This window comes from Thunnus albacares, chromosome 19, assembly GCF_914725855.1.
Source record: "Thunnus albacares chromosome 19, fThuAlb1.1, whole genome shotgun sequence".
Classification (NCBI taxonomy): domain Eukaryota; kingdom Metazoa; phylum Chordata; class Actinopteri; order Scombriformes; family Scombridae; genus Thunnus; species Thunnus albacares.
Window position 1 is genome coordinate 2,659,006 of NC_058124.1, and position 107,653 is coordinate 2,766,658.

Sequence of the window (107,653 nt, forward strand, 5' to 3'; positions counted from 1 at the left end):
TGGGCAGATAATACTAGGACCAGAATTATTTGATCCATATCTTAAGATCTTGTAATCCATGTATATGTAACATGATCCATTTTTTCCAAAGCCCTGGGGCTAAGTAGATGCTGACAGGATTTTAATTGTAAGTCTCTTCCTTTAACAGAATGATAAATGCCAACCACTTCCAAATAGAGACATAACATGTGATCAAGGAGGAAATGATCACTGTAAAATATTTCTTTATGGCAAACCAATGTATGGATGTGTATATCATTACCAAAGAGGCAGGGTGATGGTGTCAACTGCTGTAAAGAGCTAAGTATATCCCTGCCATAATCAGTCTGTTGATGGGTGGGAGAGGAGTAGCCTGGAGGAAGGCAGCTGCCGTGTTCCGGCAAGTCGAGACAGTGCTCTTAATGTTGCAGCATCTGCTCCATCTGCTACCATCCACCAACACTATCACATCCATCTCACACAGTTTGTCATGGAAACGTCTTCATTTTCTCTGCTTATCCCTGTCAAGTCCTGCACACACATTCATTCATTCATTCATTCATTTTCTTTTGCTTTACTTTTCAAAAAACCTGAAAGCTTGTGATGACATTTTAGATTTAGATGAAGGCTTATTCATAGTTTAACCTTTAAAACAAGCTAGTGTTAAGAGAAAACAATTAGATAATAATTTGATTCTTCACTTAAGTCATTTATCAAGACAAAAATCCAAACTTCTTTTTGGTTTCCACCTCTCAAATTTGAGGATTGATTGCTTTTTTGCATTTTATGTAATTGTAAATTAATTATCTTTGGTTTTTGGATTGTTGCTCAGACAAAATGTATGGTGTCTAACTCAGTACACATCTGAACCACAATTCTTTAATAACCAAGGATCATCATCAAAAATATTTATATTATTCATATCAAGAAAAAATGAATAACACCTGTTATGTTGTTGATTTTTTTTAAAGCTCTTGAATACAGGCTACAATTTGAAGACATCACCTTGGGCTCTGGAAACTGATGGAAATTTTTCACTATTTTCTGACATTTTATAGCCTTGCTATAATCAATAATCAATATAATCTATTAATACTTTTTTTATTCAGCTGATTAATTCACAATGAAAATTTGTTTGAGACTGAAAGGAGGATTTCTGATGTGTATTATTCAAAAACTAATACCAATATTTTTGAATAGAGTCAAAAGCTGATATTTTGAAGCTGCATTCATTCATCATAACCCTGTCAGCTGTTTGGTGCTGGGCAGGTAGGGTACAGAGGGTTTATCATTGTTTTTTTTTTTGCTAAAAGTGGGGTGATTAGAGCATAAAGCATAAAGAGCATAAAAATACTGATTGGTGCAGCTTTATGTTTATTTTTAACACCTTTAAATTAAAATGTCCAAGAATGGAAGCTTCTCCCTCCATTTTTTTGAAGAAGCCTTTGATTCTGCCTTTAATGGTGCTCTAAAAATCTATTAGGTGAAATTCTTTGAGTGAATAGCTCCATAGGCAGAACGAGGCAGGTTTCATTGCAGGTTTTACAGACTGACACCTCTGAAACTGTCAAATAAAATGGTCCTCTCTGTTGGTGGGTCCATACTGACCCGTTAAATCCTGTTTATCTTAAAAAGCAATTATCTACTATCTATTATCTAAATCTAGCCAATTCATCACTAGACTCATATATCAGACCAAGCCTGTTTCTGTTTGCCTTTGTCACATAGTGTATGTCATCATCAGTCATAATAATGTAAATTCCCCCCTCATGGTTAGTACTCCAGAGACTTTTTTCTTCTGTTGGAAGGCGGGTTGTTTATGATGCCATTCTGTCCTGCTTGTTAACCTTTAAATGACCACAATAACTGCAAGACTGAGCTGTGGATCTTGTAAAGCTCACGTCCAGAGGTCATTAGTTCATATTCCACATACCAAGGTGGACACTGATTTTTTTTTTTCTTTACACTGAAGTTGCCCTTGAATGCAGCAGCTCCTCATGACGCAATGTGAGCCAACATGTCTAAAACAACCTCTGCATATCTATCACATGCCTATCAGGGCCCCTGAGTAGGGCTTTTGGACCGACCATATGAAGCTGTCAGACCTGCCAAAGTCAGAAGTGCCACAGGGAGCTTTAACAAATGATCTGAGCATGGCAAGTTCAAGACAACTTCATACCTGTGAGTGGCTCATATAAGTATTCACAGGCTCTATGACTGCCTCTACAGCATGGTACTGCAACAGATATAGCAGTATTTGGTACTTTAAAGTCATGTTTAAACAATGCTTCTTTTTTAAAAGTGTAACCTTTAGTTCAGGTCAACCAGTATGTTTGAATTTGTGCCTCAGGCACAGTTGCTTGAACAAATAGTTTGAAATCTATACTGATTGAACAGGGAGACTAAAATCACTCTCAAAGTCACAAAACTTCTTGCATTGGTTGTTAGAGTTCAGCATTTGGCTCACGCACACAGACGCTCAGCAAAAGTTCCATGTAAATGTTTCATTTCAGACAACAGAATTTGGAGTTGGCTTGTGTTGAGTGGAGAACTGTTCATCTACTCAACAAATAGAAATACTTCCAAAAGATTCACTTTTATACATTTGGAGGATCAATTCACCCAAATGACTGCCATGCAAGTAGAAGTTTTATGTGCTGAGATTTCTGGCTTTACCCCGGTACAGTGGAGGTGAATGGAATTTTGTTTGTGCTTAAATAATTGAAAAATCACAAACTCAACAACTGTGATCTTATCAGGGACAATGTTGCATTTACATTGAATAATCCACCAACCTCACTGTTAACACTTTACCTGAACTACTTTCTGCTGAATCAACTAAACTCCAGAATTGGGTTGTTGAGAGATTTGGCATTTCAGTGACCAACACAGGAGTCAGTCAATCACTAAGTATTTAATGATGACACAAAGGTTTCTGCTAACAGGTAGCATGATGGATTCTCTCCCTGCAAAGTGCTTATGTTTGTCTTATGTTCGGTTTGTCTTTCTTGACATCAGTCACTTGCTAATGCCATCCACATCACAGTAATTAGGAATGTACTGTAATGTGTGTTCAGTAGGATAAATATAGGAGAAAACAACAGATAATCCTCAGACATTAGTCAGGAAGCAATGTATTCTTATATGGAAGCATTAAGGAGGATATTGGAAGTGTGGATTATGCTGCAATGTTATAATCCAATGTAACTAGCAGAGCTAAACTAGCATTTTCTCCTCTGCTTGCAATCGTTGTGCTAAGCTAGGCTAAACATGCACTGTATGGGAACAATATTTTAACTGAATGCACAGTTTTTACCGTCAATATCCTCCCATGGGTAAATGAGTGAAAAAAAAAATTGGTAGCCACAACAATTGATTCTTCTATTATTGATTAATCTGCTGATCATTTTCTCGATTAATCGTTTACTCAATGAAATGTTAAAAAATAGTGAAGAAATTGCGTTCACAGTTTCGCAGAGCCCACTGTGATGCCTTCAATCTGCTTGTTTTGTTTTGACTAACAACCTAAAACTATAGATATTCAATTTACTGTCATAAATGACAAAGAAACACAGTAAATCATCACATTTGAGATGCTGCAACCAGAGCATGGTTAACATTTTAGCTTGAATTATCAAAAAAGTTGCAGCTTAATTTTATATCGATCAACTCATCCTCACAGCTGTAATTAAATGTGATACAGAAAGTGCAATTTGAGTAATGCCCAATGAACTTTAACTCATATCAGACTACAGATTTCTTGGTAAACAGTACAGCCATTCCAATTACACAGTCATCTCCCAGGAATGTGTGTTTGCATGTAGTGGATTGGCTCCAGCAGGCTGGATGATGTTGCATTGAACTGAGGCAAAAGTTGAGGCCGGATCAACTTTGCTGCTGGATGACTTTGCATTTTTTGACACAGCGCTAATGTCTGTCTGAAATCTTTGTGTTTCCTTTGCTTCTCTCACAGAAAAGACATGAGTTCATTGATGGAAAAAACTTTTGGAGTTGTGTTCTGATGTGATGTAAGAAATAAGCATTTGACCAAATGAATTTTGTGTCTAAAACAAGTGTACCATTTTATCAGATTTGGTGTTTGTTACTGTGTGAAATTTATGTGCATATATACCTGGTGTGCAAAATATCAGAATATTTTTTTAAAAGGACAAAATAATCTCAGCTAAGAGTGGACCCATATCCAGATACAGTATTTGGAAAAGCATAAATAGTGGGTTTTTACAAATATTTATTTTGTACAAATATTTGAAGTCTTTGATTTCGGGAAGAAAAAAAAACACGTCAAATAACAGCTTGCAGGTCGGTTACATCGCTGTCTCCATCTCTGTCCTCTGATCTGCCGTGCTGTCTGTCTCTGTGTTATGAATGTATAAATAGCTGCAGGACTGTGTGTGTAGCACAGCGGAGCTTTAACTAAGAAGTCAGTGCAGTTGTCCATGGTCTGGGAGACCTGAGTTTGAGACCCAGTGTGGGAACCCTCCTTCACTAAATAGGTTATTGATGTACACTTAATTTAACTCTTTAATATCCTAAAATTAGAAGTGTAATAAAAACAAAAACAGGATTTTTTTACATCTATTTCCACTTTTATTCAAATACAAAGACTTTTACTGCCTCAACAAATACAAATACAAATACAAATACTGGGCTCTCTGCGCATCCTTAATCTCAGCGTCCACTTACATATGTTATTTGAACTCCCTCATTTATTCAATTTTTCTGGATAATTCATGCACATGTCAGAGCTGTGAGACTATGACAGATTTCCACATGGCCATGCTTGTGTTCAGAGAGCGTCTGGCCATGCAGCTGTGTGCTGTAAAAAGCCCGTTGGTCTTATCATAATATGTTGAACTACGGCAGGAAGCGCCCTCTAAACTCCCAGTCTGGTATTGGTGTTGTTGCTGCCCGGCTGTGTTGTCTTAACACAGAGCTGTCTGCAGACAGTGCCACAGCCAGCATTACCACCGGTCTCTTCCCATACAGCCAGCAGTATCAGGCAGCCAGGACTGCACGCATCCCGTCTTCTGCCACTGCATATGCATGATATGGGCTTCACATGTTGCACACATTTAGAAAGCTTTTTAAAACATCGTTATACTTGTGTAATATCTACATGCTGAAGATTTTGTTTAAAGTATATTAGTGAAAAAAGGCATGACCAGGATTCATTTTTATTTGTCACAGTGGTGCATTCAGGGCCAGTCCGAGCCTTTCTGGAGTCCAAAACTGTGGTGAGAGGAATGTGGTGTGGTGTACTGAAAAGTATGACAAAAAACTTGACCTTGGAAACAGGAGCTGACAAAAAAAAATCTCCACTCTGAGGTTCGTTAACCACCTCGTTCTGGATTCTCTTGACAGTATCAAATGTCTTTTAAGCCAACATCAATGAAAAGTTTGAACATCTACAGTTCCATAACAACTGAAAAAACTTCATCTGTTGATGAAAATGTGATACTGTTGAAAGCTCCAGAACAAACCAGTAAGTGGTGTGAAATCATTGAGGCATTTAGGCTTTACTGTAATGCAATAAGTGTAATGTGAAAGTTGTTGTCATAGTGACGAATGATCACCAACTCTGTAGCGCTATGCGGCAGCTCATTTCAGTGAAAAAGCCACTGCACACTACATGCCCAGCACCAAACAGCAGACAGAGAATGACAGCAACTAGCTGGTGAACATAGCGGAGGATTTAGCAACCAAAGATATTTCTCTCAGAAGTTGGTGGAGACCAAACCAGAGCTAAAAGGAGAGTGAGTATTACATATATTTATCAGGTGGACACAAACATGACTCTAAATGCATGCTAATGTTGCTTGTATGCTAATACATTTGCCATAACAACTTTAAAAGACAATAGTAAGTCAAAATTGTTTTTACAGCTCATTCCACTGCCCCCAAGTGGCCAAAATTTAAGTATCACTTCTTCAAGTAAAATATTTTTTCAGCACAGTACATAGGGCTGCGATGTGTGCATTTCAAAGAAACATGTGGTAAAGAAGACATGTGATAGTAAAAGTCTTTACATGTCACCTGCTTTAAGTGTGATTATATTTCTTTTTTTTTTTTTGCAGAGGAAGCCCTCTATATGGTAGCTGCATCATCATCTTTTGAGTGCAGTGTGAAGGAAATTCACCAAAAAAAGAGCCTAAATGCATTCTTTACTTTCAGATTTATTTTTTATCTCTTACTCAAAACATGTGGATTTTATTGTAAAAGTTTTGAATCCACCTTATATATTACCAGCCGTAATTGCACAAATACAGTGCACATCTTTTTCAAAGCACAGGCACGTTAGTATGTTATATAAGGAGAGCTTCTTTAAAGGAATGTCTTCTCCAAGGTTTCAGGTAATATTTATTGAATGATTGGTAACATTTTGCAAAGGGAGAAGTGGCAGGTCTCAGACATATCAATGATTTATGCAAGGAATTGGGGATGAGGCCTTATCTGAGCCTGTCTGTATGAATTATGGGAGCGGCTAATAGAAGTTTCTCATACAGACATCCTCCAGGTACAGTCTCTCATACCCGCTCAACATTCTCAGGTTGCCACTCTGCATAGGACTCTGTAAAGATTAGGTTTAAAACGTCTTTAATGTTCCTTTTTCTCTCTCCCACCTTGTGTGAACCATGTTTCAGTCTAACCTCAGACACTGGCCTATCTTCCCTCTATAAGTCATGTTTTATGTGTCTTGTTTTGTATTAGACACAGTGGTTCATGAACACTCACTCACACTTTTCTTGCATTTCTTCTTCCCATTGGAAGATATTTGCATTCATTTATGATGGGTCAACACCAATACGCCCAGTGTTACAGTATGAGGTGGAAAGCATTCTGCAGTAATAGGCTACTTTCTGTCATTTTTCCAAGTTGCACTGTAGCAAGGGTGAAATAGTGTTAATAAAGCAAATATTATTTTGAAAACAGTGGACAAAAACCTACTCAAGTAATTAAAGCTGCTCAAGTCAATATTTTTTTTATTTCTACTAACAGTGAATAAAACTAAAAAGTGTTGAACCCATAGAGAATAATCACTAACTCTAGTTTCCCTCAGGTCTGGTTTTACAACCCGCAACTTTTCTGTTTTGGTTCAGTTTATCCACAATCATCAACCTGGTTTCCAGCAGCAGGGAGTTTGTTTTGTAGCTCTTATAAGCTACTGTACACTACCTGCCCAACACCAAAAGACAAACAGACACAGTTAGCAACTAGCTGCTGAACATAGCAGAGCATTTAGCAGCTAAAGAGATGTTGGTGGGGACCAAAACAGAGCTAAAAGGTGGTAAAAAAGTAAGGTATAAGTGACTATTGGACTCACTGATATTAATCAGGTGCCCAGAAACACGACTCCAAATGAATTTTAATGTTGCTCCATGTCTGCTGGATGTGTAAATACACAACTATTTGCTAGCATGTTGGCCATAACAACTTTAAAATATGATAATATGTCAGTGTCAGGTTTTTGGCTCATTGTGCTGCCACCAAGTGGCTAAAAACAATTGATGCACATTTAAATACAATTTTGATGTACTTGTGCTTTTTTATGCTGCTTTACTTCTACTTCACCACATTTCAAGAAGAAATATTGTACTTTTTACTGTACTAGATCTATATTTATCAGTTATTTTTTCAAATAACATTTTTCATCCAGAACATACTTTATGATCATCTTATAAAATATGAGTATGATGTATTGTTGTAGATTAAATTAAGTAGCTTAATTTGAATAAATTCTACCTTCGACTAGCAGCTACAACATCAAAATGCTGTGGACACATTCATCTGTATTCTGCATGAGTGCTACTACTTTTTATACTTTTTGTACAGTTTGCTATTAACATTTCTATTATTATATATTAATACTACATTAATACATCTGTACATTTGAATAGAGAACTTTAACTTGTAAAGTAATGTAATATTCTTGTATTGGTACATTGGTACATCTTACACCACTGCATTTTGACTATATCTCTCTGCCCATAATCATGGTAACAGGAAGAGTAAACCCACTTACACTCACTATACCCACTTTTACGTCTAATACGTCTTAATTTTGTAAATGTAAAAAAATTATAGCAATCGGTATAAACTTCTAGTAAATTAAAGATATTCTTAATGGAAAAGGAGGAAAACGATTAATCTATACAGAGTTAATAGATTGTCTGTCCATTTCTTTGAATGTAATATTCATGAAAGCATACATGCAGAAAATCAGTAGTTTTCCCTCTCCTGTCAATTAGCAGCAGTAATAAGTGTTTTGACCGCAGTTGTGATTCCAGGAAACAATTTGCTTCCAAAATAAAAGCATAAAATCTGTCATTCGTGAAAAACTGTGGGGCCTTTAGCCTACAGAGCTACAAATACTGTCTCGAAATATACTCCTAGTTACGTAATGAGATCATTATGTTACATATGGAGTATAACTCTAACTGTAAAATACACCGCCTGCGAAGAAATGACAAGTTGCTTTCTTGAGTAAAGTTTTATTCTGAAGGCAGTGGCAGGAAGTCCTTTTAGTTGTAATGGAGCTGACTTGTCACCGGTGTGCTCTGACCATCACAGCTGCTCCTCTCTGCCTGCACAGCAGCGCCTGTTCTTCTCACTGATGGATTAACCTGGAACTCTCTTACTACATCAACACAGGTCAGTGCTCACTCATATTTACTCTGAAGAAGGACAATTAGTATATTAGTATATGTTTTTATTAACTTCCAAATAATTCAAATACTGTAGTTGAAATACCCAAAAAAGTTATCAAACTAATTACCAATTAACTGGCGGTTATTGATAAAGATAATATTCAGCTTGCAATATCAGTCTCGTAACACTATTATTATTATTACAGTGTATAAAAATAGTAGTGAGTGGTAGTTATTGTAGCAGCAGCAACTGCTTTATGTGTATTGCACTTTAAGTACATAGGTTTAATTCAAAACAAAAGTACTACTGCTAGTAGTGTAGTGGTGTTGTGGTAATAGCGCCTTAGTGGAAGTAAGTCCCCATGTTTAGCATTTGTAAGCAATATATAAGCAGTTAATACATGGTTTATAACACACTATAATGTGGCTGTAAGCAGAAGTAAGTGTTTATTAATGTATTAGTCAACAACTATAACTCATAAGTGGAGGTTGCTGTATAAACAGATAATGAATGATAATATAGTAAAACACTATTGTAATAATATAATAGAAATTGTTGACAAATGCAGTACATTAATAAACACTTCCAATGTCCTTATATCTGCATATAACTATATTATAGTGATTTATAGACCATTTATTAAATGTTAATATACTGCTTATAAATGCTAAATTGTGGGACATAAAGTAAAGTGGTAGCATATTGGTAGTAACAGGAGTAGTTGGTACTAATAGTAGTAGCAGCAGTAATAATAGTAGTAGTGGTAGTAATTGGATAATAGGCGTTAAAATCTTCTATTACTGTATATGTAATGTCATATATATTGTGATATAATGCATTGTCTAGGAAATCAATTGATAAATTGTTAATGGATAAAACAACCAGACAGGAATGTGTTTTAGGCTAATCCAGCAAATGAAAAACCAGGCAAATCATCATCATTATACCAAAATCATGTAAAAATTCATTATTGCTACAAAGTGTTCCTGCTCACTGATTTGCAGTATTGCCAACAATGGTCCAACTCAACCAGAGATACTAAAAGGACTAGACAGTCTAGACAGTTTATATCATCATATCTCCCAACACTCAATCCACAGTTGTGATTATGAAAGTGAGGACAGACTTGTGTTACCTCTGTGCCTGCACACTGAACATTATATTACCATCATCATGCACTGCATGCTGATGGAATGCAGCTGTTGCATGTCTAAGCTGTCGTTGCAGTCTGTCTCCCTCTTGTGTTAAAACAAATCCTCGCAAGCCTCTGTTACTCGACTGAGTGTGGATTTAAATGCTGCTGTGTGTCAGGTATCAAACAACAGATGCTGTTCATGATGAAGTCACATGGAAGAATGTTTTACCCATAATGCTGCTATATTCTTCCTCTCTTCTTTAGACAGACTGAGCAGCTGGATTGAACAATGTCTGTGCAGTGGCTCCTGAAGGTTTTGATCCTCATTCTGGCTCTGTCAAGTCCAACCACATGCCAAAGAAGAAGGAAGAAAGGACAGAGAGATGATAACCAGGTCACTGTTAATGAGGCAAAAGGTAAGAGCTTATCTTTCACAGGGCTTGTGTTGTACATCCACCTGCACAGCTTCACAGCTCTCCATGCGTCATTGATAAAGTCTGAAGAAAGCATCATAATCTCTACTTGATAAAGTCTAACATCATATCTAAACTGAAAGCCTTGTGTTTTAAGTGTTAAGATCAGTTGGGGGTTCATGTCCCTATAAATGTACTATCCTGCCTATTTGATTTACAAAAAATGTTTTATAATTTTTAATGTTCAGTATTCATATGAAGGTTGTTTTGCCAGTCTTTCTTGTTAATTCGGTTGTAAACTGGTCATGAAGTGAAATGAAAATGAGGCTATGCAGTAAAGCTGTTACCAAGATTTGAAGTCTATAGCTCTGCCTCATGTTTAACCCCTCAGGCAGCATGAATTTGTTCATTAAATTTCATGTCAATCTGCCGATCAGATTTAGATATTTCTTGCATACAACTTGAAAATTTGTTCTTGCAATGGCTCTAGAGGTATAGTCATTGGGTTCAACATTAGGGTTAATCCTCTGGGCACCACCAATATTTACAGCCAATGTTATGTAACTCCATTCATTAGTTTTCAAGATACCTTGATGGAAATGTTTATCAAAGAGTATTTTCACCTGATGGTAGAGTTGGATGAAAGGTCAGAGGTTTACCAGAATCATTAGGAATCATTCACATTTTGTGGCTATCTGGTCAGTAGTATGTACATAGAACGTAGTATGTACACTGGTCAGTAGTACAATATGTACATGTACATCTTGCTCTGGTTGGATGGACCAACTGACATTACCATCCCGGCTTTGGTGAGGCAAAAACCATGCAGATATCTTACATACAACCTACTGTGCCACTGAGCCAACTGTTTGACTTCTTTCTGCTTCCTGCCTAGTTCTCATCTGCCCGGTGGAGATCATGTTCATAGTGGACAGTTCAGAGAACGCCAAAGCTCTGCTGTTTGAACAACAGAAGGCGTTCGTCCTGCGCTTCAGTACCAAGCTCATGCAGCTCCACTCGGCCGGCTGGCGCCTGCGGCTCCGCCTGGCCGCTCTGCAGTACAGTAGCACCGTATCTGTAGAGCACAACTTCAGAGACTGGCAGGACCTAGACGTCTTCCAGAGCCGGGTGGCCTCAATGACCTTCATCGGCCACGGCACCTACTCTGCCTACGCCATCACCAATGCCACCCAGGTGTTCAGCCGTGAGACGTCCTCCAGCAGCCTGAGGGTGGCGCTGTTGATGATGGATGGAACGGACCACCCTCGCAGCCCCAGCACTGTGACGGCCGCTGCTGAGGCTAAACAGCACAACATCAAGGTGTTCACTATAAGACTGTCAGGCCTACCCAGGGAAGGTCCCATGGGTGCAAAGCTGCGCTCCATTGCCAGTGCCCCCCCACAGCAACACGTCTTCAGCCTCACAGACAGCCAGCTGGACGACAAACTCTACAATGAACTGGTCAGTGATTGTAGGTTGCACCAGTGTAATAGTCTGCTCATTGGGTTGACTTTGGACTAAGGTTTCACTGATTCTGTGTGAAAATAATGCTGCTGCAGCCACAAAAATACCCACATTAATTAAGAAAAAGATGATCAGAAAGATTGTAGAATAAGCAGGTTAAACAGATGAAATGAAAATACTTCCTGAAAACAATTAAAATATATGATAATATGAACATGTCGTATACTGAGAGTGTGGATACTCGACTGGTAAGTGTGAGGTTGGTATATTGGAGCAGCAGGTAGCGACACCACAAAGAGTTCCAATAAAAAATGAAGGATGGTGCAGCAAAAAAAAGCAAAAGTAAACAGTGTAAACATAGAAAGAGAAATTGCTAATATTCTTTGAGTTAGGAAATACATGTTTTTTGGGCCTTAAAGGAACATTTTGGAAAATACACAAGAGTTAGATGAGAAGATTGAATCCACTCTCACATTTGTCCATTCATTATAAGTAGACAGCCAGCAGCTTGGTTAGCCTAAACTGTAGTGTAAAAACGACACGATGAGGTGTTTTTGAATGGATTCAACAACAAGATATAATTTGTTGATTAGTGAGCTTTAGTTGGATTTTTGTTTCCGTTGGACAGAGCCAATCTAGCTATTTCCTCCTGTTTCCATTCTTTGTGCTAAGCTAGGCTAACTGGCTGCTGGTTGTGGCCAGACAGACAGTAAAAGTGGTATTGAACTCATGGAACTGTCTGCCAGAAAGCGAGTAAGTGTATTTCTCAAAATGTATACCTACTTCTTTAAGGATAACTTCATTGTGCTTTGATGCAATACTTGTTATGAATGTAACAGACCTTTTTTGCACAGGACATTTTGACATGTCACAGAAGGAAAAGCAGAAACACAAGTGACAAAATGAATGATGGCTGAATTCCATTTAGCTGCTTCAGTTTCAGGGCCCTGGTATTGTGCATAATGACTCATTGTCACACTGTCATGACTTACTGGAACACCTGAATATAACAGAGCCATCGTTAATGTTATTAACAACACTATTATGACAAATCAAACTGTCTGCTGTGAAAAAGACCTATTTAAACTATTTGTTTACAGTGAAAACTCCACAGAGTATCTTAAAATATGAATCACTGAATATAAACATTGAATTCTTCTTAAGTTTTAAAACTTGATCGAGGTAATTGATGGATAATTCTTCCTTTGTTCTCTCTTCCCTTTAGCATACAATTGTTCTAACTGGGGTAAGTATTATGAGATTGATTGAAAATATTATCCCTGTGATTATTTATCTGTTGTTTTGTTGACTTTGGTTCATATTTTGCCTTTACTTAGTGCCCACAGCCAAAGACCTGCATGTGTGAGAGGGGGGAGAGGGGTCACCCTGGAAGCCCAGTGAGTAATATATTGTTCATTTGAATCATCCTTTTCTGTTATTTCGGTCTCTCTGCTGATATCACACACACATCTAACACTCTGTGTTAGAATCAATTTTCCAAAAATATAAATATACTGTGTAAATGACCACATGTTACTCAATTCAAAAGTCATATTCAAGTCATACTTTACTCACCACTCCCATAATGCACATTACTATTAAATATGTATGTATATGTATTGTGTTTCTGTGACTGACTTAAATTGTATCATTGGGTCAAGATGGTCTGTTTACAGTGAATGATGAGCAAACCAAACATTTCGTGCTCATCATTTTACTGGTTAACAAGACTTAAGTCTGAAGCCCCTCTACTGGCCACGGGAGGCTGGAATTTCTCATCACACCATGCAATGTATAAGTACGTTTTTCTTGAGGTTTGTGCTAGAGAGAGAACAACGGGGTCCTGTCTGGCTTGAATTATGAATATGACCAGAAAGTTTCATGGAGATCTTCATATCAGATTATGAGATTTATTGTGTGTAATCAAGACATTTTGATCCAATGATGGTGTTAGAAGCAAGTTCCGAGGGTCAGCAGAAACAGTAGCTATCATCTAAGTATGAACAATTATACCAAATATATCAACATTATGAATCTCTTGCAGACCTTAATTTACTCAAATGACAATTTTCAAGAAATGTCTATAAACTGACAATAGCTACTATAAGCAATTAGATGTAACCAGTTGTTTGGCCAACCAATCAGCCAACAGCCTAGTATGTTTAATTGGTCCTACTGTAATTAAACTGGTCAAACAAAATCAGCAGTGAGCCAACATAAAAAAGTGAATGACATCACTGATATATAAAAAGGTAAATCTGATTACCTTTGACAAAGTTTTTGTTTTTTTTCAGAGCTTTAAATCATAAACTATGTGGATATAGATGTGTATCAGATTTCTTTGCAGATTTTGCTATCAGTTGTTGGATATCTTGCTTTGGACCAAAGTGTTAGAAAGGCAGCCAGACCAATATTGCCATCCGTAGACCATGCTAATAGCTGACTAGCCGCTACATTCACCCATAGAAAGTCAACTTTTCTACGCCTTCTCACCAAAGTAGTGAGAATAAGCTACTGTACTATTTTGGCCTGAAATCTTTTGGGTAATGATGGCACTTTCCTCTGCCTTTTATGGAAAAAGTAAGAATATTTCTATACTGCCCAGTTGTGCTAGTGTCTGCTGGCTTCAGGTTAACAGGCACTTCCTCAGCCACACAGAGCCCAGTAAGCCCCACACAGTGCTTTGTTATCCCTGGTTAGCCAGGCATTCTCCCAGCCTCAGCACCCGGGCCGCTGGCCTCCACCAGCAGGTGCATCTGGCCTGCATCCAAAACACTACAGGGAAAAGATGTGAAAGAGCAGGAAATGTTTCCCACAATGCAAGTGTATCAGGTGGCGAGAGGGCCAGCTGAAGGGGCTGTTTTCACTGGCAGCAGTACTGAAGAGAGGCCACTGAAAAGAAGCAAAGGTCAAGGATGGAAGATTAAACATGAACAAACAGACAGGCTGCGATGATCTGAGAAACTGCTGCACTGAGGTGGAGGTTTGTGTTGTACAGGGGTTACAGACAGGTCGCACTGAAAATGCCCTACCTCACCTTTCACTATACACACAAACAGTCAAAACTAAAAAGGGGCCCAAATATTCTCATTCTGCACAATCTCTCCCTTTACTTTCATCTAGGGGAAGCCAGGCGAGCCAGGGACTGATGGAGCTCCAGGTCCAAAAGGATCTCGTGTAAGTCTCTATTGTCTCTGTAATCCACCTCTGGTAACAGAAAGAATCCATGAAGTGTCTTTTGATGTGCTGTTTTGTCTGGGCTCGGTCACTGTAGGGGGAACCAGGCATTAATGGACGTCCAGGAATGGAGGGCCTTGAGGTAATAATCAAATATTTTCTCTCATCCATTTCTCTCCCTGAACCCTTTTACAGGTCCCAAAACTTCCATGACCCCCCGGCAATTATAATTTTCAAGCTACCATGTGAATTTATCTATGGCATACTGAAAGCAGCTTCAGCTGTATTATATTGACCCTTTCATCAAAACGTTCTGCCATTAAAAGGAGTAAATAGTGGAGTATAGTAGGAAGTGGTCATACTGGCCAATTCACCAGACAAAAGTAACTTTCAGGTCTTGTTTTTTAGTTATTCTGGATGATTATATAGCCTTTTCAGGTTTCAGGTCATGTCTGTTTCACATTTGAAAAAATAATTTTTTGATATGAAACATCAGTATCAATCTCATATCTGTGTGTTAAATTCAGAGCTGGAGTCAGGTTATTCCACACATTTTTCTTCCTTGTCAAAGCAATTTACCACATTGCAAATGAACTGAGATTCAGGTGTGTTATGCTAGTAGTGGCTAATGTAGCCAGGAGATGCAAGCCATCAGCAGAGATGAAGAGCAGGCTACAGAGGTCTGGTTACCTCACTTCTTTCAGATTTTTTTTATTTTCAAACTTGTAGTCTTCAACCCCAACCAACACTGACTCTTGACTCACTCACTTGAAGCAATTTATCAGATTTCACACAGCTACCTCTGGAGACACAAACGACTTTATACTACTTTTTCACATTCAGATAAAACTGTAATGTGACTGTCTAAAGTATCTCAACATATTTCCAGACTACAAGGTTAGCTATAACAGCTGTTTCTCTGCTAGCTTGTCAGTTTTAAAAGCAGTGGCTACAAACTAGATGTTGACAAGGTTTGGAACATTCGGCATTGTTATTGTTTACAAAATGAAGTCATCTGTAGAAATTTTGATGAATTTGACACATTTTCTAGAATATGAAACAGTTATCAATATATTACACTTTGAAATCTCTTGTGCAGCCATGTGCATTATGTGTATTAAGAAGTCTGGTGTTGATATTTGTTGATTGAGGCATGAAGTGTTGGTGGACAGTCAGCTGTCTGACTTAAGTTTGGGAAAATATTAAATATTTAAATATTATTAAAATATTGAACCATTCCCTTTTCATAGGGTCGACCTGGCAGTAAAGGAGAAAAGGTATGCATTTTTACTATCATTCTTTTTAATTATAATTTTTATGTATGATGACTGCCAAACCCATGCAAATATAATAAATATGCAAATTCTTCAGCATATAAAATAAAGCATCTCGTCTCTATTTTTGTACATTTTAATGATCTCTGTGATTAGGACATATTCTATACAATCTTGTGAATACAAATGTAGCTAGTTAGACCTAATTTCAGTGCAATAAAGCCTACATGTCAGACAGCAATTAAAGTGATGTATGATTGAAGCCTAACTTACCTGTGTCCTCACTGCTTGTATTTCTAGGGAGAAGGTGGTGAATGTGGTCCACCTGGTAAAAAGGGAGAACAGGTAGGTTTTATGAATGTGTTTATTTTTTAAATTGCTCTATAGACTGTTTGCTGTGGCTACATGGTGTATTATCAGTGATACTGTATTTTCTTTCCTAAGGGTACAGATGGACCTTCTGGCCCCAGAGGCCCCAGAGGAGAGCAGGTGAAGTTTTTAACTCATCTTTTTATATCTTGAGCCAATAGTCTTTGCACATAGTGCATATATGAATGGCTGGGCAGTACATTTATATTCCGTTATAAAAAGAGCCTCAGTTGATGGTGGTTTAGGCTATGTTCACAGTACAACTGAAAGCGTCTATGTTTTTATTTATCCTCTTACATGGGACACATAGGACACATTTCTGGTGTAATCTTGGTATCCAATCTCATCAACATGAATTATGTTATACAAATCTTGCAACATACAGAATATGTTGGAATTGAAACTTTAACTCAGATTAAAATTGTTTATCATTGACATTGTAAATCTCTATAATTCATCTTAGACAACTGTCATAATTCTGGTACTGCAGTAATGTGGCTGAACTAACATTTACATGGAAGACAATGAGACATAACAATGGAAAGAAAGCCTACATAAGCAACTTGAATGGAATGCAGTTATAACTCAGAGCTTAACTGTAACCAAAGTTTTTTGTTACTCTTCATTTCATTTGACAATGCTCTAACTAAATAATAAATAAAGCTAACTAAAGGTATAAACAAACGTAACAAATGAACTAGTAAGTAATTGATGAAATACTTCATCATTTTGGTAAGAACACATGAAAATACTGATATCATCTAATCTCATGTCATGTGTGTTAAGTACAGAGCTGGAGTCAGGACATGGTTAGTCTAGACTGGAGGCAGGGGGAAACAGCCAGCCTGACTCTGTGCAGACTTCAAAATAACACCAACCAACACGTCTTAAGCTCACTAATTAACACATATCTCATTTTTTAAATCTGCACACAAACAGAAATGAAGGAAGATAAAATCAAATTGTGATTTTGGGGAAAGTTACATGATGGAACTAATTTCTTGCTGAACAGCAGCTGGGTGGAGTGCACAGCTTCCCAAAATCTGGTCATGCTGAGTTCGTCACGTTTGGCTCCATCATGCCTGTACGGAGACTAAAACCAAACCTGAATTCACTGACTGTATCTGGCAACCAACACTATAGCCAGAGCTACTGCACAGAAGTGCTGGGCAAATGGATCAACTGTTGTTAGTAAAGAAATAGTTCCAGCAAGTAACTTTTTACAAGACCAGATATTGGCATTTTTACATTCTGTTTGAGTATTAAGTAATAAGGGTATTAACTATGTTGAACTGTGAGCGTGAACTATGAATCATGTTTTATAATCTCTTAAAGTAGTGGACAAGAATTTCATGGTGATCTATTTTAACAGTAGATGCGTGGCATTTTTCAGCTGACAACCTTCACTGTCACCATCTGCACTACATCTATGAAACAAATTCTTCCATTCAATAACCGAAGATATGTCTGTATGAGCCTTCATACCTGAATGGGTGTGTGGTCAAATTGAAAGATTCCTGTGTCCATCCACATCCGTGCTGAAACAATCAGTGCTGTGCTGAGAGCCACACACTCTGAGTCCATCTCCTGCTCTGCACTTGTGGAATGTGAGCTGCGGATTAGGTCTTATCCCCCTCCTAATGTAGCCTTTCTAAAGCGGGGAATTCAAGCTTGCAATGTTTGGTTGTAGTCTTTGAGCAGACCTTGTCCCAGAGGATTAGCATTTGGGCACATGTTATCCATTCCCTCTCTCCTTAAATGCTTGTTGCCCCCTTCAGCATCGGTAGAACAACAGCAGCCACCGTCAGAGTGTGATTAGATTTCACGTCCTTCTGATCTGTCTCCAGTTCCCATGAAATGTATACACACACTGTCAAACGTTTATTCATACACCTGTCATATCAAAGTATTCACCATCAAAATATTAGTATCCTAAAACTATTTCCCTGTCATTTATATCTCTATCTCCCATTAACTACAAATCACATATTTTACATTCCTTCTGACCATTTTCTGAAGCATGCTGTTGCCTGGAGCTGCAGTACAAAAGCCTAATCTGGTTCCGGCCTGTCCATGAAAAGCAGTAGAGGGATCATATTCATTAAAGTGTGACTCTCAAGTGATCCTATGATTAATCATTTCTAAACTTAGAGAGGAACAGTCAATCAGGCATAAGGACAAATTAACCTCTGCACCTCTGATAAAATGTGGTATAACGTTCTATCAGAGTTGCATTTGGAGATAACAGCTGACAAGAAAGCAGCAGCTGCAAATAGGCTAAGATGACCCAATTCAGAATTATACATTTTGCCTCAGATTACATATTATCCATCATGACCAATGTAATATTGAACAGTAATTTCAAAATATGTCTCAGAGGGTACACGCCCTCTTCTGTTTCTCTTCTGCCACCATCAGGCTACTATTAATCAACTTTAGAGACCGTCTGAGCTCTCATAAATTTAAAAGCATTTTAAGTCAAAAGAAACATGATAAATGACTTTTTATGCTAAAGTGAAGCATTTTTACTTTCTCTATAACTTAAGTCCAAATTTTCACTTTTAGCAGTTTGATAAATACAGGCCCAATTTTCGAATAGAATGGGCAGGTTTGAAGAGACATACCCTCACACACACCCTGACCACAAGATGCAAACCACAGCTCTCTGCTAATACAACTGGATGCAAGTACACTTTATCTTGAGATGGTTAATTTGGGTTCTATATAGCTGGTAAGACAATAACATTTGTTTGATTTATTTTGATTTTGATCATTCTACATCTCTCAAAGAAAACCTGGACATGAATGTAATGTAAACCATTTTATACATTAACCTGTTTATTTACTGTTACACCAATAGTCCTACTTCAACTACAGGAATGAATACTTAATTAGTTCAATAAAAAAAGCATGCAAGCAAGCTATAAGCAGTACAAGCTGAATGACTGAGTAGATGAAGCATTAAATACTATTGACCATTAGCCAATCACTGCATGGTGGTAAAGTACACAAGATTAATTGAAGTGATTAAGAAAAAAAAACAACTCAGTTTTAAATAAATGAGACTACACATCTGTTCCTTTCCTAACTTACCCCAAATTTTTACAACTCAAGGCTGTCTCACAAAGGTCAAACAGGTCAGAAAAATGGTGAGAAGAAGATGAAAAATGTCTTCTAAGGTGGTAATGGATATAACGTGGCTAGAAAGTAAGCACTGAAAAGAAAACACACATACAAAATATTGACATAACTCAAACTCACAAATAAGCTTAAACAAAAAGTATTTTATATGTTGTATTTAAAGTTGTATTAATTAAAATATCAAATGAATTGTATGAAAATATGTTATAGATTGAATTGTAAAAATTTTATGAAATTGTATTTTATATAATTGACTGTCAATGATCTAACAGTCATCTTGACAGTCATTTCACTTGATGACTTTGGAATTTGATGTTAGTTACATAAATGATTAATGCACTGCTTTACTTTTTGGCAGCTTTTTCGTGATATAAAGTTGAATTTGTGTGGATTCTTGACAGCTAAGCATAGAATTTTGTGTCTTGTGAGTTTCATGTGGAGCAGACAGTGATGACACTATGGTCACACCCCTCTTAAATTCCAGCAGGGGGCAGTCACAGCTCACCAGCCAGTGCCACACACACACACACACACACACACACACACACACACATGCACGCATACACACACACACACGCTTGCACTCCAATGTTCCACATGTCAAAGATGTCTGTCATGTATGGTCGACAGTTAAATGAAAACATGCTCAGCCCGAGCTTCAGCTTGTTCAAACATATTGTTATTGAGCAGTTTGGTACATATAAAGAAAACAATGAATCAGTAATTGCTCAGTTTAATAGTTACAAAGCGTGTGTTACTCTGGTATCCACTTTGCAATTAGTATGTAAGAAAATGTAATTGTAATAACAAAAAAAAAAAAAAACTGAGGAGGTTCACAGTTCATTTAGATGAGCCAAGGATAGTCGTTTTGGTTTTAGATTAGAGGTAATTACTTTAAAGATAACAAGGGCAAAACTTATCCCAACAACTAAAAATGATGTGCATGTTCTTCCCAAGAAATATGAGCCCAGTTGGCCAGATGGAGGCGCTGTAATTAAAGCCCAAAATCTTCGAAAGGATATTACAAGGTGCTACATCCAACATGAAAGTTTTAAAATGTACTTATTAGTTTACACTAGTTTGCTACCACAGCTTTATATTATGAGGATATTGAAATGCATTTGCTTTTTAGATTACCATTTTGGAAGTAAGTTTAAGCTTAGTTTACCGATTGGTCAGCTGATCTGACGGGACAGTAAACAGGCAGGCTGTTGTTGTAATAAAGCAGATCAGGAAAACTGCCTGTGGAACAGGAATGAAAACACCAACAGCAGCTGATCAGATTTATTCATAAAATAAAAATTACTGAATCATGATTCAATCACAAAAAACACTCTTGTGGCTTGATTATTTTTCTACATGAGCCAAAAGGCTTCTCCTTTCTTTTATGTTTCAGCACATCTCAGCTCCTTCAGCTGTGTGTCTCCTATAAAATCATCCTGAGCCTGAAAAGAACGTCAGACTGTCACAAACTAAATAAGCAAAATTTTATTTAAACACATTCTGAAGGCTGCAGCTGTTTTTATTGCTCCTTTACATTGGTTCTGTTCTTTCAGTATTTATTGGGTTTAAATTGTCTATTTGTGCCTTATTCTGTGATAGACAGACGCTGCTATAGATCTATAATCAAATGATAAAACATTAAAGCAATTATCAGGTGTTTTCCGTACAGCTATCAATATGTAGAAAATATTAAGTAACAGTGTAAAGTGTTAATTAATTGTATGAATGAATTTTAAGTTTAAACTGTTACTTAATAAGTTCTACGGATTGAGAGCTGACTTCTACATATTTGACAGTTGAGGTGATGTGCATTGTACGTAGTTGTCGTCTCCTCAAAATGACGCTGGAGTGAGTGAGGACGTCCAATCTGATGAATTCTCTTCCTTGTATCTCTCTCTCATTCTAACTGAGAGGAGCTGAGACACGAGGAAGAGACGCAAGTGAGGGAAGCGAGGAGACACGTTAGCATAATGAAAAGCAACCTGTGACATCAGAGCTCACTCACTCTGTGTGTCTCTGTGCTGCTCAGGCTGCTGCTGACAGGATTTTCAGGATGAAATGATGGTCTGAAATTCACCAAAATATCAGTTGGATGAGCTGTGACTAAATTAGCTTATAAATAATGTTTTAATGATCCACTCGTGGAAAAAGGGAAAGATGGCATTAAATAGTAAATATTTCTCCCACTTATTTCAAAGATGAATGTTTGGATTGATAACAGAACATTTTTATCAACCAAGCTCAGCTGTTTCTGACACTGTGGTTCTTCTTTAAAAAGGACCTGATGTCTTAATTTGCTTTTGAGAGGAATTTTCACCAGCAGTATAAAGTTGTTTAACTAAATGACATATCTGAGCAATGATCACAAATTAGCTAAAAACACCTAACACCTGAAATTTAAATATGATGTTAGTTTTGTCCGATGAAAATGGTTTCAATTCTGTGACATTTGAAACGTATAAATAGATACTAACCGCTACAGATTCACCACTGTTCATCACCAACTCTACTACTAATGCCAGTCTGCAGCAAGTCAACAATGACAGTTTGAAGTTGAGGGTTGCCAGATCATCAAGTTGAGGGTCCCCATATCCCATTTTTTCACTCTGTAACATAATAACCTACGTTTTTACAGAAATCACAAAAACCTGGCAACTTCAGATAGATCTTACTGTTAACACTATGTGGAGTTAAAATGGCAAGATTGTTTGAGATTGATAAAAATATTGGTGGGGACAATTCAGCAATACCCCCATACCCCCACCTCAAAAAATGCTAGACTATAGGGTTACATTTTAAAACTAATAAAAAACTATGGCTTGAAGTTGCTTCAGTGAACTGGCATCTACCACATATGGGAAATTTATGCAATGATAGATTTCGTGTAGTTTTACTTTAAGATGATGGAGTCTGTGTTGCATTTTAAATTGAATTAAACAGTGTCTGGTTATGTCCTTCCTCCCATATATCACGAGGAATGGAGACACTAAGCCCATCGTCACTTTTTAATCTACAGCTCTCTGAAATTGTGCAAAAGTGGAAAGGTATGGTCCGTGTATATGTATATGTCTTCCACATTGTGTATACCAGCCTTGTTTTGTGTATTAAATGTCTCATCAATTGTAGGTGGAATGAAATTATAGTTATTGGCTATAGGAAGGGCTTAAGCTATTTATTAAAATATTTTTTATTTTTAAGATTGAAATGGGATTTAATTTGCTTCCAAATACAAAGTAAAGTCTTCAGTACGTGTGACGCCCTTCTTTTTCCATTATTAGCCAGTCAGGTGGTGGAAGAGTAGTGTCTAACCAAAATAAATATGTCTGAATGGATAAGACCCAGTAATAAAGCATAAAGTTTGGGAGGGACAGACCGCTGTTAGCTTTGATTTGTAAACATGTTTTCTTCCTATTTTATGGGTTTTGTAATTCCCTATAATTGGCATTATTATAGATTTAAATCATTTAGGAAAATGCTTTACAGAGGAATATTTTAAAATAAGTATATAATTTGGGGCCAGAAAATAATTTGAATTGCATTCATTTTACCAGTTAAAGATATTGGTAGTGTCTAAAGTGAAGTTTCAATTGAAGTCTGAAAAGTGACAGAAATATTTGTGTGTTGAATGAACAAAGACAGCTAGAGAGAGAAGTTCAAACCTTGCTTACTTTCTCACCTCTGCACACCTGGACAATCACTGCAAGAAGTGGTTGTGAATGTTGGATTGTCAGTTTAACCCCAACCATTAAATCCTGAAAATGTGACCATGTACACTTGGGTGGTCCAGTAGGGAATTTTCCTTCACAGGGAACCGGCTTCCATCCCTCCTGTTGTGTTAGTCAGAGTGGGAAGCCAGTGAGGGATCCCTCTGGTAATGACTAGTAAACCATTGTGTATCAGAGGAGACAATTGACAAAAATGGTAGGATATGGGGATCTGACCATTCCAATCAAAAACAATTCCATTCCATTCCATTCCATTCCATTCCATCACAACAAAAGAAACAGCACAAGCCTTGCATTACCTTTGTTTTAACTCTCAGATAAAGACAAATAAGATGAGTAAATAAGATATTAAGATATGCATACACATAGCTTATGATATATGTATCTTGGGCCCTAAAGACACCAAGGATATCTACCATTTATTAATGTTTAAAACTGACACAGCTTTGTTTTTTAATAAATTTTTGCGTCATTCATGCAATTTAATGGATAGCTGGCTTGTCCCTGTTCTGTACCTGTCTCAGGGAGCCAGAGGAGGAGCTGGAGACCAGGGTCCAGAGGGGCCACCAGGATCTAAAGTAAGAACATTGTCAATCAAGTCTCAAATACATCATGCAAATGTTCACAAGTTAAGTAAGTTCCTTTTTACTTCCCCCAAAAGGGTGACCGAGGACCGAGGGGTGCACCAGGACCTCCGGGAGATAACGGTGTTGGGTTCCCTGGTCCCAAAGTAAATTTAGATTTAGTTTGGTATTTGATAAAATAAGGGACATTTTCCTGCATATCTATTTGTTGGAGGCCAGTGTATGTCCTGTGTGTTCGTCAGTTTATCTGTGATCTGTAAACTATATTTTTCAGGGTGACAAGGGGAACCAAGGAAGACCAGGTCCGCCGGGGTCAATGGGTCTGGGTGAACCAGGGACGCCGGTGAGTTCACAAAATGTGAAACTACAGCTACTGACATATAATCATGGCATTTGAATCACATTACACATTTTGTCACTAGCCCAAAGTGATATTGAGTCATGGATATAGTTTCAGTTTGATCTGCTGAGATCTGCATCTCTGACAGTTTTGTCACCCATTCAGTACGATTGTGAATGAAAAAAATAATTTGAGATGTTAAAGGCATAAAAAAAAATTGAAAAACGAAACTGCTGTCATCAGAAACAGTGTTCAGATGACCCACAAACTGTGTAAATGGGATGTTGTTGGTTTTTTGAAAGACAAACGTACTGCATTTTTTAAATGCACTTCTGTTCTCCATTGTACTGGGGTGGCAATCTATGTGGCTTAATACCACAACAGGTAAGATAAAATATGTTTTTTAAAATAAATTTGGATGACTTGACACTTCAATCGATGTCACACAATAAAACTGCAGAATAGAGAAGTGCATTTGTGTGTGCACTAAACAATAGAGCGTTTGAACAATTCACCTTATTAAAGTCATATTAGTAAACTCTTAGTACAGTGATGACTAATGTAATATCTGTTAACTCAGTATTTCACATTGACTATTTCTGTGTTGATGTTAGGGACCAGCAGGGCCACCAGGGATGCAAGGATCTCCAGGGTTTCCAGGTGAGGGTCTCCCAGGGCCCAAGGTAAGTTCCAGGGCAAGATTGTTCACCATAATTAGCATATCTTTTTTTAAATGTACTAATAATAGAAGAAGAAAGACAAATACACCGGTGCAACTGCTGGTGACCTGTGACTCATTATTACTGGATTTTTAGTAAAGAGTGATAATATCATAAGGATTGTGGTTGTATGGTTTGTCTTTCTGTCCTCACTCCTAGTGCGTTTCTTCCAGGGCGACAGGGGGTATGAGGGTCCCAAGGGCAGCCGTGGACCTCCAGGAATCGGGTACAAAGGTGATAAGGTATGGTTAGGAGTTAAACGTGCCTGCGACATTCAGACAGTGAAAACCTGTGATGCTGTAAAGAATGACCTCTCTGGCCCCTCACCTGTCTGACCCTCAGGGAAACACAGGAGCCCCCGGGCTGCCAGGTTTGGTGGGCTTTCCAGGGGCAGGCATCCAAGGAGAAAAGGCAAGGCTGATGAAAATGTTAGGAATTTGCTTCTTCTAAATATCCTTTATTTTTGTAACCACATTTTAAATTCTGGTTTTCCTCTCTGGCTTTAGGGAGATCAAGGACCATCTGGGCCTCCTGGTCCCAGAGGACCTACTGGACTGGGTATAGTTGGACCAAAGGTTGGTAGCAGAGTGTCAGCAGAAAGTTGACTGTCTGGCTTTTCATAGGAATGAGTGACAATTTAAACAGGTATTAATTAATCTGTAACCTTTATCTGACATTCATAAGAAATATACGGACAACTTATAATACATCAAAACGCGATTATGTAACATTTAAAACAAGAAATAACATGCTTTCTCTCACATATTAAAAGTTGTATTAAGAAACAATAAAACACACTCTTGTTCACTTCAGTACTCTCAGATGTTTTGCTCTTGCAGCCTTACTAGATCTGGTATGACCAGTAGCTTGTGGTGGTTAGTGTTAGCTATGGTTAGCAAACTTAAGATATAATTGAGATTAGTCAGTTTGCTGTCTTTATGACTTTTCTATACTCAAGCTACTGTTACATGACATTTTAACATTGAAATAAATAAATCATTGTCATGTTGTGCTCACTATGGACTGGCATAAGAGACGCGTAGGAGAAAACCAGTTCTTGTTCTTTTGGTCTCCATGTGGTGTCTCTGTAGTAGTCATAGCACTGATGTGTAGTTGCATTTTTGAGGGGGCACACATCATATAGGCTCAAAATCCCCCTTTGCCATTATCCTGTAATTGTGGCAACAGTGGCTGCTGTTCAGCAAAAGTTACATAGACTTGCTTTAAAAATATTGAAATAATAATCTTGGCCTTCACAGGTACTGGGGATGGACCATAGAGGAGGCTCAGGCCCTCATTGATTCATTTAACACTCCCTACTACATATAATAAACACTAAAAAGTTTTCTCCATAGTGAGCAGTGAATTGAGATTTCAGATACTTATAATTTTGATAATTTTGTGCCATCAGTGACTGCTGTAATAGTAGTGGTAATTTATCCATCTAGCAAATGTGTATACACTCACCAGCCACTTCATTAGGAACACCTGTGCAGTCTAATGCAATCCAATACAACAGCTCTGCTATAAGTTCTACTTTTATGAAGCTTATATATTTTCAGTTTTTGTTGACATTGTCAGAGAGGGGATAATTCTACTTTATGTTTATTATTGAGGTGGTAGTGGGTGGTGGTGGTGTACTGGAGTGCCTTATATTGAATTGTGTTCCTTATATTGTCACCACTCCATTAACATACATGAGGGGGGCAGCTCGACCTGACACCAACTACGGACAATTGATAAACATTTTTTGCATTTTTCGGTCGTTAGTTAATGATTTGTGTTGCTTCCCAGGGTGACCAGGGTTTCCCCGGGGAGCCTGGACCCCAGGGAGAGAGGGGTGTAGGTGAGCCAGGGCCCAAGGTAACTCAACCAAACTCCTCTTGATTAAAGCATGTTCACCAGAATGGACAATGACTCCAAATGGGTCACAATAGACATCTTGAGCTTATATATCAATGGATTTCCAGGGTGAGCCAGGGCCTGATGGGGCTTCTGGGATACCTGGAATTCCCGGTGAGGATGGAGCTGTTGGGCCTAAGGTAAGTCAGTGCCTGGAAGTCAATTGTCACTTTTTGTGAAATTAAAATGTTCATTCTGGTTTAAGTGAAACTGAAATATTAAGCATGCACCCTGCTTAAACTGTGAAGTACTTTCTTGTTTTTAAATGGGTTATTATGACTTCACTGCACAATAACAGAAAGGAATATAAAATAATTCCTTTTGCATGATGTTCCACCTCAACATCTTGTTTCAACAGGAGGGACATCATATTAAGGAGGCAAAGCAGCAAATTCACAGTAAATGTAAAGAGTAACCACACACTCAGATGGAAAATCCTTCTTGAGTTGCCATCTAGATGTTGCTTTCTGCTCTGCACACGATCCAAATTTAGGCTAAGATTCCTCTAGCTCTATGATATATTATATAAATAAACCTTCATTTTCCTTGCTTTATCAGCTCACAGTTTATCTGTTTATGAATTATATTTAACCTGAAGTGAACTTTATTCAGGACACTGAAAATTGTCACAAACAAGCTTGATTCACTGGAAGATGTTGGTTTGTTTAATGCTGTTGACACACTTTCAGCTGTTGTTTAATCTAGGGAGAGATGGGGTTGCCAGGTCAACGAGGCCCAGGCGGAGCACCAGGGAAAGGCATCCCTGGAGAAAAGGTAATTTTTAATCACCCGTAGTGCTGCTGCTGCTACAGTTTTATATTCGCAGTCTCTTCGAGGATATCCCGATCATGCAATGTACAACAACACGAAGCCGATTAACACGAAGCAACATAAACAAATGTTGCTTTGTGTTAATCGGCTTTGTATGTGATTTCCCTGAACATGCAGGGTATAATAACAACATCCTGTGTGTAAATAGTTACTTAGTATTTGAAGTGGATTAGGGAGCTACAGTACCAGTCAAAAGTTTGGACACAACTTCCTATTTCCTTGTGTTCATATCTTTGACTGGTACTGTACATATTTACATACCTGTATTGACAGTGGTTTCATTGATTTAGTCTTCTACATGCAAAGTGGGCTAACTGAATTATTGTATTGAGTTGTATTTACCTTTCACAGCAGAGGTGTCAATTGACGTCATTTATTCAACATACTGTGCTTTCCTAGTCTTGCAGTACCAGAAGTGCTGAGATGTATCACATCATGTGTATATGTTTTTCCACAGGGAGATAGAGGCGACCGTGGGCCGAGGGGACTTTCAGGGTCTCCAGGCCCAGTTGGACCTGCTGGAGCTAAGGTCTGTTAAATACAGGTTACCCAGAAGTACTGTCAAGGTCATATGTCTGCTCGCTTTATGTGGGGAATATAGCACTGGAGGTGTTAAGCAAAGGTCAGGTTCAGATGGCTCTCACAGCAACACAGAGGATTAAGATCAGGTCATATTTTATTGTTGGATGGTTAATTTTCATAGATATTATATATTGTTTTATATAGTTTGAATAGAATTTGAGTTTGACATTGAAGGGTATAACACAACAGTTGAAAACATCTTTTCCATCCATCTTTTAAAGTCCACAGTTTTCTATGAAGAACATACAAGAAGAAAGAGGAAGAAACAAGGCAGATGAGAGCGGCGAGAGTCAACCAAAACAGGGCTGTAAAACCAAAACACTGAGCTAAAAGAGGCTAAAATGCTCTATAGACCTGAGGTGAAAAGCAGAATTGGTGATAATTCTCTGATGGTTTGTACCTACATTGACCCCTTTTTATCACAGCATATCTCTGCCAAAATCCGCAAGCACAAATGAAATCCACACACACGGATGCAGAGGAGACACCCATGCAACTCAAACAGCCGTGCATGTATATTATTTTTGCGAGCGCTTTCACAGCACTCATGTGCAGAACATCTCCGCTCATGCGAACAATATTGTAGCCTGCGAGGAGTTATTTTTATATTGTTTATTTTGGTAAAATGTCAGTGTAGGCAAATATATTGAATACACTGAGATAAAACATTAGATAAAATATTATCTCAACAAGCACAGGCTTACCTCATGGAACTTTTCATCTGTTTTTAGCATCCTAATTATATTGTATGACATTGTCACAACATATGAGTCACTCATAAACATGTTTGGTTCAATATGTTGTTCAAATGATACTGACTATGCCTTTATACCTGTTGTAATGACCTTTGCTCAACCATTGTGTCATCTCTCCCTGTGTGTGGCCTATGAACCTATTGACAGGTTTGACAGTCACACATACACAGACACAAAGGACCGATTTGAGTTTTAGACCTGTGTGTTAGTGTACGTGTGTGTGTGTGTGTGTCTGTGTGTCTGTGTGTGAGACAGAGTACACACACATACATAAACTTGCCTTTAAACTGGGTTCATAGGCCATAAACAGGGAGAGATAACACAATGGTTGAACAAAGAGTTATAGAGGTGTGGTCAGTATCCTTTGTAACACCACCACAAAATGATAAAGCTACAAACTGCTAGGAAAATGAGTTTATCGGCTGTTCTGTATAGTTGTGGTAATGTAGGCAATAGCTTATATTTTTTAAGAATGAAAACTTTCAGGGCCAAAGAATTACATCTTGAACATAAACCAAACAGTTTTACCAAAATAAACAATATAAAAACAACTATAGGATCTAAGTAAAGAGAAAAAGTCCCAATGTTTTATCAAATTAATGTCAAAGATGGAAGAAACAAAACACACAGCTCAGAAAAACACATTCAAGTAGATTACTTTTGCCAAAGAATTTGAACATGAACCAAACATGTTTATGATTAACTCATATGCTGTGACAATGTCATACAATATAATTAGGATGCTAAAAACAGATGAAAAGTTCCATGAGGTAAGCCTGTGCTTGCTGAGATAATATTTCTGTTTTATCTCAGTGTGTTCAATATCTGAATACACTGAAATTTTTACCAAAATAAACAATGTAAAAATAACTACAGGATATAAGTTAAAAAAATAAATTACCAGTGTTTTATCAAATTAATGTCAAAGATGGAAGAAACAAAAGACAGAGCTCAGACAAACACATTCAAGTACATCGCCCTGTGTAAGAGTTTGCATACATTAAAGTCAAGTCTGTTTTATTTATATAGCACCAAATCACAACAGAAGTTATCTCAGGGAAAAAGTCTTTTTGGGCCCAATAACATCACGTGATGTTGTAATTACATGGTTTGGCCACTATGGCAAATTGGCTTCAAAGCCTGGTGCTGTTCCTGTATCTAGTTCTCACTATACATCCATGGGTGATGCCATACATATCTGTCCAAGATGGTGGACTCACTCAACCAATTATATTTAGGGATACAATGGTGACTGGGTCCACCTACTTACTGCCAAAAAGAAAAACCACTCACAAGAGCAGGTGAAAGTTTAGCGAGCAGGCGAGTGATGATATTAGTTGTGGGCTCGGGGATAACAGTCATGTGCTCCTTTGGATTCTGTGCACACCCAAAGCAAAGATTTGGCAAAGATATGCCGTCATACCTTTTCACATTTTACATACCATTCCATTGTTAATACAAAAAATATTGATTAGTGCAGCTTTAAAGCTCCTTTTTTTTTTTTTTTTTTTTTTTTTTTTAGCTTTCTGGCCTATTTTAGCTCATTGTTATTGTTTTACCACCTGCAAACTCCATTTCCATTAACATAATTTCCAGCTGCATCCAAGAAGTTGTACATTTCCTGTATACAGTGTACAGTTGTTTTGCCACTTGGTGGCACCAGAACAAGCTGAAAACACATCTGACATATTATCACCTTCTTAAGTTGTTATGGCTAACAAACAGTCGTCTTTTTACACAGCCAGCAGAAACAGAACAACATTAGCATTTATTTGGAGTCGTCTTTCTGGCCAGTATTCAATCTCCTTTCGGCTCTGGTTTGGTCTCCACCAGCTCCTGAGAAAAATATCTGGTTCTCTAGCTGCTTCAGTGAAAACAGCTGCCTGCTGCTGCTGGAAACCAGGTTGATGAGAGCATTGAGACTGAACCAAAACAGTAAAGTAGCGGGTTAACAATGAGTTAACTCCATAGAGCTGAGAGGAATTGCTTACTACAAGCGACCCCTTTCACATACATTATAGTCATTTGATCCACTATTAGTATAAAAAAATCATACCACCATTAAGGAATTATTCCCAATTAAAAGAGTGTAAAATCTTAAAGCTAATAAAGAACTGAAGTTGTTTACATAATATGAGTGTTAGGTGCTGATACATGTATTGATGTTCATTCTAACAAACCAATGGTCTCTAGGCCTGTGATATCTTTAGCCTACTTGATGCTACTGAGCAAAAGCTGGCACACGTGGTCTAGGTTACTTCACTGAATAAGTTCTGCTGACATCATCATCGGGTGAGGTCATTCCAGGGGAGGTCAGGTGGGCATCTGTGGGAAGAGTCTTTCAACTGAACTGTGACAATATGATAGGAGATCTGACATTTAAGACATATGTATGTTTTATCAACATTAATAATATGGAAGACAACTTAATGGGTAATTCTGCTCTTTAAGGGCATAAAGCAGGGTGTGGAATTCATAGTGTTTCAGAGGCTTTCACTCACTAACTTTTTTTAAGAAATCAAAATGTATGAAACTCATTTGGACGCTGAAGCTTCATATTAGCTTCAGATAAACTTTTAAATACATTTTTGCACAGAAGGAGGACTGTGGATTTTGTCCCCCATCACTTACATTGTAAGTGCATTATGAAGGGATCTTCTAATGGTCAGTATGAACAGAAGGAATGATTATTACATGGAAAACATATTTCAGTGTTCATTTGGGCTCCTGACTGTTTAAGACAGACTTGAAAAATTGTGAGTCCTTTAATGTCTGACATTTTACTGACCCCTTGTTCAGGGAGAGCCTGGCAGCCCAGGAATGGTGGGCCTACCTGGAAGTGCTGGCCGTGGCTTACCAGGACCAAAGGTGATGACATCCAATAAAGCAGTTTACAACATTCACACACACACATACATTTGTATGCAATCTGTCCGGTTTGACTTGTTTGGAAGACAAACTGAAATGATGTATTAAAATGATTACTCATTGATTACTTATCAATTATTTTGTTCTAATTAAATAGTGTCAGTCAGATATGACTGACAGTGAGTCTGTTGTCTCCAAACAATAGGGAGATCCTGGGCCTGCAGGACCAGCTGGACCTGTTGGTGAACCTGGAGTTGGAATCATTGGACCAAAGGTAACATAAACAGATAAGATGCCAGCATGTCACACCTGCTTCAAGTATTAGGTGCATTGTGTTGTACAAGCTGATGTCATATATTTTCTCCATGTCTGTGACTTGTTAATTGTAACATTTGACATACTGTATGTTGACATGCTGTACACTGTGTATGTTACAATTAAAATACCTGAAAATAACTTTTCCTAATAGTTTATTGTAGTTACAACCTTACAGCCTTGTCTTATTGTGTTTGTCCTTGTCAGTGTTCTGACTGTTCTGCTGATCCCCCTTCAGGGTAACAAAGGAAATACTGGACCTGTTGGGCCACCAGGGATAAAGGGAGATGGCTTCCCAGGACCACAGGTGAGAGGGAACTGTCACAGAAAGACAGAAAAAAGAAAGAAAGAAAATAATAAACATATTTTGCTTGATGTTTAGGGGCTACCTGGCTTACCAGGAGTGCAAGGAGAGATGGGGCCTGAAGGGAAAGGTCAACCTGGACCTAAGGTAATACACAAATCTTACATCATGAATTCATGAAGTGAGGGAAAGGGCCTAGTTACCTGATATAACAGGTCATTTTTGCATAGTTACTTTAGGGGCGTGTCTGATGGAAGATGAGTGAATGAGCAGGAAACTCCTACTGCTGCTTAAATCATCAGTTTAAACAATAAGCAGATGTGCTGAAAACAGATCAGATCATCGAACAAAGAGGTCAGAATATAAGACTGTGTTTAGTCAACTACAAAACCAATACAGTAAGAAATATTCAGCACAGGAGCTTAAAAGGTTCTGTTGCCATGTGGCTGATGGCAGGCTGAGGTTGAAAGCCTGAGCTGAGACTTCATTGGATAAATTCTTCAATATGAATCAATTCATTTTTGGATTCAGCAACAGTGCACTGTTTGGTTCCTGATTGCTGATTAATCTGCTTCTGTAGTTTGTAATTAGGTATATAAATGTTGACTGTAATTTATGGAGAACAAGACATTACAAATTTGGAGAAAATGAGAGTATAACCAAGTTACAGTAGAATGTCTAAATGTGTATGTGATCCTCCATATGTTTCTCAGGAACAAGGGTACCCCTGCAAAGTTGTCTCTTGAAAATATATGTTTATAAATCAGCTTCCAGACCAACAAAGCAAAAGTCAAGTATCAGCTGTCTTGTTTTATTCATTTTTCAATTCTTTTGGAGTCTTAGTTATGTGAGTGAAATATTGTCACCAACAAGAAGCATAGTTCAGTCAGAATTTGAATATAAAAAACTAAAAATAGTCAACACAGATCTTTTGGGCTTAATACACTTCCCCAAACACAGCTGAGCACAGATTAACATGTCATTTCAGAGGGAGTTTTGATGAAGCAAATAATGTTAACAACTCAATAAACTGCATGCATTGCTGCACAGTGGCACTGGTAAGTTAGCCATCAGTGCTCTTGAATTGTTCAAACAACACAGAGTAAGCTACTTGGAGATAAAACCATAAATTGTTGTTTTGTTTACCTGCAGTATATGTGGCAGTGTCAGGCACATTTATAGCAGGCTATGTGAACTGACTACACATTGAGGCAAATTGGAAATGGAACAGTTGAAAAAATGGATGGGCTGCATAAGGTGTACATTAAGTAATTTATTAAGCAATTCTAGCTCAATTTTACTCTGTCTGTTTTGTGTATCAGGGTGACAGAGGATTACCAGGGGTCCCGGGGCCATCAGGTCCTCCTGGAATCGGACTTTATGGACCAAAGGTCAGTGTGTGTTTGTATGAAGAAACCTGAACAATCTCACTTGACTTATCAAAATGAAATTAGCCTTAGAACTTGACAAGTGATGTAATCTATTGTATTTCCAGGGCTCTGCAGGGCAGCCCGGTCCACCAGGCATGCCTGGGCCTCCAGGAGAGGGCATCCAGGGGCCAAAGGTAATAATTTAGAGTAAAGAATTTTTATTACAAGTGACAAAGATGCTCATTTTCCCCTCTTGAGCCATTATTAGCCCGCACAGTCAAATCAGTCAACTTCTGGTGTACCATGGACAGGATCAGTCTATATGCTGGTGATACCCCACTCCGTCTTACCAATCCATTGATCTTTATTCCCAGGGAGAGCCCGGGTTTCAGGGGCCAATAGGCCCCCGAGGGGCATCAGGGGACGGCCTTCCAGGGGAGAAGGTACAAACAATACACCTCCTGCATGTGCCAATGACCTGTCACATATTACCTCTGATTACCAGTACTCCATATTCATTGTGATAAAGATTGCCTTCACACACACACACACAGGGTGATAGAGGGATTCCCGGAGACCGGGGAAAGAGAGGTGACAAGGGAGACTATGGAGAGCCTGGATCTACTGGACCAATGGTAACACTCTTGGAAATACTTAAAATGCTATTATTATTATTATTGTTGTTGTTGTTGTTGTTATTATCATTATCATCCTTAAGGATGGTCACAGTTCTCTGCCTTCTCTTCCTTCATGTAAAATGGAAATAGTGGTGTAATCTATAACAAAGATTCTAGTAGCATTTTGGGTGTGAAAAATGTATTAAATACAGCCACTTAGTCATTTCAGGCAGATACAATCATTAATTTAACATCATTAGGAATGACTGGTCTAGCATTTATGACCAATTAGGTTCTGCTCTTGAAGACTATGTGTAGAATTTGAACATTTCTGACTTTGATGATTCTTAGTGGTAGTGTTAAAAAGACAATAATGATAAAACTTGAATATGATATTGAAGACATCAATACCAGTTTCCAATGTTCAAGTCAACATTCTTGTGGTAATGATGACTGAGAATCCCATATTATTCTGAAATTCCACTTTACCTGGATTGACTAAAAGTACTGAAGTGTCTTAAAAGCAAATGCACACTGATGCCAAGAGTTAGCTCCGCCCAAAATCTATCTATTTATAGCATTTACTAATGTTAACTTGCAAATTGGCTGTAAAAAGTTTGTAGTTCTTCACAGAGTAAGGTGGCTGCTAGTTCATGTAATTACAATAGATTCCAATATGGACAATTTTCTCAAAACATCAAAACGCTGCTGCAGCATAACCTTCTGAGAAGCTGTGTGGCATGAAATGGGTACCTTGAATCTGATTTTGATGTGGTGGTTTACCAGTGGTTGTCAAGCTTTTTAGTGTCGAGAAACCCCATATTGATACACATCAGGTCAAGGACATGTATTTGATAAGATGAAGTCTCAGGGATCCTCATGTGATAAGATTTAGTTAATCCATGTTTATAGTGTAGATTGGCAGATTAACAGTGAAGAGTTTGAAACCTATGAATAAAATAGTGATTCTCATACATTCTCTCACTGGGCTTACTTGTAGTTAATGAAATAATTGTGAAATTGAAATATTCAGCATTTTTCTGGGGACTTTCTGGACTCTCCTCAAGGACCCCTTGGGGATCCCCAGACCACAGGTTGAGAACTGCTGCTTTACACAGTGGATATATGAAGCTCTGAAAAGCCTATTTTTGCTTTGATTTGCTATTTTATCCCTGAAGGTGTCCTTTAGCTCTGCTAGCTCATAGAAACTAACAGCCTAATATTTTGTTGCTGATCAGTTTTTCTGATTGGCAAATTACACAAAAATTGATCAAACAGTTTGTAATGAATGATACCAATTGGTGCCTAATCAGTCAGACCATCCCATACACAACCATGTACTTGTCCAAAGGAGATTAGCCTAAAACTAAACTAATCTGAATTTCATTTTACAGGGGAGACCTGGAGAAAAGGGGGAACCAGGACTGACAGTGAGTAAAGTGACAGACACAGCTGTATATCTTAACATTAAAATGTAAGACATAATGTATTTGTCTTCTTTCTTCCATGTGCAGAGAGAAGAGGTCATCAGGATAATAAGAGAAATCTGTGGTAAAGTACAAGTTTTAGTACATTTTACAGCAGTTTACTCTTCAGTCATTAGTATTATTTTTTGTGTTGCTTAGTTGGGAGCTAATGTTTCTGATAAATGAAAATTAAATAGATGAAATATTTAAAAAAAATATTATGATATAATGTAGTCCCACAAAAAAAGTCAAGACCACAACACAGAGTTGAGTCAAGACCAGCGTTGCCAGATTGAGCGGTTGGGTTAGCAACACTGGTTAAGACAATTGTTAATGTATTGTATCCACCCCTGTAGCTATTTTTTACAACTGTAATTCATCTTTACATTTGTTGCACAGGCTGTGGTCTGAAGTGCAGAGAGAGCCCTCTGGAGCTGGTGTTTGTGATAGACAGCTCTGAGAGTGTGGGACCAGAAAACTTTGAAGTGGTGAAGGACTTTGTGAACGCTATTATCGACCGGGTGTCAGTGAGCCGGGAAGCCAGCCGGATTGGTGTGGTGCTCTACAGCCATGTGGACATGGTGGTGGTCAGCCTGATGCAGCAGTCCAGCCAGGACGACATCAAGGCCGCTGTCAGGAAGATGCCCTACCTGGGCGAAGGCACCTTCACAGGCAGCGCCATCCACCGAGCCAACCAGCTGTTCCAGGCCTCACGGCCCGGTGTCAGGAAGGTGGCTGTGGTGTTAACGGATGGACAGGCTGACCCCCGTGACGTCATGCAGTTTGAAGAAACGGCCAATGAGGCCCACGCAGAGGGGATTGAGATGTTTGTTATTGGAGTTGTGAACAAGACCGATCCTCTGTATGCAGAGTTCCAGGCTGAGATGAATGTTATCGCTTCTGATCCTGATGAAGAGCACGTCTACCTCATAGAAGACTTCAGGACACTTTCCAGTAAGCAAACAATGTTGTCTCAGCCTCTCAGAAGGACCACAATGTTGACTTTTGGCATGATGAGATATTTACTGAAGGAGCATTTTAGGAAATACACTTCACTTCCTTTTCAAGAGTTAGATAAGAAGATCAATACTGCACTTGTTTTAATTTCTTTCTTTTAGACAGCTAGACAGATATAGAAACATTTTATGTGTCACAGTTACATAAAATTAGAAAAATACAGATAGGAACATACATACGCATACTGTGCAAGTGCAGACATACAGTACAAGCATATACATGTACCCGTTTGCAACCAATAACAAATAGTGTTACTTTTCTGAACAAGTTTTGCACTTTGACAACAGATGTTATTATAAAATATCACTTTCTCCCCCATTACCAGCCCATTACCCTCCCATCCTCCCTTTCACCTTATCTAACAATGCCCCCCTCCCCTCTTTGCAAAATCTCCCCCCAGTGATCATTTCAGTCAACATGGTAATTAATTAATTACCACTGGGCAAATTTTGTCAACTACAACTTACTACTATATGCTCATTCTGTAATGAGAAGTGCTCAGAAATGTGCAGTACATGCATATGATGTAGAAGAGTCCTAATATCAATAACCTATGATTCCAGGTGGCTGCGTTGTTATCACTGATCCTGAGCAATTGTATTCCATTTTCTCCACTGGAATTCATTGGAACTGACTTAAATCCATTGAGAAGTAATGCTTTATATATTGCAACTTACTAAACTATTGCACCTTACTCTTTCATTAATGGCATCATCTGATGTTTGTGTTTTTGAATCCATTGTTTTACCAGAGATGGTGAAACAATACGTATGTACCGATCTATTCAGATTCTTATGACCTTACGAGAAGTAGTGTTTTTTTCTTCTTCATCACCTCTAAAGCTCACAAATTAACACCTTGTTTGTTTAATCCATACAGAAATGTAAAACTAATTTGTAGTTTATGGGAAGTTACATGGTGTAACTATTTTTGGTGAAGGACAATCGTCAAAGGGATTTTCTGGAGTCTTGTTGTCACAGTGAGGTTGCTAGCTTTGATACCATCATTCCTGTACACAGATATGTACTAAAACCTTTGCTCACCAACCAAAATCTGCAACCCAAAGTAGAGCCAGTGATGCTGTACAGAAGTGCTGGGCAGATAGATACACTGTTGTAACTCCCCATGAAACCAATTAAACAAATGAGACACAATGTGTTAATTGGTGAGCTTTAGGTGGTGGAGGTGTTAGTGTTGGTGCATTTTTTACTTTTGACAGAGCCAGATTAGCTGTTTCCCCTCTGCTTTTAGTATATTTGCAAATCGTCTCATGGCTCTTGCTTCATGCCCAGACACGTGATATCGATCTTCGCAGCTTACTCTCGGAACTAAATATACATCGCAGTCGCAGTTCTGTCCACTTTAGGTCATCCTATTTACTCCACACACACCCTTTTAAAACATAAACACATTTCTCGCTCTTAATTCCTACACTCACTTGCCTAATGTTTCTAGAGGGCACAGTCCAGTTTCTCAAACAGCACAGAATCAATATACAATTATAACTGAGGGCTGGCGCGCCCATCATTCTTTGGCTCCAGTGTGTCTGTGTGTCTCTCAGGTCCAGCATGCTACTGCATAAAAAGGACAGAGAATAATCAGACAACAGGTAATACCTGTGCCAATTAGACTAACGCTGGCACTGCTCCCATGAGCCACTCCTACCCATCCCCCCCCCCGCAGCTGAGTCCAAACCACACCCCATCACCACACATGTATTTCCTAAAATGTTGAACTATTTCACACGTGGTTGATAGCAATTTTCACATCTAACTTCTGAAAATGTTGAACTGTTCCTTTAAAGAACTGATCACTGTCACACTGGTTATTTATAGCGAGATCTTAAAGGAACAATCCAACATTTTAAAAAATAAATTTTAGTATTACAGTACTATAAACTTTTAACTCTAAGATGAAAAATTCTCAGTCAGTGTTAGGCACATGTCCATTTGTCTGCAATGTGTTCAGTGAACTAGCTTTGTCAAAAGTAACAAAAGCTTCTAACAGCCTCAAGATCTTAAATACATGTTGTAGCTTAGCCTGTAACAGACGTATCAACAGTGCTATGGCATGTGGCCCAACAAGTCACAAATGTGTCACTGGCAGTCTTTAAAAATGAGTCAATACAATACTATTGTGAGATTACATTCACTATTTATCAAATGTATTTACTTTTCTAATTGTATTACATCTTTGTTTTGGCACAGCTCTGGAAAGCAAGATACTCGGTCAGATTTGTGAGCAGGATGACACAATGGTGTTTCTACCAAACTCTGTCTTTCCACCTGTGGAAATCCAGCCAGAGACTCCAGAAGACAGCCGCATCCAAGAGTTACCAGAGGAGGAAAACATACCAGTAATGCCGCTTTCAGCACTATTTCTGGGAGCAGTTCTTACTGTGTGCTCAGACAGAATGCAATTTTTTTCCTTGTGTCATTCCTTGACTGCTGGATCTTTTGTGTTTATTCTCCCACAACAGCCAATATTCAAAATGTGCATTAGCTATAAGCTAGCTAGCAACAGTCCATGTGTTTCTGTTCAGTAGCCTCTGACTGAACTCTGACCTCACCAGAAACATCTCATTTCCTCTCATGTCTGTAGGTTTATGAAGCAGATTCATAAAGCTCAGAGATTCTTTTGCTCAAGTTGAAACATTTCCAACTTGTGTGGACATTTCTTTGTGTTAATTCATGCTGCTCTGGTAGAATCTGCCTCTAATTGCATCTTTCCATTGACTTTCAATCATGCTTCCTCAAAAATTTGCCTTTTTTGTCTGAAAACACCTTAAAGGATAAGGCTGGCAATTTTCCAATTTTTTCTCATTGTCAACAAATCTCACTTGCAGAACCAAACCAACAACAAACTCATCCTACTAACACATATTGTGTGCATCCAAAGCCTGATATATCTTATTCCTGATGTATTACATTAAACATTAGACATGTTCCTTCGTTATGAAGAGTTTGGTCACTTTAGTTTGTTTAGTTGAGTCCATAACTGCAATCACGTTTTTAGTCTGCGCTCTGTGTAAGGCAGATGTCACTGCACATGTGTGGGTATGTAATTCTGTTTACAGAGCTTCTCTAGCATGTTGTGCTACATAACACAACCTCTTGACTTTACACTAAAGTCATTTACAATGGTCACTGTTGTACTGCAAGTATTACATTAGCTGTAAGCTAGCTAGCAATGGATGCACTGACTGTATCTGTGTTTGTGTTCAGCTCAGCCTCGAAGTAAAGTAAATGGTTAAAATGTAATGTATTCAGATGGAATAATTATTGAAAATGGTGCATTTTGTCTTTTTAAAACATTAACAATTGAAATTAATTCATTGAAATTAGAGGACTTTGTTTCTCCACTGACTGCCTTTTAAAAGACTGCATTAGACTGCATTAAAAAGTGTTATGTTAACTGCTCTTTAGTGTGCCTGAACTATAGGAGTATATCTGATCTGAGCTGCTCCTCTGCTTCCTAGCTTGAACTTCCAGTGGAGGCAGAAACAGCGCTGACTCCACAGCCCCCCGAGTCACGACGGGTGAACGAGAACCTGGTTGACAGGAAACTCTTGGTGGAGCCCTGGAATGAACTTCCAGACATCATGTTTGCCTCTCCTGGTAGACGGACGCAGGGACCCGGGGTGACCTCTGTGGTGGGTCCCCAGACTCCAACTGACTGGCTATATGAGGCAGAGAGCACAGAGTCTCCAGCCAGCCCTCCTCCTCCACTGCTGACAGACTCACCTGTTTCAGGTAAACAAGTAGAACTGCAACAAATGAAATCCACTGATAAGTTCCAGAGCCACACACATACGTATCAGTTACATCACAAGGTGCTTTAGCACTTGGATTTTGCTGAATACTTCTTCACAGTACAACAGCCACAAAGATGACAGGAATTTTCTCAGGTTGTGCAAAGCGTTTTTTTATCACATCCTGTGTTTGCTCTAGTTAGAAATCTTGCCGCTTCCCTTTGTTAAATATTTCCCAGCACAATTCCTATTAATGATTCTCAGATGCTTGAAATACAGGCCCTGGTCAGAAAGGCACCTAATGATAGTTAGACCTAATCCAAAATGTGGCTTATCAAAGTACAATACTTTAGTAGCAATGATTTACATTGTGAAGAAAAAAAACAGTTTTGATACCCCGGTGAAAAGACATGTTAAAACCAGGTTATTTTTCAGATGTCTCCTGTTTGAACTTGAATAAGTGACCTGCAACATGTTCAAACAGCCATTAAAATGAAGGCAATGTTTATGAGCAGTTCACTCACCCATTTTGCACCCATTTTGACCTTTCAGATGAGGGCTGTGGTCTGCCTCTGGACCCAGGTCCCTGTCGGCAGTATGTCGTTAAGTGGTATTACGACCCTGAGGCCAACGCCTGTGCCCAGTTCTGGTACGGAGGCTGCCAGGGAAATGCAAACAACTTTGAGACTGAAGCCAGTTGCAAGAATTCTTGCGTCTACACGTAACAGACTGTGTTTGGAAAAAAGGGCGTGTGCAAAGCTAACATGCTCCATCAGCGTCACAGAGGAACAGAGTGGACTGATGACGCAGGCTTTACTATTTGACCAGAGCTCCAGCTAGCAGCTGTTGCTGTGGTCACACTCTCTGGACTGCTCTACTGTGGGTGAAGGCGACGATGGAGAGCTCCTCATTGTCTCACAGGCTACATTCACACTGCAGGTGCACAATTCTGAACTACTGCACACACGAATCAGCTGTCATTTGGGATAACTAGTAATATCTGTACCAGAAATAAGTTGAGTTACTCTGTTCACACAGCAAAGGCTTTGCTTTACATATTGAATGGATATTTTCTTCTGAAAGATCTATTCCATATTTTTTAACTACATAAATTTATTCACAAAAATAACTGAAGTGACATTAAAGATTACCAGTGCAAGGGTTGGTTCACCCAAATAACAAAAAATATCATTTTACCTATAGTGGTGCCCAGTCAGGCAGATCGTTTTCAGTCCAGCTTTTGTAATATCTGCCTCTGAGATATCTGCCTCCAACCTGATACTGGTTTGTGGTGCTCACAGCATTGAAAAATTACTTTCAAAAAATCAGCTTTCTTGAAACAGTGTCCCTGTTACTCTGATAAACACCTCACTGTCAGAGGTTTACATTGGAACTACTCTCTACCCAAGAAACAGTGTTGAATGTGTGAAATGTATGAAAGCTTTTGTCTGTGTTTTATCAGAATTTCCATCATAACCGGGACACTGTTTCTTTAAAGAGATTTTACTAGTGTTATTTTAAAATGTAATTCTTCAGTGCAAATGAAATTCCACCCACTTTTATTGTATTTGGGTGGAGACAGAAATCTCAGAGACAGATAAAGAGTACGGTCTTGACCTGCTCTATGTGAAAAGTGCCTTGAGATGACTTCTGTTGTGATATGGCGCTATATAAATAAAGATTGATTGATTGAGATTGATTGATATCTCAAAACCTGGTTAAACCAAAACTATCTGTATAGCTAGATACCACTAAAGGTAGGAAATATTCTTAGTAAGTGAAACAGCATGGAAAAGTACTAATTTAAGCTCCACTTGGACAGCATTAATACTCCAGGGGTAATAATATATTTGCTCCTCATCTCTGTAACATAACTCAGGACTGAGAAAAGACAAACATGTTCCCTGTGAAGACCGTCTGACCTTGTCACCACTGGGCTTACCAAATTGAAATGTAATTTCATTTAATTATAGGCATATAAGTATTAGGGCCACTGTTGGGCAAAATAAATCTCGGGTTTTGAGAAAAAAAGTCAAAATATTGTGAAAAAAAAAGTTTAAATTTTTATTAATTTTAAGGATTCATAATATTACAATAAAAATGTCATAATTTTGAAACAATATGCCAAAATATTACAAGAATAAAGTTGTAATTCTACAAATAAAGTCATAGTTTTCAGTGAACAAAAGAAATTCCAGAATCAAGTTATAACATTTTGAGAACGTAACTGTAATTTAAACAAAAAGCTGTGCTATTTAGTAAATAAAGCTGTAATGTTACAGAAACAATTGGAAGTTATAGTTTTCCAAGAAAAATAATTAATATTTTGTGAATAAATTAATAATTTTACAAGATAGACATCATAATATTTTGAGGAAAAGTCATAATTTATATTTTCAGTGTTGTAAAATATGATAAGAAGGTGATTCTCTGTAAACCCTCCACATCTTTAAATTTGATATGTAAACTGACAGACTGCTCTCACAGTTGACTTCTTCTTCTTCTTCTTCTTTCGGCTGTTCCCGTTAGGGGTCGCCACAGCAGATCATCTATCTCTATCTCTTCCTGTCCTCTGTGTCTTCCTCTGTCACACCAACAACCTGCATGTCTCCCTCACTATATCCATAAACCTCCTATTTGTCCTTCCTCTTTTCCTCTCACCTGGCAGCTCCATCTTCATCAGGGTCTTTCTCCTAATATAACCAGCTGACTGGTTACTACAACATTATTCTAAAATTATGAAAATTGTCTCGTATAACCTTATTCTATAAATATTACATCTTCATTCTCCTAATGTCAGAATCTCTTAATGTTACTAACAGTGGCCCTCATACTCTCATTGTAAACAAATCCAAAGCTGTGTCAGTCAGGAAGAGACTAGACAGAACAATCAGCTATACAGTATCTTACGTCACTACACTTCTCATAATCACCTGTTTTCCTCCATTGTTTATTTTCCTGATAGATGCCAACACCATCATTCAGTCCTATCAGATTAGCAAAACCTGTTCTACTTCTTCCACTGTCCCACAAACTGCAAAATGTTCCCCGAGCTGATAAAACTCAGTAACAAGTGCACATGTGTAAAATACAAGGTGGTGTGTGAAACGTCAAAATGAGAGAGCAGCCTTTTCTTCTCACATTTACATTGTATTAGGAGATGGTTTAAAGCGGATTAAATCTCTGAAAGTGCAGCTCACTCTGAGTGTTTATTTAGTTTGTCACTCTCTGAGCAGGATTACATAACACATTACAACAAGAGCAGCAAGCAAACAGAGGAAGGCCAACTAAAAAAGAAACTAAAGAATGCATCAATGGACATAGAGGTTTCACATCTCAGTGGATGCACGCTACATCACTATCAGCAAATTCCATCTATTCCATATGACAGTGCATGCATGCCTGTCAAACAAAACATGACTGTCAGTTTTAGAATTGACATTCATTATCTGAGAACAGTTATACTGTATTTTGCCATATGAAGTATCAGATTTGTGTCCTCAAAGAATAATCCTTGTACACTCTTACTGAAAAACATCTCACATAACAAAAAAAATCTGAATTGCGGCACTTACACCTGCACTGTGAATATAGTCTACTGCACTGTATATACTGTTGTTAAATATGTAGTCTATGGACCCTGACAATATATGAATCTTGTTATATTTCACTTTAGTTTATTAAAATCTGGGATTAAGTTGTGTTTTGTTGTATACGGTTTTTGTGGGTCAGTTTTTCTGTGAGAATTGTCCAACTAAACAGACTGTAATCTTAACCTGTTTATGGTATTTTCACTTTATGTTGTAGTTGCTTTGATGTTCCTTTCTCAAGCCTTACTGTATTTTACTGTAGTTCATGCTAACATATTAACCTCCAATATGATGAATGTTGTATGAAAAGAGACACACTTGACTGTAAAATATATTGTTTTATTGTTTAACACTGTAAAAGCACCAGAAGGAATAGTAAATTCAGAACATTGTAGTTCAACAACAAACTTTTTTCAATAAATAAAATATAATTTCTTAAAGATTGCCCATTTCAATAACTGTTTTCAAAAGTGCAACTCACGCGCAACACATATGACATTTGACTTTTTGAGTACATAAAGCTGGTGGTTATCAGTCCTGTTGATCCAATAATATCTGTTCCATGAGCTTTTCCATTTATACTGTATTAATTAGCACTTTTGTTATCTTAATTCTATGCACATTGTGATAGGATCTCAATATGTAGACATCTCCATCACCCAAACTATTTTGCAAAATTATATTTGGCAATCTTCAGTTACTTGCAATCTGCAGCCTCACAGCTAGCCACCACTAAATCTTAAACACTGGTCCTTTAAGAACTATAACTGTATGCACAAATATGTTGACAGTGTTGACATTTACTTTGTGAAGCAAAAAGGTGAAGCAGGTATCATAATATAATTTTTTATTCCTAAAATCCATTTCATTTATAAAATCTGTTCTTCACAATGCAACTTGTGGTTTTTTTTTTTTTTTTTTTTTAAATGTTTGCCATTTACACTGGAGTTTTACCCATAAAAGTTTGTAGCATCTTCATAAATTACAGATTAAATTAAATTAGATTACAGATTAGTAAACACTCACACCCCCAAACAACATGAACACAGTTTTCACAGATGAAATCAGAGCTAAATAAATTAAGCTTGGCTTTGAAACCTGTGGATATCCTCAACCTCTCCTCCAATTAGTGCAGACACAAACGCTTTACATAGATTTAGTTGTGGTATTAAATGCTATTTTTTCATCTGGATTAAATCTGTATTTGTATCCATATGGCCGCAGATGGTACGTCAGGTACTCCAAAGCATACTGCTGGACAGCATGTATGTAGTGAAAGGACACAACAAAATCTGAGCAGCAGCCTGGACCCTGGAGAAAGAGAAAGAAAAACACATTACTGTAAATTCTCAAACAGTGGCCAGGGCCTTTATTTACCTCAGAGGCTTTTATTAGAGACAGGCCTTTATTTCTAATCCCCTGTTCCCCAGTTTATAAACTCAACATGTCCTCCATGTTGAGTTGTTGTCTGTATAAATTCAGCATGATGTCCATTTCCACAGCATTCATTCCGTCAGTACAGCATGAGTCGTGTCAGGCTCTTCACTTTGCCTTTTTCCACTCGAATGATGTGAAGTTACCATGAATTAAACTCTACATTTCCTCCAAAACTTTCACATTAAAGACTTGCAGCTTTTCCTTTATCTTACTTTGTAGTTTATTTTTAATACTGACCAATAGTCTGAATTGGTCTGTATTGTGCTGCAATGACAGTTGAATTTCCTTGTGATCAAAGAAGTATTCATCCAATCTATCCCATGTGTAGTAGACTACAATAGTTCTACTTTGTTGCTGCATTACCCCATCAATGTTTTTTTTTCCCCTACGGTCTTTATTAGCACAGGTATTACTTGTTCTGCCATGATTTGAATACTCGCTTTCATGTGAGAATTGATGGTAATAGAGGTTAAAGGACGGGTTCACAATTTTTCCAAGTCTTAAAACAACACTCAGGGGCCCAAACACTGAAGCATGTTTTTCTTGCTGCAATTATTCCTCCTGTTTATACTGACCATTAGAAGATCCCTTCATAATGCCCTTACAATGTAAGTGATGGGGGACAAAAACCACAGTCCTCCTTCTGCATAAAAATGCATTTCAAAGTTTATCTGAAGCTAATATGAAGCTTCAGCATCCAAATGAGTCAAATCAAGTAGATGAAGCCTTGTGTAAGCTTCACATCAACTTTTAAATGCATTTCAAATGACACACTGTGGACTTTGGTCCCCATTTCCTAAGATAAAATTTTGTTCCAGAGGAAAATTTGCCTTGGACACACAATGCTGCTGCTCTACAGTACCATGTGCTGAAAGCACATTTGAAGCCAGTTTGAACAGAGGAATTATTACAGCCAGGAAAAAACTAAGTGTTCATATGACTGTTGTTTTAAGACAGACCTGAAAAACTGTGAACCTATGTTACTTCTTCAGGCTGTGCCGGACCAGGCCCCATAGGTTAAAGCCTGGCCACTTCATGCTCGCCAGCAAGCTCCCCTCCCAGGCCTGACTCCAGGAGGGTGCCCCAATCTCCCTCTTCCGGGCAAGGTTCCCACACGCCTGAGATGTTGCTTCACTGAGGTCATTCTTGGTCTACACACTCACCTGGAACCAATTTGCCTTGGGAGACCCTACCAGGGGCTATTGCCCCCAACAACACAACTCCCACAGTCACAGGGACACTCAAACCCCTCCACCATGATAAAGTGATGATTCTCAGAGGAGTAATAAATTGTCTTGGAGGGCAAAGTCTTTCAACTAGTTTATGAAGACATCACATTCACCAAGTGTTTTGGGGTGATGGGATGTCACTTGAGTCAGCGTTGTGGCTGAAGGCAAGTTTAAAATTAAAAAAAAAAAAAATCTGAACTGTACATTGTGAGTCTGATGAGGTTATAGGACTGCAATACTAAATCAGATGAGTAATTGATGTGAGTGCAGTATTGTTGGCCATACTGGGCTCCAGTAGGAATTGTGACTGCTTTTGCCATTAACAATCAACTCCTTGTTGGTTTGGTCTTCAGTCATGATGGCAACAAAACAGTTTGAACAACATCTAGTATCTTCTACATTTTTACCCCAAAGTTGGCCAACTTGCCCTCTAAGCCTGCTCTGAACTACATGCTCTTGGTGGTTTTAACAGGTTCCCCAGGACAATTGTCTTGTTTTTTTTTTTAGATCAAGTGTCATTGTGTGAATTAATGAAAGTAAAAAAAATGGATTTCTAATTGGTTCCTGGCATAAAGCACCCAATTGTCAGACAGGAACATGGATACTGGATGATTCTGCAAAACTCCAAATACCATTCAGTACCAGTGTTTATTGATGTCCAGTGTGCATGGACTATGAATTCAGGTTGAGGTAAGGGAAATCTTGTGAATATGGAAAATAAAAAAGCTCAAGGACTCACAGCCATGCTAGTAGCTCTGTAAAGCTGTACATAGGCATAGCTGTGCTTTGAGCTAAATGCTAAAGTCAGCATGCGCACAATGACAATGCTACCATGCTGATAAACAGGCATTATGTTTATCATGTATATCATTCTTTACATTGCAAGGCAGCTGCATTTGCGAGATCACATCATCACAAGATCACGTGAGAATCCATCTTGTCAGGCTTCAAGTTATGCACTTGTGTCCGAACCAATTAGCGTTGCGAATCCAGCTGCCTCACAACGTAAGACGGTGATAGACGGTGACAGAGAGATGGTTCATCCACTCACCTGACAAGTATATTTTGAAAGTGCCTGCCCTTTTCCAAACAGTTTATATGGATAACATCTCAGATAGTTCTGTGTAACAAACCATCTGGCGCATCAGGTTACATCATTCTAGTTTAACATGCCAAAATGTACTAATCAGCACCAAACACAAAGTACAGCTGGGGCTGATGGGAATGTCCGTTTTGAAGGTATTTCGTTATAAATCAGTTGGACAAATTAATATTTTGACCTGAGGATGGTGCTAAATGAAAAGTCAGGAGATCACAGAAAAGATGTCAGTTCAAGCTGTGGAGGACATGAATGTGTGTACCAGATTTCACAGCAATCCATCCAATAGTTGACACATTTCACTAAAAATTACAAATGTCAATTGTGGTGGCACTAGAGGAAAAATCATAGAATCACCAATGTCAGTAGGATTCATATTCTGGGGAACATGAATGTCTATACAAAATAAGGCAAACATTTGTTCCAGGTCTATGATGGTCAGAATGCAAAGTCAAGCCTCCAGCAAGAAAAGCTGGACAAGCTACAGATCCATATACCACCATGAACTCATCTTTACTTTCCACCTCTACATAAAAGACACAGCATGTCCTGCATTGGCACTGGAAGTAGGCTAAATCATCATTTGCGGAAATGTCCAAGATGAACAGAATTCCAAGGGACACTAGGCTTCTTACTGACATCTTGAGACACTGAGCTTATTTCATGGAATTTGATTGGGCATGGGTTAAATCCAGATTCTCAGTAGGAATTTGTGTATCGTGTTCTTACCTCTACTGGAGTGTAGTGCTCGTAAAGCAGAAACCAAGGTCGTGGTCTTGGCAACTGTCTGACCAAGTAATAATCTGGAGGGTAAGGATGAAATGTTTGTCTCCCTTTAACATCTCTGGAGTCTGCTGGTTCCACTTTCATTGTCTCCATACATTTCCCCAGAGCCATGTCCTCAATGTCAGAGAAGTGGGTGCATTCTCCGGTGTCAAACCCTTTGATAAATCTTCTTAGTGCTTCCTTACTGAGAACATAACCTGCTCCTCCACTCATGTAGCCTTGACTGATAAAAGGGGTATACCTTCTGCCCAGGTACAAAGGCTTCTCTGTATCATATTTGGACAAGGTGTAGCGAAGATTCTCTATGACCACAAACGTGTCATCATCTGCCTTTAGGAACCAGTCTGCTTCATCCAAGTGGTGCTGGTAGATGTACTGAAAGGCTCGGATGGTCTTCCAGTAAAGGTTTTCCCTTCCCTCACTCACGTTCAACTCCACAGTGGGGAAGTCAGTCTTGACTGAGCTCATATACAGCACTACGTTGCAGCGCTTGGCCCATGTTTCCTTGATGTGCTTGGTGCGCGATTCCAAGTTCTTGGGCCCCGTCATGATCCAACACAAGATCCGAACTGTCGCAGAGGAATTAGCTGAGGAGCTGTTGTTCTCACCTGGAGGTGTCACAAACACAAAATATCAGAAATTTGTTGAATGGATATTTAAAGACCTTAATCTGCAACACCCACACCTAACACATCAGAAAAGCCCTATGCTGTGTCTGAAATCACGCTGTACAGTGCACTACATGTACTAGCCATCATTTTATTTGAGTGTCTGAATCCTGAGTGTAAATTAATGCTCTATATAGTACCCTCACGAATTTCCCATAATGAAATGAAAAAGGTGTGTACAATACTTGCTCATAACAATCCCAGGGCCATATGTCACTTTTCATAGATGCTGAAATTGCAGTCATGCAATTGTTACACCTGTCAGTGTTGACACAAAATGATTCATACATTTCAGATTTTTTTGCTCACTATAGAGTAAACTATGTGTCTATTATATGGACTTATTCAACTTAACTACTTTGTTCTTTGTAAATGGCATTTTGGACCATCTTCAATCTGGTTTACAGTCACACTGCACCCAGACTCCTCTGATAGAGGTGTAAGCCAATAAATAGGTAAAACATCAGGGCTGGTGCAGCCTTACTGTTGATGATGAAACATTTGATCTGGCACAGTCATGAGGTAGTCCAGCTAGTTCATCTTGTCTAAAAAAGAAGGGGGGGCGCATGGTGTTGGTATAATTATCTCTACTGCACCTTCCTTGTTAAAATATGGACTGTTTATTACTGCACTGAAACTGTATGATAGCTAATTGTGTATCTTTTGTCTTTTATTTTATTTTATTCTACTTTGATTTTCCTCTTCATTGTGTTTGGAAATATTTTAATGCATCCCTGTGGCCTTAGGTGAATTGACCTCTGTGAAAGTAAATTTGCTTCTCTTCTGTTTAGTGTTTGGCAAGTTTATAAAGCATTAAAAAAAATTAATTAAAAACATTATTGTTTGACTGCACACCAGCAGCTGTCAAGTTTTGTCAGCTGACAAAAAAGGTTTTGGCCCACCATTAAATTCCATTTTAGTTTCATGCAACCTGAAAATCACTCTCACACATACACACACACCTCCTTTGTTTGCTGCATTTACATATCAGCACTGACTGGATTAAAGACAGTTCAAACTCTTAGTCAAAGACTACTTATATTCACCGGGGGGCGAAACGGCAATATTTCACGGCAACTCATTGAGATCCAATAAATATATAGTACGTCCACATTTGACATCTCCAAATGAAATATGCCCATTTAAACTAGGCTATATAAACGGAATATGTAGCCTTGATTTTGCTTTGACAATTTAACGTGAAATTTATACAACATTTGAGCTTACTATGTAGCTGTTTTAATGTTCGTTTTTTTGGAAATTCTTTTTTAACGGGCAGCGCCGACAAAAATTAATACTTAGGAAAAAAGCCGTCATCTTCTTCTACAAACTTCTACCTAATTTGAAAAATGAATAAAACATTAAACATTAAATAGCCCTACCTGGGTGTGAATGCTGTAAACCGCGTTTGCCTCCATGTCTGGCGTCTCTCAAAAAAGGTCCTGTGGAAAGGTTCGAGTCCAGCACACAGCGAAGGGAGAGGAATCCCATTATCAGCCCAGTGGTGAAGATTACATTAGAAGTAATATTCCGCATCCTCTTGATTAATCTGAGTACATGAGTAATTACAGTTGAATACGGCTGTACCTCAGCAATCCGCTTTACAGTATGAGAACAATGATCATTTGGACAGATTCCAGAAGTTAAGAGGAAGTTGAACTGACAACGTCACAATAAAACCATGAACTGCTGAAGAACAATGAATAAATAAGCTAATGTCCAGTTACTTTACTCCGACATGAATGAGCCCAAAGCTGCAGTTTTCTTTCTGTTCACCCTCCAGAAGGCGAGGAGGCGCACACAGGTTCACACAGTCAGTCCCTGACACACAGGTGTTTCCAGTTTAACACTGATTAGACAGCTCTAGGTTTACGTTAGGCGGAGCTAGGATAACTACGTCATCAACTTGACGTCATCAAACCATGCATAAAGCGAAGAACAAACCCTTGTGTTAGGGAGGGAAGAGGTGTTCCTTAAAACATACATGGGGAGTGTGTAAAATGATATCCTTGGACCTAAAGGACAGATTCACAATTTTGAAGTCTGTCTTAAAACTACAGTCAGGAGCCCAAATGAACATTGAAATTGTTTTTTTTTTTTTTTTTTGCCGTAATCATTCCTCCTGTTCATACTGACCATTGGAACATCCCTTCATGATGCACTTATGTATTTTATTTTATTGTATTTTAAAAGCTACATAAAACTCAACAGTAAAGTACATATTAAACTACACAAGACTCAACAATGCATATACACACATGACAACACAAAACTCAAACATACCGTAAAAGTTTCATAAAACAAGCACCAGATCACTCAGGACTACATGATTGATCTCTCTTTAAAAACTGTGCGCAACTGAAATTTGATGTTTTTTTTTTTCTTTTTGCCCATGTCCCCTTAGGGGCTCCTGTGGGGACATTTTTACCTGTTCAGACATTATCAGTATAGCACTGATCAAGTTGTATAATCATTTACTTTGGCAATGAATCCGTTATTTTATATAATTTGTAAAATCATTATTCTTCTATTCCAGTCTTTCAGTCTTACTGAATGGACAAATGTTAGATGTGCCTCAGAATACACTGACATTTGGAACTGGATGACACAGGCATGTATTTGATGTCTTCTCCCATAAACATATTGGCCACTGAGGAATGCATAACATCATTAGTTTGTGGATGAAACGGAGAAGTACAGAGTGTGGGAATGGAATAAGGGAGAACAGGATGGTGGTGTGATCAAGGTTGGGAACAATTATATTTGCATGAAGTATAGATAGGCAGTGATGGGAGTGGGTTAATGTTTGACTCAACAACTGGAGCGATAGAAGTTAATGAATGTGCTTTAATGATACTTTTTCAGTTGCTCCATGGACCGCCTCGGTTTACATGTACTCTGATTTACAGTAAACCTATTTCTACATCAAACTCATTGAGAATGATGTGTTTGCTTTTATGAGAAATTGAGCAGTGTGGTGAGGACCTGAAGACATCTAGTTAGCTGAAGGTTTTCTCCCACACTCTGTACATTGAAAGCACATTTGAAGGGGACCTTTCAAAAGCTAGTGTGAACAAGAGAAATGATTACAGTGAAGAAAACCGCTTTCACTGTTCATATGGACACTTGACTGTTGTTTTAAGACAGATTTGGAAAACGTTGAACCCATCCTTTAAGCTGGCAGGAGTTAAGTGATCATTCAATTTGCATTTTCAAAGAATACTGTCCCACTGTACAGCTTGCAATTACACCTGGATGAGATCTGATCGCAATGTGATTTTTACGATGTGGTCTTGCCAGTCTGATCATATTAACAGGTGTTCATGTTCGTTATCCAGATAGTTTATACAGATCACATGTTAATGGCAGGCGTAAACAGTTTCTAAGTGGCAGTAGACGTTTACAAATAGAAAGAGCAGGGATGGCAAACAGCAACAGGTGGGTGGGTAGGATTTAGGGGTTTGACTCCAGTGTTCTACCAGGACACCCCAAACTGCAAAGGTATTTTAAATGTGGATCAAAAGTGACTCAGCCTTTTTTCAATTTGTCATTCACACAATAACTAGGTCAGAGGATATTCTAAATATATGATAGTTGTTAAAATAGTGTGATAGTTTGCTTTATGCTGCTTTCCACATGCTTACCTGAATACTACAATTAGTGTTTAATGTGCTATGTACTGTACTGTCTGTTAAAGTCCAGTGTGTAGAATTTAGTGGCATCTAGTGCTAGAAATTGAATATATTCATGTTTTAATTAGTGTATAATCCCATGAAAATAAGAATCATTGTGTTTTCATTAACCTTAGAATGAGCCCTTTATATCTACATAGAGCCCACCATGTTGCACCACCATGTTCCTACAGTAGCCCAGAATGAACAAACCAAACACTGGCTCTACAGAGGGCCTTTCATGAGTTTCGTGGCCACCATAAGTTCTCCTGTACACTTGAAGGGGGGGAGGGATGGGTTATCAGTTGGTTGCTATCTGCAGCCTCACAGCTAGCTGCCGCTAAATCCTACACACTGGTCCTTGAGGTACTGTAACTGTATGCACGGATATGTGACAGTCATTTACTTTGGGAGACCTGTATATGAGAAACCGTCTCTTTGTCTGCAGATGAAGCAGGTATCATCATATAATTTTTTATTCCTAAAATTCATTTCATTTGTAAAGTCTGTTCTTCACAACGCAACTTGCGTTATATATATTTTTTTTAATGTTGTTTGCCATTTGGATCAGTTAGCCTGTTCTGTAAATCGCTTAAAGATACCCCTTCATATAAATACACTGGAGTTTTCTCCAATTTTACCCATAAATGTTTGTAGCATCTTCATAAATTACAAAAATAAGGAAACCAGATTGAGGGTCTGCACCATCTTAAAATTTGTTTCTTTTCTTATTACACACAATGAGACAGATTAGTAAACACTCACACCCCCAAACAACATGAACACAGTTTTCACAGTTGAAATCAGACCTTGGCAAGAATACCTGAACAGGCGGAGGGTGTTGCCAGGTCTTTACCCGTGAAAAGCCTTACAAAGATTTTTATATAAAGATTAAATATAATATTGTAAATAAGTTAAGCTTGGCTTTGAAACCTGTGGATACCCTCGACCTCTCCTCCAATTAATGCAGAGGTTGTAGTGCAGACACAAACACTTTACATAGATTTAGTTGTGGTATTAAATGCTATTTTTTCATCTGGATCAAATCTATATTTGTATCCATATGGCCGCAGATGGTACGTCAGGTACTCCAAAGCATATAGCTGGACAGCATATATGTAGTGAAAGGACACAACAAAATCTGAGCAGCAGTCTGGACCCTGGAGAAAGAGAAAGAAAAACACATTACTGTAAATTCTCAAACAGCGGCCAGGGCCTTTATTTACCTCAGAGGCTTTTATTAGAGACAGGCCTTTATTTCTAATCCCCTGTTCCCCAGTTTATAAACTCAACATGTCCTCCATGTTGGCTTGTTGTCTGTATAAATTCAGCATGATGTCCATTTCCACAGCATTCATTCCATCAGTACAGCATGAGTTGTGTCAGGCTCTTCACTTTGCTTTTTTTAACCCGCATGATGTGAAGTTACCATGAATTAAATTCTACATTTCCTCCACAACTTTCACATTCAAGTCTTGCAGCCTTCCCTTTAGAGGTTATATAGGTATAGCTTTTCCATTTGACCATTTGTCTTTAATCTTATTCTGTAGTTTATTTTTACTACTGACCGATAGTCTGAATTGGTCTGTATTGTGCTACAATGACATTTGAATTTCCTTGTGATCAAAGTAGTGTTTATCTCGTTATCCATCTACAACAGTTCCTGTAAGTACAGATGTGGCTGAAATTATTGGTACCCTTGCATTTTATTAAAATAATGCACCATCTGCCCTGAACAGTGTTGAAATTAAAATATATTTTATTATCAATGCATCTCTATGTTTGGTTTGCAGTGGAACAAAACAAAAAGTTGTGAAAATAACTGAATTCATTCTACAAAGACATTCTAAAATAGCCTGGACAAAATTATTGGTACCCTTTAGAAGTTGTAAGAAATAATTTATGTATAGTGATACTTGAAGCAGATTGCCGTTTAATTAGTATCACAGGTATTTTCAATCTTATAATCACTCATGCAGCCAGTTTAAAAGGAGAAAATTACTCTTTCTGTGGTTTTGTGCCACTATGTGTATCACATTGAACATGGAAAACAGTAGGAAAACTAGAGAGTGGTCTGAAGACATTAGAATGGTCAACATAAAGGTTACAAGTAGGGGTGAGCAGATCAAACCCAAAATATTGATACTACAGAAACTACATTTTGTTTTTGAGGATCGATTCTAGTGTCAATAGGATCGATGTTTCAGAACTCTTCTTTGTTGCACCGATTTCATTAAAGAGTAGAACTGTCAGTGCAATGTTCTGTTGTTGTGAACAGTGAACATATCTTAGTGTATGCTCTCTTTGCCTCTCCACTGCCATTGTCATGTCATGTGTGCACTCAAACAATGAAGCTACGCGGTGCGCACCCTGACTAATGGCACCAATCTGACACATGAATGCAGTGATGGCTGAATGTAAGAGGAGCATCGTGTGGAGCTATATGACAGCTGTCAATGAATACAAACACATGACAAACCATGAGAAAGAGAACTCAAGCTGCAACAGAAAAGAAGAGAGGAGGAGGGAAATGACTCAGACAGACCCCCGACTCTTTTCAGAGAGCAAGGAATATCCAGGTATAGAGTACATAGTACTGAAATTAATACTTTAGTCAAATCGGATCTTCAGCGTTGGTTAATGTTACATTTTCAAACTAATTGGTCATCATTAGTTGTTACTTTAGCAGATTGGTTAAATATAGACTATATTTAGACATTCAAATAATATATTCAGCCCATTGAAACTTGTTATCTAAATTAATTATTTTAATGGAATTGAAAAAACTATACCACATGCTTCAGTTGGGAATCAAACATTGGTCTCACAGGTGGCAATGATTGCTCACCTTTGGCAAATCATTTAGTTCTCATGAAATGTATTCAGATTTAGCCTATTGATGATGCAGTTACCTCATAAATCATAACACTGCTCTCCCCTACATGAAAGTACATAAACCGCTTTTAATAATCATAAGTATCAGTGATTCTGGCCCCATAATTGGTATCGGATCAAAACCGAATTTTGCGGGTATCGTCCACCCCTAGTTACAAGACCATCTCCAAAGAGCTTGATGTTCCTGTGACCACTGTTGCCAATATTATTAAGAAGTTTAAGGCTCATGAAACTGTAGCCAACATCTCTGGATGTGGTCACAAGAGGAAAATTGACCTGAGATTGAACAGAGGGATTGCTCGAATGGTTGTGAAAGAACCAAGGAAAACTTCAATACAGATCCAAGCGGATCTTCAAGTTCAAGGTACAATAGTTTCAAGTCGCACCATCTGTTGCTCAGGAAGACCCCACTTCTAAGAGGGAGACACAAAAAAGCCAAACAGGACTTTGCCAAAATGCATGTTGACAAGCCACAGTCCTTCTGGGAGAATGTGCTTTGGACTGATGAAACAAAATAGGAGCTTTTTGGTAAATCGCACCAACCCTATATTTACAGAAGAAAAAAATGAAGCCTTCAAAGAAAAGAACACCATGCCTGTGAAACATGGAGGAAGCTCAGTGATCTTTTGGGGTTGCTTTGCTGCCTCAGGCACTAGGGGCCTTGAATCTGTGCAGGGCACAATGAAATCAGAAGACTATCAAGGCATTTTGGAGTGAAATATACAGCCCAGTGTCAGAAAGCTGTGTCTTAGTTGCAGGTCCTGGGTCTTCCAGCAGGATAATGACCCCAAACATACATCAAAAAGCACCAAAGAGTGGATGAGAAGAAAACGTTGGACTGTTCTGAAGTGGCCTGCTATGAGTCCTGATTAGAATCCCATTGAACACCTATGGAAAGAGCTGAAACTTGCAGTTGTGAGATGGCATCCATCAAACCTGAGAGAACTCGAGCAGTTTGCTCAAGAAGAGTGGACCGAACTACCAATGGAGAAGTTTAGAAACCTTATTCACAGTTACAGAAAGTGCTTGATTGCAGTTATTGCCTCCAAAGACTGTGCTACAAAATATTAAGTTAAGGGTACCAATATTTTTACCAATTTCATTTGTTTTATTGTATTAAATAAAATAAGTTGTAAATGAAAAGCAAAGTTTTAGTTATATTTAATGTGAAATAAAGAATGATAAATACCATATACTTCTGTCAGTTTCAACTTAATACAGAGATTTTTTTTTTTTTTTTTTTAAAAAGGTGGAAGGGTACCAATATTTTTGGCCACATCTGTGGGATCAATTCATAGTTGGTCTTTTCATGAGATCTGCTGACTAAAGTGAAATAAAATATTGCCAGACTTGTCCTTAACACACCCAACCAAATGGATTTTCCCACAACCTCGCAACAAAAATTTTGTCCTTATTTAGTGCTTATTACTAATCTATAAAAAATAAATGATTTTTTAACTATGAAGTTTCAACAAATGCCTTTATTAATAGAGTATGCTTTACTAAAATATCTTTATATGCTTGTGTAAGGTTGCCATTTTAACATGTTAACTAATAAGTAATTATGTGTTCTTCTCTTATAAGACAGAACTGTCATCATGAGTAAAACAAATTAATACTGTTCTGGTGAGCTCCCTTTTTAAATTAAAGGGATGATCACCACTCATCATTAGGGTGCCACTCTCAATGCTTGGATATCAATGTTGCCTCATGTTTCTGGACACCAAAACCGGGTACCTGCCATATGTTAGAGTTCCTGTTTTATAGCCAGACTGGAACACTGGCTGTTCTGTAAATATAGACATTATGTCCCATGTAATAAATTGTCATAAAGGGCAAAGTCTTTCAACTGGTTTGTGAAGACTATCATGTTCACCAGTGGTGGAAGAAGTATTCAGATCCTTTACTTAAGTAAAAAAGTACCAATACAGCAGTGTAAATATACTCCATTACAAGTAAAAGTCCTGCATGAAAAAATCTACTTGAGTAAAAGTACATAAGTATTAGCAGCAAAATGTACTTAAAGTATTAAAGTAGAGATACTTTTTTCATCCCTCTGACAGATATATTATTATATACTGTAAGACATCATTAGATTATTAATACTGATGCATCAATGTGTAAGCAGCATTTAACTGTTAATATATTTATACTACTTTATATATAATTAGCTAGTTTAGTCCAGTGGTTCCCAAACTAGGGGTCAGGCGCCTCCAAAGGGTCTCCAGATAAATCTCAGGGGTCGTGAGATGATTAATGGGAGAGGAAAGAAGAAAAAACAAAGTTCTGATACACAAACCTGTTCTCTAATCTTTGATTTTTGGTGAAATATTTGATCATTTCATCAGGAATGTCCATTTTGAGGGTATTTGGTCATAAATCAAGTGGACAAATAAACATTTTGACCTGAGGATGGTGCGAAATGAAAAATCAGGAGATCACGGAAAATATGTCAGTTCAAGCTGTGGAGGACATGAATGTGTGTACGAGATTTCACAACAACCCATGCAATAGTTTTCACTAAAAAACATTTCACTAAAAATTACAAATGTCAACCTTGTGGTGGCACTAGAGGAATAATCATGGAATTTATAATGTCAGTGGGATTCATATTCTGGGGAACATGAATGTCTGTACAAAATTGTTAGTCCATCTATTAGAGCCATGTTGCTAGAATGGCTAAATAAAATAAGGCAAACATTTGTTCCAGGTCTATGGTGGTCAGAATGCATATTAAAGTCTCCAGCAAGAAAAGCTGGACAAGCTATAGATCCATACACTGCCCTGAACTCCACATCTTTACTTTCCATCTCCACATAAAAGACACAGTATGTCCTACATTGGCACTGGAGGTAGGCTAAATCATCATTTGTGGAAATGTCCACGATGAAATGAATTTCTTTGGGCATGGGTTAAATCCAGATTCTCAGTAAGAATTTGTGTATTGTGTTCTTACCTCTGCTGGAGTGTAGTGCTCATAAAGCAGAAACCAAGGTCGTGGCCTTGGGAACTGTCTGGCTAGGTAACGGTTTGGAGGGAAAGGGTGAAATGTTTGTCTCCCTTTAACATCTCTGGAGTCTGCTGGTTCCACTTTCATTGTCTCCATACATTTCCCCAGAGCCATGTCCTCAATGTCAGAGAAATGGGTGCATTCTCCGGTGTCAAACCCTTTGATAAATCTTCTTAGTGCTTCCTTACTGAGAACGTAACCTGCTCCTCCACTCATGTAGCCTTGACTGATAAAAGGGGCAAACCTTCTGCCCAGGTACAAAGGCTTCTCTGTATCATATTTGGACAAGATGTATCGAAGATTCTCTATGACCACAAACGTGTCATCGTCTGCCTTTAGGAACCAGTCTGCTTCATCCAGGTGGTGCTGGTAGATGTACTGAAAGGCTCGGATGGTCTTCCAGTAAAGGTTGTCCCTTCCCTCACTCACATTTAACTCCACAGTGGGGAAGTCAGTCTTGACTGAGCTCATGTACAGCACTACGTTGCAGCGCTTGGCCCATGTTTCCTTGATGTGCTTGGTGCGGGATTCCATGTTCATGGGCGCCGTCATGATCCAACACAAGATCCGAATCGTCTTAGAGGAACTAGCTCCAGTGCTGTTCTCACCTGAAGGTGTCACAAACATAAAATATCACAATATGTTGCATGGATATTTTAGACCTAAATCTGCAACACACAAGACATCAGGAAAGCCCTATACTGTGTCTGAAATCACTATTCACTACACTAGCTCTAGTATAGAGCACTATATGTACTGTCTACCATTGTATTTGGGTGTCTGAATCATAGATAGAAACACAAGATGATGTGTGTCAATGATTCCATTCTGGGATGGAACCATATGACAGCCTTCTCATCTGGGCCCAGTTTTAAATGTGCTGTAATTGGAACCTATGGTGAAAGACACTTATGTTGTCTTTATAATCCTTGTATTTTTCTACCAATACACCAATACTGTTTTCCATTCAAAGTAATGAGCATAAGACAACTGTGTCTGTCTACAGTGAACCAAAAAAACAAAACAAACAAAGATTCTGGTAGAATTTTGATTATTATAGCTCTAACAGAACAAGCTTTCATGCTTTCATTCATGAAGATACTCATAATTGTGCATTTATATTGCAGACAATGATTTGATTTTTCAATTTTTCCTTAACTTATTATGCAAGAACTGTCTTTGGTATTCTGAATGGCTTATATACTACATTAAGCAATATCTTATGTAGAAATCCTAAATAAATTCAGTATTATGGCCTATTTGGGCAGGAAATTACAATCAGAAACACAGGACAGAAACAGACCTATCAATTAATATAATAATTTGTACATAAGATATATTTCTCTCTCAGACACAGCTCAAAATTGTAACTGTTTGTTTAAAGCATTTAAAGCATAAAGCATTTGACAGCATATCTCTGCCAAAATCCATGAGTACAAATGAGATCAACATGCACAGATGTAGAGGAGCCACACATGCAATTTAAACAGCCGTGCACGCATTTTATTTTTGCGGGTGCCTCCACAGCACTTACGAGGAATATCTTATCAAACCACATAGACCAGTTCTATATGGAAAGGTCCCTGAGATTACTTCTGTTGTGATATGTCTCTATATATCAATAAAACTGACTTGACTATATGCAAAATCTACATTACACTAAATTACACAGAGCAATGTACTTGAATGTGTTTGTCTGAGCTCTGTCTTTTGTTTCTTCCATCATTGACATTAATTTGATAACACTAGTATTTTGTCTTTTTTTAACTTAGATCTTGTAGTTATTTTTACATTGTTTATTTTGGTAAAACTGTTTGGTTCATGTTCATGATGTAATTCTTTGGCCCTGAAAGTTATAAAAGTAGTGTTAAAAAAAAGTATACCAACTTTCAGTGTCTGCTTATTCATTCTGAAAAAAATACAAGTCATTGCCTACATTATCACAACTATACAGAATAGGATAAAGTGTACCTCACTAGCACTAAGGGAACTAATAGAAAAAATTTCAACTGCAATAGACAAAGAACACACAGTGGGAGTATTTGTAGATCTCAAAAAAGCCTTTAATACTATTGATTATGGTTTACTTATGAAGAAGCTAGAAAGATGTGGTATTAGAGGAGGGATAATATACTCCTGGTTAAGAAGCTACCTTAAAAACAAATATAAGTATGTTCAAGTAAATAATTTTGATTCAGAACTTATGAAGGTCACCTGTGGGGTACCGCAAGGCTCAGTGCTGGGTCCCAAGCTCTTTGTATTCTATATAAATTATATGTGTAAGGTGTCAAAATTGTTACATTTTGTTATATTTGATGATGACACAAATATATTGTGTTCAAAGAAAAACTTGAAGCAACTTTTGGATACAGTTGAAGGGGACCTGGAAACAGAAGTGGTTTGATACTAATTGTCATCGAATCAAAGTAAAACAAAATTCATTGTGTTTGTAAATCGAAAAATCAATTCTGAAGTAACGCTTATGATTAATCATGACAGACTGAATGAAAACAAATTCTTGGGAGTGACAATAGACCATAAACTTTACATTATGTACACGTTAGTGTCAAGCCATCTCCCTGTCAATAATAAAAAAACTTGGCTTCATTGACCATTGAGGGGTACTTACAAATGCGGCTTTTGCAACAATTTTACTAATATAAAGGAATGTAAGCAATTCAGTGATTTTAACACTTTTACAGTGTATGACATTTATCTAATTTGGATTACCCTATGGCTAAGCACTTTTATAATGTACATAACAGTAATCCAGACAGTCTTATGGTTGAAGGCCTAGAAACCATCAAAAAGAGCTTTGGGGTGGTGATCGACTAAAATTATTATTGCAGAGAGAAACTTTTTATATATACCAAGAGGCAAGCTACAGAATTCCCAGAACTAAATGAAGGGACTGATTTCAGTCTTTTTTGTAGTTGTTTTGGTACCTATGCTGCTGTAGATGGGTATATATTGTTATTGATTTTCTTTTATTTTCTTCTAATTTTCTCTTATTATCCTTTTCTTCCTTCTACACATTTTGTGGAACCATCTAATGGTCATACTTTGTATTTGTCACCTGTGAGTTCACTGGCTTTCTGTTCAGTTGTTTGCAATTATCTTGTATCTACAAAAGAGGAAATTGTGTGGCCACACCCTGAAGACGGCTGTTTGTTCCACTACACCTGGGTTGTAACCCAGCTCTATTTTAACATGCACAAGCATTGTCCATATTTTTATGAATTTCACCATGAAATAGCCATCTGAATAAAGGCTTTTAAACTTTTTACCAGAAGAGTGCCTTGGACCTTTCTTCATTTTTGAACTTTTGTGTTCTCTACCAAAGAGCACCTTAAGTACACTTGTTTGAACTTCTCAGCATTCTGGACCTTTTCTTTCTGAAGACCATAAACTCTGATGGAAACCTCACATTAATCATATAATCTAAATCAGTTGCAATACTGCACAAAACTAAGGATATCTTGAATCACAACTAACCATTTATTCTACACTGCTCATTCATAATTCCATAAATTACATACTGTGTGGAAAAGCCATAAGAATTCTCAATAAGACTGATTATAATGGCCCAACCAACACATTTATGAAATCATATGCCTTAAAATTTATGGACCTAGTAGACTTTAAATCTCTTTAATGTTTATAGCAAAAGACAGAACACTTCCTTACTGTATTCAAGGGGAGGAGAACAGGTTTCCATCATTAACTGTATATAAAACATAAATGTCATGACGGCTCCCCAAAAGTGAAGCCAAACATCTCGACCGCCCCCTGGTGGCTTACAGCAGTATAGGTCATAAATCGCGGTCCTATGGATTCTGCGCACGCTCAAGCATGGTTTTCTCCCATAGCCTGTATGTTTTTTCCACGCAGGCTACAATATGGCTCACGTGAGCAGAGATATTCTGCACGCGAGTGCTGTGAAAGCGCTATTTTCACATATCAATAATATTTAACTACTTTATGTATGGTGTGCATTTTAAAGCCTAGTCATATTTTATCTCAACTACACCAATTTCTCTGCAAACCTATCTCAATTCTTCATTATACACAATATAGACTACTGTAGGCCTATTATTATTATTATTAACAATCTCCAGTGCAATGCGTCACATCTTAGATGCTAAAATTAGACTCCTGCAACTCTGACACCTGTCAGTGATGGCACTAAATGATGATTCATACATGTATTTTTTTCTCTCTATTTAGCTATAAATCAACACTGACCCTGGGTACATGCCAATTCACTTGTGTGCACGTTTCCCTCACTTCTTTGTCTCCTACTAAAGACACGTGGAGCATAGCAAAGAGAAGTGTTTTAAACTGTATTCATGGTTTGCATCTGCATGAATAGATATTTTCCTTGGAAATTGTTCAACAATTTAAATTATGATAAAAATGTCTTTTAACATGTAAAAACATCTTTATGATTTTTACATCTTTGTCACAGTTACCATGGTAACTGACCCCGAGTTTAAGTTACCTCTCTTTCTGGAGCTAAAAACCCAGAGTTTCGCTCATCTCAGGGTTAAGAAACTCAATTTCCACAAAATTCGCTTTCTGGAATACAATACATACATTGTAGGCTATTTAAACTTATGCAATAAGTTTTATCTAATTGCGGTTCCTGCTTGCAAAATGGAAGTTGACAGTGATCTAATTTGGATGAATGATCTGAATATTGTAGAACATCGTGGTAGGAGAAATAAATGTCTGTAGCTTTTCATACAAAATATGATCGATGGCAGATTAATCACAAATTAATCTGGGTGTATTTTACACTACCTCCAGCTCGTTCTACTGCGTTCCAGCCGACTATGAGATACACGTAACGTTATGTTTCACTTTTACAGTGTATTAAACGGTCCTCAAATCCACTTGACATCAGATTAATCACGACATATAACAAGAACGATTTATTGACGTTTGCCATGTTTTGAGCAGGCATCCACACAGTCACCTACTTGTCATTCCTAGTCCTCTCCTCCAGCGTCCTGAGATCGCCATAGCAACCACAGCCTCACGCACGTGGATATCACCAGTTAATTCAACACCAGTTAAACTGTAACACCGGCAATATTTCACCGCAACTAATAGAGATCCATCGAGTATGTCCACTTGTGACATCTCCAAATGAAATACGCCCATTTAAACTAGGCTATGTCAACGCAATATGTAGCCTAGATTTTGCTTTGACAATTTAACATGTGAAATTTATACAACATTTGAGCTTACTATGTAGCTGTTTTCATGTTCCTTTTTTTGGAAATTCTTTTTTAACGGGCAGCGCCGACACAAATTACTACTTTAAAAAAAACCATCTACTTCTTCTATAAACTTCTACCTAATTTGAAAAATGAATAAAGCATTAAATAGCCCTACCTGGGTGTGCATGCTGTAAACCGCGTTTGCCTCCATGTCTGGCGTCCCTAAAAAAAAGTCCTGTGGAAAGGTTCGAGTCCAGCATACAGCGAAGGGAGAGGAATCCCATTATCAGCCCAGTGGTGAAGATTACATTAGACTTAATATTCCGCATCCTCTTGATTAATCTGTCAGGTACATGAGTAATTAGACATTTGAATACGGGTGTACTTCAGCAATCTGCTCTAAAGTATGAGAACAAAGCTTTAACTGGTCATTTGGACAGATTCCAGAAGTTAGGATGAAGTTAAACTGATAACATTACAACAAAATCATAAACTTTCAGCAGTTTATGATTTTGTTGTACCAGTGAATAAAAAAGCAAATGTCCAATTACTTTACTCCGACAGGAATGAGCACAAAGCTGCAATTTTCTTTCTGTTTTTCCTCCAGAAGACAACAGAAGCAGCGCACACACAGGTTCACACAGTCAGTCCCTGCTCTCACACACAGGTGTTTCCACTAATAATTAGACCCGCTCCAGATTTACGTTACGACCTGACGTCATCACACTATGCCATGAAGGCAATAATCATCAAGATTTAATCTATGACTTGTTGTTTACTAATTCCAGCTTAGTCAGTCAGAGAAAAGACATACAATTCATGTGGGTATCGGCTCGTTTAGGGATTCTGGGAAATGAGAAGGCGGACAAGCTAGCAAAGGAGGCAGTCAAGAGAGAAATGGTGGGTATTAATGTTAAATGATGCTAGGTGCATTTTTTTTTGGGGGGGGGGGGGGGGGGGGGGGGGGGTCTTTAAAGGGGTCTTAAAAGTCACCAAATCTGGTGAAAAAGTTGTTAAGTTGGCAACACTAAACCACTATGCCAACAGTAAATACACAGTTCCATTATGCAAAAAGTGTGGTAACAGCATCTGTGACTTTTGACCTTTGTGTAATATAAAGGCCTCTTTTTATACAGTCTTAACCAGTGGAAACAAACCATCATCACCTGTCTAAAAATTTGACAGAACTCAATGAAATGTTTTATAAAACAGAAAGTTACTTAATTTACTACTTTTGCAGAGAGTACTGTATAGTTGCGTAGTTGCTGCTTTTTCTTGTCTATTGCTCCAGTCCTGCAGATGGCGGTGAAGCGCTTATAAGCTGCTTTGCTAACCGCCAATAAAACCGAGGCAGAAGAAGATATGATTCATTTCCGGCATAAACAAGGACATGTGTTAAATAACTGCCCTTGTGAATGTTAGTTTCTGTCGATAACTTTAACTGCCATAATGTGTGTCAGAGTCTTTTAAATCACAGGACAGTTTAACTTAAACGTCTGCTGTTAGAAACGGACTTAGAGAATGGCAGCCCCGGCCCATGTCTCCAGAGTCCGCTCACTGTACAAGAGGATTCTGGTCCTGCACCGGTTCCTGCCGATAGATTTAAGAGCCCTCGGTGACCAGTATGTGAAAGACGAATTCAGAAGACATAAAAATGCATCAGCCGCAGAGGTGACGAACTTCATGACAGAGTGGGAGGTAACATAACATAGCACAACCAAACAACTCTCATTTTAAAGTTCACATGAATGTTGGATGCACTTTGTTGTTACACACCTGCCACTACTGACGACCTCACACGGAGTCGCTCTTTCTTTCAGTTTTGCAATGAATTTATCACAAAACACCAATTCCTACTATGTAATGTACCGTGTCATTAAAGTCATTTCTGGTTAGCCTTGTTATCTAAATCTCATTCTACAAATGTGGTGGGCGGCAGAAACTGAAGAGTTTTTTAATGGATTTAAATATCCCGAATGAACCACAATACTCTTATAAATCCTTTGATTGTATCAAGTCGTGACCTACGAGTTTTCCACGTTTGCAGATTTAAGAAGGATGCTTTAACTCTGGAGATTTTATAAGGGAGTTCAGCATGACAGTCCCCCTGTGTAAGAGAGCTGTCAGTAGGTGTCAGGATTTTACAGACTCCTCATATTTTATTTGTTGAATTAGCTGTTTGGTGACATTTTTAGTTTTATTTAAATTCTGGGAGGTTCTCTCAAGGAATTTTTTCTGAATACTGCCCAATAACTGAGCTACTTGTCTCTAATATCCCCTAATTTTAGCACTAGACTCCATAGTTCTTTCCAGGATTCTACACAGCAGATTTATTAGAAAATTAAAATAAACTCTTACCACTTTATTTCCCTAAATGATAGAAAACTGTAAAACAGAGGGGATCAGTAATCAGATTCTGATGAGCATTGTCTCATTATCCGTTTAATTAGCCCTAAAGCCATGTTGTAAATGTAGGGCTTTGTCTGTGTGAAAGGCTTGCTATTTATGTTTTTTAAATGTAACATATGTATTAACTTTTTATGCTGTTAGTGAAGTTGTCTTAAATACAGGCTTCAATATGCAGTAAAACACTGCATAGTCTGCAGTATTGGTTATCTGTGCATTGTTAGTGTCAGTTGATCACCACATGATGGCAGAGTAGCTTCAGTAAACAGCCAGATAGCAGCAGAGGACTGTTGGAAGTGCTTGTGTACTGGAATCAGAGTTGTGGTTATCACTCTTACCTGCACAATCACTGTGAACCTTTTGTAACAGGGAAAGTGAACCAGTGTTCTCACCCTCAGTGAAAGAGTGAATGAGAACTCTGGAATTAAACTGTAAGTACAACCTGTGACTGTAAGCCCCACCTGTCCAGGTACGTATTGGGAAGTGATTGCCAGGACAGTCTGATGCATCAGACGTCTCTGCACTGGTCAGGTGTCTGTCAGAAAATATCACTTTGAAAAGAGGAGAGAATCCAGTCGCCTACTGTTTCTGTCAGATTCTCCTGCTCTGACGCAGCTATTTATCCTTAATTTTAATTTATAATTGGCCTTAATTTAAAAATTACTAATTCATGTAGCAGATGATCAGGAGCGCTTTAACATACATCGCTGTAGGCCCTGGGGCTACCGGTGTGTGTGTGTGTGTGTGTGTGTGTATATATGTGTGTGTATGTATGTGTGTATATATATATATATATATATATATATATGAGAGAGAGAGGGATTAAAGCAAATAAAATTTGACTGAAATCTTTTTCAAGCTGTTCGCAGCAATTACACCAACATGCCCGAAATGAGCCAGATGCTTAAGAATAAAAGCACCAGTGGGTCTGCTTTGATTCATTTCATTATCACAATCCTTTAACTTTATTATTATTATTATTATTTGACTTTATTATAACAGTACTTTATTTGAACTGGTGTTACCATGTTAACTGCAACTGTAAAATGGTCTTAAAATGACAATAATATCGTTTATCACAATTATTTCTGGGACAGTATATTGTCCAATAAAAGTAGTTGTCATGACAAGCCTACCCAGGCCTAAAGTTAGCTTTCTGTAGTCTGAGTTAGAACACAATGACTGTAAAATCTCAAATTTTACTGAAGGCTCAGAGGCCTTATCTAGATTCATGTGCTGATGGAAATCAGTACATTTGCAACTTATCCTCCAGTTATCAATATAATCTTAACCATGTGAGCCTGCCAGGTCTTTTTTATGTCACTATGGGGGCGAGCCAATGTTTTCCAGCACAATTATGGACTGCTGGGGGATGGTAAATCACCCATCTGCAGGTAATTTCTCTAATGAAGTAGATGGTGATTGCAGCTGGAATCCTGAGAGGACTCTTTGTCATTGCGGTAGCTGTTAAGTCAGTGGGGAGAAGGCAGTCGGTTTCATTAAGCCTCACTGTATCAATATGCATTGTTTTAGAACCAACAGTCCATTTAAATTGGTCCCAAACAAGGACGAGAGGCTTTTGTCATATTTACACACTGCCTTGGCTGTCTTTCAAATGGAATAATTTCTAGGGAAACTTAGTTTGACAAAAACCACTGGGAAACATTCATGTCTGTGTACAGAGAAATGACAATATGGTCTCTGTCTAATTGCTGGCTCATCAGCCAAACCAAAACAACAAAAAGCCAAGGTTGTCCATTAAATTTAGGTGTAAAAAAAAAAACCACTCATACTTAATGAATGGGGACCTGAACTTCACTGCTGGCCCAATGCAAACAGACCCTCATGGCCAGAGCTTTAAAAGGTTTTGTGTTAATGGACCCTGGTCCCAGGCCAAGAGAAAGCATTTCTAGTTTTGATTCTGAAGTCAAAAAAGAAAAGGGTCCAGGATTTAAAAAAAAAAAAAAAAGTAAAATAAGTAAATCTGCACTGATTTTGCATGTCAAGCTCAACTTTGGTGTAAGTTGATCTGCGAATTTGTGCTGTTGACCAGTAGCAAGCTGCCATGACATAGCTGACCTTTGAGGGGACAGAGAGCCATTCACTTTTATTTAACCTTCTCTCCTTTTTTTTATTGAATGAAATGGTTTGCAATGGTGAACAAAATTCCAGGGGGAAGTAAACAAAACAGTAGAGAGTAACTAACTAGCACAAGCCCAACCAGGCAGAGTAAGTAGTTAGCTCGCTGGCTAGCTAGCTACAACTGCAACTAGCCCTGTGAGTAGTCACTACATCACCAAGCTTTCAAACCCAACTTTTTCACATGGACGAGTAAACTTAACAGCTATTGGGGATCAAAAACAAAAGAAATTAAGAATTAAAAGATACACTTACTAGATTGGGTGAAATGTGCTTTAGCTAAAATAAAAGCCAAAGTGTATTAAAGCTGGAACAGGGTTACTTGTGTGTTCCTCCAGTCTGTATGGCCGGTTTCTAATCAAAAATAGACCCAGATTGAGCTTTGACTCTCAGTCGGTTTGCTTTTTGTCTCACCACCACATAGCATTGTTACCTGTTGTTGGTCATGTAATTGCTTTTTACATGTGGGCTTTGGGTGCCCCAACGAACCTGTTGGCAGATGACATAGAATTCTAACAGAATTAATTTTAAAGAGAAAAAATGTAGATGCCAGTTAATAAATATGGGATAATGCATTTGAATCAAAAATATACCAACACACATTTGCACACATGCTTTCCTCAGAGTGTCTTGATATCCAATGAACTCAAACCAAATACGTAATTTAATTCCACACACCTGTGTAAAGGTGATGAATTGGCTGATATTGACGTAACAAGACATTTGATATATCACAGTAGGAAAAGCACAGGTTTAAATAAAATAAATGTCCTATTATTGCGGATGCTGACTCACTGTCATGGCTTACTGGAACACATGAATAGAAACAGCCATCTTTCATGTCATTAACACCTTTCCTATCATAAGTTGAAATGTCTGCTGTGAAAAAGACCTATTATCACAGATATATCAATATAACTCAAGTTTGAAATATGTTGTATGTATGTATGTATGTAGCAGTGTTAATTATCCCATTTTTAATACTCTAATTTAAAAATCAGCATTGACCTAAAAAAATCAGATTTATCTATTTTGTATTTCCATCTTTGGTAGATGTTTGTTATGCAGAACGAGTAAATTTCAGGTGACTTGGAAACCATTGTCTGAATTATCTTCCAGAATGCACAAGAATCCACCAAGACTGATGTTGTTTACTGCATTTAATAGCTTTGGTTTCATTAATATTCATCGTGCTCCGAGAACATTAGTGTAATGTATGTGGTAGCTTTGTTTACCCACCAAACTAAAAGGATGTTCCTGGTTTATTACAACTTGGGTCTTATTTTCATAGGTATATATTTTAGTAAGTACAATGTTATTTTTACCAACAGGAATGATGGCAACTTTACAAGCAAAAATATCAAACATTTTCTCGCTGCAGCTTCTCAAATTGTGAGGATTTGCTGCTTCTTTCTGTATTCGTATCGTTGTAAACTGAATATCTTAAGGTTTTGCACTGTTGGTCGGATAAAAGAAGACATTTGAAGGCAAGTGTTTTCTTACATTTTATAGGCCCACCAATTTAAAAATTAGGGCCATTCCTCCTGTAGCACAGGCATTTGCGCCAAGCGCTGTATTTGACAGCTGTTAGGAACAAACCCTCTGGTTACAAAATGAGTATAGCGGAGCCCAAACAACTCTAACTCTCTCTTGAATGTCTTCCGTTCTTTCAAGAGGAGGTGAATTTCCGCTCCATCTCAGCTTCCACACAAAAATACAGAGGAGTAGGAACAGACGAGGAGCGAGATGCCGAATGAGATTACAAGCACTGAGTGTTTGGTGTGTAATCCAGTTATTTCAGAGGCACCCATGGGAATTCCCTGCTCCTAATAAATCGGCTCTGTGGGGCCAAACAAGCTCTCCCCAAAGAGATGTAGAGAGAAGTTCTTGTAAGGAACAAAGGAAATGATGAGGGAATGCATTTACTTATATGGATAAGAAACCAACATTTTAGCAAATCTGTCTTCAAAAGTGTTTAAGTTAAGCTAATGGCTGTAAGCTTTTGCTGTTAATCATCAAGTTCGTTGTAAAACATGCAACACCCTCTTAGATTCTCGATTTGGATATAGAAAAAGTTTTTTAAAAAAGAAAAAAACTCGACGGAAAGGGAGAAACTGATTCCTGTGGTTTACTTATTCACATTCTAGGACAAATTGGCTCACTCTGCTATTAGAAGTTAAAACCTTCATGACTTCAGCTAAGACCAAGCATGACTACTGGCACGGATACTTTTGTCATTGTGACTTGGTTTCATCCATATCCTTAGAATTCCCCAACACTCTCTTCCTATGTCATTTTTATTTCAACTTTTTAGTTCTCTGTCCTGCTGTGCAATATCTCCATGCATGCATAACCTCAACCATTCATTGGTTTATCATCTATAGTTCTCTCAGCTTCATCAGGGTTATTTTCTCAGACTTGACAAAACTCCTCAGGAGCCAGAGGACCTTTCACAACTTACATTATACCTTGTGACTAGTAAACTGACTCAAGGTGTGTAAACTTGGTGGGATTCTCCTTTAAGTAAAAATATAGTGCAGACCAAAGAGAAGAATAACAACTTTAGGATCAGATTTTCTTTGCATCAAACCAAAGTGATGGTCAAAGATCTTTCCAGAGGCCTTAACATGGCTTAATGACAGACTGACGTTAATGTTGCACATCCGCGGAGACAACAACCGTGAGAGAAGAATGCACACATTTAGTCACCTTGGTTATTCCAATCAGTCCTTGAATAGAAAAGTGAAAAGTACAAGTGTGACCAAAAATGTTAGAATATTCCTACAGGCTGCAACCCTCCTGCCTCAGGGGGGATATTTCCCTTTGGCAAATGTTCAACATAATTACATTATGTGCAGGAAAAAGCCTCTCAGATAAATGGCTTGTTATTGCTTACAGTGAGACCGTTCAAAAAACCCAAGATGCTTTCTGAATGGGCAACATGAGACGTTCACTGTGTGCTCTTTGTTCCGCTGATGGATGGCTTTTCAGAACTGAAACACATGGAGGTGGCCATGGACCTGCTCAGGATGACTCATGTACAGCACTGACAGCTTTGACTCATCAGACATGGGTTGAGGTTAATTAGGCAGTTCATTTTGTCAGAAAAGTAGATCTATGTGCACTGATCTGCCCTCAGTGATATCCATGCTGCAAAAATTGAAGAATATAACCTTAAAGGGGACTTATTATGCTTTTCCTTATTTTCAGTCATATATATAATGTTATAATGTCGGATGTTCATATTAAACATAGCCAAAGTGTCAGATAATGAGGTAAACGTATGTAGATTTATTACTTGGGAGCAACAAGCACCGGCTTCAGACTGCTCTGAATGCTCGGTTTCCGACAGTTTTTTTTCTATAGTCCAAGCTGACATCGGCTTGTGACGGATTTCCTTACATGGTCATCTGCTCCATGCGCAACATGCGAGTTCACTGCTGAACAAAGAGCTCCAAATATCTCCAAACTTTGCTGTGTTGACTGGTTTTTAGTGCCACTGATGAAGCTCTGCCAATTAGGTGAAGAATACGTTTAATTTCCTTTGAATTCTTCATTATAAAAGTCTCTCATTATTTAGTCATTTAAAAGCTTTTCATTTGAAGCAGTAAAACAGGAAATATTGGGTTTGCATCAGTGGCAACTTAACACAACTCTGATACGTTCTGCCCCTCAGCAGGCTTCCGGAAAGCTGGCCTATCTGAACGGAGTGGGCTCATCAGGAGGGGGCTTTAAAGAGACAGGAGCTAAGACTGCCTGTTAAGAGATAGAGGCTGAACTGAGAATCACTTTGAACTGTGATTCATGCATAGCTAGCTGTAGTAGAGTCCAAAAATAAAAAAATATAGAGCTGGAAATGAGCATAATACATACCCTTTAAACCCAGAGAGACATCAGCACTGCCTGGAAAAAAAACACAGCCCCCTGATTCATTTCAATGAGAGAGCTGAGAGGGGGAGGTGACAACATAGAAGTCTCTGGCAAAAAACCTAGGATAGTACAGCAAAAGAGTTAAATCTGGTTCAACATTTGCTTCAACGCAGTGCAACACCATTCAGCAAGGTGCTGCATCGGCCAATTAAATATGTGCAAGCGGTTACGACAATGACTAACAAACTGCTCTTTGTTGGTGTATAGGCTGTGGTCACTCTCTAACATAAGGTGTGCATGTGTGTGTATTACAGAAAATAATAATAAAAATAATAATAGCTTTATCTGCATAGGATTTTTTAAAACAGCCAAAGTGCTTCACAGGATCAAAATAAGATAATATAGTAAGATTTTAACAATAAGAAAATTACAGTGGACATGAAATCAATAGATGAGATGAAATAAGAAAAATGTTATTTAAAATAGGAAAGGGAAGGAAATGTAATAAAATAAATACATTTCTGAGTTTCATATTTTGGGGTTTTGGACTGAAAACAAGCCATTTGAAAACTTTGAACTTGAGGAAATTGCGATGGACATTTTCAGTATTTTCTGATACTCTGTAGACTGAACAATTAATCAAGACAACAATTGGCAGATTAAGCACTAATGAAAATAATTAGTTGTGGCTCTGTTCTTAAGGCAGAAAGTTAGTAGAACTAGAGAATTGTTTTAAGGCTGACATTTGTTTAATAATCATTGACTTGTAATGCATATCCATCTTGAACCATATGTTCTACACACTGTGTGATGTGTTTAATGGGTCTGAAAATGCAGATGGGTTGGAAGACAAGGTGCTAAATGCTGCTGCTATTCCTGTCTGTGTTTAAAGTGGTCTGTTTCTGTTCCGCCCTCCCCCCACACCCCCTGCAGAACTACAAGAACACCTTACAGACTCAGGTACTGGAATCAGTGGGGGACCAATCCAGCTCAGTCAAGTTCGGGGCCAACCTGTCAGATGGGAAACTCGGCGACTTCCAGAACGACCAGATCGGCCAACTCTACGAACTCATGCTCGAATCCACCAAACCTAACAGACAGTTTAATATCCAGGAGGACTCCAAGTGAGCCAGTAGGTCACTTGTGCACAAAACAGAAATATACTCTGACAACGGAAAACGGAAGGTGCTATCATTAATTCAGACCACTAATATATTATCTCTGAGTGCCTCAGATGAAGAGTGGTACTCAAAGTCAGAGTAGAGGCTTTTAAGAATATGAGATTGTATTAAAGTGCTGTGTAATATCTGTATTCCTGTTCTTGTCTATTTTACTGTATGTGACAATAAAAGGAGGTTCCTCATGCTTTTCTGCAGTCACAAGGTGCATTAAGATGGCACTAATTAGTTTCCCTTGTCAACTTTTTTCACATGAATACAATTTTGAGCTCATGTTTGTGAACGAAAGGCACCGAGATGTGTCTCCTCGGCAGATGCGCCAAGAGCTCACATCAGTAATGCCCCTTTCAGCCTCAGTGGTGATGTCGCCATTGTTCGGATGAAACTCATTATCCATGGGGAAGTATAAAACAATTCAATCCACACAAACACAAAAGCCATGAACTTTGTGTGAGGGGTAGAGATGGGGGTGTTAGAGCTGTTATAAAAGTCAAGTCATGATTGTTGACGCACTGATTGCTTCCCACAAAGCTCAGACATCACAGTAATTTCTCCAGAAATAGATAGTAATCAGTCATGCACCATACAAATGTATAGACCACTACCAAGAGTCTTCGTCCTGCATCTGTTCAAAATAAATGCCACTTTGAACCCCTACCTCCCACTGACTCCTCAGATTCTGTTCTGATAGACATTGTTTTTGTTGTCCTTTGAAATTTCTGGATAATACCTTTTGTCTACAATTCTTTACGGGCCTGACAGCTGGTATTGATCTTTTACTAAAATCCAAATTTAGCCTCTTTTTTTTTTGTCCACCTCTTATATAATGCTCTCTTACAGCCATAGAGGTGGGATGCCTCTCTGTTGCAATCTTGGTTTTTTTGTCTTAATTTAAACTGACAAGCTCAAGACAAGTTTAATCATTGTGTTATGTTCTCCCCTTTCAAGCATGCACCCAGTGGACCTAGTAACCTTTCCATAACACTTTCAACATGACATAAGTCTGAATTGGATAAAATAAAAGGTGGCTGGGAGCTCCACACTGCTGTCCTGTATGGAAAACAGATTTCGGAGCTCTCTATAACCAGGGATGGAGATGACACTGTTAGAGACTAGGGATATAGCAGTACGGAGTACAGTGTAAACATGCTCAACCCAAGGGAGGCAGTTTTATAGGCTCTGGCAGTACTTGACCTCCGATGCTCTCCAGTTCTCTTAATACACCCATGGTCTGCATGGCCGCGAGGATCCGCGTTGGTTCTGTGGAAGTCAATTTCGTCATCTGCCCATGTCCACGGCGGTCCACACAGATGTCTGCATGCAGCCCTAAATTTGTGAACGTGTAGACTGTATGCATTGCAAGTGTGCCAACTATGCATATGCTACAAAAGCAAACAGAAATGCCTGTCTCATATACTGTATGTATGTACTGTATTTCTCTTCTCATTAAGCTGTTGCTTTTCTGTTTATACTTTCTTGTTGTTCAGCAACAGGAACTCTTCAGCTGCATCCAGACTGAAAACAGCCCTGTGTAAAACAATAGAAGGGGCTGTGTTGGTGTGGGTGTGTTGTTAAAAGTGCAGATGAGACAATGAAATACTATCCAGCAAGTCCTGTTGGTGTAACAGATTATTTAGTTTAAAGGCTGATCAGAAAAAAACACTGAACAGTGGTTTTTGATATTCCCAGACTGGATTTTACAACTCTGGAAAATTATCACGCTGCAACCCTTGTTACTAGTACATACATGTGGAACACGTCTGTGTCCACAGACCTTCAATTGAACTTGGAAAGCATGAATTGGCCTTTAGTGTGTGGGGGACTTTGGAGTCAGCATAGCACAACTTACATGGGATTCGACAAGAGGAAACTCCTTGTAGGGGAGATTCAGAAACAAGAAGAGGCTGCTGGATGTGCAGGAGCAGTCTCTGAGGCAGCGCAGGGTCAGTGGGTGAATTAGTGTAGAAAAGAAGAAACTTAGCCGAAGAAAAGTGTTGGGCAAGGAGCAACTTATGATGTGCTTCCATCTCCCCTAAAACCTTAGAAAATGGATAGTAAATGGACCCAACATATCCTTTCTGTTGAGGTAAAGCACATTCTTTCAGGTTGTAAAACAGGCCTGTCTGGGTCACACTCAGCAGCCTGTCCCATGGCTGTAGGTAAGAAGAAAGGGTAAGGTAAGAGTTTGACTTGTCTGCACTCTTACACTGACACACAACTTACACAACTTTATATTGAAGCATGTTTTTCTTTTCTTTCTTTTTTTTTTTTTTTTGGTAAGACAAGTCAAATGACGTGATTCACACATGTAAACGTTTTTTATACCAAAAGGGCTGCAAATTAGTTAAACGGTTATGGTGACTGGACAACCAAGTGGACCATGGCATTTAGATGAAGTTACCTATAAAGCCAGTGGGGCCAGCCACTGAAGTTGATAACTATTGCTATTTGTAGGACTAGTGGAGCTAGATAAGCAGGGATGACAACTAGATTAGTGAGAGGGCCATGGCATTTAGATACTGCCTATCAAGCCAGTGGGGCCAGCCAGTATAGGTTAGCCAAGAAGATACAGTGTAGATATATAGCTAGGCCGCTCAGTATCTGCTCTTTGTTTAAGTGAGAGTAGGATTCAAAGGCAGCATTTGGTCTGAGCATGCATTGCCTTTAAAACAGTAGCAGTTCTCCATGGTACACCTGCACACAGTTTTTCAAGTTCTTGACAGGTTGGTTGTTCCTGCATCTTGGAGAAGTTGCCACAGTTCTTCTGTGGATGTAAGGGTCTTAGTTGCTTCTGTCTCTTCATGTTAATCCCAGACTGACTCCATGATGTTGAGATCAGGGTTCCGTGGGGGCCAAACCATCTGTTGCAGGACCCCCTGTTCTTCTTGTTCCTGAAGATAGTTCTTAATGACTTGATTTTTGGGGTCATTGTCATGCTGCAGAATAAATTTGGGACAGATCAAACACCTTCCTGATGGAATTGAATTATGTATAAGAATCTAAACAAGTGCCTAAAACTTGCACAGTACTGTATACTGTACTGTATACTGTATACACACATACACACATCATAAAAAATATACGTCAGATGCAAAATGAGTGTTTTACAATCAATCACTGATGTAACCTGTGATATATATTATATACAGTTTATTGTCACTTTTCAACTCATCATTGTTCTCTAGCAATGTTACTACTCTCTCTTGTTCACCAAGTACCAAATATCGCACATAGTGAGACTTTTTCCGTGACAGTTCATTCATGTCTGAATAAAACCATATCGAATATTTAGGTAACCTGTGTCTGAATAACAAAAAACCATCAGACAGATGAAGTCATCAATGTTATTTATTCTACTGTCTGTCTGAAAAGGCCTGAAGGGGCAGCAGGTGTCTTATGTCTCCCAGAAACACTGTATAGAAAGCAGTAAGACGTTGGCTGTTGGTCCATTAGGGTGAGCACAGAGGGACATCACATGACACTTGGACTGTTAGAGGAATACCATATCAAACTTCACACAGTTTGAACTAGCAATGGTGCTTACCCATAAGACACAAATGTGTATGTTTAAAGGGTGTCTCACCAAAGTGCATCAATACTTGAAGTTCACCAAAACTCCAAAAAAGTGCCTCAGTGCTCTGAGATACAAATGGAATGACTTTAATTAGTATTTCTGGTACATTTCACAGTACAATATGTAATAGGCCTTTTTCACACCAGACAGTTTGACATGTCACAGTAGGAAAAGCACAGGTGTAAATAATAAAATTAAAAATGGCTGAATTCCATTTAGCTGCTTCAGTTTCAGGGTCCTGGTGTTGTTCATGCCGGCTCACTGTCACGGACACTTGAACAGAGCCTTTGTTAATGTTATTAGTAATACCTGTGCTTTTCTTACGAGGGCAAGTTAAAATGTCTGCTGTGAAAAAGGGTTATTCCCCTTTAACAATCAGAGTATGTCCAGTCCAATCTCTTAATTAAATCAGTGATTAATATCAGCTGTTATATGACCAGGCTGCAATTGATTTAGGGGATAATAAGCAAGGCGGTGCTTACAGTAATTGTTTAACATGACCGTCATCACTTCCCCAGGGCGCTTAGTAATACACAGCAGCATATGTCACCAAGTGGCTACTTATAGAGTGAGGGGTGCAGGGGTAAAAATGAAAACACTTGACCTCAATCATCATTAAAATAGTGAGGAGTAAAATAGAAAATGGGTTTCTATCCTAAATTTAAAACCTCTAAAACCTATTGTTTACTTACACTTCTGTTACTTGATCTTCTATTGGGCATTTTGAAGAGGAATTTTAAAAAAACCACTGCATTCTGGGTATCATTTCATGGGTTCACCTGGTGTATATGTAGAATAAAGTTAACTACTCTGTTTGTTGAATAGTGAAAGTCATGGTTGAGTGTTCATTGTTGTTAACCTGCTTCCCTTGGCCCATGAAGAATCAATTTCCTAAAAGTCCACTTGAGTAATGGCGTGGCTCTTATAATGGCGGCTGGGTTTCACCTGGGGGAGGAGTTCACGAGGGCTTGTTGAAAGACTGTTGGAAGGCACTCAGTCAGAAACACAGGCTGCTGTGCTGATTTCATCCACCTTCCATCCAATCTTAAACACAATGTTTGTTGAGAGCAAACATATCTGCTGATGAAGATTGTGAGATGAGGTTGAAAGGTCCAGAAAAAGCTACTAAGTGGACCTTGAAATACTATTTACAAGGTCAAAATGTAATGTTATGCTTAACATACAGATTATTTTTCTATAGTTTGATCATATTCTTCACATTTTCAGGTCTATATAGGTCTATATTTTTATTCTGGGGCTTTACTGGAATATCTTGGCCCTTTATGCAGCCACTCAGTTCAGCCACTGTCTGAAACATGTTTTAGCTCCTGTCTCTTTAAGGCCCCCCACCCAATGAGCCCACTCTGTTCTGATTGGGTTAGGGTTCCCATATACATCCATACATTTTTGAGTCGAAATCTGATCCAAAATATGAGAGTGGACAATGTAAACAACCCAAGGAACAACCTTAGCAACAAAGACCACAAAATGGATGGCTGTTTGCAGGCATGCATGAACAATCTGATGTCAATTCGATGAGGAACAAGCCCCCAGGAACTGTGCCGGGCTGTGAAGCCAATTTGACCTGGGATTAGTTTTTAGCATTGTTGACAGTACATTTGTCGAGAAATGTAACTCATTGGAAATTTGTCTAAGTTTAAAATGCTCTTATCAACGAAATATTTCTATTGTAATCAGTGCTTGTATTATTTATATCATCCACCACTATGTGCAAATGTACAAGTTCATCTTAAAAGATAATTCTGGTTTAGTACAACTTGGATAAATCTGGGAACAGGGAAACATTGCTACAGGAAAGTACACCAGGTCAAGAAACACAAACAGTTGGATGATTGGTCAGGTTGTAACAAACCAACAGGTTATCCAGATTATCTTAAACATTTTATTTTGCAGACCAAAAATGTTGGAAATAATCCCTCATTGGACTGGAAAATTGCTGCTTGGTTCTCAGATCATATAAATTCCCTTAGTATATTTTTTATTACTGAGGAATGATAATCAAAACTACAAAAATAAAACTCAGGCTTTATGAAACTGGAATTTCCCTTCACTAAACACCTGACTTGCCCACTGGTCTCACCTGTACTTGATGTGTATGAGGTGACAGCTGTCACAGCCAGAGATCATCCACCTCCCACGAGACAAAACACACACCTTAAACGGGCACTGCTCTTAAATGGGATTGAATAACACACAAAGCGGGTCGATATACACCACAGACACAGGATATCACCTGGCCGAGTATCTGTCTGACAGGCGAGAAGAAAAAGTGTGTTTCCACAGGGACAAGCGAGGGTTCTGTACTGGGGGCTGGTCAATTACCCTTACTACTTCTTCACCATAAAACAGTCAGTGTGCGAATCATGAGAGGGAAAATCAATAGCCTAACAAAAGCTTCATTTGCAGAATTATGTGAGCAGAATTCGCTTGGAGAAATAATCCCTAAAGTGTTAACCTGCTAATCAATTGGAATCAATCTGGTGATGCAGAGGTCTTGTTGAGTGCAGTAAACAAACAGTGGTAGTGCTGAGAAGTGGAGGGAACAGGTTTCAGGTTAGAATTACATAGAGTTGACCGACTGTCAGATGAATCAATATTCACAAGTGTGTTGTGGCTGTGAAAGTAAGTGGTACTTGGAATTAGAAGAGTAGCTGAGAGTACAGGTGATTTTTTTTTTCAAATCAACCAAAGAGGGATCTTATTCCTGGAAGATCATTCAGTTCTCGAAATCATTTGATATCTTGAAATAAATGTTAAATTCTCCAGAATATTAGTGAATTTTCCAAAGTAGTCATGACTGACTTTCAGCTCAACTGGAGAGGAAACTGGACCGCTCAACTCTTTAGAAATCCATTTTTAAAAAGGGGTCCTACAGGTAGGTGTAAGTTCCTACAGTAAAAACAGCAATAATAGTATTCATCTGCAGTCATGTTTCTGGCCACATGACAAATATGATGAATGTAAGACTAATATTCAGTCTAATCTAGCTGTGTTTGGCTCTTAAGCTGCTAAATGGTCTGCTATGTTCACCAGCTAGTCATTAACCTACGCTAACTGTCTGCTTCTTGGTGCTGGACAGGTAGTACACAGTGAATTTATCTGAGCTTTTTCACTTAAAACAGCTGCTCCTGGAAATGAGATTGATGGGAGCAGTGAAACTGAACCAAAACAGTAAAGTTGAGGCCATAAAACTAAAACAATGAGCTGATAGAAGCTAAAATAATGTGTAGCACTAAGGGGCACTGCAGATTTGGGTGATTATTTTCTGTGGGTTCATCACTAGGAGCAAGCCTTTCACATTATGCATAGTCATTTTACTCATTGGTAATTTAAAAATATTGATTAGTGCAGCTGTAATATAAAATAGTTTGCAGGTAATAGGTAGGTTAGTAATTTTTTATTTCCTAAAATCATCAACAAAAATATTTTGCATAAAAAAACACTTCAGGAAAGTTATTTACTGTAAAGAATTATAACTTGTATCCCATAGAAAGAGGAGTAATGAGAGAACTCATGCAGACAATAATAATTAAAGAGTTATGAAGTGGTATTTTTAGGTTCCATTATATTATATGAGTCATACAAATATTGAAATTTAAACAGAAGGTTATGTAGCACTTTAATGCAGAGAGATATAGGAGCCAACAGAAAGGCAGAAGGGTTATCTCCAGAGGACCAGATCCACTGCTGGGAGCGTCTGATGAATCAATTATTATAGGCAACCTCTGTGTATTATTGGTATGAAATTAGAGTGTTGGAGAACAAACACTGCTTAAGACAGTTAATAATGTGACAGGACAAAGAGAAATGATTGAATTATGTGTAACAACAATCAAAGCAATAAGCTGCTGTCTGTCATAGAGTTAATTAAAAATGTTCTGATACTAAAATATTGCATTTGGGTTGTTGAGTTATTTAAACCATAGTACTGAGCCATGTCACACTATTATATTATATGTGCAGGTCACACAGAAGAAGAATGTATGTAATTTAGTAGTGTGAATGCTGTGAACAGTCAAACTCATTTTTTTTTTTATTTTGTGCATACTATCATTCTATTTATTTGATTTTGTATTATTTAGTAGCTTTTTTGCTTTTCACCTACAACCCTATATCTCCTGCAGTTTTTATGTTCTGTAGCAGGCACCCCTCCAGCAGGTGCCAAACAGCAGGAAGACATTGTTTCTAATTAATTTCAGACAATCACACAACTTTTAAAAGTCGGTTACGCTAATATCCAATATGTGCATTTCATTGTCAAATAAACACACTGCTCACATTCTGCTGCACACCTGATACTGACAGGAGTCTCTATGGAAGAACACTGTCATATGTGACCAAGACCAAGTTGCTATTTTCAATCCAGACATCATATCATAACATAATCAAACTAGCTAATTCAAGATAAAAATGTAAAAATGAAGAATGATGATATACACCTTGAAATGGTATGTAAAAAGTCAGGATGCTGAACATGGCCAATCCAGGCATATTTTGATGGGAAGTTATTTTTTATGAAGTCACATGTTTGCTATGAGAACAACTGTCAAAAGTGGCCAATTGCACTCTAAAACACTGACCTGCCTACCTGCACAACAAGGCAATTTTTTGCAGATATACTAGACTTCTACAGTGCTGCCGTTGGTTTAAAACGTCAGTATTTTCGTTCATGCTGAGATTGAAGAAAGTCTAAATCCCTTCCTGTCACAACAGATCCACACTGGCATCCTTTTTCTGTGAGGGAAAGCTGTGAGCAGGTTGTGATCTTAACGCAGAGCTAATCAGCCATTCAGTTATACATCATCCGCAATCTCCATTCAGATGGCAACATATTTACTGTTGCACACTGTTAGATTCATAATAACAACATAGAAATATTATTAGAGATTTTAATACATGTGTCGCAGCACTTGCTGACATGTCAACAAGCAATTAAACACAATTTCTTTGCTTTTCTAGTTTGAATTGGACATGCAAAGAATTATAAAAATGAGGTGTCAGCAGAGAAGTGGATAGAAAATTCTGTGGAGCGATGCGAGAGCTTTAACAGTGTACTCAGAGTCAGACATGCTTCACATCACTTTGAAAAGCCAACATTGAATAGACTGAGAGTCCCAATTACCTGTAATAATTGGTCCATTTGACTGTAGCAAAGACCAATACTATTTGTGATGCACTCCATGTTGACTTGAAGGATCACAGGTCCACATGGTCAGTAGTGACTCACTCTGCCTCCCGGCTCAGAAAAACAAACATGATGTGGGCTCAACAGCTGTGTGTGTGTGTGTCACCTCCCCCTCAACAACCCTACGACTCAGCCCACAGTCTTCATTAACACCAAGTACAATACTGTACATTTCGCCTTAGTGCGGTGTGTTGACTGTGTGGTGTTTGTACCATTTGCGTTGTGGCATGTCAAAAATGAATGTTACCAACCTGCAAGATCTTCATCTGTATTCTTTTAATGGTGTCACCTTGATTCTTACTGCAAAATATTACGGCATTGGAAATCCAGTGTGAGACCTGCAGAGAGGAGGTCAGATTTAACTGATGTAGATAAGATGGCTGTGGATCAGTGAAGAGGCAGACAGGAAGCAAGGGGAGAAAGAGACAAATATGATATGCAACAAAAGTCCCTGGCTGGAATTAAACCAGGGACATTGTGGTTATGTGGCATGTGCAGTAACTATTCAGCTACTGGGGCGCTCCAGGTTGAGTACAAATGAGTTGTCTTCAGCAGTTAAACCTGCAGTTTGCACCAAATTAAATGGTTTCTGGTGTACACAGGCAGATATTCAGGCAAAACAGGAGCGACATTTGACTTCAAACACTTCAGTATTTAAACAATATCCTCAATCTTACTTAACCTCAGGACTCTCATGGATAATAGGTTTATGTTATGACCACTCAACTGTTTCTGAGAAATCATGTTTTTTTTTGGGATGGTGGGATGGTTGAACATTTCCACGTTTCCCATGAGCCTCAGCTGCTGTTGCTATGGAGAAGCAGCCAGTCTGAGGTGTGAGTCAGAGGGTAATGAATTCAAAACGCTTTGTCATTGAAGTTGTACACAAAACACACCAGTTGCTGAATTCACTCAAAATTAAACACAGTACACAGTCTTGTGCATCCAACTTTTTATCGGAAAGCCAAATATTTTCTAACACAGTTGTTCATCTTTTGTACTGATGATGTCATCAGGAGACATCAGCCAGTGAATTTAAAATATTTGTTGTAGGGAAGACACTTTGGAACTGCAATTGTGCATTTCTCACACAAGAATAATCTTGATGTGAGCATCACACTTCCAGATCCAGTATGCTGACTTCCAAAACCAATATGGAAGTTTTCATATTCAATTTTCAGCTCCATATATTGTTTTTTATTGTGACATATTGAAAATGTGTACATATGTAAAGTATAAGTTGCTTCTGGTTTTGTAAATTGACATAATAAAACTGGAAGTCATATTAGAAGCATATTCATTTTGGAGGTCTTTCACCTTTCAAATCTACTATGCTGACTTCCAGTATCAACATACCACATACATGTGAAACATTCAATGTCTTTTCTTGGATTTTCCATGTCTACATGTGGTTCTTTCATGTTTCTATTGGAACTTTCAAGTTCACAGAGGGAATCAGTGGTTTGATGCATTCTATAGTTGTTCTACCAAACTGGATCTTTCACAGTGGTTGTTGTGGTGTTTGTGGTACAGTACTCTCAGCCTCCTGAAATATGGATTTTCTTCTCAAAGCTGTTTGTATTGCTCATCAAAGGTAAATTCTGATTGTGTTATTTACTGTAGTAGAGAGCCAGCCCACACATGACTGGAATAAGCACATTTTATAGCTGTCTGGATGGACAACATTATTAACTGGAGCCTAGATAAACACCAGTAAATTATGGAGCATCCACCATACACACAATATGTTCAGTCTTTATTTTTCTGGAGTTTGTTTTGGAGTTCCCTGTGCGTCATGGAGATGACCCTTTGTGGTATTAGCTGGGTCATTTCCTGATACACTGCTAATTACATTTACTTAACTTTTTAAACTGTTATTGGTTTCAGGAAATCATGCAAGAGTACTGGAAGAAACCCAAAAAACACAAGCGTGTCACGCAGGTAGATGAACTGCAGTAGAAATCCAGAAAACATGCTGAAGTGAGCAGGTAAAACCACAAGCTTCATCATAACCTTTAAGTAAATGCGTGTCAGCTGATGAAAATTCTCCATCTCTTTCACACACACAGCCTAGGCTGGATTACCAACCAGGCAAAGTAGGCAACGGCCCAGGGGCCCCGGACCACCAGGAGCTCCAAAGTCCAGGTTTACTCCTTTAGTTAACATGTGTTTCAGCAAATCAGCATTTGGTCTGAGCACGCTTTGCCTTCAAAACAACAGCAGTTCTCCTTGATACACCTGCACACAGTTTTTCAGGTACTTGGCAGGTCGGTTGTTCCTGCATCTTGTAGAAGTTGTCACAGTTCTTCTGTGGATTTCGGCATCTCAGCTGCTTCTGTCTCTTCATGTAATCCCAGACTGACTCCATGATGTTGAGATCAGGGCTCTGTGGGGGCCAAACCATCTGTTGCAGGACTCCTCTTAAATTTGCTGAGATGTGAAGATGCAGATATTGATATAGACAAGGGTGCACATAACATTTTTGGTCTGGTTCTCAAAGGAGCACCCGGTTGCTTTGTACTCACTCTTTACGCAGCACAGTTATCCTACAAGCTGTTGTCATCATTATCCTCCTGACTACTCTCCTCACTGTCTTTCTCTCATTCAAACATGGTGGGTGATGATGTAGACCTACTTCTTTCTCCCTGGTTGAGCCTGCAATTAGCTGCTTGCCTCCAAAAGTCAACAGCTGGCTTCCGGTCAAACATCTCTGTGGTCATCTTAGACATGTGAAAAATGTCACATGTAAAATCTAGAATAGAATTTAAAATCCTTCTCCTAACTTACAAAGCCCTTAATGGTCAGGCACCATCATATCTTGAAGAGCTCATAATACCGTATTATCCCACTAGAACACTGCGCTCCCAGTATGCAGGCTTACTGGTGGTCCCTACAGTCTTAAAAAGTAGAATGGGAGGCAGAGCCTTCAGCTATCAGGCTCCTCTTCTATGGAACCATCTACCGGATTCAGTCCGGGGTGCAGACACCCTCTCTATGTTTAAGAGTAGGCTTAAAACTTTCCTTTTTGATAAAGCTTATAGTTAGGGCCGACCAGGCTCGCCTTGGATCAGCCCTTAGTTATGCTGCTATAGGCCTAGACTGCTGGGGGACTTCCCATGATGCACTGAGCTCCTCTCTCCTCCCCCTCCTCTCCATCTGTATGCATTCATGTAACATCAATGCATGTCACTAACTTTGCTTCTTCCCCGGAGTTTTTTGTGCTTTCTCATCTCACAGAAAAACCTGACTCCCGGGCCGAACCTTCGCGGTCCTTCACAGTCCTGATGGCATCCTTCCCTGTCTGTTGATGCTTGTGCTTGTTGTTGTTTGTTGTTGTCATTGTTTTTCTTCTGTCCCCCCTCCCCCTTTCCCTCTCTCTTTCTCTCTCTCAACCCAACCGGTCAAAGCAGATGGCCGCCCACCAAGAGCCGGGGTCTGCTTGAGGTTTCTACCCGTTAAAGGGGAGTTTTTCCTTACCGCTGTCGCCAAGTGCTTGCTCATGGGGGAACTGTTGGGTCTCTATAAATTAAAGAGTATGGTCTTGACCTGCTCTATGTGAAAAGTGCCTTGAGATGACTTCTGTTGTGATATGGCGCTATATAAATAAAGATTGATTGATTGAGATTGATTGATGTGGATGTGCATCTGACAGGCAGAATCTGTACTTGCTTTTTATTATACTGAGATGTGAAAATCTCCTCTCAAATGCAGCACTGCTCAAGGGTAGTTTAAGAGACAACAGCAGGAATCTCTGAATGTTGGAGTAACTATCTGGATTGCTTGTCTTCACTATGTTGACCAAGTCAAACACAGAGGAGGCTGCCAAAGGTTTTCCTGCTTGCTTTAAAAGAACCTCTCAATACATCAACCTTGCCCCTGTCAGCATCAGCATTTGAAACAGTTTCCTGTACTTGCCTTCACTGTCAAGCACAACTGTCTGCTGTCCAATAGCTACCATCTTTGCATTCACCAATAGTTAAATTCTTTTGCTGGAACCTGAGGGAGGTGAACCGTAACATATTTCCAGTGTCATGTGAGCATGTTGTCTAGGAAACACCAGAGACACTCTGTGCAGATATGTTTTAGGTCACTGTCTTCACTTGTAGCCACTTGAATTTGAATGACAGGTAATAGCCTCCATATATTCAGTCTCTTGCCTCCATGCAGATCATCTAATATTGTGAAACTTTCCTAGTTTCACAAAGGTAATGCCATTTTCATCACATATCTTCCTTAGTTGTTCTGTTCTTTTTGCGCCCCCCTTTCTGTAAAAGAAGTTTAGCAACTTGTAAAACAGAGCAATTCATTGTCTCACATTATGGAACCATGTGATCAACTGACTTGGCACAGTTCTTGAGGGTGTGGGCGGTAAACAGTATATGCACAAGGGAATCTCTGATCACCACCATTTGACACTATTTGGGAACGACCCCACTGTAAACTCCAATGTTGACTGCAGCTCCGTCTGTGCATACTGAGACCAACTTCATCTTCCACTCATCCCCTAAACCACAACCATGGAAGAGTTGCACAAGGCCGTTCACTATTAATTAATCCAAGTAAAATCTGAGGTAAACTCTTTGTTGCTACAATGTACACAATTTCCTGCCTCACTTTTGTTACGTCTTCTGATCCATCAAAGAGTGCACCCCAAAATTCTTCTGCCTTCAATTTTTCACTCAATTCTCAACTGCTTACCTGTGTGATGCTCTGCATGATGTGAGTCCCCTTTTCTCATGAATGATATCCCCTCCCGACATGAAATCCAAGCCTCTTGAAAAATCCAATATCCTCCTGATATGAACACATAGGACATACATGCTTCACTTAATGAAAGTCCAACAGAAAAATATAACACAGTGCTTGATGCTGTTTTTCATCAGTTTGTCCTGCCACTTGTGGAGAGGGCGACTGGACTTCTGATCGTGGCTGCGCCTGTTATCAATAGTTTGCACTACATTCATATGTTCTTTATTCTTCTAGTGCTTTTCAAAAGCTGGATGACTGAATTTTTTTTTTGTCCCCATATAAAAGGCGCTGCTTTTATCTGTGAGATTTCTAACCCTAACCCTCTGCGGTCATCATCTGTTTGGAGCCAGGCTACATCCTGCAGCCATTTCTCCATGAATACATTTTTTGATGTTCAGATTCAGTCTGGCATTTCTCTGAAGGTGGTGGAATACCAAAGTAATTACTTAATGTGGCTTGATTCTCTGACATTTTCATGAATGGAAGAAAATCCTAAAACCAGAGAAAAAATGTAAGCTAGTCGTAATGTAAGCTAGTCGTAACGCAATTTTTTGCTGGAGCTAAAGGTTTAACCTTGCTAACTTGGAAAAAAAACCACATTCACTTCAATCAAGAATGAAGGATAAAAGTTACACGATTAACAACTGATTATTAACATTAACACATTTGTCATAATGGCTATCTTACCAGTGATGCATAGAGAAAATCCTAATGTTTCCCTAAGTAACTGTGTCCTAAAAATGTTGGTAAGGAAGAACACCTCTTTTTGTACATCTGCTGCACATCCTGTATTTTGATGCACCCCTGGCTATAGAACAGAACTCTGTAGGGCAGCGACATGCTCAGCAAGACAAAACAGGTTTTAAACAATCTAACTTCTGAAACTGAAGTGGAATAATTCTATATATTGAGAAAGAGACTGTAGAGAAACTCAACCCTGGTTCGATTGTTTTGCTGTCCAGATTCTGTACATTGAGCTGCAGTGCATTGGCGTGATGATCTACAGTACCACATCTGGCTCAGTTCCTACCAGTAACATATTGATAAGACATAATGAATCTTATGCTATCTTAATATCAGTATTAGGCTAACCTCATGATATTGCAAACACTTCATAATTCTTGCAATGGTATGGTCTTCTCACGTTTGAAGCTAGATCAGATCTAAAGAGTCCATTAATTTGTTATACAATATAAAAGTTACTTCAGATTGGGAACTTCTAAAGCTCTAAGTAATTTACAAATTCATTCCATTAAAGTCAAACTGTTTTATGGTGTGGGCTCAGATTGGTTAGTCATATCTCACACTGTGGTTAACAATGATTCTACAAGACTTCTACAGCCTGTCTGCTACTAGGTAGTGCTCTTCAGCTAGAAGGAACCAGGAGCCTAAACAGACAGAGGGGTCTGTGTCTACCAGGTGCAGTTAAATAATAATAATAAATAATAATAATTGTATTTATATAGCACTTTTCAAGCATAAGTTTTCCAGATTTAAAATGTTTTACAGAAGCCACCCCCTGTATGACATACATGAAAAAAGAAACATTAGCACACATATGTCAAGCAGCACTGATCCCACACATAAAACAGATGAAAGTACAACTCCAAAATAAAAGAAATAAGCTCATATAAAGCAGATAAAATGTAAATAAAATAAATAACCACATATATAAACAAATGAGATGCAAATAAAAGAAATAAGCTCATTAAAGCAGATAGAATACCAGTAAAAGAACAAACCCTGAATATAAAACAGATAAAAGTGCAAAATATATGGAAGGGCATATAAAAATACTAAATGATGAAATAATAATAAATAAAATAAATATAAAAATAAAAATAAATAAAAGCACAATTAAAATTGCAATGAAATTAAATGAAACACCATAAAATATGAATAATAAGAAAGTGACTTTTATTTCTAAATTATATTATTGAGGCTGATTTTTAAAAATTAATAGAATTCAACAATTTTTAAAGCTATCCAATCTCAAATATTTGACGGGGCATGTGTCCTTTCATGTTGGATGGGCATGACATGATAAACCTCAGCACCAAACAGCAGACCTATAAAGTTAGTGACTAGCTGGTGAACATAGTGACGACAGATATTTTTCTCAGCAGTTGAACAGAACTCAAATGAATGTGATTACTGGTCTCACATTCATCAAGTGGACACAAACACGACTCAAAAAGATTGCTAACGTTGCTCTGTGTGTGCTAGATGTGTAAAGGTCAAGCGGCAACCTCCGGGGCTGTAAAATGAAGCCAATGTGGAAGTGCCAAAAACTGCAGTTCCTTGAAAGGCCACTTGAGGCTCCAAAAGCGAGTCAATCCCCATAGATCCCCATGTTAAAATGCCCAACTTTACAGCAGAAATAAACATGTTTACAGCCTGGTACAAAAAACGGTTTTGGTCTCTATAGCTAATTTCCCCTTTCATGACAACTGTACGGGGGATGAATTTTTTTATAACTCACCCATTTAAATTTTTAAATTTTCCATAACTTTATATTATCCATAAAGTTATGGATAATGAAGGACATGGCTGCTTTGAGTGACAGGTCCGCCAGCTGCTAGGTGGCTTGTTTCAGCCATTCGCCCCGCCTCTTTGCCCATTTTTGATTGCCTGGCAGTTAGACAGCATCACGTACTGCCAAGATGGTGACGGCCAGAGCAGCTCACTTTGAGCTTCAAAACTGCTCTTCAGAAACCAACAGGTGACGTCTGTCCATATTTTTATACAGTCTATGGTTAAGGTAAATGCTTGCTAACACATTCGCCATATCAATTTTATAGCAATGTCATTGCATTATAGCTTGTTGTGTTACCCTAAGTGGCCAAAATATTTAAAAACATTTTACTACGATTGATGTGGTTTTTACTGTTGCCATGATGACAAAGGTTGCCTAACTTTAAGGAAGTAGTAACTTTAACCCACACCATGTATAGAATGATCATTTTAACTCAAACCATGATCTTCCCCTAACCAAGTGGGGTTTTTTAGCCTAAACCTAACCAGACCTCAACCACAGCATTGTCACACCATAAAACCAGTGATGTGTAACAGTTTTGGAAAGCACAGATAGATGATGCTGTCCTGCAGATTACTCTGATAGAGCTCCCATGGGTCGTTTGCATAGTGAAACAACCTATTTAGTTGTTTAATGTGGAGGGTTTATCATATATTCTGGAGTAGTTGTCATTTTAAAGATTTTTAACAAGGTAAAAGAACATTTTTTTGTGAAAAAAACAAAACATGTCAGACACAATTTATTCCAAGCAGAGGATTTTTAAATGTCTTAAAACATGTCTGTAGGGGTCTTACAGTAAGATTTTGCATGCAGGAGTATAATAGTTCTGCTACTTTACTTGAGTAAAGGCTCTGGACACATCTTTCATCACTTAGTAATGATGACTTACTTCTGCTTGCTTCCCCAGATAGATTATCAGTGATTCATCATCTATAACACAGACACATTGTGAAGCACCAAACCACTGACACAGCTAATCCTAACAACTGACACATAACTCTACCCCCTGACTAAAGTGCTTTACTGATGTAACCAAATTGTAGCTCATTCTTTTTTATCTGGGCTTATCTTTTCAGTTCTGTGCCCTAGCACACATGGTTCCCAGTTGATTTTCAGCTAAGCTCCTCAGTGATGTGTTTTCTGTAACATATTATTGACTCATTGTCAGGGATGATAAGGCTATTTTGATGATGTCCACTACTTCTTGTTACGATCTACTGTCTTTCCTCTTTCGTCTAGAGAACAATTATTGCTCTCTATCATCATGGTTTTAAAATAAAATGATAAGCTATATTCTGTTTCACCTTTTTCTGAGCTTCTGTTCCACCGTATGTGAGGAAATGTTATAAATTTGCTGTTAAATCATCATAATCACCGTCACACTGCTTCCTTAGACTGAACAGTGATAAAACCATCCTCTAATCGCTTTCCTCCTGAACATTCTCTTCATGAAAATGAATAGGGAGCTGGGGAGAGCATCAATTATTCAAAGTCAATTACTCAGCAGGTTTTTTTTTCTATGGGACACAGTGGATGATAACTGCAGCCTTCTTCAGAGGTATTTTTAGGATTTTATCATGCTGGATATCTGTGCCTCATGTTTGTTACATGGAAAACAACAAGAAACCACTCCCCTGTCTGAGCATCCAGTTTATGTCTAAGATCTTATATAACTTGCTTTCTTTGTCATCTCTACATGTCACCACTGTTTTCTCAATCGCTAATGAATCAACATAACACATTTGAGGTACTTTTGCCCTATCATTGCCTGTGGATTAATAATGCATGCTGTGTGAGGCAGTATCTCTTTGTTTTGCAATAGAAAGCACTTTGCACTTGGTCTTTAATCTTCATTAAAAGTGAATCATGCTGTTTATCAGTGAGCCTCTGATAGCATCTGGCAAGAGAAGCACCAAAAACTCTCAAAGCTCCCTTCTCAGCTTAGATTTTTGGTGCCTCAAGGACCAAGACCATTTTTATCACAGATGGCATCTGTTCAATGAAAAGAGGCATATTTTCAAACTAAAATTTTTATTATTCTGACATGTCTGAAAATGTATCTTGCACGTCCCTCCAAGCAGTCATACATCCTACTGTCATACAGAGACTCTGACGCTAAAGAATAGAAGAGTGTGATGCTTGTATCCATGGACTAAACTATGTATATCACTTCCTGACGGAAATATGCTGTCCTTACTACTGACTTATTTTAGCAGTGGGTGAACAGAGGCCAGTCAGTTGGTTTGTCTGGCCAGCACTAGAACAAGCACACTGGTCAGATTGGCATGACGTTTGTTTTGGTTATTCATGTACCCCAGAATTGATTCCCATTGACTTTGTTGACCACTGGCCTTTTAGTACCACAATCAGGTCAATATTTTCATATGACCAGCACTTTGGACCATGACAAGGTATCTCAAAGTCTTATTATTTCCATTAAATGTGCTGTGGATAATCATAATCCCCAGAGGATGAGTCATAGTGTTTTTGGTGACCCACTGACCTTTCAGAAATCTGTCCCCAAGGGCAGATAGATTTAGCACCACTATTATATAGACTCCAGTTGTGGTTTCAGACTCAAAATCCAACAGATTTTAGAGGTAGACTGATTGCATGTGGCAGAAAATACATACCAATTTGTTCCAAGCATTGCAAAATGGCTTTATGACTCCTACGCATGAACAGATAAGAGGAAAAGGATATTAACAGAACAAACTGGAGTTCATGGTAGGTTTTGAGAGAGTATGAGTTGTCACACAAACACACACAAACCAAGTTTCCATCAGAATGCAGCAAAAAATCAGCCAAAGAAAATGCAAATGCCTCTTCCATCCATTACTGACGCTAATTCTCCAGTCGGTGCCATTAAACCATTGCAGAAGATAGATAGATAGATAGATAGATAGATAGATAGATAGATAGATAGATAGATAGATAGATAGAGAAGTCTTTTGCAGTCTGTCCTCACTGTCAGAGGAGAATCATTGTACAGTCTGATGGCAGCTGGCTGGAATGACTTCCTGTAATGATCTTTGTCACAGCGGAGCTGAAGAAGTGTTTTACTGAAAGTGCTCTGCTGTTTGACCAGCAGCTCATGGAGGGGATGTGAGATGTTCTCCATGATGTTTAACAGTTTGTGCAGCACAACCAGCTCCAGTGTATCCAGAGGAGTCTCCAACACAGAACCAACCTTCCTGATCAGTTTGTTCAGCTTGTTAGTGTCATTAGCTCTGATGCTGCTGCCCCAGCAGATAGCAGCAAAGAATATTGCACTTGCCACAACAGGCTGGTAGAAGATTTGCAACATCTTACTGCACATATAAAAGGACCTAATCTTCTTAAAGAAGTAGGGTCTTATCAGTCCCTTCCTGTAGACAGCCTCTGTGTTGCATTTCTAGTCCAGTCTGTTGTCGAGGTGGACTCCAAGGTATTTGTAAGAAGAGGACACAATGAGATGACGTGATTGAAAGAGCTGCTGTCAAAGCTCAAACCATGGAAAACCATGTGGAAACATGATTTGTTTCATGTATTCATTCGAGGAATGTTACAGTCTCCTCATCGCTCCACACAGATCAGATGTTTTCATCTCTTCAGTGGAAGCTTGAAGTCACATGCTTCATGTACTTCATGGCTTATTCACTAAGTCTGTTGCCATGGCATTTTATTTTTAGCAATACGCCGACTTTTCCACCACAGCCAAGCATACCGACTTTGTTTTTTTTTTTCGATTTTTTTGAGTTTCTGGTGTGTCCACTCAGGTTATTATGGGTGCAAATTAAAAACAATAAAACAGGTGGACGGAAACATTCTACAAATATATGTGTACGTTGCTGTCTAGCTACAACTAGCTGTCTGTTCATCTGTTTGTGGCAAATAAACACGGACTGAAAAACAGTTCAGTGGTCGCATTCATGCATGTAAACCAAGGTAAAATTTCAATTTGAACACACCTACAGACATACTAAAATCATCTTTATGTTGTAAGTTCTGTTTTACATATTTAAGTATTACGGTGTGTTATGAACATTGCTTTCTCTCGGGGCCACTAGCAGGGCTTTAGACTTTCAGACCTGTGTGTAGTCACACAGGTAAAATAACATAACTGAAGCTCCCATTTCTGCCATATGTAATATAACACACACCCTATTGTTATGAAGACTCTGTCAATGTTCAAATTCGACTAATGCATTATCCATGTGACCCACCAAGCAATCTCGTCCACATTATTTGGATTAGACAGACGGATTTGGTAAAATATACTGTGATTAATGCATTAATGCCAGACATAACACTGTACAAATCAATGATACTGGTACTATCATGTATCATAAAAACACAGTAAAAATATAATAGTCTAGGTCAGAGCTCTGTGCAGGCCTGTCAAGTATTTCCACACCAAACTGGGAAACCATTTCTTTATGGTGCTGGCTTTGTCAACAGGGGCATTATCATGTTGAAACAGGAAAGGTACAAACACAAAGTTGGAAACACACTATTGCCTAAAAAATCATTGTATGCTGTGTTATATTTTAGAATATAGTGGTGTTACAAGCAAATACGAGACCTTAAAATCTATTAAGCTCACTTTAATGCCAACCAGATGCTTTCTAAGTTCATATGGGACTATTATAGAGATAAATAGTGCATGAAATGATAAACTAAGTGAATGTAATGCTCCCAAAAATGTTATTTTTTTCTCTAGATGTTGCAATACTTCTATCTCTGTGCAACTGTTGGTCTATGCTCAGCAGTAACAGTCAGCTGTTAAGGCGACAGGTTAATGATGGTGTAAATTATATTTTTATCAAGTCTTGCTGAATAATAGAATGCATCTCCTTCACAGAAATATAATAATACATTTCACTCACTTTATCATTTCTTATGCAAGAGAAAATGGAATTCATTAAAAAAGCCACTGTGATATAATACATACATATATATTACACTGTAATGAGACAATTTGACAGTCGCAGACATTTTCTTATTCTTGAGATGGCACTGGAGTACTTTCCCTTAGATTATAGGGGCTGCAAGCTCAGGTATTAATGTGATTTGTTTTATCCAGATGACGCTGATGGTTGCAATATCTCTACGTTTGGATCTCATGGAGGTTGTAAACCACACAGCTCATTATTTTTTAAGTAGCCTCAACTTTTTCTCCATTACCAACAGCTTCACCAGCACCTGAGTCAGCAAGCATATGCACTGCCAATAACATTTAACTGCAGTCACACTAGAGGCTTGAGTCAATGTTTTTTTTTACCAGATGGTAAAATCAGTCTGTACTAATTGTGATTACTAAGAATGGAAGTCTCATTGCGATTGATTTTGGGATGGTCTCTTATCCCTGGCGTGAAAGACAAAGAGAAGCTCTGATTTTGTATTTGTGTTTCTCAAATCCACGGAGACTAGCTGGTATACGTCAGGAATGGCCAATCAGTGTAACGGTAATCAGGAGCCTAATGTGAGGAGGCAGCTGGGAGAATAGAGTCAGTCCTCTGAGTGACACCTTCATGAAAAGGCATGACATTTCATCTGGGCATGTTTCCGCTAGCTTACCACAGTGACGTGCCGCAGCAGAGTGCCTAGCAGCGACACACTTAATACCAGTTCACACACTCACACACACACACACACCACATCACACTGTTTTCAGGCTTTAGAGCCACACAATGATGTGACATAACATGTTTTTTTTGGGCTTTTTTTCTCTTTCAAGTTAGAATGATGGCTCTGCTTTTGTATTATCACACATCTGTTACTCACTCACATCATCAGTGAGAGCTTAGAATGAGTATGGAAGGATCTATCAAGACATCATGTTGTCACACAGCAAACATTATACAAAGGACTTCTGAGGACAGTATCTTTTGATTTTGAAGGAGTGATGAGAAGATATTGTAGTCTTTATTCGAGTACAGCATCATGTTTACGAATAATTTTACTTGAGTGAGTGTATCAGTTCTCACATAGTAGTCCTCATAAATTCACTTATTTAGGTGTGAATTTCATTTTTGACCTTGAAAACAGTGGTTGAAAAAAAAATAAACTTAATGTCCACTTTTCCAGGGCTCTCAGATGCCTCTCATGATCTTCATCAGCAGATAGAATTTGTTAGCACCTGATGACCTTATTCTAAAGATATTCTAGAGATGACAATAAGATCAGATGGACACATTAAATCCACACTCAATGTTAAAACCATTCCATGAATTCATAGTGTGACCTGTACTCTGTACAGTCATAGAGTAATAAAATAGTCCTGGCCTTAATCACTCTCAGGTTGTCTGGGCTCACCCTGAGGGTGAGCAGGGTTCAGACATGCGTAAAAGAGCTTGCTCCTTCATGTTGAGTGAGGTGAGGCCAGGTGAGGTGAGAGGGGGCATACCTCAGGATCCCCAGGAAGAGCTGGAGCTCTTGGCTGTGGAGAAGAATGTGAATCATAGTTTTCCCACTTAATGTTTCACTTACAATGAGGCTATGTAATGTTTGCCAAACAGCGGCTAGAGGTGCCACAAGTGGCAATTACAGAATAATGGTCAAATGTAGTGTAATCATAGCACATAGAGGAGTCATGAGATTAAAAAACAGACTCTGCGATATCATTTATACAACAGTATCTATCTTAAGTTTGCCAACATTAGCCACCATAAACCAACTCAATCGCCAGAACAAAACATTGGCATTGAACGTTTCTGCAAACCACGGATACGTTGAATGTCTACGTTTCAATGTTGGCCATTATCCGTTGAATGTTTTACAATGTGACAAGGCTGTGGTTAAGGACTGGTTAGGTTTAGGCACAAAGACCACTTGGTAAGGGTTAGGGAAAGATCATGGTTTGGATTAAAATAAAAATAAAAAATAAAATAAAAACAGCTGCAAATGTCCTGACGTCTCACTAAAAACACTCACATTTGTCAGTTGAAATGGGAGGCGGGCATTTGTTTCGAGGTGGTCTCGAACCGTGCTCTCTACTGATTTCCAACTTTCAACTTTCTGCCAAGAAACTTCCTGACCATCCACCGACCCCTCCTCCTGCTAATAAGAAAGTCAGCCCATATAGATCTCATGTGAACTACGTCACTTTAGAAATGTTGATACGATACGTATTTTGGAAATGTTGATATGATACAGTTTGTTGAAATGTTGATAGGATACGTATTGTTGAAATGTTAATATGCCAAGTATTACATGTGTTGAAACGTAGATATTCAACATTTCAGAAACATACAATGCCAACGTTTTATTCTGGCGACCAGGCTGCATAAACTACTGCATTCATGTGGAGTCTTCTCTCTCTGGCCAGCTGATGAATAAAAGTTCAATATTCATCATCCATCAACCCCACAGTGGGTTTATCAGACTTTTTTTTTTTTTTTTTTTTTAGCTGAAAACAGCTGAAATGGCAAAGTTACAGGGCTAAAAGAGTCTGTGATGATTCTGTGTGGATTTGTAAATACAAGTGACAACTTTCACATTAAACATTTGTTGATGTAAAAAATATTAATCAGTGCAGCTTTAAGGATGTTTGAAGCAGTTCTTCAACAAGTTGATGCATCTGAGGAGAGCAGCTCCATTGTTTCTGCACAGCTCTTCTTTTATCCCTACAGAGAGCTTAAGAGCATTTTAAAGAAAAATCTCAAATCAAAAAGTCTCCAGTGGACGTTTTTGCATTGTCTTAATTCTTTTTTTCTTTTACTGGAGCTAGATATCACTGCAAAGCAAGTCAGTACACTATACAGAGTCCCAAAAGATATATTTTTCTCTTAACTTGGCACTTTTACATCTTTTTTTTATCTTGTGCACACAACATATTATCTCACAAAAATTTTGTATCTCATGCAAACAGGATATGTTGTGCACACAAGATAATAAAAAAATATAATCTTTCAGGACATTGTGGGGTCTGTAGACCACCAATTGTTATTGCAATAAAATAGTTTAGAGGTATTTTTCTTCCATTTGACCTTTTCATAAATACAGTGCTGAAACAAGGCTATGTGCCAGGAGTTAAGAGTTCTCTACATCTCTTCCTGTCACTTCCTATTTATTTGCGCGAGCAAAAGTACAAAATCAATCTCTGATTTGTCATCTTTGTTTATAACAAAAACTTCCAGGTTTGCTACAACAATTTACTGCCATCTGCAGCCAAATGTATTCACCTTCTAATGAGAAATGTCAGAGTTATTTACAGCTTATGTCCTTGAGGATCTGCAGTGAGCATACCAACGCAATAAAAAAACATGGGTCATTTGAACAAATACCCTGGTGGGAATGGAAGATCCACACACATGGCAAGAAAATGTTAGTTACACACAGAATGCAGATAGAATAGGGGAAAATATTGGGATGCAAAGTACCTATATATATCACAATTCATAGGCTCCCCAGGTTATATGTTTTAAACTGAGGTCAGCCTGGAGTACAGTCTTGAAAAGGGGAGAAAAACACATGATGCCTCAGCTAAGATTTATTTATTATTATAATTATAACACACAGATGAATGAATGGATATACATAATGAATTTATTAGTAAATAATAATATTATTAGTGAAATATATTTTTAAAACCCTTTCATTCAGTTTTGCAAATAGAAAAAATATCACAGCAAAGATAAGCTTTGCTCACAGCTTGAGTTTTCACTCTGCATAATAACTCACCATAATAACACGTCAGTGATTCACACTGCTGCACTGGGTGATGTGTTTCTTGGCCCTGAAGAGTACGGCCATGGTGGTTTGTTTAGAAATGGTTTCAAAGACTAATAACAGCGATCACACTTTCATTTTGAGAGGCCACTGCGAATATGCAGGAACACGGTTCTGTTTACAGAGCTTCACTAGCTTGTTGTGCCACATATCATGACCTCTTGACTTTGTGCTAAAGTTCTTTGAGAAATGTATGATGTTTGGGTCTGAGGGATTCAACGAGTATGAATGTATGTCTGATGCACAAGAAGAAATGGTGGAATGTGATGTACTTGTATGAGCGGAGTAATAATAATAATAATAATAATAATAATGATGATGATGATAAACTTTATTTGTATAGCACCTCTCATGAAGAAAATACAGCTCAAAGTGCAACAACAAAGAACAACAAACAAAGAAATCACATGCATCTAGTGCTTCACATGAAAAAAGACATAACCAAGTTTCACTCGAGGAGAAATCACACTCTGAGATCACGCAAGCGTTGAGTTGTTGCAGAAAGACAGTGTCACACTGTCAAAATCAGCTAAATATTCAGCCATGACTTTGAAAATCTTTTGGATAACACTAAGCTACGCTTTCTGTATTCTAACACAACAAACTCCTCCCGGCACTCCTCTCTCCAACTCTCACTTGTGTTTCCACTGTTGTCTTTCCCCAACAACTCTCGTGAGATTTCAGAGTGAGACTTGGTTAGACACAACAACTAACAGACCAGATCAAGTGAAACGTAAAGAAAAACATTTTATTTCTCTATATGGTCCTTTCCATAATGTTGTCAGACACTCATAATAACACTCTGAGCCTGTCAGTGGCAAAAACAAGCACTTTTACTATATAGTTTGGACATACATTGACGTGGCACTATTGAGTCAGACGGGTGTATGTGGTTTGTCCAAGTGGTGTTGCCTTACCTAGCTGTCCAAGATGGCGGACCCACTTGAGTATGTGTGACTTACAACCCCGGTTGAATATTAAAATTGCCCATTTAATGAAAGCTTGGTGGGTCACTCTGAGGTTTAGGCCCGTGGATAGGCTGGGCCTAAAGTCATCAACATCAGAACATGGAAGGAAAAATGTCAAATGTCAAAGAATAACATGGGATGCATGATGGATTCCATGGTTTTATCACTTCTTGGTAGAACTAAAGGTGCTTATTCAGTACTTACACTGAACCTCAGAGATTGAAAACTACATCAGATTTCATTTGTGTGTCATTGTACACAGCAACCTCATATACAGTGTTGTGCTGTGTGTGTAGTTAACACACTTCTCTTATGCAACATCACCTACCTGTTCCAAGAAAAGCTGCATCTCCGAGCTATGGATTCAGGAATTCATTGAAAGATGTGTCAATTACAGACTTTTTAATTTGATGTGTATTGATGTAAGGTGACAAAAATGGTATTTAGTGAAATGTCATCATAAGAGTTTCTCAGCAAACAACCCCAAACTGAGAGGAAACACCAACACTGGCAACAGCATGATGCTCCACCAATTAACTGTTCACTTAACCCCTCCCCCAGTCAGCATTTGTCAAATCATTGCTTAGCAACTGTAACCAGGGACAATAGCTCTGTCAAGCTTTAAATTTCTCTACATGCTGAAGTGATGTGCATAAGGCTGTAGTTAGAGCAATACTCAGCATTGTGTCAGTTTTATCACCTCTCCAAAACCAGTAACACAAGAGCAAAACTGTAAGCAACTGATTAAACAGCTTGTTTGTTGGCTCTTATACATAAGCTGCCAATGTTAGCATTCCTAGCTACCTGCTGCTACGTTACTGCTGTAGACAGTTACTCCAAGAAGCATTATTTTGTGGGGTTACAGATTAGAAAAAGCCCTGTTCAGTACTGGAAGAGCCACTGTGTGGAAGCTAGACTATCAGAGTTTAAGGTAACAGAAGTCCTGCTCTGTTGGAATTGGAAAAGTTTACACTGCAACCAAACTTGTGTTAGATTGTGTTACATCTCCAAAACTCATCTTCTGATCCTCTGTCCTCATAGCTCCACCCTGCAAGACACAAACAATGCTGTCTATATGTCCATGTTTTCTACATGGATCATCAATCAGTGAGGATGCTGACTTTTTACTGGGGACATGTAGCTTCATCCTCAGTCTTTTAGCATCATACATGTGTAGACATCAGGTGCATATTAAGATCCTCTTGCAAGCCTCTCAATTTAAAATGACTTACCTGGAAATATTACAGTCAGCCTGAGACAGAGTTTTTCAGCCAACTCACAAAGTTACTGGCAGGAATTCCTACCGGCAGCAACAGTTAGACTGTAAATGAGAAGCCTGCTTCTATCTACCTTTGTCTGAAGTCAAGGAACTATGGTTTCAAAGGTTACCGTGAAAAGGCCAAAGTGTACAATGAAGTTTGGTCATTGTAAACTGCATGTGCGCAGAATAGAAAGCTTGACAAATGGCGAGGATAAGAAGAGCAGCAATACATGCCATTTCCTGCACTTCATAGTTCACAGTCACTTAGTTCTCAAAAACACTTTTCTTCTTTGATGATGATGATGACTCAGTATGTGATCAGAGCTAATAGCAGGCCCACTTGGATCCACTCTTTCTGTTATATTTCTGACAGAATATAACCCAATTAAACTGAATATATATAATTTTAAAATGCCACCTGGTTTCTCTTTAAAGTAAAGTCTATGTTTGCAACAACAATGTGGACCATGTGAACTCTCATATTGGAATAAGTGGACATAGAGCTATTCACAAGTCTTTAAGCCTGCAGCACATGTAATGCTCATGTTATTTTAATATTTCTAAATGTTGCTATTTATCATCATGGTATTATGAAGGCTACTTTATTATGAACATGAAATAAATACAACAGGAAGGACATTGTCAAATATCAAATGTGTCACATCTGCCTTAATCATTATAAAAGTCATAGAGGATATTTATTATGTATCATATATACATCAAACTGGATTTCTGTTCTCTCTCTAAGGTACACTAGTAAAAAGGCAAGACAGGTTTGTATTTCATTTTTTCTGAATTAATCCACTCTGAGGGTATTTGTATATAAAGTATATACACAAAACTGCAAAGATGTAACCTATAAATAATAAAATATGCCTCTTGAGCATGTATTGGCTCCAGGTCTTTATACCTCATCACTGAAACTGAACTGATGAGTCATCAGCTTGGGCCTTAACGATGCATTGTCTTCATCTTCTTTGAGGCCTTTAGATGTGAGTTATTTGTTATTTTGTAAGAAAAAAGAGGAAGTTGCTTTGTAATAGTATTTGGTATTGTGTCAGTACTGGTTCACTGTGGACCTTACCTGCCGTGGTTTCCAAAAGAAGTGTGAATGGGGTCTATTGTGATCCACCATTGATTCATGCATTGATTTATCATCCAGCACAACAGTCTAGATTCTCCCTTAACTATGATCAAATACAGAATACAATTAATAATTTGTTCATTACTGGCCCTTAATCAATGAATTCCTACATATTTTTAGCGTAGGTGGCTCAAGGATTATGATATTGGTTGTTTGGCCAGTCTGCCGGTCCAACTACTAGCCACATTATCACTAGATTTTGCTGTGGATATTCATGATCTCCAGAGGATGAATCTTTAATGAATTAATGCTTTTGGTGAATTCCTGAGATTTCCTCTGTTGCTGTCTTCGGGCTATAATGTTCCACTTGTACTCATGAAATATCAAGATCTAATGGACAGACTAGCATTAAATGATCCCTGAGAACATTTATGGTCCCCAGAGGTTGAACCCGCTCCATTTTAAACAATCTATGTGTCTTCATCAAGCACTACACTGAGGCTAGAATGTCACCATGGCACGGACTGTATCTCATATTCTAATAGGCACACTGGTATGAAAATTTCTGATCACATTCATATTTCCCCAGAGGTTGAACTCTTTGCACTATAATCATCCTACAGCTACTTTAAAGTGAAAAGTACTGAAAAGATAGGTACAGTATTTGAGTAGATATACTTTCCACCAATGCTAGAGGCCCCTTAGAACAAATTCTACATGCTATCTCGTAAGGCTTTACAGATGGCAAAAATACTCAGTATTTTGTTTGAATCACATAACATTGTTTGCATTGTGGGATATAATAACTTTCAGGCTGCTGATATACTTGTTTTTTATCAACACATACACATAGACAATGGCTGCCACGTCAGCATTATTCTTCACATACCTGTGTGTATACCTGGAGGATTAAGAAGTATAACCACTAGGGGGCAGATTAGGGCCTAATCATCCCTGGCAGAGACTTTAAACCTCTGCTTTTGCACAACACAAACAGAGGCACTCAACACTATATCACGGCAGCTATTCTGGCATGTATATTTGGCTCTGTGGAGCAGCATGGAGACGACATATAAACAAGCTCCATTAGTTTCTCTTCAAAACTTCCCACCATTGTTGTGGTGATCTGGGTCTGCTGCTGACTTGCTTTCTGATACTGAGTCATGCTGAAATGCATCTCACGGAGGTGTAGCGGGATATGCACAACCAGCACTCCCAAAGATCATAGGATTTGCAAGGTAGCCATGATGAGCATACAAACATGTAGTTGAAAGCAACCAGCGGCCTCATCTTATTTGACATTATTTCAAAAAACTCTAGACAGCCATTGCAAATACTAATAAATTTGATTACCACAATCAGATTACCACAATGTAGAAAATCGCAATATCCCCCTCATCAATGGACAATGACAGAAAAAACAGCACGCAAGTGCTCTGAAGACTAATTTTACCACCTAATGTAGACTGAAAGCGAGTCAAAGGTCAGGTCTCAGTAGGTGCTGAGCCCATCAAAGAGGCTCACCTTGATATCTGAGCCAGCACTGAAAACCCATGGAGACTAATTAACTGATAGACACTAGGCAGGTTTCTGATCCCTATATAGTTTGACAAATGCCATGGGAGTATGTCATTCATGAGCACCTGCCACTTGACCTCCCTGCTGCCTGCCAAGACAGAAAAAATGAAGTCGTCATTCACATACTCAGAATAAACTCTAAATTGGTGTCCAGAAATAACCAACATTTTATCCACACAGTGAGTCTCACAGTGGTATTATTCTGTGAATTCTTTTATGGAGCTGATTATCATCAGCGAAGTGATGGCTTTTCTTTCAGCTCATGTTCAATCTATTTGATTTATGATGAGCTCAGAGAATGGAGGAGGTAAGGAGGCACAGACTCCAGACACAAGCAGCGCCCACTCATCGTTGCCAAAAATTGACTGGCAGAAGTATTCCTCATGGCTTTCAGTCAAGTTGACAGGCAGCATGTCAAACAGCAGCTTGTTACTATAAGACAGTATAAAGCACCGATGTGATTGGAAGATTTGATTGAAAAATTGAACCTGCGTGAATGAAAATGTGACAAGTGAATGAATTGAGACTGTCTGCTGTTTGAGGAGCTGTCTGCTGTCAGCAAAGAGCTGGTTAACGCTCAAGTAAATCAAGGGCGGTTTAATTTTTTAAAATTTAAAATCAAAAGTTCAGTATAGCTGAGAGGAACTACAGTGTTGGCTGATAAGTTCCTGTGGGTTTGTCGCTACAAACACCTCCTTTACACATTACACATACTGTAGACATTCATTCATCCATTCTTTCCTTTAACGCTCTGGAAACATACCCTACTACCTCCAACCAAAGTGAACGCTTAATTGGACTCATGTTAGCTACTTAAGCTCAATTGTACTAACAGAGCAGGTGTCATAATCAAGTAACATAAAACTTAGTGAAATATTGTAACAATAGTCCAACTGCCAGTGTGAGTCTTGGACCCGGGGAGGAGAGAGCAGCAGGTGAACCAACTGTCAATCACAGCTGTCAATCAATCCCCACACAAGAGACATCAAAGCTACTATAAGTCTTTAAATCTTATTAATGGTGCAATAATGTCCAAAATGACCACCAGCACACTTATTACAGGGCCTGAATTTAGAGATTGATAATGACTTGCTGAAAAAAATGATTGACTTAGTACTTCCTGAGAGAAGTTGAGGCATTTTGAATGGGAGTCAGTTGGAGCATCTAGTGTCCATCAGCATTGGCTTCAGTAAGCCGTGGTAGTTGCCGCTTGGCTAGCACACATGGTTGTAAACAACACAGATTCCAAAATACTTTTAAAAACTGGCATTGAAAAAAATGTTGTTATGAGGAAGAAATTGCATTCAATACATGTTTTAGGCCTCAAAGATACAGATACAGATTACTTTAAGTAAACATAACTAAAAATGAACAGTACTTTTGTATTTTGCACGCACATTAGCTAACTGAGGATAAGAGCAAAACTAATAAAAACAAAGTCTAGCATTTATAAATCTTAGGTGGAATGAGTACAGTTTGTCTTCAACTGAAGTGTTTTGTGTGTCTGAATTTGAATAAAAGCCAATACAGGATTCAAAGCAGCAGCTTCCTATTGATCCCCTGTGTTCCATATTTCAGCTAGTTAACACACTCAGACCTGTGACAGAAAGGAGACCTCCTTTCCATCGAAATGATAAGTGCTCAATTCCCACAGGTGCTGTGGTTTCTCACAATGGATTAGCACAAGAAGCAGGAGATCCATGCAAAGGTCAGATTCGATTCTATGTCCCACAAGAGCCAACAACGCTTTGAAATGAAGATCAAACCTGTTAGAACCTCACAGGAAGATCAGTAAATCTGAATCTTTAATGTCACTGATAGGTTTATATCTGTATGAGCAGAGATTAGATAGGAAGATGTACCTTTAGCACTGATCTACAGCTCCAACGGTGATACAGTGGATACTCTATCTCAGACTCATGGTGTGTGAAGAGGGAATGTGTTATGACAGCAAAAAGCTTATTGAGTGGACGGCAGCCAAAGAGCACTAATAAAAAACAAAATCCAACTGTTCAAACTGTGCCAGCCACTAGATGAATGATTGTCAGATATCATCTGTTTCAGAAAGTGTCGGGACTAGGAGGTCCAGATGATGTTAGATGATTTGACAAACACTTAGTTTGAAGCATACATTTATTTCAATCTTGCTCCCTGGAGAGAAACTTCAACAATGACCAAGTGGACAAAAGAGAAAGCTGAGAAAACTCAAGTTTTCAAAGTTCAAGGCAACTAATTTCAGTAAAATTTTGAGTTAGACGATTGAACTTGATTTCTTAAGTTTATGGTTTTGAGTTTATCCAACTTAGAATTTTTACTTCCGTTAACTTACTCCAAGTTAAAGTAACATATTACTTTACATCACCACAACTTAGAATTTTTACTTCTGTTATTTAACTCTAAGTTAAGGTGACACAAATCCATGTGCTGCACCCGTTTGTCATTCTCTGCTTACAAATGACTTTGAATTCCAAATTATCTTTTGATTTTATTATTTACTTTGTCAAGTCTCGTCTCACGTGACAGGTTTGGCTGTAAAGCACACTGACACAGCTAGCTGTGGCACCATGTGACTTCTATGACTTCTATACCTTCCACAGTACGAGTGCATATCTATCTTCATCATGGTTTGCATTATTTTAATTTTGTTTTAATTCCTCTGGGACACATATATAAAAAAGACACATACCAGCCTCTATCATGTAATTTTTTTCATATCAGAGAGAATTTAACCTTAATGCAATGTATGCTGTTAAATATATAAATAAAAAATAAGAAAATAAGATAACAATGTTTCTAAATAACTCAGTTTGATGAGTTAAATAAACAATCTATTGCACATTTAGTCAACCACACTACTATCCTCAGTGATAATTAACTAAAAACATTTTTTTAATAAACTTGAAACAAACTGATCTAATTACACAGAGTTAATAATAAAAGAAAAGTTTATTAAATATAACTTCATGAGATTTTACAGTGCAAAGGATAAAGTAAACATGGATTGAAAATTGGTTTTCCTGCATTCCCTGATTACTAAACAATCCCAAGAATACAAGTTAGTTCTCACTTTGTAATGAATCACAGATTGAAATTACAAGGACTCAATCAATTTTATCAAAGCTGTTTGTTTGCTTTGTTGCCACAGTTTCAATTTTAATTTAAATGCTGATAATTAAGGTTTCTAAGACCTAACAACTCATAATTGTTATTTATGCCAAAGAATATTGGTGTTTTTACAGTGTAATTACTAGGGATGTGCAGAGGGCCCAGTATTTGTATCTGTATTTGTTAAGGCAGCAAAATTATTTGTATTTGTATTCGATTAAAAGTGGAAAGAGGCTTAAAAATCCTGTTTTTGTTTTTATTACGCTTTTAATTTTAGAAAATTAAAGTGTCAGTAGCTCCAGGAGTGATGTCCAAATTAGGAAATGTGCATCATGTAGGTGGATGTGACTCCCCTCGTTGAGACCTGCTGATAGACGTAACAGTGGAGCAGAGGAGAGAGACTAAGATAGAGATGTAACCGACCTGCATGTTGGTACATGACTTTTTTTCTTTTTCTTCCCGAAAACAAATAATTTAAAAAATATTTCTATGAAACAAATATTCGTAAGAAACCCACTATTTGTGCTTTGCCAAATAACGTATTTGTATTTGGGCACACCCCTAGTAGTTACTGTAAATTGCATCTAGATTCTACACAGCACTGTTAGCACAGCACTCTGATGAAGAGTCAACATCGTTTTCTTTGAACCATAATGACAATTGTTTCCTAATCTTAACCATACAGATTAGAAAACAGTTACATGACATAACATAATTCACAGCTAACATTTGGCAGATGCATTCACTGTTAACATTTTGTCTGATAAGAGGAAGAGAAACATAAAACAGGCAGCCTTATGCATCCCCTACAAACATATTTATGAAATAGCTACATATGTACCTGATTCCTTAGAAAAAAAGGTTGCCTCAGGACATCAGAAAGTGGAGCAGAAAGTTTTTCCATCTCAG

The 107,653-nt window shown here is 38.3% G+C and overlaps 4 protein-coding genes across 6 annotated transcripts; 2 read left to right on the top strand and 2 right to left on the bottom strand.

The window, feature by feature from the left end:
• The first annotated feature begins 8,563 nt into the window (after positions 1-8,563).
• Positions 8,564-42,362, top strand: col28a1a (collagen, type XXVIII, alpha 1a). The gene is made up of 35 exons (XM_044335458.1): positions 8,564-8,649; positions 10,046-10,197; positions 11,090-11,655; positions 12,884-12,904; positions 12,996-13,055; positions 14,782-14,835; positions 14,933-14,977; positions 16,086-16,112; positions 16,410-16,454; positions 16,554-16,598; positions 23,872-23,925; positions 24,009-24,077; positions 24,206-24,274; positions 24,886-24,954; positions 25,164-25,232; positions 25,333-25,401; positions 25,497-25,565; positions 26,785-26,853; positions 26,961-27,032; positions 27,598-27,666; positions 28,181-28,252; positions 31,860-31,928; positions 32,134-32,202; positions 32,482-32,550; positions 32,626-32,694; positions 33,870-33,938; positions 34,043-34,111; positions 34,292-34,360; positions 34,472-34,552; positions 35,929-35,964; positions 36,049-36,085; positions 36,400-36,954; positions 39,225-39,373; positions 40,496-40,769; positions 41,321-42,362. The coding sequence occupies exons 2-35, from the start codon at positions 10,071-10,073 to the stop codon at positions 41,491-41,493; spliced, it is 3,528 nt and encodes a 1,175-aa protein (XP_044191393.1). The 5' UTR covers positions 8,564-8,649; positions 10,046-10,070; the 3' UTR covers positions 41,494-42,362.
• Positions 42,363-44,676: 2,314 nt separating this feature from the next.
• On the bottom strand, positions 44,677-65,006 carry LOC122969608 (glycoprotein-N-acetylgalactosamine 3-beta-galactosyltransferase 1-like). 3 transcript variants are annotated; one of them, XM_044335459.1, is made up of 4 exons: positions 64,930-65,006; positions 50,960-51,126; positions 48,853-49,517; positions 44,677-45,669 (listed from the first exon to the last, which is right to left on the bottom strand). In XM_044335459.1, the coding sequence occupies exons 2-4, from the start codon at positions 51,111-51,113 to the stop codon at positions 45,505-45,507; spliced, it is 984 nt and encodes a 327-aa protein (XP_044191394.1). In that variant the 5' UTR covers positions 51,114-51,126; positions 64,930-65,006; the 3' UTR covers positions 44,677-45,504. The 3 variants fall into 3 exon arrangements, with proteins under 3 accessions (XP_044191394.1, XP_044191395.1, XP_044191397.1); XM_044335460.1 differs by lacking the exon at positions 64,930-65,006 and adding an exon at positions 51,305-51,416; XM_044335462.1 differs by lacking the exon at positions 64,930-65,006 and adding an exon at positions 51,165-51,414 and having other exon boundaries at positions 50,960-51,019.
• On the bottom strand, positions 53,940-65,049 carry LOC122969609 (glycoprotein-N-acetylgalactosamine 3-beta-galactosyltransferase 1-like). The gene is made up of 4 exons (XM_044335463.1): positions 64,930-65,049; positions 64,554-64,720; positions 59,100-59,761; positions 53,940-54,408 (listed from the first exon to the last, which is right to left on the bottom strand). Exons 2-4 carry the CDS (start codon positions 64,705-64,707, stop codon positions 54,244-54,246), a joined length of 981 nt encoding a protein of 326 aa, XP_044191398.1. The 5' UTR covers positions 64,708-64,720; positions 64,930-65,049; the 3' UTR covers positions 53,940-54,243.
• Positions 65,050-65,703: 654 nt separating this feature from the next.
• Positions 65,704-74,158, top strand: sdhaf3 (succinate dehydrogenase complex assembly factor 3). The gene is made up of 2 exons (XM_044336509.1): positions 65,704-66,076; positions 73,727-74,158. Exons 1-2 carry the CDS (start codon positions 65,900-65,902, stop codon positions 73,919-73,921), a joined length of 372 nt encoding a protein of 123 aa, XP_044192444.1. The 5' UTR covers positions 65,704-65,899; the 3' UTR covers positions 73,922-74,158.
• Positions 74,159-107,653: the final 33,495 nt, after the last annotated feature.

Bases quoted from the DNA above. Each gene is read 5' to 3' on its own strand.
- sdhaf3 (XM_044336509.1), top strand. From the start codon at position 65,900: ATGGCAGCCCCGGCCCATGTCTCCAGAGTCCGCTCACTGTACAAGAGG. The intron at 66,077-73,726 runs GTAACATAACAT...CACCCCCTGCAG, and splicing joins ACTTCATGACAGAGTGGGAG to AACTACAAGAACACCTTACA.
- col28a1a (XM_044335458.1), top strand. From the start codon at position 10,071: ATGTCTGTGCAGTGGCTCCTGAAGGTTTTGATCCTCATTCTGGCTCTG. The intron at 32,203-32,481 runs GTAACATAAACA...ATCCCCCTTCAG, and splicing joins TTGGAATCATTGGACCAAAG to GGTAACAAAGGAAATACTGG. The intron at 34,112-34,291 runs GTAATAATTTAG...CTTTATTCCCAG, and splicing joins AGGGCATCCAGGGGCCAAAG to GGAGAGCCCGGGTTTCAGGG.
- LOC122969609 (XM_044335463.1), bottom strand. From the start codon at position 64,707: ATGCGGAATATTAAGTCTAATGTAATCTTCACCACTGGGCTGATAATG. The intron at 59,762-64,553 runs GTAGGGCTATTT...TGACACCTTCAG, and splicing joins TTTACAGCATGCACACCCAG to GTGAGAACAGCACTGGAGCT. The intron at 54,409-59,099 runs GTAAGAACACAA...CTCTTTCTCCAG, and splicing joins AGCACTACACTCCAGCAGAG to GGTCCAGACTGCTGCTCAGA.
- LOC122969608 (XM_044335459.1), bottom strand. From the start codon at position 51,113: ATGCGGAATATTACTTCTAATGTAATCTTCACCACTGGGCTGATAATG. The intron at 49,518-50,959 runs GTAGGGCTATTT...TGACACCTCCAG, and splicing joins TTTACAGCATTCACACCCAG to GTGAGAACAACAGCTCCTCA. The intron at 45,670-48,852 runs GTAAGAACACGA...CTCTTTCTCCAG, and splicing joins AGCACTACACTCCAGTAGAG to GGTCCAGGCTGCTGCTCAGA.